Source organism: Chlorocebus sabaeus, chromosome 24, assembly GCF_047675955.1.
Source record: "Chlorocebus sabaeus isolate Y175 chromosome 24, mChlSab1.0.hap1, whole genome shotgun sequence".
NCBI lineage: Eukaryota > Metazoa > Chordata > Mammalia > Primates > Cercopithecidae > Chlorocebus > Chlorocebus sabaeus.
The window spans coordinates 71,354,854-71,483,517 of NC_132927.1; the positions used below are offsets into that span (position 1 = coordinate 71,354,854).

General features: G+C 42.5%; 1 protein-coding gene across 9 annotated transcripts; it reads right to left on the bottom strand.

Annotated features, from left to right (window-relative positions):
* Positions 1-50,393: 50,393 nt before the first annotated feature.
* Positions 50,394-121,418, bottom strand: DICER1 (dicer 1, ribonuclease III). 9 transcript variants are annotated; one of them, XM_037984457.2, is made up of 30 exons: positions 121,105-121,412; positions 105,916-105,981; positions 104,887-104,987; positions 98,502-98,643; positions 97,456-97,644; positions 96,653-96,815; positions 95,656-95,786; positions 94,193-94,327; positions 93,608-93,768; positions 90,689-90,857; positions 88,296-88,768; positions 81,763-81,895; positions 80,615-80,857; positions 79,829-79,983; positions 77,296-77,428; positions 76,391-76,466; positions 75,532-75,671; positions 72,552-72,731; positions 72,109-72,322; positions 71,832-71,985; positions 70,273-70,455; positions 69,894-69,999; positions 69,282-69,457; positions 67,554-68,328; positions 63,961-64,116; positions 60,005-60,893; positions 58,055-58,323; positions 55,385-55,547; positions 55,216-55,291; positions 50,394-54,854 (listed from the first exon to the last, which is right to left on the bottom strand). In XM_037984457.2, the coding sequence occupies exons 5-30, from the start codon at positions 97,597-97,599 to the stop codon at positions 54,689-54,691; spliced, it is 5,763 nt and encodes a 1,920-aa protein (XP_037840385.1). In that variant the 5' UTR covers positions 97,600-97,644; positions 98,502-98,643; positions 104,887-104,987; positions 105,916-105,981; positions 121,105-121,412; the 3' UTR covers positions 50,394-54,688. The 9 variants fall into 9 exon arrangements, with proteins under 9 accessions (XP_037840385.1, XP_037840382.1, XP_007985916.1 ...); XM_037984454.2 differs by lacking the exon at positions 98,502-98,643 and having other exon boundaries at positions 121,266-121,412; XM_007987725.3 differs by lacking the exon at positions 98,502-98,643.
* Positions 121,419-128,664: the final 7,246 nt, after the last annotated feature.

The following is a 128,664-nucleotide window of genomic DNA, read 5'->3' on the forward strand; positions in this document are numbered from 1 at the left end:
CAGATGTTGTCCAAGTTTGTCCAGCTAGGAAATGTATAAGAACCTCAACAAATATTTCCTTACCATCTGCGCTGTGTCTGACACAGGGCGACAGATGTGAATAAGACATAGTCCCTGTCCCCAGGGACATTACACATGCGGGATGTCAACCACAAACCTCTAGTCCTGAGTGACAAATGTCATCTAGAAGCAAGCACAGAAGTTAATGTGGGGGAAAGGGCCTTCTAACCCAGCCCAGAGGACCAGGAAAAGCTTCCTGGAAGAGGTGACATCTGTTTTGGGAGGGTGGGTTTTGCTTTACTTTATTTACATGTAAAGTGATCCTGTCAGTTAGGAAGAAATGAGAACAATCTGTATAAGTAAAATGAAGCTGGCACGACACCAGGCACCACCTGACTTGCCCACGAACCCTGTGGAACTTCCTGCACCCTCCCTGTCCTGAGCCATGGTAAACCTATTAGCCATCGGACCACAGAGAAGCCCAGCCCTCCACACTCCACGCCAGGCCCCTTCCCAATGTGGAGTCTGGCTGCCATACATCTTTTTTTTTTTTTTTTTTTTTTTTTTTTTTTTTTGAGACGGAGTCTCACTCTGTTACCCAGGCTGGAGTGCAGTGGTGCAATCTCGACTCACTGCAAGCTCCACCTCCCAGGTTCATGCCATTCTCCTGCCTCAGCCTCCCGAGTAGCTGGGACTACAGGCACCCACCACCATGCCCAGCTAATTATTTTTGTATTTTTAGTAAAGACAGGGTTTCACTGTGTTATCCAGGATGGTCCCAATCTCCTGACCTCATGATCCACCTGCTTCGGCCTCCCAAAGTGCTGGGATTACAGGCATGAGCCACTACGCCTGGCCCCAGCTGTCATACTTCTAAGCACGGGTTACTCTCAGAGAGACACCTGCATCCTGACAGGCATCATTAAGGGAAGCTGGCACAAGCTCTACCTTGAGTCAGGGAGGGGTGAGGAGGGTTGGGCTCCTAGCCTCACTTGTGGAAAGGGGAGGCCCCTTGGCTCCCTGTACAATGCCTGTACTTCACAGATGGTTGTGAAGAAGGCTCACTCCAGAGCCTGCAGGAAGAAAGAGTGGGGATTTGGAAAGGGGGGCCTTGAGTTCTAATCCTGGCTTCACCATTTCTCTAGTGACTAAACTTTCTTCTCATTAAGCCTGGCCACTCCTGAGCTCCCACTCCATCCCAGATAGCTTCAAGGCCTGGCGCCCCTGCCCCAACTCCCCGTGGTATTCCTCCAGGTGCCTTTAGGTGCAAGGGATAGAGGCTGAATACCAGCTAATTTGGGCAATACGGAGGGTTATTGGTGCCCACAGGGGAGTCCAGGAATGGCCACCCTCTAGGCACAGCTGACTTAGGAGCACCAGTGTCAAAGAAGTGTATCCCACCTCACACAGGGCCCCAACAGCTCTAGACTCACCATCCCCCAGTACAGCCAAGGGAACGGTCTCCTTCTGGAAAGTTCCAGTCATAGGCAAAACAGCATTCCCATTGGCCAAACTGGCTCACATGTCCATCTCCTCACTATGCCTATGGCCAGAGGAATCTGGCCTTTGTTTGGCCCAGTCTGAATCACTTCCCAAGGCCCAGGGTGGGGTCAGCCCTGGATGAACCCTGTGAACTGAGACCAGGGAAAGGGCAGGTCCCCAGAAGAAACTCAGGCTACTGATAGCAGGATGATGACAAGCAAGCACTGGTTAGAAGGAGGAAGCTGCCACTCCACGTGTAAAATGGTGGTGTTTTCAGGGAAGGACGCTGTATTAGTCAGAGTTCCCCAGAGAAACAGAACCAATAGGATATAGATAGATAGACAGATAGGTAAGAGGGCATATGTTATGCAAATTGGCTTATGCAATTATGGAGGCAGAGAAGTCTCACCATCTGTAGTTGGCAAGATGGAGACCCAGGAAAGTGGTGATGTCCATGGAGTCCAAGGCCAAAGGCCTGAGAACTGAGGGTGGGGAGCACGGATGTAAGTCCCGAGGTCCAAAGGCCAAAGAGCCGGGAGTTGTGAGGGCAGAAGAAGTTGGATAGCACAGCTCAAGATGAGAGAGAGAGAGAGAGAAGAACTGACTCTTCCTCCATCATCTCTTTGTTCTATCCGGACCCTCAATGGATCAGGGATGCCCACCACATTGGCGAGGGCAGATCTTCCGTATTCTGTCTAAGGATTCAAATGCTAACCTCTTCCAGAAACACATAGGCTCACCCAAAACAACGTTTCACCAGCCCTCTGGGCACCCCTTATCCCCGTCACAGGCAGTGAACACTCATTGTTGTGTTCCAGTGAATGCTGCACGGCCTAGGTGTTGGCAGAGATCGGCTGGTGGCTGACGAAGTACAACTCCACGCCGAGTTCAACACGAGCGCAGAGCCCAGGAAGGGTCTGCCCAGATTAAATGCCATGGATGCCCATTCTCACTCTTCCCTGCAGAAGAAAAGAATGTGAGAGTGAGTGGAGGGGTGTGTGTGGGGGGAGGGGTCTAAGCGTTTGTGGAAATTCGTATGGGGACTTGATAACATGTGGCGCTGAATGTGAGCTTGTGTGCCTGTGGGTGTGTAGGTGTGTTTGAACGACTGGGTGTGGGGTTAGTGTGGGTGTATAAGTGTCTGGAAAGAAGGGTGCACTTGGAAAGGGAGCCTGGCATGATTGTGGGTGCACACAGAGTGAGTGGAGTCTGGCTAGCCAGGAGGACACACACAAGCCAGGTGCCAGCAAGTGGAGCCACCATGGGGATCGATAAGCTCCACAAAATGCCCCCTTGTTAAATAGGCAAGATCAGCCATGCCACCCAAGGTTACACTAGGGCTGAGGGGCTCAAGGATAGAGCTGTGACCTGATTTAGAAAAGTGCCTGCCTGCCCCTGCCTTGTCCCCTGGGACTGGTCAGTGTCCCAGAATGGGAAATGGGTCCTCACTCATCCCACAGAGGAAGACTGAGGGCAGAGCACCTCTCGGGTTATGGCCCCACAATCCCCTTGTCAATTACCACTACCACTTTCCTAAACCCAAATCCCTCCCTTTTCTACTGGGGGTTTCAGCCTCTGCCCAGAAGACCAGCTCCAGCCTAAATCCCCTAAATCCCACCCCCTAACCCCAGAACTGCAGACTCATCTTTTGCTTCTCTTTAAGCAGCACCTACCATGCTCCTGAGCTCCTCAAGTGTTTACAGGAGGGGAAAAAAATCAAGCAACCATTCTAACAAAGGGGTTTGGCCCACCTGGGGCAGGGGTCTAGACGCCTGTGGCCTCCAGATGATGTAGGAACAAAGAGTACGCAAGGAGTAGGGCCAGGGGGACATTGCCCATGAGAGGTGGGGGTCAGGATATGTGGCAAGGCATCGAGAGGGTAGAGGGATGCTGGTGGTGGGCGGAGGGCGTGTCCAGAGACCACCCCACCCAGCACCCACGTTGAACTGCTTCTCATGGCCCCGGGCCTGCACTCTCCAGGTGGGAGTGACAGAGAGACTGTGCAGACATTGCGCTGTCAGTCAGTCAGAGCATCCTGCCTGGTTCATAAACCAAAAGGACTTGGGGCAGCATGAAAAGACACATAAAATGCAATATGAAAATGACAGGATGAAACCAAGGGAAACAAGGGCAGGAGGAACAAGTTGAAGCATGCCAACAATCATGAGGCAAGGCCCCCAAAACCCTGGCCCTGGGGGATCGGACTTGGAATAGCCAAGCAGCCAACATGTCTCAGAAGTCTCTCCCCCAAGAACCACAGCATGGAAAACAGATGGGAATGGCCTGCTTTGGCCCAGGCTCCCCTCCCCCATGACTGCTTGGCAAGAGTCCCAGTGCTTGGGTGCTCACAGGACACACTGCCAGGCACCAACCAGCGTCCTTATACCATCCCAAGAGCCATGTCCAGGGTCACTTCCCTGTTCTGTGAGGCCCCCAGCACGGGACATCGGGCACATGCTGCCTCCTTTAATTCTCTGCATCTCATGAGATGAGCCCTGTGGTCATTCCCATGTCCCAGAGAAGGACACAAACAGTGACAGCCCAGGAGTCAGACCCACACCTGGCACTGCCATCCTATCATATCATCTCTCACCTCTCTGAAGGGCTGCCCTTGGGCAAAGGGAGGGGCCAGTCCAGTGTGTCCCCAACCCTAGATTGGACACCAGGAGGGCAGCTGTGCCCACACATTGGACCCACCCACAGACGCATGGGTATCCTTGGCAGGTGGTGAGTTGCTTGTCACCCAGGGTGTCCAACACTCCTGACCTGGAGCAACACAGGGAAGGGGAAGCCAGGAGGCCAGGTGGCTCCCACCCACCCTGAAACCCATGCTTTCACAGCCCAGAGAACTCCTCCTCCCGCCTGCCCACTCGTGTGCTCTGCACTAGTGTTGAACTGAGTGTGGAGTCATGTTTTGTCAGCCACCAGCCAATCTCTGACAACACCTAGACCTGGCACCATTAATTAAAACACAGCAATGACTATTCACTACGAGGGGAAAGGGTGGGAGGGAATCGGTTTCCTTTGACTACTTACTTGCCATACAGTGGACATCTTGCTTTTATATCCTTTCCATACTATACGAGTTATTGACTTGAATTCTTTCTCATTTAGTGGTTTGCGTTGTCAGAGGGTAAAATCTGATGTGTAGCAAATGTCTCTGAGTTCACCAGTAATAACCCCCCAAGAGACTATGCTGAGGAAGTTATATGCTACCAAATAATAAAATATCCCCATCTACTTTTAGAAGCTTTGGACAGCAAAGAGAGACCGCCAGGGCTCGGAAAACCTTCAGACAGCATCTGTCTGGCTTGTCCAGCCTTATTCACAGTGACTCCATACATCACGGAAGGGGTTGGCAGGGCAGGGAAGCCAGGCATAGCCAGATTTCCTCAACGTAAAATCCCATCAACTGAAAGATTTAACAACAGCTTTTGGAAGGGGGAAGGGGCGAGCAAAAACTCCACAATGCCAAACATACACGAAGAGGGAAGATGTATCTGGACCAACAAAATGGTCAAAAGTGGAGGGAAGAGAAAGAACATCCATTTGTACGAAGAAAATATGGCAGATTCCTGCCCCTTGAAACCTGCGAAGTCATCATTTCCAGTCCTCTCTCTGGGGGCGTGCTTTTTAAAGCTTCAAAGATCAACATGTAGTATGAATCACATACTCTAAAAAAGAAAGAATACTCCAGCTCCAACAAATCTAAGGGCCCTGGACAGCTAGCTCAGCATGAACCACAGTGCTCCGGGTTAGACGCAATCCAGTCTGTCCTCCGAGGCCCCTGCACCACCACCCACTTCACAGAGCTTCCCCATAGCCATCCAGCACTGTCCACATGTCCCTGGAGGAGAGGGCTCTCAAGGAAAGGGAGGAAATTAACAAGCCTACACGGAGCACAGGCCCCATGTCAGCGCTTTGCCAGATGCTGTCATGACAAGACTGAATGAGACCCAATCCCTATCCTCGGTGAGAGGAGATGAAAAGATAATGATAACTTGCTGAGCATCTCTGCACCAGCCGCTGAGCTGGGTGCCATGTATGTGATGTCCCATTTGATCCTGCCATCAGCTGCACCGGATAATGATTATCCCCATTCTACAGATGGGGAAATAAAGGCTGGGTGAAGCTAAGTCACTGCTCCAAGCACAGGCAGCCAATAAATGGTGAAGCCAGAATACAAACTCTGCCATCTCTCCAGGGCCTGTCCACACTACTTCTGCCACCCCAGGAACCCCTTTCTCCAGAACCCACAACCCAGAGAAACATCAGCAGGCACTGGACAAGTACTCCACTCTCACACACCCCAGCCCTCAGCACCCCCTCCATGTACACACTTCCACCTCCCACACACTTCCACCTCCTGGATGCCAACCCCTCCACCATGTCCAATCTGTCCACTTATCTTAATTTCCACTGATGAGATCTTAGGCCCCCATGGTCATGGTCATAGGAGACCACCATGACCTCCAAATAGCTCTGAGCTTCCGTTCTCACCCACGAAGGTCATGTCTCCGCATAACAGTCAGCTCAGCCTTTGTAAAACCCAAACCTGAAAATGCCCCTCCTCTGTTAAAAATGCTCTAATGGATTCTCCTTGCCCTGGAGATAAAATGTTTCTCCTAGGACCCGAATGATCTGCTCACCTCTCTGGCTATCCTCGCCCTGGACCACTGAATAGCCTCGATATTTCTGCCTTCTGTTCATTCTTTCAATCTGTGTGCCTTTGTCCAGTCTCAGAGCCCTCACACATGCTGTTCCTGGAATGCCATTCCCCTCCAAGAGTCAATGACTCTTCATCTTGTTCCCTTCCTTGGACAAGGCTGCAGCAATCATCTCATCCAAAGTTTCATTCTCTCCCAGAACCCTGCTCTTTTTCCTTAAAGTTATATATTTTTTCCTATTTATTAAATATTTGTCCCCTTCACTAAGAGATAAGCTCAAAGGTATCTAGAATTGGATCTGTTTTGCTCACCATTGTGTTGTTCATGATACAGCATTGATGCCAAATAAATATCTTGATAGGAACAGCATTGCTACTCACCATGGTGTTTCCTCTGCTAACTAGCTAGGAGTCATTCCTTATCCCTGCGTCTCAGGCAGCCACTCCCATATCAATGGAGTTGATAAGTTTGATGTAATTCAGGTCAAATAAACTGTGGTCTATCCATACCATGGACTACTACTCAATAAGAAGGAACAAACTATTGATGCATCCAACAGTTTGGATGAATTTCAAAGGAATTATGCTAAGCGAAAAAAACCAGTCTCAAAAGGTTACATACCACATGATTCTATAGTCAAAATGACCAGATCACAAAGATGGAGAGGAGATAAGTTAGGCCTGTTGGGGCGGGTGTGACTATAAAAGGAACACAGTAGGGAGTGCTCTTCTCATGACAGAATGTTCTGTATCTTGATTGTGATGGTAGTTCCATGACTCTGTAGGTGGGATAAAATGCCATGGAGCCATGCATAAAGACATACAGAAAAATAAAACCACATGAATGTGCATAGTAACTGGTGAAATCCAACTACAGTGTGTAGTCTGGTTAATTACATTGTGAGGAATGATGTCTGGTTTTGATGAAGCAGTAGAGTTATATAAGATGTGTGAAGGGTGCACATGACACTTTGTACTATTTTTGCAATTTTTTGTGACTCTATCATTATTTCAAAAGAAAAGAAAAAGAAAAGATGGAATCCATGTGCCACCCCAGGCTCAGACTCTCCATCCCCACCTGCCCTACTTCCATCCATGAGTTCCCAGGTAATTTCTGCCCCTCCCACTGCAGTGACCCCTCAGCACCTGCCCCAGATGGCTACTTCTCAGTTGGGACACCTACAAGTGGCACAGAGCCGTGGACCAGTCCCACTGCTCCCATGGACAGAAGAGACGGGTACCCACAGCCACACCTCTCTGGTTGGGTAATGCACACGTACAAGTTAGGCACCCATGCCTGGCATCTCATATTGCACCAGATTCGGAGGGAGGGCCCAGTAGGTTTTCATGTATCAGCCTCTAATCAGTTGTTATACCCAGGCTGAGGCCCTCTCACTACATCTTAAAAGAGGCATTGGCAGAGATGGCCGGATGAGAAGCCCACACTGGAAACCTTCTGTACACTCATCCTCATAAACCCAGAGATGAGGAATCTTTAACTGAACCAAAGAGGCCAAACCTTTCATCTATCAACTGTGCCGTTGGCCACAGGCAGAAAAGACACTGGTTTTAGTTAAGGGTAGAAACTGTGCCAACGATCACTGTATTAGACCTAAGATAGATGCACGAGGAAGCCTGCTGGGGTTTGTGGCTTGGGGATGAGATGGCAAGTCTGGTTTGAGCTCAGTCCAGACTCCGGTAGGAAAAAGCAAGAAAAAGAAAACAATTCCCAACTTGCGGCCACACAGCAAGCAGCAACTGCGTTTACTCCAAGACGAGACTGTGCAGGCGCGGTGTTGTCTTAACCCTTGGCTAGACCCTAAGCCTTGACTGTCCGCACAGGCCAAAGGCTGGCAGAGACCAGCGAGCGTCTGAGGTGAACTGGGTAACTGGATTGACCTGGTACAGAGGAATGTGCCCTGGATGAGAGTCCATGGGATACTAGTCTTGGCTCTGCCCCTGATTCACCATGTGTGCTAAGCAAGAATCTTTCCCTCTCTGGGCCTCAGTTTCCCCATCTTCCAAGTACACTGACTTTTGAGGTATTCGTCAGATGTAAATGTTTATCAAACCAGATTCTTCAGCCACAGCACTGTAGGCATTGTGGGCACTTTGCACCAGGCAATGCTCTGATGGGGACTGTCCTGGGCACTGTAAGATACTTAGCAGCATCCCTGACCTCTACCCACTGATGGATGAGCGATGTCTTTCCCCAGCCCACAATGTGATAACCAAAAAATATCTCCAGACACAGCCAAATGTCCCCTGGGGGGTAAAGTTGCCTTGCCCTAGACTCACACACCCTCCAGCCAAGGAGGAGGGAGGAGGCCCTGAGGACTCCTGCCTGCCGGAGGAAGCCGCACACCTTCCCCCGAGACTCTGGCTCCCAGCTCTGCTCTGGCGCCTCCTACGACAGGGGCCTCCTCCAGGACAGTACTCTTTATTCCAAAGCTCTCAAGGTCCCTTTGGATTGAGCTGCAGCGTTCTTCACTGTTTGGAACAATCTAGAACCAGCCTGGGCTCTCCCCTGTGTCCCAGGCCACTGGCTCTCTAAAGACAACCCTTATCTTCTCCACTGCACCCTGGGAGAGGGCAGGTGCATGCCACTGGAAGGAGGGCAGGATCGGGGAAGCAGGACACCCGCAGGCTCTGGGAAAGGGAGGCCTCCCAACAAGCCCCTGCCCTGTGACAGGTTCTGCTGTCTCCTACTGAGTTCATGCCTGCAGGCTCAGCGTCCTCACCTGCCAGGTGCCTTCCCCGCCCTCCACACAGCTGTGAGACCCCAGAAATAAGAAGCCGAAAATACTATATAAACGGTGCAATCCCTTCAGGGCGGTTCTTCTCCCCAGGCTTTGGATTGCACCTAAAATCCCCTGATCTGGAATAAGAAGTAGGCAACCCAGGAAGTCCTTGATCTGCAGGAAGCAACCCATATCAGAGGGGTCCTTCGTGACCCCAAGGCCTGATATTCACTGTCACCCAGCAGGGAGCATCCACTGCTTCCCTTCATCTCGGTGATTCTCCGTCTTCCCCGTCAGGTCAGCGCTGGGCCCATGAGGCAAGCTCCTTGCCTTGTTCACACTGTCTCCCCAGCACCCCGACAACGTGTCCCCCAAGAGACGTGTAGTACCCTTTTGTGACAAGAGTACCTTGTTTGCCTCGTGGCAAACAAGGAATCCTCCTTTCACCATGGGGAGTGGTCCAGGGGAAGCAGCAAAGTTAGAACGAAGGCCCCATGGTGTGCAGCTTGGAGACCCAATTGGGCTGTGTCCCGAGGATCAGGGTAAACCAGAGCAGCCTTTTGGAGTCCTGATGATGCAGGCTCGAGACACGTGAGGGCAGGAGGAGGAGATGGACCAATGCTGATGGCGGCAGTGAACCTGGGGGCCACCCAGCCTCTCTTCCTAAGACGTGCTGATGTATTTATCAACTGCTATGACCATGTAAATTAATGTTAGTCAATACAGAAATACGAATTTGAAAGATATTTAGTTTATTCCAATGTGTGTGGTGTAGAAACCAGGTGATATTGACTGTGGCGGAAATGGCTCAGAAAACCCTTTTGGCAATTACCCAATGGAGGACTGTCTTTAGCAATTGTTGGGTGATCCCTCGACATGGCTGTTACTGATGCCCCTCTCTGAGCCATGATTTGAGGGGAATCCCCAACTCTTCCAGCAGCCTGTCCTGTGAGAGCCACGAGGACCTGGGCCCCACCCCTGTGCTGTGGCCAGCAGTTGGATGGCAGCAGCACTCCTGCCCACCTGGACACATGTGTGAGGCCATCTGACCCCCCGCATACCCCTGACCCCATCCCCACGGCTGCCCTGCACTCCAACCCCAGCCCCCCTGTCTATGCTGCCTGCTAGCTCTTCTTCCTGCCTGGAATACTCTTTCCTCGAGTGTTTACGTGAATGGGGCCCCCAGCTTTTCTGGGTTTTCTGCGCAGGTCTGTTCAACCTTCTCTGGCCACCCTTCCTAAAACCTTAGCACTCCCACTGCAGACACCCCATCCCTCTCCTCGGCCCTGTCTTCTCCTTAGTGCTTATTCCAGCTGCCTCCCACGGACTGTGAATGAGCGAGTGAGGAACGCAGGCTGGGAGACTCCTCTGGGGACCCCAAAGGGACTCCATGGAGCGCCTCCGGCCCTCAGGAGAAGGCTGTTCTCCAAGAACTGTTAGGCCCACCGTAAGGAAAATGTAACAGGATTTAAAAAGGCAAGGGGAAAGACGCAGGAAGGGAGCTTTCTTGAGTGCCGGAACTTTCTAGTATTTCAGCCATTTTTCACAAGAACTTGAGACAGGTATTTTCACTCGCACAACAGAGAGGTGAAAAACCAAGGCCCAGAGAGCTTTAGCTCAAGGTCCCAGGCTTCTTAACGCAGAGCCAGGGCAACCTCAGATGCGCCCGCTCCGAAGTCCTGCCCTCTCTCAGACCCAACCCCCGCATCTAGGAAGCAGCAAAAGTGCAGAACAGAAGCCAAACCATCCCAGGGTGTGAGCCGCGTTCTCATCTGCGTCCCACCCAGTGGTCCCAAAAGTCCAGATCTCAGAGCGCTGGAGAGCAGGACCTGACACTCCCGGGCTGTGGGGCCTGTGGACCCCACCGACAGGAGCCAAAGGCCCGTGCCCCGCCTGGGTCCCACCCCTCAAGCTGTCCGCTCCCATCAGGACGGGGCCTCTGACGTACAAAACCCAGGCCCTGCCTTGGGCTGGTTTCGGGTTTCTACAACACAGTAAATCGGCGTGTTTTTATTTCTCCATCTGTAAACATCTCTCCATCTAATACGGTAACTGCTGTTTATATAGAGCTATAAAAACAGAGGTCAGAGCACAATAAGATTATAGTCTTACTTCAATACATCCAATCCATAATAAAATACAATCTTACAAACGATCCAGAGGACCCGTTTAGGGGTTCCTTAAGAATTAATGTCTGTCATATGTAAGGATTCTATTCTATAATATTTTCCACAGCTGTCAGGACCCATTTAAAAGGCAATATCCTTTTGCTGGCATTTGATTTAGGCTCTGTTTATACCATGTGGAGGATTGTTAATTCTGCGATGTCTGACTCAGGGGTGTTTGATTACACGGAGGCCACCACCAGCAGGGTGACACATGATGTAGTGTGAGACCGGGGAGCGGGGCTGCAGCCAGGCCCCTGTCCTGATGAGGTGCGTCTGCAGGGATGGGACCCAGCGGCGGGGAAATGAGACGCTCTGTTTTCCAGGCAGCGTGGGCTGGTGGCAGGAAGAGCTCTGGCGAGAGAGGAATAGGACTTGGCCCAGCCATGCGCTCGGTGACGGGCGTGAGAGTTCATTTGCTGCTCGAAGACTTAGTTCCCAATTAAAAAGTGGAGAGCCAGCCTGGTGCCTCAGGAGGTGTTCCAGGCTGAACTGTGTTCCTCCCAGCCCCCACCCTCTCCAAAAAGTCTGTTAGCTTCCTAACCTTGGCACCTCTGAATGTGACTGGTTTGGGGATGGAGCCTTCAAAGAGGCAATTAAAGTAAAATGAGCTTATATGGTCGCGTCATAATCCAATCTGACTGGTGTCCTAAGAGGAGATTAAGAAACAGACATGCGCAGATGGAATACCACGTGAAGACAGGGGAAGACGGCCGTCTGCAAGCCAAGGAGAGAGGCCTCAGAGGAAACCAGCCCTGCTGACACCTTGGTCTTATACTTCCAGCTCCTGAATTGTGAGAAAGGACATTTCTGTTGTTTAAGTGCCCTAGTCTAGGATGCTTGGTGCTGACAGCCCTGGCTAACTAACACTAAAGGGTCTTGGGTGGTTCCAGGATCCATAGATGCTGCTCAGTCTTGTTTGACTATTTTTTTGTCACTAGAAGCAGCGCTCTCTGTAGGAAGGTGCCTTTTCTGCCCAGACAACGAAGGAGACTGGAAGTATAAGAGGCTTTCACTACCCTTGAAGGTGAAACCCTTGACCCTGCTGTCTTCCCTGCTTTGATGATCTCGTTCCATCCCACACCCACCGAGGACCCTGAAATGTTTTACCCCAGCCCAGCCCTCTCCCCCCAGCCTCAGAGCAAACATCCCGCTGGTTGTCTCAAATGCCTTCCTGCGTGCCTACAAGTCCCTCCCACCCAGGGTGGCCAAAACCCCATTCTCGAGCACCTTGCAAACCTCCTCCCTTTAGTGGCTGTCACCATCTCAGAAATCGCAGATTTCATTGCTTGGACTGAATACCTGGAAGTTCTCCCACACTCCTCTCTTTCCACCATAACCACTCCCAGTTCATCGGCACGGCCATCCCATCAGCTCCACTTCACCACGTGTCCAGAATACAGCCACTTTCTGCCCCCTCCAAGGCACCATCCTCAAACAGCCATCATCACCTGCCACCTCCTAACCCCTCACTGGACTGTGATACTTTCCTGTTGCTGCTATAACAAGTTAGTACAAACTCGTTGGCTTAGAACAGCACACATGTATTCTCTTACCACTCTGGAGGTCAACAGTCCAGCATGGGTCTCCCAGGTCTGTATGTAGGGTGTCGGTAGGGCTGGTTCCTTCCGGAGTCTCCAGGGGAAATCCATTCCCTTGCTTCCTCCAGTTTCTAGAGGTTGCCCACCTCTGTGGCTCCTGGCCCCTTCTTCCACTGGCAAAGCCTACTGCGTGCACCCTTCTCCTGGGCTGTCACATCCTTTCCACGGACTCTGTTTCCACTCCCACCCCTCTGCAATGTCTTCACCACTCAGCTGCCTGCATGCTCCTTTTAAAATGCAAATCAGGTCTGCTCCCAGTGGAGGTCCTGGTGGCCTAAACACCCCTGGTGCTCTAACCCCTGAGAGCTGTGACCTCTCCTGCCATTCACTCCTCAAAAACCCACCTCTCCTCACACTGGCCTTCTAGTTCTTTCTGGAACATGCCAAACATGCTCCACCCTGAGGGCCTTTTCCTTACTGTCCCTCTACACACTTTCCCCAGAAACTATTTGCCTGCAGGAATCTGCCGAAAAGCCCTTTAGAGAGTTCCTCCCTGACTACACCACCTAAATTACAACCCAGTCCTCCATCTGCAGCTCCCTCCATCTCTCCATCCTCTTCCATGGCTGCATTTTTCTGCATGGGATTTATCATTGTCTGACATATACTTATTTGCCGATATTCTGTCTTCCCCACAAGTATGTAAGCTCTGTGGGAACAAGATGTGGTCCATCTTCTTTCCACTGAGTCCCCAGCTCTGGCTGGCACAGGGGGACATATACACATAGATGTGGTTGAAGAGACAGATGTGCATTTTGAGTGATCAGTGGTTGAGGTTGAGACCTGAAAAAAGTCATTCCTGTGGTTCTTGAACCAGAAAATGTTTGAGTTAGAAGGCACTTCAGGATTGCCTTGTCCCACATAATCCACACAGGAACTCCCTTGGGGTTCTGCCCAGCAGAGGGTCCATCTGCCCTCAGGTTCAAGAGCTGAGCTTCCCCCACTGCTCCAGGATGCCCTAGAAGGCATCTCATCTTTTGAGTTCTAGGATTCCAGTAAACAGCCTGATATAGATTGGGTTGCATAGATGGATGGATAAGGATGTAGAAGGATATATTGGTGAAAGTAAAATAAAATGGATGGATGGATGGATGGATGGATGGAAAAATGGATGAGTATTTACTCATGAATAGATGAAAGAAAAATGAGTGTATAGATGGAAGGATAAATCAAAGGAAGAAAGAAAAGATGATGAATAGATGGATGGGTGGATAGAAAATGAATAGATAGGTGGAAAAATAAAAGGAAGGAAGGAAAAGGGAAGGAAGGAAGAAAAATGGATGGATGGATGGATGGATGGAAGGGTAGATGGAAGGGAGGATGAAATAAAGGAAGGAAGAAAATATGATGGACAGATGGATGGGTGAAAACAGATAAATGCATGGAAAGAAAATGGATGGAAGGAAGAAGGGAGAGAAGGAAGGGAAGGAAGGAAGGAAGGAAGGAAGGAAGGAAGGAAGGAAGGAAGGAAGGAAGGAAGGAAGGAAGGAAGGAGAGAAGGAGGAAGGGCGGAAGGAGGGAGGGAAGGAGAGAGGGAGGGAGGGAAGGAGGGAAGGAAGGAAGAAAGTAAAGGTAGATGGGGCAAATGGACGGATGAAAATCAGTGACATGGAGCTCGTCCCATTCCAAGGCAGCCTGTGGTAACTGGAGAGAACTGGCAGACAAAAAGCCCTTCTTGGAGCTGCACTGGTGTTCATGTCCCTGTATTACAGAATGACTGTTTGCCCAAGAACTTCCTTCTTTTCATTTTCCATAGGTATGCAGGCAGGAGAGAAGAGTGACAGTTTTTCTTCCTCCTCTGTTCTATGCTCCCCACTAATACCTCTGGTAGAGCATTCACCTACTGGGCTGTAGCTTGTTGGGTGCATTTTCTCCCTAATACCACAGGCTCTCAATTTCCAGCACAAAGCTCAGGACACCAGGAAACATCTGGTGAAGGAAGGCTGAGGTTACAAAGGACAGCAATATCCCAGCCCACAGCAGGGTCCCCACACCTGCTCTGGTACACTCACGCAGTAGTGACTCCATTTCAAAAGGGGCCTCTCACGGGGTGGCCATGAGGAGCTGGAGCTTGTGAGCCCCTTAAAATAAAGGCAACGTCATATACTTCACGTCTGCCTATTGCAAGAGCTCATCAAGAAAGACAGCACTGGTGTGTATTAAAAATACCACAATGTATTAAGTACCAGGCTCACATTTTCAACCATTTAACTCCCAGAACAAGCAAACCAGCATCACCACCCCCATTCTGTGGATAGGAAATGGAAGCTGAGTTGAAACTGGTTTGCCCACAACCACATAACTAGTTCATGGTGGAGCAAGACTTGAACCCAGCTCTCCTGCCTGGCTCTGTCTCTGCACCTCCACAGCTGAAGGAATGAGAGGTGAGCCGCCAGCAGTTACGTGCAGAAGGGGCTGGTGGCAGGACAACGTGGGTCATCGCTGGGCTCTCATTTCCCCTTCTTTCCTCTGGAGGTCACTGAATAGCCAAGGCAGGGAGGGCCCCGAAGACTACCTGGCACAGGGAGGGACCTGCCCAGAGGGAAACTAAGGCGCATAACAGAGAAAAGGCTTGGCCATGGTCACAAACAAGAACGTGGCAGAAGTGGCCTGCTTGTAGGTGTCCTGTCCCGTTGACACCGCCCTTCTGCTCCTACCTTCACTGGAGTCCATTTCACCCCTCCCAGCTCCCTCACCGAGCCCCTCCTAGGTTACACTGCATGCCCAGAGGGGTTGATTTGAGTCAGCCTCAAGCTGCACAATCCTGGGTGCTTCCTACTGACATTCACCCCTGAGAAGCCGGATTAGTCAGGGGTCTCCAGAGAGCGGAGAACAGAACCCATAGGAGGGATATATGTGTGTGTGTGTGTGCGCGCGCGCACGCGCGCGTGTGTGTGTGTCTAAAGAGATTTATTCTAAGAAACTGACTCACATGATTATGGAAACTGGCAAATCCAAAATCTGCAGTGTAGACTGGCATCCTGGAGACCCAGGAAGAGCTGGTGTTCAACACCCAGCTGAAGGCCACAGGCTGCAGAACCCCCTCTTGCTCAGAGGTCTGTTTTCTGTCCCATTCGGGCCAGCAACCAACTGGATGAGGCCCACGCATGGGATGGAGTATGGGCCGCTTTATTTAAGGTCCACCCATTTAAATGTCAATGCCATTCAAAAACACTCCCACAGAAACCTTTAGAATAATATTTGACCATATCCCTATCTAGGCACTGCGGCCCATTTAAGCTGACACATGAGATTAACCGTCACAGAAGGTAAAACACCCATCCGACAAGCAGCTCCTGGGATCCTCACAAACACAGGGCTCCACCCCTCGCCAGCCCTAGGGAACCTTGGACAAGTCACCTCGTGTGTCTTCACTGTGTCCTCCACTGACAATGGGACTAAGAGTCCCCCATCTTGAGGCTGGGCCAAGGATCAAATAGGACGGTGCCCTTTATTACTCAGCAGAGTTGCTGGCACATGGGGGAGACCAGCAGACGAGACTCGACAGCATTGTGCCCCTTAGGCTGCCTGCCAACCCCCAGGCCCCGCCTCTCGGCTGCTGGTCCTCTCTGCGTCTGTCACCTGTGGCTGATTCTTGAGCTCCATCCCCCGCCCTCCTCCTCGTCGGAAGCAGGCTGGCTGCAGTCTACCCTCTCTACTCACTCTCCCATACACCCGCCGCGGGCTTCTGATTCAGCCCAGCCCTGGGAAAGTGTTTGTGTTTAAGCTACCCCTTGTGTTTAAGACACCCCTTCCCGGCACCTGCCCACATGGTCCACATGGCCACCAGCACAGCCCCCTGGGGGCTACTTTCCCCTAGCCCTCACCACACAGGCACGCAGGCACACACATGCACACCCACACATACACACAAGCACACAGGCCAGGATCAGCATCTCTCCCGATGTATGAAGAACATGTGGGGTGTGTAAAACCCTTTTTTGTCTCCATGGTGACATAAGGGCTGGACCTCTTGGAGGACCTCCCTCCTGGACCTCCAGTCACACATCACTTAACAATGGGGCTACATCCTGAGAAATTCATTATGAGGCAATTCCATTGTTGTGTGAGCATCATAGAGAGTACTTACACTCTACGTAGCTGACTGTACGCCTAGGCTCTACAGTCTAGCCTATTGCATTCTGCAACATGCTGCCATGCTACATATTGTAGGTGATAGTAATGCAATGGTAAGTATTTATGTCTCTATCTCGAAACATAGAAAAGGTACAGTAAAAATATAGTCTAAAAGATAGAAAATGGCACTTACCAGAAATGGAACTTGCAGGACTGGACGTTGCTCTCGCTGAGTCCACGAGTGAGTGAGTGGCGAGTGAATGGGAAGGCCTAGGACTGACTTACTGCTCACTGCTGTAGGCTTTATCAACACTGGACACTTACATTACACTAAATATATCAAAAATGTTTTCCTTTCTTCAATACTCTATTAATCTTAGTGTACTGTAACATTTTTACTTTATAAACTTCTACTTCTTTAAAACTTCTTTCCTCTTTTGTAACAGTACTTAGCTGAAAACACAAACACATTGTACGACTGTAAAAAATATTTTCTTTCTTTATATCCTTATTCTATAAGCTTTTTTATATTTGTAAAAATTCTAATATATATATTTTTTACTTTTTAAACTTTTTAACACAAAGTTAAAAACTAAGACACAAACACACACATTAGCCTAGGCCTACACAGGGTCAGGACCATCAGCGTCACTGCCTTCCACCTCCACATCTTGTTCCACTGGAAGGTTTTCAGGGACAGTAAGATGCATGGAGCTGTCCTCTCCTCTGATAACAATGCTTTCTTCTGAGTACCTCCTGAAGACCTGCCTGAGGCTGATTTACAGTTAACTTTTTTAATAAGTAGAAGGAGTACACCCTAAGGCCAGGCACGGTGGCTCACGCCTGTAATCCCAGCACTTTGGGAGGCCAAGGTGGGTGGATCACCCAGAGTCAGGAGTTCGAGACATGGTGAAACCCCATCTCTACTAAAAGTACAAAAAATTAGCCAGGTGTGGTGGCTCATGCCTGCAAATCCCAGCTACTCTAGAGGCTGAGGCAGGCGAATCACTTGAACCTGGGAGGCACAGGTTGCAGTGAGCCAAGATCCCACCACTGCACTCCAGCCTGGGTGACAAGAACGAAATTCCATCTCAAAAAAAAAATAAAAAATAAAAAATAATATACTCTAAAATAAGAATAAAAAGTATAGTGTAGTAAACGTATAAACCAGTAACATAGTCGTTGATTATCATTATCGGGTATTATATACAGTCCATAATCACACGTGCTAGACTTTGATACCACTGGTGGCCCAGGAGGTCTGCTAACACCAGCATCACCACAGACTTGTGAGTAACGCTTCGTGTTATAACGTCACTAGGCCATAGGAAGTTTTCAGCTCCATGATAACCTCAGGAGATCACTGTCATATATTCAGTATGTTGTTACCAAAATGTAATTATTGGATGCATGAATGTAGTTCTAAATATTATATAAGTTTGTTCAAAAATTGTTTACAGACACCTCCCCCGAGTCAGGCACTGTGTGCATTCTAGCCATACACAGACAAAAAGAGAAAGATGTGGGGTTTGCTTCTTGGCCTCCTGATGATACTTGCAGACACTGCGCCAGCCGAGCGGCCACATGGATGCCTGACACAGACCCAGGTCATCCCAGGCCAGGGCCTGGACAGGCTGAGCTCGCTTCTTCATTCCTGAGGGCTCATACTGAGTCCCTGAGTGTACAGGGGGCTTGGCAGTCATTGTCCCGGCCATGAGCTGTCCCTTGGGCAGGCCCTAGGACTGTCCTGCCCTGTCCCACCTTTGCTAGAGCCCCAGCTTCAGGTATGGTTGGTCAGTGACCCCAGGAACGCTTCTCCACAGACAGAGGAGTGACTCCCTCACTCTGAAGGCGGCAGGACCCTAACTCCATGTCATCTGTCACAAAGCACATGTCAGGGCTCCTCTGTGCCAGGTCCAGGGACACTAAGAAGTGTCACCAGGGCCCTGCCTTCAGGGAGAATGATGAGAGACAAACCCACTCAGCGGATCTATCCTCCCAGGCTAGAGACCGCGTCAGGTCACTGGATCCAATGTATTCACCCTCCACCTCCGCACCCCATGGGGGTGTCTCCTCCAAGACTGAGGCTCACAGATGCCTCCCAGCAAGCCCAGCTCTTACCTCCCAACCAATCACACTTCTCCACTGGAGCTCCAGGCTGGGGACCAGCTGGCATTTGGAGCTGCCTTTAGCGAAAAGATGTGTATAATCCCAGGAGTCCGTGGGGCTGTCGCTTCAGGAAGTTCCTGAGACCGAGGTCTGTGAGAGGGACAGTGGCCTCTCGGCTGCTGTTTCCCACTCGGCCCTAGGCATCGCCCCTGGTGCCTGCAGAGAGGGAGAGAGGAATCCCCTACAGTATTTAAATTGACTTTTAATCTCATTTTTCGCTGATTGTACATAGCTGAATGTGAGTGTAAAATAATGGCCAGAGAACGCGATGACACTGTAAGTCCCCAAATCCCCGTTCAGAGGGCCGTGTTCTATGATGTGGGCTCCAGTTCTATGTGGGTCTATACGGGTCTGCCATCTATTCTGCGAGGGTTTGTGTATGAATGTGCACGCCAAGGGCTTCAGCCGTGCAACTACGCCGTGGGGGCTGCATTATGCAAAATCTCTAACCTCACAGAGCAAGGTGACAAGGACAGCCATGGAGACTACCCTACTGAATGTGAGGACGGCCATGTCACTAATCTCCTCGGAGTCTGTACAAGAAGCAGGTGATGGGAGGCCACCTCCATGGCCCATCCGAGCGCTATCACTCCTGTATACCTGAAATGACACAGAAAGGCTTCATGGCAGAGCCCCACGGCTGATCCCAGCATTTAGTTAGGGCCTCAGAGATGCACCATGATAGGTACGAGCCCAGGCTCTGACGTCAGACAGACCTGGTTTCTAACCCTGGCTCTGCTCCTTACAGGCTGGTGTACCTTGGAGGAATCACTTAACCTCTCTGGACCTCATTACTTTCATCTGCAAAGCAGAACAGATGACAATCACAGTGACCACACAGGGAGCGGTGAGGGTGAAAACTGATCACACAAGTAAAGAACATACTGGTGACCTGGTGCAGTGGCTCATGCCTGTAATCCCAGCACTTTGGGAGGCCAAGGCAGGCAAATCACATAAGGTCAGGAGTTCGAGACCAGCCTGGCCAACATGGTGAAACCCTGTCTCTACTAAAAATACAAAAATTAGTATGGCATGGTGGCAGGCACCTGTAATCCCAGCTACTCAGGAGGCTGAGGCAGGAGAATTGCTTGAACCCGGGAGGCAGAGGTTACAGTGAGCCAAGATCACGCCATTGCACTCCAGCCTGGACAACAAAGTGAGACTCCATCTCAAAGAAAAGAAAAGGAGAGGAAAGGAAAGAAGAAAGGAAAGGAAAGGAAAGGAAAGGAGAGGAGAGGAGAGGAGAGGAGAGGAGAGGAGAGGAGAGGAGAGGAGAGGAGAGGAGAGGAAAGGAAAGGAAAGGAAAGGAAAGGAAAGGAAAGGAAAGGAAAGGAAAGGAAAGGAACTGGCAACTGCATGGCACAGAGTAAGTGCTTCCTACATTGCTTGTTGTTATTGGTGTTGCTGAAACGTGTTCCCAGGGTGCGTGTGTTCAGCCCCCATCTCTAGCAATCAGTCAGCCACAGGCCTGAGCGGCACACAGCAGCATTTTGCCTGTGAAAACATTTTGGTGCAATTTTCTGACCCGCAAAAATATTTTTACAGTGGAAACGCATGTCTGGCTTGGAACTGCTCAGTCTCACTGGCTTGTTTAGCTTCTCAGGAAAATAAACAAAGGTGAATTTGTGGACACTAGGGGATGGACTCAAATCAAACAAATGTGCCACTCGCCAGTCCCCAGTGTATCCCCCTCCACCCCACCCATCAGGGCAGCAGAACCTCAGACCAGGTCACCTGACCCGGCAGACTAAATAACCTCCTGGCGTCACCTGGGAGGCCACTGAGCGCAGAGCCTGGCAGCCTGGAGAGCCGCCAGCGCCCCAGGGCCCTCATTCACCTTTCATTTCTCAGAGCAGGTGACAAAACCCAGGGTAGAAAGGCGACCGACTCAAATCACACGGCAAGACTTTGTGGGCACATTTGTTAGTTTGTTTAGATGTCTAATATAATTTACTGAGCGCACACTAATTGTCTGAAGAAGCCAGTGCCATCCTTTTTTACCAGAGAAAAATGTGGTTTGGGGAGGTTACCTGGCGTGCCCAGGTCATGGTGCACAGGGGCTGGAGCCTCCAGCTTCCTTCCTTCCCTCTGTGGCTGGGAAGCCTGTGCCCTGTTTTCCAATCAGCTGACTTTGTCCAGAGAGATAGTAGGAAAATTAAAGAACAGGCAGAAGTCTTGACAAAAAGTAGTGTTCCCAGCATCATCATTTAGTAAGCGTGCAGCCATGGACAGGCCATGAAGGGTGTCTGAAATCCACAGTCATCCTCTCTAAGGTGACAGTTCCATGCAATGGAATACTACACAGCAACAAACAGGAACCAACTACGAGTACACACACTCCAGCCTGGCTGACTCTCACACACATCACATGGAGGGAAGGATGCCAGGCAGAGAAGCACTCTCTGGGCACGTCCATTTATGTGAAGTTCAAGAGCAGACAAAACTCCTGGGGTGATGAAGGCCAGAACAGGGATTGCCTCTGGGGTGGGCTAGGGGCTAAAAGGATGCACAAGAAATCTTATGGTGTCGGGGATGGTAATCTGGGGTCTACATAGGCAAAAATTCACCCGGCTGCACCCCCGGAGATCCGTGCTCTTTAGTAATTGCAAACCAGGCCTCCATACAAATAATGACAATAAAATAAACAAGGATGACAGAAGTGTCTGCTTCACAGCGGTGAATTACGCCGTGGTAAGAGGGCATCGCGGCACTTCTTTTGTTGTTGTCTTGATCAGCGTTTTGAGTCACACCTTTTGCCCCTTTACTTCCAGACTGACTGAATGACTAGATAGATTGATTCATAGCTCAGTCATTTATTCATTTGTTGATTCACTCAGCACGCTCGTGGGGCTCCACAGAAGGAACTCGGTGCAGGCACTGACATGTTCTGGTGGGCGTTGTAGCAAAACCTTCCTGACCCCGGTGGGGACGGTGGAGGGAGAGGGAGGGGACAGGAGAGGAGGCCAGTCCAGCCAGGAAGAGATTAGAAGGCAAGGTCTTGGGTCGTCTTCAGCTGGTTCCTGGCAAGTCTCTCCCATTAGGTCATTCACCTCAAGAGTCCTACCAGAAGCTCTCCCGCTCACTGTTTGACCTCCTGAGATGCTCAGCGAGGTCTGCTCACGGCAGAGGCAGCCATGGAAACCACGGCCCTCACTTCTTCCCAGCCACAGGCGCCTCTCATGTGCCTCCAGGTGTGTACATTTGGAGGGACCCAGAAGGTCATCTTGGAGAGAAAACTGGGCCCGGCCCAAGGCCACTCGTGCAACCCACTGGGCTGGATCCATGTGGATAGACCCAGAATTAAAAAACAAATGAACAAGCAAAAAACAGGCAAGAGTTCCCCTTTTGTACAAAACGTCAATCCTGCTACCTTTCTTTCTCATTAACAGACCGATGTAGTGGCAAGTGTGCTAAGCGCTGGGACCTGGTGAGGAAGACATGACTGGCCCCTGCCTTCCTGGCCTGTGATGTTGGGAGGTGGGCAGGGAGTTCCCAACAAGCGCACAGTGCCAAACCCACGGTCACTGCTGTGAGCAGCGCCAAGAGGAAAAATCAGGGGATGCACAGATGTACGTGTCGGGGAGGCCTGGCCTCGTCTGCTGGTGCAGGGAGACCTCCAGGAGGAGCAGGCATTTCAAGGATGAGGCAGCATCAACCAGATGGCAGGAGGGGGGCTGGGGAAAGCGCACAAGCAGAGGAAGCTGCATGTCAAAGATGCTGAGCAGAGGCTGGATGAACAAGAAAAGGCTGCGGTCTGGGGCCCAGGGCTGGTGCAGAGAAACTCGAGATGAGGCTAGACCCACTCAGGCCAGGCCCAGAGGCCTCAGTAAGGATCTGGGTCCTTGTGTGAACGGTGGGGACAGGTGCAGAGGGCTCTGAGGTTTAGGCAGGAGCCCGGTTTGGTGAGAATTAGAGGTCTTACCAACTCATTCTGGCCTCCAGGTAGAGAGTGGCTTAGAGGAAGCAGGCAGGAGAATTCCAGAACCGATAAGAGTCATCCAGGCAAGAGGGAGGAGGGTGTGAGCATGAGCTGGACACAGACTGGGTTTCGGTCATCCTCCTGTTGCAGAGGGCTTAAGACAGTGTCCAGATGCTGGTGAGACACTCCAACCCCAGCTGGTGACCATGTTCTTAACATTGTCAGGAGAAAGAATTCAGGGGTGAATCAGAATGAAGGGACAGGCAAGAAGCTTTTCTTGCAAAGCAGAAGTACACACATAAGAGAGAAGTGCTAACGTACTCATGAGACCTCACCAGGCAGAAAGGAGTTGGGGTTTCTAATTGTACGGGCTCTTCTAATTAGGGAGTAGAATCATCGTGAGGTTTTCTGGGGAAAAAACAGAGGTTTCTTAGAATCGAGGTGCCATCCACTTTTATACTAAACATGGGCTTGCTGGGACCTGTCAGGGTCCTGGGGGAGGCAGGTGGATGGGAATGAGCATTAGGTTTGGGGTGGGGCTCGGTTGAGACTCAGCTGGTCTCACCCAGCTCAGCACACTCCTGTTTGTTGGGGTCTTATCAGCCCCGGTTCCTCCCTGTCCTTGTAGCTAATTTTAACAGCTCCTTTCTTGCTGTTCTGTGAAATTGCTGCCTGATATTTTCGCACTTTTCCTGTGACCTCCCAGTGCTGATTTCTATTTTGTGGTTGATTCTTTGGTTAAAGGCGGATAATGGGCCAGGGGCGGTGACTCATGCCCATAATCCCAGCACTTTGGGAGGTGGATCACCTGAGGTCAGGAGTTCAAGACCAGCCTGGCCAACATGGCGAAACCCTGCTTCCACTAAAAATACAAAAAATAGCCAGTTGTGGTGGTGGGTACCTGTAACCCCAATTATTCGGTAGGCTGAAGCAGGAGAATTGATCGAACCCAGGAGGCAGAGGTAGCAGGGAACCGAGATCGTGCCGTTGCACTCTAGCCTGGGTGACAAGAGTGAAACTCCATCTCAAAAAAAAAAAAAAAAAAGGTGGATAATCATCATTAGATCATCATTTGGTATTCTGGATAAGGAGGGGATTTCAGGGACCCCCACTTCCCAATTACTGCTGCCTTTCTCCCTTATTTGGGTTTACCCGGGAGAGTCACGGATATGTCACTCTTACTGGGATTTGAGCTGTTTTCTCTCCTTTATTTTGGGTTTTCTGATATGCCGTGGTTTCTTTCCCCAGTTATTGTTTTAGCTGTTGTTTGGGTTTTTCCATCCTCCTGTCACCACCCCATGCTGTTCTCTTCTCACTAGCAGGGGCAATCCCCTGGGACTTGGTGCCCAGGCAGGGGTGGAGGGTCCAGAGAGAGATTCAGGATGATGCCCAAACTTCCACATGGAACATCTGAGTGAGGATGTTTGGGGGCCTCTAAAGTCCAAAATGTCCTCTTCTGTTATCAACACAGAACACTAGCATTTGCAGAACCTGCTTGGTGTGGTCACCCTAGCCCCTGTTGAAATCTGGGCTAAGCCCAGGAGTGTTGGAGAAGGGAGTCCAGATCCCTTGCTCCCCTCCCCCTCCCAGCCAGCTCTTCTCCAATGGAATGTGAATGCAAGTCACCTGGGCATCTTGGTAAAGTGTACGCTCTCATTATGTAGGTCTGGGGTGGGCCCTAAAAGCTGCAGTCTAACAGCTGATGCTGTTAATCCTTGCACACTTTGAGTAGCAAGGGGTTATGCAAATACTTCCGCTGTACCAAGTCGGAGACCATGGCAAGTTTCTAACCCATGGTAGAACTAGGAGTATAGTCAGTACCGCCAAGCAGCTTTCCCCCAGCCCATCCAACCCTCAAAGGCAGGAGCTCTGCTTCTCTCTCTCAATCCTGTCCTCAGCTGTCTCCAGGAGTCCTGTGAGGCTGTCATTGGCCTGCTTTTGACCATGTCTCCTGCCCACCTGCTCCAGGGCCCCAGGGTTTGTAGACATTAAGACTCCCGAGGCCTTCAAGGCCACCCTAAAGCAGTTCCTGGGCCCTGCTACAGTGAAGCTCAGCTGGAGGACTCTGACGGGCATCCAGGCAGACAGACCCAAGTGGCACGATGCACATGAGGGTCTGGAACAGGAGAGCCCTGGGTGGGAGGCGCTCCAAGAACAGATCCTAGCAGAGGCCCTGGAGATGGAGGACATTCATTCCCCAGAGCTGCTATGTAAACAAACAAACAACCAAAACACAAAATGAGCAGCTTAAAACAATAGAAATTTACTCTCTCACAATTCCAGAGGCTAGAAGTCCAGAATCATGCTGCCTCTGGAGGCTGGAGAAAGACTCTTTCCTTGCTTCTTCCAGCTCCTGGCAATCCATGGCAATTATTGGCCAATGGCAGCCTCGCTCCAGTCTCTGTTTCCATCTCCCCGTGGCCTCTCCTCTCTGTGTGCCTCTGTGTCTTCATACGGCCTCTCATGGCAACACCAGACACTGGGTTTAGGGCCCACCTTAACCCACCATGACCTCATCTTAGCTTGACTACATCTGCAATGGCCCTATTTCCAAATGTGGCCATGCTCACAGGTACCTGGGGCCAGGACTTCATCATATCTTTCGGGGGGACACCACCAACCCACAACAATGGAGGAACCCAAAGCAAGGAGGGGCCAGGAGCCTCCCACACTGCTCAGCCAGGCGGCGCACTCACAAGCACGTTGCCCGCCGGCCCTTGACATCTGCAGATCAGCTAGAGGACTGCCCTCTGCTCCACCTCTCAGGGCCATCCAGTAGTGAACCCCTTGCCTGTAAACTCTGGCCCATTGGCTATAAACTGTTTGTAAGATTTTAAATAAACACTTACAGCCCTTCTGAAGTCTGGTGACTCACCACTCACTCGAGGCTTTGGCAATTGTCAGCAAACTCCACAGCCTCAGACCCTGAAAACAAACTAAAGGGCAGAGCCACCCACAGAGGCCCACGAGGAGGGTTCCCATGGCAACAGCCCAAACCAGGATCCCTCCCAGCACCTCGCCAGGGCCAAACCAGCCTTGGGGATGTGGGGATGCATCTGAGGAAGGCTGGGAGGGGCATGTTCCTCTTCTGGCTGAGATGCTGCCTGGAGGGTGAGAACTCAGCATCCTTCCCTTGCCAGCCTCAGTTTCCCATGTTGTACAAAGATGTCCAGTTCAGGCCTGTAATGGGATGGTTCAGTGAGAAGATTTTCATCCCCTAAGGTGGCCTGGGCCTGGAAACGAGCCCTTCTGTTTGCCATAATGGAAATCAAGGGACCTCAGTTTCCCTATCAAAAAGACAGATGGCTAATTTATCCTGTGTCACATCTGGCCGATGTCCCTTTACAGCCCAGGTCATAAGATGGCCACCTGTGCGAAAAATTCAGACCCCAGATGGGGTTAGTTGGGCTACCAAAGGGTAGGTTTTAAATGCTTTAAAAACAGTAGTCAGTATTTTAAAATGGGGAAATTCCATATGAAAAATCTGGATTTCAAGCTTTCCAGTAAAAATCGCATCTGGCAGCATGGGGCCGACATAGCCTTCTGGGCTGGGTTTGGCACCTGCTTCTTGGTGGGCATGTGCCAGGCCCCCTTCCTTGGCACTGAAAACCAGCTTGGGCCTGAAAACCAGCTCTGCTCAACTTTGCCCCTCTGCTGCTGTTTCCTTATCACCGGGCACTGACGTGGATCTTTATCAAGTGGCAAAGCAAGAGCTCAGTTTTAAAAGCAGAGTTTCTTTTCTTTTCTTTTCTTTTGTTTTTGTTTTTGTTTTTGTTTTTGTTTTTGTTTTTGTTTTTTTGAGATGGAGTTTCGCTCTCGTTGCCCAGGCTGCAGTGCAATGGCGCGATCTCAGCTCACTGCAACTTCCGCCTCCTGGGTTCAGGTGATTATCCTGCCTCAGCCTCCTGAGTAGCTGGGATTACAGGCACCCGCCACCACGCCCGGCTAATTTTTTGTATTTTCATTAGAGACGGGGTTTTGCCGTGTTGGCCAAGATGGTCTCAAACTCCTGATCTCAAGTGATCCACCCTCCTCAGCCTCCCAAAATGCTGGAATTACAGGTGTGAGCCACCACACCCTGTCAAAAAGCAGAGTTTCTAAAAGAGTGGTGAGATGAGAGGAATGGCTTAGATATTTTCTGGACACATAAGACTTCTCATCAGCCACCTGGTCATCCCAGCATCAGCATGGAGACCTCCTAGGTTACAGTCCACCCACTGCTTTCCCCAGCATCATGCTTCTGGAAGGTTCCACCAAAGTGCACTGATCAAAGTGGCCATTTGCTAGAGGTTCAAGCACGGGTTCCAGGCTCCTCTAGGAGCAGGAACCCCAGACTACACTCTCTCACTGTGAGGCCTCAGGAAAGTTGCTTAACCTTCCTAACCCTCAGCTTCCTCATCTATAAACAGCACCTGTGCATAGGAGAATGAGAGAGTGAAGTGAAGACAATGCATGAAAAACGATTCCCGTGCCGATCGGCAGCTATTTGTGTTGTTACGGTTGTTTTCCTATTGCTGCTGTTGCTAGATGGCTTATGTCTCAGTGGTGTTCTCCCAAATGCAGACTCTTAGACCAGAATGCAGTGCAGATATTTTATGTGTGGAGGAGGCAGGATTCCAGGAAATACCAGTAGAGGAGTGGAAAAGTGAGACAAAGAAGGCAAAGCAGCCAGGAAGTCACAGCCACTATGCTGTCATTACCTCTATGGACAAGTGACATCCAATTGTGCAGGGGAGCTCCAGTCAATGAAACACTCACAAGTCAGAGTTCTCCATGCACCCCAGCCTATGAGCAAGGGAGCTGAGGTATTGATACACCCAACTCCCAACACTCAGTGGGTGAAGGCTGCTGCCAGAGGTTGTTCATCTCCCAGCCTCCCTGGCCAGCTTGGAGGTGAGCAGAGTGGGCTTCTGCAGCAAAGAAAGCCCTCAAACACAGAAAGGATGCTGCCAAGTTTGGAAGCTGGGTGGTGAGCCCCGAAGTGTTCAGGGTGAGGAGATCTGGACAGGGTACCAAGAACGTCTGCTAGACTCATGCTTGTCTTTTACATGGATGCAAAATTTGCATTTGATTCCATCACATTCCCATGCTGGGTGTAATATAAAAATATATTGGTCTCCCACTCCCCACCAAGAAAGGAGGAAAGCTGATATCATAGAAAGTGGCTATGCTTGCCCTGCATCTCCTGTCCTCCCTGGCATGCTTCCTGGACACAAACACACCTGAGAAAGCCATGACCCAGTGTGGAAAAACTGGATGTACCTTATCTCATTTGAACCCCCAGTCCATCTTGTGCACTAGGCATGCATTATTCCCATTTCACAGGTAAGAAAACTGAGGCCTAGAGTGTTCAGTAATTTGCTCACACTGGTAAGGAGGTGAAACTCCCAGACAATGGCCCTGTAGCAGCAAAGATTCCATGGAACCCAGGCTGTTGAGTGGCTCCCCTAGAATCCTGTTCAGGGAAATAGCCCCGTGAGATCAGAGGTCTCTTGGGAGGGAGGAGTAGTGAAAGCTGACTTAGGTCTTAGAAAGACCCCTCTGGGGTCCTCCCTTCACAGGCAAGGGATCCGAACAGACTGAGCAGGCACAGGAGAGCGGCAGGACTCAGCTTCATAATCTAGGGAGAGAGGCAGCTCTCTGGGAGTGAGTTCTGGCTGGGCTGAGGAAGACGAGGGCCAGACCAAGGCCTGTGATGGAGGAGGAATTGGCCAGGCCTGGGGATCCTTGGGTAGGGAGTAAGGAAATGATGAGTAAGGTGACAGGTATGACTCCCAGTATCCAGCTTGGGCAACTGGGAAGATGGTGGGGCCCTTTACTCCAGGAAGCAGGAGGAGGAGGCATGGCTCTGGAGGGGCTGCAAGGCGATCAGTTCTCAATGAATTGATGTTGGAGGACTCCATGGGGAGATGTCCAGGACAGACATAGGGGTCTAGAAATGAGAAAAATTTCTCTGTCTTAGAAGCTTATATCTGAGGATCCACTGGAGTAATTAAGGCCATAGGAGTAGAAGATGTCACCCAGAGAGAAGAAGGGGAGGAGAGGGGAGGAGAGGAATGCCCAGGACAGAGCCTGGGGAGCCTCCTCATCCAGGGCCAGGCAGAGGATATCTCTGTGTGTGAGCCTATGCTGGGGTCCAGAGGCCCAGGGAGAACCCAAAGGAAGGAGGATGTGGCCACCAAGAGCAGAGCGTTAGGCTCCTGGAGCCTCCCTGGGGCCAGCACACAGTGTTTGCTCTAAAAAGACTTATTTGGCCAGGTGCAGTGGCTCACACCTGTAATCCCACCACTTTGGGAGGCTGAGGTACGTGGATTGTTTGAGCTCTAGAAGTTCAAGACCAGCCTGGGCAACAAGATGAAACCTCACCTCTACCAAAAATACAAAAACAAAACAAAACAAAACAAACAAACAAAAAACTTAGCCAGTCATGTTGGCATGCATCTCTGGCCTCAGCTACTTGGGAGGCTGAGGTGGGAGGATCGCTTGATCCCAGGGGGGACAGGTTGTGGTGAGCTGTGATCACAGCACTGCACTTCAGCTTGGGCAACAGAGCCAGACCTTGTCTCAAAATAAAATAAAATAAAAATAATTTTAAAAAACTTTCTTGGTTGAAGAAATACATGGATGAATTGCATTTTCTCAGTGCTTTGCTGCTTCCAAGTTCTACCATAAGCAGAGGCCCGTTTGATGGTTATAAGAGGCAAGCAACAGTGATTCCATGCTACGAACTGAAAACCCAAGTCAGCATCAACTGCAGTGGCTGGGTGGAGAGCTGAACTTGTAGGTGCTTCACTAAGTCATTTATCTGGACTTAATCCTGCATAACTGTTGGGCCCTTCCTGGGCTCCCTGCATCTCTGTCTGGCCCTGGGAGACAAATAGGGCAACTAATTGGTGCTCTGGGGTTAAGCACTTTCCCAGAGCCCAGCTCTGCATCCCCTCCCACCACCTCTCACACTCCTAAACACCAGGTTAGTTGCATGGACCAAGTGGGATATTTGCGTGTGAGAGCTGATTGGTTTTTGACAAATCCAGCTTGGCCTCTTTTTAGCACCTACTCATCCCCCAGGGGCTGGAAACCTGATATTTTAATGATTTGCTCCAGACCCTTTAGGAGGTGGGGAGGTGATTTTGTGGAGCTGAATTCCCAATGGAGGTAGGCCTGGTAGATGTAATTAGCAGGTGAGGATTCCATGGGCTGGGAAATCAGGTGCTGTCAGCACAGGCATGGCCCTTGCCGTTAACCCACTTCAAACGCCTCTTCCTCTCATTTCCCAGCAATGTAGGGGTAGGCTTCCTAGCCCAGGGATACGAGAGAGGCTTTAGAGGAGGGCTCTTTTGTCTTGGGACTGGACAGACTTTTCCCCTCTGCTCCTGTTTGATCCCAACTTGCCTGTTTTCCCTCAATCCTTTTTCTTTCTTTTCTAAAAGATTTTTTCTACATCCTTTTGATCCTTTCTTAGAATCACAGAATCTCAGAAGGAGAAGGAGGCTAAAGTTCCACCTCTTCGTCTTATAAATGCAGAAACCAAGGTCCATGAAGATAAAGAACTTATCCAATGTTACAGTGAATATGATCATTATCATCACCACCATCATCATTATCACCACCATTATTGTTATCATCATTGTATCATCATTACTATCACCACCATCATATTCATTTTCACCATCATCACCACCACCACCACCCTATCATCACCATCACCACCATCGCCATCATTACCATCACAATCACCATTACTATTACCACCACCACCATCAGCGTTACCATCACCATCACCACCAGCATAATCACCATCACAATGGCCATTATCACTATCACTCACATCATCACCACCACCCTGTCATCACCATCACCATCACTACTACCATCACCATCACCACCATTATCACCATCATCATCACAATCACCATCATCACAATCAACCATTATGATCACCATTATCACCATCACCATCACCACTATCATCAACACCATTATCACCATCACCATTATCATCATCACCATCATCGCCATCACCACTATCATCAACACCATTATCACCATCACCATCATCATCATCACCATCATTATCACCATCACCATCCCATCATCATTTCATTATGACCATCATTATTATCATCATTTATTTATTTATATCCAACATTATTCTCCCCAGATTTAAAGTGTCTCAGCCACCACAAGATCTTGGATCTCCAGACTCCTTCCTTAGGCTCCTCCTCACCATCTCAGCTCCTGCAACCATTGCAGGTCCCCACCCTCACACCACCTCTTCTTCCTTCTCCCCTCTCCACACAGGAGATGGCTCTACCATCTAAGGTCTTCCCTGCAATTCTCCCGCCCACTTCCCATTTAGTTCGCTTGTGTACACACTGCTTTTGAAAATCCCCTCTGTCCTTACTTCTTCCTTTTGCTTAGGGTGCAACTGAAACAGAAGGATTCCAGAGGAGAAAAATGTAAAGCACAGAAGATGAGGGAAAACAGCAGACAGGACGACAGAGATGTGTGGAATGAAGTACAAGACTCCCAGCAAGCTGCTCCTTTGTCTCCACCGTCAGGCAGGCGGGGCTCAGGAGCTGAGCCACTTGCCCTCTCTGCTCACTTCCCTCAGTCTCCTCATTTAGAGAATGGTCTGGAGAAGGGCGGGAAGGTTGGTGCTGGAGGATCTGAAAGCCCTGTATAGCTCTGACATTCCACAATTCCAGCAGCATGAGGGGGAGGGTGGAGGCCCCAAGTCAGGCATCCCCTAAGGAGGGCAGAAGGAACACTCATCACAGTCCCCAGGCCCCAAAACGTGTTCAGCCTGGGGCTGAGCTGCATCTCCACACCCTCTGAGAGATTGCGGCTTCAGCTGCCAGCTCTCCTGCCAGGTCATTTCTTTTCTTGGGCACCTCTCACTGGAGCCTTGTTGGGTGGGGCCAGCCTGGCTCATGCATGGGACGCACCTGTGCCTGACATCAGTAGGGACAGACATACTGACAGTGCCACCCTCCAGGCACATACCCTCCTGGGTGAGCTTCTGCCCCACTAAATCCCCAGCCTCTCTTCCTCCCACCCAATTTCCCCACCACATCCTCTTCCTACTCTCCATCCTTCCAGCCTGACTCTTTGCAGCCTGACACTTGGAAATGCAGGATCAACTTCTGCTGCATTTGGCCAGAAAATGTCCATCTATCACAGCTGTGTCTTTGAAAGGAGCTTGAAGTTCAAAAGCCCTCCTCCATGAGCTTCCGAGCAGCAAGGAAGGCTGGCTTCTCTCCCCTGCCCTTCTCTCCCATTCCCTCCCCAGGATGATGAGCAAAGGGACACAGATGACTTCAAGATGCCCAAGGGCCCCTCTGAGTCTAGGGCGGTGACTCAGCCGAGGCCTGAGTTATGCCCGGCAGAGCAAATCTGACAACCTGGCCAGACCGCCTTCCCCTAATGAAGCCCTTCCTGAGAACAGGCCAAAGCCAGGATGACATCCAGAGGCCTGCTCAGTCATGGAATAACTGACCTGGCTGTGCCTCGGCCAAGCAATCATCTCCCAGTCTGGCCTGGCAGTTCTGGGCAGCTCTGGTTGGTGTTCATGGCTCCCGAGGGCTAAGACATTTGGGAAAAATGAATGCAAGGAAACCCTAAAATAAATGAGGGCATAGCCAAGAGCAGCACTCCTTTCCCTCACTTGGGGATTGGGGGACAGCTGGCAGGAGGGTAGATAATCACCTGTGAGATGCAGAATTTGAGAGCATGACAGATTTGTCTATTTCACCTGTCCTGCGCGCACTGCTGAGAGCTCAGGCCAGTGCTGCTGTGGCTGTGGCCACCTTGGAGGTGAGAAGTGGGACAGTGGGGACTCCAGTCAGCCCTGCTCGACTACAGAGCTCTGCGTGTCTCCGTTATGCAGAGCTCGGACCATTCACTCCAACCAGCCCACTCATCATAGCCACACAGGAACTGAGAGTCCCTGTGTAAGTAGCTCGCCCATGTCCTGCAGTAAATGGAGGTGCCCAGTGCTGTGCGGTCCACGTGGAGTGTGGGTAGAGTCTGGGGAAGAGACGGCTGAAGGAGAAAGGATGGAGCAGGGTGACAGCTGTGGGGACTAGCTGAGGAACTGGGCAAAGAGGCAGGGAGAGGGGCGGGGGGCACAGAGGAAGGGGAGGTGCCATCAAACGACGGGGGATTTGGCATAATCTGAGCCATGTTTTTTGTGCAAAACTTCTGGCAGCTGCATGAGACAGGGTTGGGAGGAGAGGAGAGCTGAGGATGGGGTGACCTCTTGGGAGCTGAAACAGAGGTCCAGGTTGTCAGAGGCAGGGCAGAACCCAGGCTGTGGCGGTGGAGGGACATGGGGAGAGCCATCGCTAAGGCAGACAGGGAAGGTGGCCTGAGGTTTCTAGAGATGGAGAAAAACAGGACCGCCAGTCGAACGGGAAAAGTGGTAGAAACAATGGGAGCCCCTTGCAGGCACTGGGCTCAGGGAAGAGCTGGATAGGCCTTGGGAAGACCAGGCTTAAAGGCCAGCCTGGAGATGTGGCTTCAGAATCCACACGACAGGTTCCACACTCATTCGTTTATTCATTCCATAAATCACGTGTAGAAAATCTCCTGTTTCAGGCTCTGGACTAGATGCTGAGGGAGATGGTGTCTTGAGAATGGTCCTTGCACAGCAGGAGTTCAGATTGTCCCAGCCCCCTGGGGGACAGAACAGAGTCCTCACATTTTCCTTCCTCTCAGAAGTGACCCAGGAGCCCTGTCTCCATCCAGCCCACTCTCCCATCCCCAACCGTTCCCTTCAGATTTGGGGGCTACTCTGGCTTCTCTGATATGAGCCCCACATCTCTTTTGCTTTGTCAAACCCTTCGGAAAGCCCTTGCCTCTGCCCTGGGTGCGGGTTTCTCCCATTGTATCACTCTCTGTGTGCCTGGGTACACCACGTCCTTGGCTGAACTGGGTCCTCCCTGCGGCAGGAACCACCAACCCCCACACAGGGCCCAGTGCACCGAAGGTGCCCCAAAGTCAAAGACCATCTTCCCTAGCATGGCCAGACACCTTATACAAGATCCCGACAGACAGTCACAAAATGGCTCCAACTTTTAAGTTTTTACTGACATATAATAGTTGTATATATTTTGAGGGTACCTGTGATATTTTGATACCTGGATACAATGCCAAGTTGTAATTTTTTAAAAAACAAATCAAAGCAATCCGGCTTCCCAAAGTTGAAGACGAAGAGAATTCTTTGGAACCAGCACCTCCATTTTGCTTTCTTACTAATTTTGCAGCAGACTGTGGCCATCCTGGGCAATAGAGAACCCACAGACACAGAATCTGCCCCCAAGTGGCTTATCATGGGGCACCAGGGATATAAAGAGTAAGGCTGATAACATGTGACAGGTGCACTGAGGAATGACCAGGTCGACCAACGTAAGGAATCCAGGAAGGCTTCCCAGAGAAGGCACTGTCTTGTGAGCTGGACAGGGTTAGCCAGGTGGAGGAGAAGGCATTTCTGCAGACCAGGGGCAGAGAGGTTGAAGCTATAACAATATATGGACTCGCTCATTTTGGGACATCTGCCAACCTGTTCATAACATATAGACTAAGCTAGGCTATTGAGTTGATCAGACCCCGGGTTTCCCAATTGCATCATTAGTTCAAATCAGCAGTCCTTCTGGGCAACATTCCCAGCCTTAAACCATCTGGCACTGGCACCCAGTCGATTCCTGAGTCCAAACTCTGCCTGGAGCACCCCCTGCCCCCACCAAGGCCCCAAAGTCCTGCCCAGCCTGAGGGACCATCTGCCTTCCAAGGTGCCCTCCTGATTCTACCCCACCACCTCCTCCAGAAACCATCACTCCCTCCTCTCAAACTTTGGGACACCTTTAGTACATTCCATGGGGTGCAAACTGTGTTCTGGTTGTCATTCTGGATATTCAAGTGCTTCCTCACCCATTTGAGGCAGGCAGTACAGTTCGGTGGATGAGAGTGTGGGCTGTGTTCATAATGTCCGGGGAATGGGAGGGAAAAACTGGAAAGCTTCCTGGAGGAGGTGACCAAACTGTGTCTTGAGGGGCGAATAGGAGTCTTCAAGACAAAGGAGGGAGCGAGAAGGAAAATTCAGGCAGAGAAAGTAGCATGAGCAAAGATTGCAGGCATGAAAATACTTGGCATATTTGGGTAATGGTAAGAAGCTGGGTGAGGTAAAAGTGTGGGGTTGAGGTTAAAAAGGACATAGAGTCCCAGACCTTAGATCAAGGTGGACTGCCCATATATAGTGCCAAGGAGGTGGATCCAGTCCTGCGCGGCCCTAGATACACTTTGGCTGCCCAGCCTTCTGGACGGCACACACCTCAGCTGGCTCAGCCACCCCCGCAAACGACAACGGGGCCTCTCTGCAGAGCTTTCTAACCTCCCCTCACGGGGGGGCTTTCTGCTGGACCCAGCTCAGTCCTCCTTCATCTGGGGACTCCAAGTCTGTGATTCCATCAGCCTTCTTTTTTTTTTTCCTTTCATTCACTCACTGATCATTATCCTCCAACCCTTCCGACGCTTCAGACAGGCTGTCCGTTTAATTTTGTAAAACTAAACAGCACGCTTGGTTTTTTCAGGATGCACTCTGAGCGTGATATGTTCTGCGGAATGTTTTTCAGAGCAGTGAAAAATTTAATTTCTTCCCCCAGCATCAAGATGTGTCAAACATAATTTATGCCTGGACATAATTCATCCCTAAAGATAAATATTGAAACCCAAGAGAGGAGAGACGGCTGCAGAATTTCCAGGGGTAGGGGAGTTGGAGAGGGGGTCTCCCTCTTGATGCCACCACTGAAGGGGTAAAAAATATATATATATTGTAAACTAAACGAAAGTAAAGTAGCTCGCTCCAGGTCTGCTCCCAGCAGTGCCGCGGAATTTTTTTTTTAACAGGCCTCTTTTGTGTCTGTTGAACTGTTGCTCTGTCTTGCATAAAATCTCTAGCAATAGAAGTCCTCAATTAAAGTCACCTGCTGGTCTTTGTCAGCAGAGCTTGACGCTGTCAAATAATGCGGAGCCCCTTAAGCCAATACAAGTCATTAAGGAGGAGGTGAATTAGAGATCCGACATGGGGGACAGGAGCCATCCATAATCAATTGATATCTTCCTCTGCTGGAGGCGGGGCCCCGGGGAGCCCCGCTCCCCATCCTCATCCGCAGGGGCCTCCACCCCTGGATCCAATTAGACCGCGGCTCAGCGGGTCTGAGGTTGCGCTGAAAAGCCATCAGTAGGCGAACCCATTAATAACTCGCCAGTGCCCTGCGTATTGTAATTGTCAGGCTGCAATTTACAGTAATCCTCCAATGCAAAAGCCTAAATCGCTGCAGCTGATTGGAAATTCATACACCCATTTGAAAGAGAAAAACACAAGATGCATGGGTTAAAAGGCCAGAGCATGCAAGTGTGTGTGCTGAGTGACAGACATTTTAGTACTAGCCTGGGACCATATTTTAAAAGGTCACTGAAAACTCTTGGCTTGGGCCCTCTGACAAACAATGAACGTTCCATATATTTATTTGCCATCTCTTTGTTTTTACAGCAAGCAGAATAAATGAGTTAAATGACGTTGTGCGGGCCTGCATATTGTCAGCACAGGTTATAAGTCATTATTAAACTCCATCAAATCAAACCAAACCCGGTCAAGGCAATGAGACTAAAAGTTATTTGCATTCCTTCTGTCATAAAAAATCATATCCCCTTACTCAAGACTTTCGTTTCTTTATTAAATGCAGCCACAAGAGTATTTCAGGTCTGGCTATATAAGCTCAGGAAAACTTTCCCGGTATAACTCAGTGTAACAGCTTAGACCCGATTCCACTAAAAAGTCCCAGTTGAACGTATCTGGGCACTCAATCAAGACATACATATTACTTTTAAATAAGATTAGCCTTTATATTTTGCTGCTTAAGTTAAAACTTTTCATGTCATTCTCTACTTTTATGTAAACTCCAATATAATTCTGTTTTAGCAAACTACTTCAAACAAATTAAAAACCTCAAGTCGAACGTGTCCTTAACAAAAACTTTCTTAATGGCATCTCAACGTGTTTGCTGACACTAAAACACTTTTAAATAAGATGGATTTTCCCTCCATTTCCCTGCATTTGTAATTATGGCTGTGCTGCGTGCACCTTGGGTTACAATGGCAAAAGCAGTTATCTGTCCTCCAAATATTATTTGACCAATAACTTCCCAGCGACCCACAGCATCTGTTTAAAAAATTGTCTTTCCCTACCTGTCTCCAATTGGGTTCTACATTAATTGCGAAATGGAAAGTGATCCGTGGGGAATATTTGGGGGAGGCAGGTACAGGGAAGCACAGGGTAGGCAGGAAGCAGGGGAAAACATGGTTCCACTGGAGGGCATTTGCATGGTCAGGCATGGGATTGTTGACCCCGTATGTGAGCTCCTTTCTGATATTTACAGTCTACGCATCCAATATAAGCTCTCTTAAAATTTCCTTCTATCCTACTAGTTTCTTATCCCAAAATATATTCTCATATATACAAAAATCTACTTCTTGATTTGGCCATGACTCTGAGTATTATCAAAGTATTATCCTCTTTCTGATCTTGAGAAATATTTGGGAATGAAACTAAGGCATCAATGATGGAGCAATGCTTCCATTTCTAATCCAAAAAAGACGTCTGTGCCATTGTTGAGAATACGGGAATCTGGAAAGGCAACTGTCATGAAGAGTGAACTAGAAGCAGGTTCAGTGCCTACTCACTCTACTCTTTGATCAAAGGAAAGAAAATTGAATATTTGTCCGTGGTACCTTCCTTGTTATATCCACCCAGTGTATGCAGTGGTATCTTTGGGCTGAAGCAGAAATGTAGTCTTAGCAACAATCCAACATCTTACTCTTTTATCCAGGTACTTCCTGCCTGCACCAGGGGCTTCTCAGCTTACTCCCAGATTTCTAATATGTCATCTCATTGCAGCTGATGACATCCCTCCAAGACAGGTAAGAACTACCATGCCCATTGGACAGCCATCAAAAATAAAGCTCAAAGAGTTTGAGGTCACGTTTGTAGCATGGCAGGCAGAATCTAAACTGGCCCGAGATTCCTGCTCCCTGATAGGCATGCATTGCATGTCCACCCTTTGAGTGCAGGCGGGTCTTGGGAATATGATGAGATGTCCCTGCTGTTGTAAGGTTACCTTATAAGGCAAAGGTGGTAGAATTTTGCAGATGTAATTAAGGTCCCTAATCAGTTGAGTCTGAGTTAATAAAAATGGAGATTTGCCTAAGTAGGCCTGACCTAATAGGTGAGTCTTTTAAAAGAGAATCCAGGCCGGGTGTGGTGGCTCACGCCGGTAATCCCAGCACTTTGGAAGGCCGAGACGGGCAGATCACGAGGTCAGGAGATCGAGACCATCCTGGCTAACACAGTGAAACCCCGTCTCTACTAAAAAATACAAAAAACTAGCCGGGCATGGTGGCGGGCGCCTGTAATCCCAGCTACTCTGAAGGCTGAGGCAGGAGAATGGTGGGAACCCAGGAGGCAGAGCTTGCAGTGAGCTGAGATCGCGCCAGTGCACTCCAGCCTGGGTGACATAGCAAGACTCCATCTCAAAAAAAAAAAAAAAAAAAAAAAAAGACAGAGAATCCAGGCCTTCCCTGAAAAGGGAAATTTAAAGTGAGAGAACAGCTCTCCTGCTGGTCTTGAAGAAGCAAGATTCCAGGAGTTCTGCGTTTACAAGGAAATGGTTTCTACCAAGAACAACCTGAGCTTGGAAGGATCTCGAGCCCAGAGGAGACCTCAGCCCCAGCAATACCTTGATTGCAACCTTGTGAGATCCCAAGCGGAAGACTCCAGCTCAGCTGTGTCCAGACTCATGACCCACAGAGAATGTGACATAATGAATGTGTTTTGAGCCTTTAAATTTGTGGCAATTTGTTACACAGCAAGAGAAAGCAAATATACATGTGACCACCAATCAAGTACACTTGCCTTAACATCCACACGGTGGCCATTCCAACCCCCTTTGTGAACTCCTTTCTGATATTTACAGTCTACACATGCAATAAAGCTCACTTTAAATTTGCTTCTATCCTACTATTTTCTTATCCTAAAATATATTCTCATATATACAAAAATCTACTTCTTGATTTGGCCATGAATCTCAGTGTTATCAAAGAGCTTTCTTATAACACACACAAAAAGAAGCTACGATAGTTTTTCTTTTCCAAGGGCCTTGAACAGCAGCATATCTGACACCAGTATGAAACTTTCTTGTTAAGCCCATAAACGTTAGTACCTTATGAAAAGCCGTACCTTTAGAAACACCTGACTAAATATTTCATAAATGCAATGCACAGCAAATTCCTGCAGTAGATTCACTGGATTTACAACCATCAAACTGTATTAAACTTACAATATCAAGATTTATCACCTATAAAATGGAGTCTCGTTTTAGTAATATCTCACATTCGATCCCAAAGGATCTCAAATACCTTCGACCCTTCACCAGGGCACTTCACCGTAATTCATAACGAGGTAATCAAATACTTCACTGTAAGGCAGCCACCGCCACATTAGAGGATTAACTCACCTATCAAGGAAGGGTAGGCAGGGCTGAGACAGAAGGCAGCCGCTGCTTTACCGAGTGCAGAAATGGTACCAAGATCTAGATCACAGGGAGCAATACAAGTTTAAAACTACAACCCAGAAACATAGAGCCTGAAATGCCGAGCCAGTCCTCAGAATGTTTGCAGGATGTCATTATGCATGTTGAGATTGTAACTTTGGGTTGAAATGTGTGAGTAAATTTTGAAGATTTATAGTGATCACATATCTTAAATAATTCCTCAAAAGTATTCAGGTCTTTATGATATAGGCAAATTACGTGATCAACATCTTAGGAGCATCTCTGGACCCATCATTTAAAGTATAATTTGGTCTATTGAAGAGACCACCAATTTCCATGGCACCATGAACCAACAACTACTATGGTGAGACACCATAAGGAGAACTCCTACCCATCCCTCAAAACCCAGCTCAAGCATCACCCCCAGCTGTGAATGTTCCCTTCACCTTCCGACCTTCTTCTGTGTACCCTGGTCAGTCCTTATTAGAAGGGACATTGGATTAAAATTATATGGTTATACACAATGTTCCCCATCATAATTTGAGTCCTGAATATAATGAGGTTCATGATTCATTTTCAGGGATATGTTTAACATCCTTGCATGTCTTTACTCATCTGAAGAATGGGAATAACAGTAGTACCTACTCTTATACAAAACAGAGAAAAGTATTTAGAACACTGAGCACTTAATCATTGTTATTTATCATTATTATTTACACTGGCTGTGCCTGTCACTCAGTTATATCATCCTATCTTATTGTCTTTAAGGCAAATATTCTCCAAAACTAGCAGGTTTCCTTAAGATCTGTCTTCCCACTCCACTCCCCCTGATCCCCAGGATGTAAGCTTTCATGCATGTGACAGACATGTCCATTGCACTAAATCCCATTGACTCTGCAGTGCCTGATCATCAAGGATGCTGAGTTGCTATTTGTGAATGAATGAATGAAGAAATATGTTCAGCAAAACAGCAAGATCATAACCCCAGCTTATAGGAACATAGTCTTAACCAGACATGATTCAAATCTCCCTTACTTTTTTTATTTTTTCTTGAGTCTGGCTCTGTCCCCCAGGCTGGAGTGCAGTGGGGCGATCTTGACTCACAGCAACCTCTGCCTCCTGGGCTCAAGCAATCCTCCCACCTCGGCTTCCTGAATAGCTGGGACTACAGGCACTCACCATCACAGTCAGCTAATTTTTGTAGAGACAGCATTTCACCATGTTGACCAGGTTGGTCTCAAACTCCTGAACTCAAGCGATCCTCCCACCTCGGCCTCCCAAAGTGCTGGGATGACAGGTGTGAGCCACCATGTCTGGCCCAAATCTCCCATACTTCTGCACTCACAAATTGAATTTTTGTGGCTTTGAGTATTATACTCTGTTAGTGGATCTTAGGGGCCAACTCCATTTCATAGATGAGGAAGGAGATGGAGGCTACAAGAGGCGAATGACTTGGCTGGGGAGTGAGTTCCAGGGCTACCTCAGGTGCAGGGTCCCAGGCACCAGCTGATGTTCCTTTCAGTGTCTTTGGTACAGGAGGGTTAAGTCAGAGTGTCCTGGGATGCAGGAGTTCCAGATGCCTAGAAATGCTCAGACCATGAGTTGCCAGTGCCTCCCCTTCGTCAATGAAATTGGCTTTAGTGAGCTTCAGTTCTGGAAAACCTAGATTTTCTATTTATAAACATAACCTCAAGTTGGAATTCTGGCTTTTTGGGAGGACTGATTCAGCCCTTTATTCCAAAAAGGTAAATAGAAGTTTTTTTTTTTTAAAAAAACAACCACCAAACAAAACCCAAAGTGGGCCTTAAGGCTCTTAAGAAAACTTAAAGCTCAAACACTTTCCCATAAAAGCCACTTACGTCTCACTGTCTGCCCACACTTGAGCCTGTGCTCTCAATGGGAGAAATCTAAGAGCACAATGCCCCCTGTAGCATGAGAGCTGGTGGGCTGTCATTTTGCTTCTCTTCACAGAACAGTGTGTGAACTGGGGCTGTTCCCCTCTAACAGGTCGGCCCACTGGGATCTGGCAGCACAGGGAGCTGCAGAGTTCAAAGCTGTGATCATAGAGTGCTTTCTGCCTCCTTACGAACCACCTGGCTCCCCTAGGTCCACTTCATGCCCAATACTTAGTCACTGCCTCATAAACTGAACCAATGAATATCAGTGTGTTTGGTCATAGCACACCTCATTCCCAAGAGGAATGGGACGGCAACAACACAACCACCATAACAGCACAGATGCCGTAACAGGAGAGCATGGACAGTTAGGGGAATGGGGCAAGGGGAAAATGAGAGAGTACTACTACTAAAAACACTGGATTTTATTCCCATAGGATAACTGTATTAGTCTGTTTTCACACTGCTATAAAGAAATACCCAAGACTGCATATAAAAGAAAGACATTTAATTGACTCACAGTTCCACATGGCTGGGGAGGCCTCAGGAAACTTACAATCATGGCAGAAGTCAAAGGGGAAGCAAGGACCTTCTTCACATGATGGCGGGAGAGAGGAGTGTGAGCAAGAGCAGGGAAAACTGCCTATTTTTATAAAATAATCAGATCTCGTGAGAACTCACTCACCATCACGAGAACAGCATGGGGGAAAACACTCCCACGATCCAATCACCTCCTACCTGGTCCCTCCCTCGACATGTGGGCATTATGGGGATTACAATTCCAGATGAGATTTGGGTGGGGACACAAAGCCAAACGATATTGATAATTATAGGTGGACTTGTGGCCTATCTTCCCCAGTAGGACGTAAATGTCTGTAACGAAGCCAGGAACGCCACGTTACTCATTGTTCCAGAAGAATGTGAACAGGTGAACTGAGTTACCTAGTAGTCAAAGCACAAAGAGAAAAGGTCAGCTACGGGATTCGTAGTGTCCGTTCAAACCAAATCTTTAGGAAAAGCACGGGCTTTTCTGGACCTTTCTCCACCAAGCCCTCTTGATATTACATGTCCCAGTTTACTGTGTCAGACTAACCAGAAGATGCGCCCGCCCCCTGCCACACTGCCCTGCACGAGGGACCGCCACACACCAACATTCAGAAGGGCCCCAGGTCCCACGCCCCTTGCTGCAAACATTATTAAAAGAAACTAAAAAACAGAAAATGTCCCCATCCTCTCTACTCCCCTGGTTGCCCCCTGCCCTCCAACATGTCAGCGCATGATAACGCACAAGCCAGCGCTCTGAGATTCACACTAACTGAGGTTCTTCTGCAGTGGAGCAGCATTTGGGTGCAGTGGTGACTGGCACGACCCTGGTATTTCAGTGGCTCCCAGACATGTGAAGAGATGGTGTCAATAGGGCAAGATGTGTTGTGAGAAGGGCCAGGGACTGTAGCAGGGACCAGAGGACAGGCTCAGGCTGAGGGTGAGGCAAGGTGTGGGAGGATGGGCAGGACTGGATGAGGAAAGGCGGCGGGAGGGGAAGGGAAGGGAGTGTCTCAGGCGGAGTCCACAGCACATAGAGAGGTGCAGATGTGGAGTCATTAGGAAGACAATGCCCATTACCCTGAGAGGGTGGGGTGCAACTCCTCTGGGGAGGAGAACTTCGTGAATTACATTCTCTGCAACTGTCAGGGGTCGACACCTGCACACACAAAACTAGTAAAGAACACACACTTTGGACTTGAAGCCTCAGCATCACTCACTCACTGAGTGGAAGAGACCACTAGCTTCCTCAAGTCACTTTGTCTCCTGACGGCACGACTGGATAAACCTCCCCTTTTTCCATCCTGCTACCGTGATGCTCTACGGCATAACGGGAGTGGTTTTACTGAGGTAAAGGAGCGCTTCTTTTCTTCAAAAAAAGGGACTGCAAAAACAGGACGGAAAAAAGCAAAGAGGTTAAAGCCAACACTTGCTTTGGCAAGTGGGGTTTGGCAGAGCATTATTTAAAGTGACGTGCCCATGGCTTATCTTACCAGGACTGGTGCACACAGCCTTGAAATGACCATTGGGTGAGTCACTAACAGTTCAGGCTAAGGGGACATAGGGAACAGAGTAAGCGTAGGTTCCACCTTCAGTTCTCCTCCAGTGAGGAAGAGTGTGACGAATCTTTTCCTCCTTTGAAAAACAGAAATGATACTAGGGTCACATACAAAACAAAGAAGGCCTGCAACTGGTGCCTATGTTGGCTAGAGGAGTCACCATCTGGTTTTCTTCTTAACATGAAAGATCTACGTGCAGGCATATTTTAATTCCACCACCTTTCTTTCAAAAGACCCACATAAACCGGGAAATTCTTGGATGATGGTTCAAATGCTTCTGTTTTGGGTGGACATGGGTTCAAGGCACAGCCCTCTTACTGGGATCTCAGGCAAACTACTTCACTTTTCCATACCTCATTTTGCCATCTCTAAAGCGAGGACTGTAGTGACCACTAGCCCTTGTCATGGACAACTGTCAGGACACAGAGCCCAGTGTTTTACGTGAACTCTTACTTAATCCAAATGACTCTTGGCTCCTCATAGTAAAGACAAGGTTATGAGACTAAAGTAGGTTAAGTAACTTGCCCAAATCCCACAGTGCTGGAAACCAGGTGACCTGACTCTAGTACTCAATCAGAATCTCTACGAGCCACATTCCTCCAAAAACAACCATTTTCATAATTGCTTTGAGGAGTAAATGGCATAAAACTGATAAAACATTGAGCACAGACATGGCACTTATTATGTGTTTGACAGATCTTAGGTGGGCTGCAAGTCCCTATATGAAATCCTTGCCTTGAGACCAATGTGTTTGGCAATTCAGAATTTTCTGAGTTTTAGAAAAGTAATTCAGTGTGTAAGCTCTCTATTCTGTGACAGCCCCAGCAGCGTCTGCAGCAGGACCAGTAATGAGACGTGCTAATATTGCTGTTGCCAAACCTACGATTAGCCACGCTAAATGGGATAGAGACTATATATAGGCTCAACTCAGTATAGGTCAGGTGTCGCTGCCAAGTAAGTTCTGGAAACTTGATTCTCAGTGTGTTTTGGACTTCAGGATTATGAACCTGAATTAGTGCCCAAGATACATGGTGTTCCTCCATATGCACAAGGAAGTATGTGTGAGGGTACTAGCTACACCTTTGCTCCTAACAAATTACTGTGAGAACATTACAAATATCTAGCAGAGAATAAGCTAAACCAATGAGGGAACCTCCATACAACGAAATAGTATGTGAATGTTACAAAGAAACAGTTGGCTTTACAAGTGTGTGTCCACAGACACATATACACATGTAAAAAGTCATTGAGCTACATGTATTAAGATTACTGTACTTTATGCATATTACTATATGTTTTAACCTCAATTATAAAGAAAAAAATCCTAGACATTTGATATGGAATATTCTCAAATATGTTGGCTAAAAAAGCAATAGATAGAAGCGTACTGAGTGCGCTACCATGTAAATGCAGTAGGGACATAGCCAGTCACTTATCTGTGTAAAACGTCTGAAAAAAATACTCAAAGAAACTAAGTAATGTTGGTTGCCTTTGGGGAAAAGCACTACATAAAGAGAAGTACTTTTCATGGTAGAGCTTTTTGTACATTTTTAGGTGTTTTTATTTTTACCCTGTGGTTGTAGTTCCTGTAGGGAAAATATTCTTTTAAAAAAAGCTTAGTCCTGTAATCCCAGCACTTTGGGAGGCCAAGGTGGGCAGATGGCTTGACTCCAGGAGTTCGAGACCAGCCTGGACGACATAGTAAAACCCTGTCTCTACAAATACTACAAAAATTAGCTGTGTGTCGTGGTGCACACCTGTAGTCCCAGCTACTCGGAGGGCTGAGGTAGTTCACTTGAGGCAGGACGTTCAGGTTGCAGTGAGCTGTGTTCACGCCACTGCACTCCAGTCTGGGTGATAAAGTGAGACCCTGCCTCAAAAAAAATTAAATTAAAAAAAAAATTAAAAGCTTACTACCTATACTATTGAGATTGAACTATAAAGTTCTCCAGACCCTCTCTCCCTGATCCAGGGAAGGACGAGGTGACTGACTACAGTGGCACTAGGTTGTGATCAATTTCCAAAGTTGGGGAGAACGTGCAGATAAACTGGAGCTTTGAGAGCTCAGGCCCAAAGGTCGGGATGAGTAAGTGTGAACGCCCAATCTAAACTGTGGGGGCCTACAAGCAAGGTCAGGGAGGCATGAATCAGGCAGGGGCACAGAGCTCAGCATAGGTTTTGAGTAAATGTGTAAAGGGATAACGACCACACACGTGTCTATGTTGCTCCTGGCTCCTCTTCACCCAGCACCCTGAAGGTGACTGCAGACCTCCAAAGCTAACTTCTGAAAATGGTTGACTTTAGGGTGAGAGACGCAAAATAAAAAATCATTTTTGGTCCTGTGGTGATGCGATGTTCTTTAAGTTTGGTTCAGCCACGAGTTAGGTAAATGACCATATATTCATTGTGTCAAATTTGGGCTGTGTGCTCAGTACTACCTATAACAGGAAGCAGGACGAGGTCCTACCCTCATGGAGCATCCCTTCTAGTATCGTGTGGGGGATAGTTAGAGACAAGGTGATAGAGTGCAATGTTAAATCCATGATAGTTATGGGGGCCTACCTTATGTTAATAAGGGCTGTCCTCTGAGCCGTAGTTGAATGGGACCCTGAATGATAGGAGCCAACCATGCTAACACATTTGAATTAAAGATGCGTGTTGGCCGGGCGCGGTGGCTCAAGCCTGTAATCCCAGCACTTTGGGAGGCCGAGACGGGCGGATCACGAGGTCAGGAGATCAAGACCATCCTGGCTAACACAGTGAAACCCCGTCTCTACTAAAAAAAAAAAATACAAAAAAACTAGCCAGGCGAGGTGGCGGGTGCCTGTAGTCCCAGCTACTCGGGAGGCTGAGGCAGGAGAATGGCGTAAACCCGGGAGGCGGAGCTTGCAGTGAGCCGAGATCCAGCCACTGCACTCCAGCCTGGGTGACAGAGCGAGACTCCGCCTCAAAAAAAAAAAAAAAAAAAAAAAAAAAAAGATGCGTGTTTTCTGGATGCCAGGTCTGCACCAAACACCTTCCCTCTATCCTTTCACTTAATCTTCATGACCACCCTCTGGGTTCCAGTTATTACTATCACCACTATTGTAGAGGAGTGCACAGAGACAAAGCATTTTGTCCAAGGTCACACAGTCAAGTGACAGAGAAGGCTTCACACACAGGAAGTCTGACCCCAGAGCCTCCCATGAACTCTGTACTAGGGTGGGCTTAGTGCTCAGTGAAACCAGCAAGACCCTCATGACTAAAGCACACTGAGAGGACTCAGTCATGGAGGGGCCAGATCACATAGGCTTTGTAGGCCATGGGAGGAGTTTAGATCTATTTTGATTTCTATTTTAACTAGATTATTCTGGCTACAATGTGGAAAATAGATCAGAGGGGAAAAGCGTGGAAGCAGGAAAACCCGTTAGGAGGCTGTGACATAGTCCAGGTGAAAGCAATGGTTGTTCGATCAGGGTGCTGGCAGTGGAAAGGGGGTTATGCTTTATCTAGGAGGCCAAATCAGCAGAATTTGCTGACAGACGACTGATAGGATGCAAGACACGAGGGAAGGACAGGAACCAAGGATGACCCTTGGTAAGCTTTTCATTTGGGCAGCTGAGATGGGTGGAGGGACTGTTTGCAGAGCACCATTTCAATAGGAGAGCACTAGAGAAGTGTGAGGGTTCAACAAATGGTGCTGGAGAAACTGGATATTCACATGCAAAAGAATGAGGCTGGACCATTACCTTATACCACAGAGAGTGAGTCCCCGATGCACGATGGTTCAGCTTAATGACTTGACTTTCTAACGGCGCGGAAGTGATATGCATTCAGTAGAAACCACACTTTGAGGACCTGGCCGGTCCCCCCACCACCACCCGCGGTGGCTCACACCTGTAATCCCAACACTTTGGGAGGCTGAGGCAGGCAGATCTTGAGGTCAAGAGATCAAGGCCCATCCTGGCCAACATAGTAAACCCCGTCTCTACCAATAATACAAAAAATAGCTGGGCGTGGTGGCAGGCGCCTGTAGTCCCAGCTACTCGGGAGGCTGAGGCAGGAGTATCACTTGAACCCAGGAGGTGGAGGTTGCAGTGAGCCAAGATCGCACCACTGCACTCCAGCCTGATGACAGAGCAAGACTCCATCTCAAAAAAATAAAAAACAGGCTTTGTGTTTGCCCAAGTGTAGGCTAATGTGTGTTCTGAGCATATTTACATAGGCTAGGCAAAACTATGATGTTCAGTAGGTCGGGTGGATTGAATAACTTTGTGTGTGTGTGTGTGTGTGTGTGTGTGTGTTTTAATACTTTAAGTTCTAGGCTACATGTGCACAACGTGCAGGTTTGTTACAACTTTTTTTGAAACAGGGTCTCACTCTGTTGCCCAGGTTAGAGTACAGTGGCATGATCATGGCTCACCCCAGCCTTGACCTCCCCAGGCTCAGGTGATCTCCCACCTCAGCCTCCGGAGAAGCTGGGACTAAAGGCGTGTGCCACCACACCCAGTTAATTGTATTTTTAGTAGAGATGAGCTTTTGCCATGCTGCCCAGGTTGGTCCAAACTCCTGAGCTCAAGCAATCCACCCACCTTGGCCTCCAAAGTGCTGAGATTATAGGTGTGAGCCACTGCGCCTGGCCAAATCCATTTTTCACTTAAGATATTTTCAATTTACGATAGGTTTACTGGGACATAACTCCATCATGAATAGAGAAGCATCTGTACGAAAAGCTAACTCAAAATGGATCAAAGACCCAATGTAAGAGCTACAACTATAAAACTCTTATCCAGAATATATACAGAACTTCTAAAACTCAACAACAAAAAAACCCAATTCAAGAATGGGTAAAAAGGACTTGAATAGGTAATTTTCCAAAGAGACAAATGGCCAATAAGCCATTAAAAGATGCTCAACATCCCTAATCATTAGGGAAATGTAAATCAAAACCACAATAAGATACCACTTTACATCCATTAGGATGGCTCTTATCAAAAACACATAAAACAAGTATTGGTGAGGATGTGAAGAAACTGGAACTTGGTGCACTACTGGTGGGGAAGTAAAATAGTGCAATCACTATAGAAAATAATACGGTGACTCCTCAAAAAATTAAGCAGAATTACCATACGATCCAGCAATTCTACTTCTGGGGTATATACTCTAAAGAACTGAAAGCAGTGACCCAAACAGCTATGTCTACACTAATGTTTACAGCAGCACCGTTCACAACAGCCGAAAGGTAGAAGCACCCCAAATGTCCACTGGCAGACGAATCAACAAAATGTGGTCTATGCAAATAATGGGATATTATTCACCTTAAAAAGCAAATTCTGACATGTGCCATGCTGAACCATGAAGACCTTATGCTAAGTGAAGTCAGACACAAAAGGGCAAACATTGTCAGATTCCACTTACATGAGCTACTTAGAAAAATTAAATTCAGAGAGAGTAGAATGAGGTTGCCAGGGATTTGGAGGGAAAGGGGTATTAGTGTTTAATGGGTAGAGTTTTAATTTGGGATAAAGAAAATGTTCTGGAGATGGGCCAGGTGTGGTGGCTCACACCTATAATCCCAGCACTTTGGGAGGCTGAGGCAGGCAGATCACAAGGTCAGGAGATCAAGACTATGCTGGCTAACATGGTGAAACCCCTTCTCTACTAAAAATACAAAAAAATGAGCCGGGCGTGGTGGTGGGCGCCTGTAGTCCCAGCTACTCGGGAGGCTGAGGCAGGTGAATCCCTTGAACCCGGGAGGCGGAGCTTGCAGTGAGCTGAGATTGTGCCACTGCACTCCAGCCTGGGTGACAGAGCGAGACTCCGTCTCAAAAAAAAAAAAAAAAAGAAAAAGTTCTGGAGATGAAGGGTGGTGAGGACTGCAAAACACTGTGAATGTACTTTATGCCATTAAACTGTACACTTAAAAATGGTTAAGATGGTAAACTTTATGTGTATTTTACCACATACACACCAAAAAACCCTCTAAGGGTTGTTCATAAACTGCCTTGCAGACCGGTTAGAAAGCACTCTCTCCCGACCTGCACATCTCTCTGCTCCTTGCATCTTTGCAAGGGGCACAGACCTGAGCTGGCTGGGACCCAGCATTTACCATTCCATCTAAAACATACATGTGCTCACGGATCTGCACACACACACAAATTCAATCCCATCTGGATTCTTTTCACCCACATCGCAATCTGCAAAATGATACCTTCAGCCTGGCTGTGTTCTTTCTTGCTAGCCATGACAGCTGCAGACATGAGCAGTTGCTTGTCTTGGAGGGTAGGGTCAATGGTGGCAGGAAGGACCTGTGGCCCTGAGGCTTGGCCTGAACTCTCTAGAGAATTCAGGGCAGTAACACCAACACACACAAGCATGTAGCACTTACCCAAATTCCTCAGGATTAAAATACAGATACTTTTTCCTCCTCTAGTTTAGGCCAGTCAGAGAGACAGGAAAGGAAGGGACTAATTCAAACTTACAAAGGTTTTCTCATTCTAAAAAACTTCTTACCATCTTGTTCCTACAACCACATGATTAGTACTAGTGCTTGGTTTACTGAGTTACAAAAAAAATTGGGTCAAAAGGCTAAAATTATTTCTTAATCAACAATATTGGAAATGTGTCCTAAAAATCTGGAAGCTGAACATTCTGTCCACCTGATTTTAGAAAAGCCAAGTTCACCTAAAGAATGTGTCAAACATATCATCTAAATAATCCAAGACCTAGAATGCATCAATCAATGTGACAAAATTTCCAAAAAGCAGATTGGAATTAAGTCTTCAAAAAAGACAGTTGTTACTATATAATTCTATTACTATACAATTCTGCAGGTGGACACGCAGCAGAACTTGGTAAACAAAATTTTATATTAAACATGCATTTTCATATGATTCACCATGGAATGAAAACATTATAAAGATCGTTTCGGCTCCCACTATTTAAATGTCATTACCCATTGGAATTGAAAAAAGATGCAACGACACAAAGTGAACAGACGATAACTTTATTGGAGATTTACTCGGCTACAATTATTACAAAAAAAACAACTAAAGGTAATTGTGATCCATAAGGTGCAGATTGCAAATTTCTGCAGCATGATTACTGTATGAATGAATGACATCATGTTCCTTAAAAAACAGCTGCAGCATGTGATGGTAAATATTTTATTGTCAATCAAATTATATGCATTAGTTTTACTTGAATTTAGTAATTTTCCTTCACTATTTACAGCAGAAAAGCCAGAAATTTACTTCCTGTTCACCTTTGCATTTTTGCTATGTAACCTGCCGCTGCAGTGAATTCTTAGTGCATCTATAAAATTTAAATTGCCTGTGGTTGATGTCCAAATAAAAATGGACTAGAAAAAAAAAAACAAGTAATGATTAAAATATATTTACAAGTTAGTTGTGAAAATCATTTTCACTGCTAGTGGAAAATACAATGGTCTCAATGCAAATTTCTTAGATATTGCTATTGGCGTCTCCAACAACTTTAAAAATCATTTTAATAGTCTTGGTCTTAAACATATCTTTAAAACTTTCCATGTACAATATAAAATAAAGAAATTCATCTGGAAATAATTAAATTCCTGAAAAGTAATCAGTGGTTGGAAAAATATAATTATTCAAATGTAATTAAAACAACCATATAGGTAATAATTACACATGACAGGAGTTTCTCTTCTGCAGATAATGCAAATAGGTTAAGGACTCTTAACATAATTTCAGATGCAGTTAAAAAACGGTATCAAGGTCTCAGTTTGGTGGCTTAAATCTTGTGTAAAGGGATTAGACACCCTAACAGAGCAAGATCCAATACTTTAAATCAACAGGGCCTTGTGCATCAACTGCGCTCAGTCTGGATTCCAGTGATCCTCTGCAGTTCCCACCTGCCTCCAGGGAGCGACTGAAGGAACTGACTGCCAGGGGAACACCTGGATTCATGAACCAAAGCAGCCTCAAGTTTCGTGTTGTCAGGGCAGGGTATTAGAATCTTTCTGAGGGCAAAGTATTATTAACAAATAAAAATATCAGTATTTTAAAAGACAATTACAGGAGTGTTAGAGGTCATTCTAAATTTCATCACTTCACGTAATAGAAAAGAAAAAAGAAAACAAATATAACAAACATTTTAAAAACATAAGAGTTCAGTTAACAAATCTTTTTCATACTTTCACAAACAGTAAAAATGCCACAGACAAAAATGACCTATTTAAGTTGTGCGAGTATATGACACATTGCAGGCATTATAATTAACTTTTTCAAATTCCATAAATCAAAACAGCAGCAAGGCCAAACCACATTTTTTTCCTCTCTGTTAAGCATATTTTCTTGAAATGAGGTAAAGCATGGTACCAAGTGCAATGCTTATCTGTGCTACATGAACAGAACAGAAGGGAAAAAGCTATTATAAAACGCAGCATAGTTAGGACTGCGGAAAGTATATTATAAAAGAAATTTTAAAAAATTTACAAATGAAGGTTCATGTCAACTAACTTGCACACAATCATCATATGGAATTTCTGCAGTTGCTTTTTCAAGATACGCCTCCCCAGTCCTTTACACATGTGCTCAGAGCACAACCACACCCCACTGTTAGGTTTTCCATATTACATTCGGTCTCACATTGCAATCACAGGAACAGAAGGGTGGCACATAGGGTGCTAAAGTGGGGCAACATAGAGTGATTTTTTTTTTCTTAATTGACAGATGCAAAACATTTCAACAAGCTAAACAGAGGAAAACTTTACAGCATTAAAAATCAGCAGCACAAAAGCGTTCATAACCATTTCATATGTCTAACTCGTACTTTTTTATTTTTTAACTTAGTAACCAGGGGATCATAGAATGCTTCAAACTGTGAGTCAAATTAAAATCCACTATTTTTCTCCAACAAAAAGTGAAATAGCTGAAGTTTTCTGTTGATAAAACATTTTGAATGGTAGAAGGAAATTTGAACCCCTGAGAATGTGAGACCTAATCATGTCTAAGTCTGAACATCTTAGTATTAACAAAAAAATACTCTTCTTAAGGTTACAAATATATTGAGGCATTTTTCTCCCACTGGGAATCGTAACTGTGAAAACAATCTGATTTTGGTGCCAGGAATCAAGAGAATCCCGTAACATTGGAATCAATGTATTAGACACAATGCAAAGCCCTAAGCTCCTGGCATCAGGTAGTTTATAAATATTAAGAGATTTGTGATTAAACTTGATCACAAATCACCCTCACAATAAAATTCACATCCAGCCTTACTTGTTAACTGCACTTTTACAGTTATATAATTCAAGAATTGCTTTGTTTTAACTGGCCATATCTTACATTAAGGTTTTTTTAAAAATCAAATAGACATCTTAAGGTTCCAAATCAGAATGAAATAGTTTTAAAACAAGTCACCTAAACTAATTTGCTCAAAAACTCATTTAATAATTTAGATCTCAATTTAAGTTTAAGATTGGAGATAACAAAAAACACCGGAGAAGCTTAATATCCCCCTCACTCAGGGTTCCTTAGAAAGCAGAGCTGACAGTTTTCTGTGGGTGCACTCGCACAGAGGCATTTCTCTGTGGGTGGATGATGCAGATAAAGCAGGAAGGACAGTATTCAAATGTCACTTACACATAAATGCAGCATTCCATGAAGCATCAACTTCAGAATCATGTGCTGGGAAATACGAGACACCTCTGCTCAGCTTTCTTAAACTTCAAGCATAATTAACAGGGCAAATTGCAGCAAACCTCTACTGGTATGTTGATGGGAGTGCAAGACTGACCCACAGCTTTTAAAAAGGTAAATTAAGAGGTATTATAGTTACAGTGCAAAAAAAAAAAAAATTAAAATTTCAAGCATAATACATAAACATAGCACCAAACAGGGGAAAAATGCATGCAAAAGAAAAGAAGAACTGAGGTATTTAAGTGAAGAGTGCCTACAAGTCTAATTAAAGAAACTTAGGCAAATGCCTAAAAGTTTTTTTTTCGTTTTCCAAAGATGGAAATAATGAGCTAGTTTATCTAAATTAATGACCTAAATCACAGATGTATCAAAATTACGGCAGTTTATCGCAAACGTTAAACTTTCATGGCATTAACAGCACAGCTTTGGTAGGTGAAATATGCATGCAACATTATGAAAAGTACAGTAAGAAATTTATGTGAGGAGACTAAGGGTAAAGGTGCTCTGTGTTTTGCTTCTTTAAATAAGTAACCAATCAATTATAAAATCTGCAGCATATTTTAGGTGTGATATGTCTAAGGTTTATTTTGTTAGAGCAATAGCCTAGAAGGCAAAATTATTTGCCATAAACATTTCCATCAGTGGAACTACCTAGCAGGAGGTCTTTAGTAAAATGGGGTGTTTAGCCAAAGATCATTTTTATGATAAAAAATATCCGTAGACTACATATTCTGGTTTTTAAAATGTCTTCAGTATACATATGACAGAAATTTTAGGATGATCCTGTAATAAGTGACAACTATACTAGTGAGTTGTAAGTATCACACTGTCTCAACGTCTAATGCACAATAAAATGAAGGGAATGTAAAACAGTTTGTTCCAAAAAGATCAGAGATTAAAGAATATCCATGAAGGTTTTACTTTTAAGGCAAGAACCTTTTTTATCCAAGACTATGTGGCATTGGAAAACTAAAATGTGATTCACCAACATGCCAGCCAATGTTCATTAAAAATCTGTCCCTTACTATCAGGTGCAATGACCAGGAACAGGCAGCGACCAGGAACATCACCTTATACAGTATAACGTGGAAAGAAAAGACAACACTGGCGCACTTCTCCTCTCGAAAACCTTATCATTCTATTCAGCTTATCAACTACTGCAGGACTGGTACTACTGCACACACGGAGAGATGGAGAAGAATCTACATCACCCTAGGACTGCTGGAGTTAAGTTGAAGCTCCATGGCCTTCTAACACTAAGCAAAGCTGACATAAATAAAACTCAAAAAAAAAAAAAAAAAAAAAAACCTGTCAATTATTTTGAACACTTGCTAAAAGTCATCATTAAAGCACTCTTGTGATTTAAACAAAGCAGAAGTGAGGAACGAAGACAAGATTGTGTTTGCGCAAAAAACTAAAACTACAATTAGTTCCAAAATTTTATACATATGTTAAATGTTTTATTCTGTTATCTTGTTACCAAACAAACTTTAAATTCTGCCTTCAATTCATTCCACTCAGTATCAACTTTAAGTCATCCTTTCCGATTTAAATAATTTTCCCCTTAATTTTTTTGTTTTTTGTTTTGAATTTTAAAAAGGGGTTTCAGCTATTGGGAACCTGAGGTTGATTAGCTTTGAGGCTTCGGAGGGCTCTTCTTGCTGCTGCAGATTTGGCAATCCTGTAACTTCGACCAACACCTTTAAATTTCCCCTTTCCTACTACTTCCACTGTGACTCTGACCTTCCCGTCATAAGTTCTCTCAGCCGGGCTGTAAAAAATCCAAACAGCTTGAATTAGAAGTCAGAGTATTTATTATCACTGTCAATCAGCATTTAGTGTGCACTCTCAGGCCAGGAGTCCCATGTAGAAGCTGACACCACACAAAGGAAACACGCGTTACGACTTACTGCAATTGCATACCCCCGACAGACAGGGCTGCCATCTAGTCTTTATCACAGCATTATTTCAGAAAAACAGAGAGAAAAAAGAGAAGTCAATCAGATTACAAATAGAAATCTGACAACAGCATGCCGCAGTGTAAATATTTTTCAGAATCATTAGTTTACAGTATCTTTGTGACCTTTTCCCCTTGATGTTTTAATTTTTTTCCATGTACATTTTTTGCTTACCTAAATTTGGCAGTTTCTGGTTCCATTTCAAGCAATTCTCGCACAGGGGAACGGGGTACATTTGCAGAAAACTTTTCTGCAATCAAAATGAAAGAATAATATGAATAATATCTTTGAAGTTGTTTTTAATGTTGTGGGTTTTTTTCTTTCTAAAGGGAGCCAACAATACCTATGAGTGGCCGCATCATGGGGTAGTACACCTGCCAGACCGTCTCCAGCGACATCCCACTATCCATGTAAATGGCACCAGCAAGCGACTCAAAAATATCCCCCATGGCCTTTGGAACTTCAATATCCTCTTCTTTCTCTTCATCCTCCTCGGATCTCCTAAGCTATTACAGAGAGAAAAGTGACTTATAAGCAAAAAGGCCATTTTACAGGCAGTCCACAGATGTAGTTTCTTTTCTTGGATATATGACTTTTGTGACTTCTTTAATAAGGGGGGAAATACCACTTATGGTATGCCTACTATATTGTAATAGTAAAACAAATGTTATCTTTAAAAAAAATTTTTCAAACTTCTCAAGAAAAAAAGAAAAAAATCCCCAACCCATTTATTATATACCCAGCAAAGAAAAAAGATTACTTCTAAATTTGAACAACTTTAACAGAGAATTAGAAATAGCCAATAAAAGTACGAAAAAAATTCAAATTCACTCATAATCAAAGAACTGTACTTTAAAACAGTTCTACCCCCTAGCTGCTTGGCAAGCATTCAGTAGTACTAATTGGTCTGGTGCTGGCACGGGTGTATGCTGCTTTGGGGAGCAAAAATCGCTATTGTAGGGAAACAGGGAAATTCTACTTGAAAGATTTTTTTCCTCCAAGTTCCTCTTCATTAAGCTACTAGATGTGTTCACTATAACGGAGTATCTGACATAGCAGGTATGCAAATTAATAAAATAAAATCATACATCTATATCAAAAGCCTTTGAAAAGTTCACAATTCTTTGATGCAGCAATTGTATCTCTAAGAACTTATTTTAAGGAGGTAACTAAGTACATAAGCGCACTTATCACATCCACGGTTATTAAACATCCTAACCAAAAACTACTTAACTACTCAGCCATAAAGAACCATTTAAATAAATCAGCCACGTGTTGACTAGCATGTGGCTCCTGAGCATCACGATACCAATCAATACAGGGAAAGTCAGCCACAACATATTATACGTGAAAAGAACAGGTTACAGTATCCTATATATAACAGAATTCCATTTTCCATTTTAGATATGTTTTTATCTATATACATCTACAATTCATCCCAAAATGTTAATATTGGTTATTTCTGAGGTAGCATAATCAGGCAAATTTAACTAATTTTCTTTTTATTTACTTGTACTAACTTTTCTAAAATCAACACAAATCATTTGTGAAAGAAACAAAGAGAAAGTGGGAAAATACTAATTTCTAATAGGTTGTTGAGCCATACAAAGTTCTATATAATACATTTATACTGCTGATTACTTAAAAAGCAGACTTATTGTTCACATATTATGGTTTTGATAGAAAGGAATTTTAAAACTTACCAAGTTTAATTCTCTCTTTTTACAGCTGAGGAAACGGAGGCCCAGAGAGGTAAAGAGACTTTCTTAAGATCAAATAGTAAGTTAGAAATGCCAGACTGTGACATTTCCAATCAGTTCATGTAACTTCTATACATATGTTTATATAAACAAAGGGAAGGAAAAGAATGAACAAAAACTAACAAAACCAATATGCCCCACTGGCATCCAAAGAGAGCTTACATCTAATTTTAGCTAATTCCTCAAATTTCAAGCTTAGCTATTTCTAAAGAATGAGACTAGATAACACTTAGAAGTCTACGAGCTGGTCCCACCTTCTCGCCTCACGGCCTGCCGTGCTCCAGCTCAGACCATTCATCTTGGACAAGAGCACAGAGGCGCGGTGAAGTAAGAGCAGGGCCTTCTGACTCCTCTGGTGCACATCTGGGCAGCTGGCAGGACATGAACTTGGCTCTGTGGCTAGACTTCAAACCTACTCTTAATTTTTCTCATAGAAAGAGAAATTCACTACTCCCCAACAAAGGTTTGGTGCAATTAAAAAGGGGAAGGTACAAATTAAAGCAAGGACAACTAAAACAGCTACTAGTGTTAAGGCTGTATTTCTTGACTCCTTATAGGAAAATCTACAAAAATAAGAAAATCAAAGGAAATGAAATTGGAAGAAGAGGAAATGAGAGTCTCTCTGGGGGATACAGGTATGCAGATGAATGTAAGAGACTGGAAAGATCTAAGCAATATCCTTTCCTACAAAAATTCAAAATAGCTCACAAACACATTAGAATTAGCTCCGTCACCAGAGAGCCTTTGGCTGAACTTACAACAGAAGCCTCCCAAATTCCAATGGTCAAAAATTTAGAAGTTTGTTTTTTAAATCAGATTTTCCCACTTCAAGTAGAAGCAGAATGTATATTTACGATGCTTCCCTGAGATATTAGCAAATATTTCTGATCCATTTTAAAAAGGAAGAATAAACTACACTGGGCTTTTACTAAAGCTAAACCTGCCCTGGGGTCCGGCAGTTGTGGCCACTTCTTTGTCATGCCTCAATGCTGGAAGCCCTCATGAAGGTGTGGGAAGGGCACATAACTGAAAGGTCACATGAATGACCACACAGTCCACAGTGAGGGCAGACAAGTTTAAGAGGCCTACCTGCAAACTGCAGTTCACTCAGTGCTCCCAGAGAACACAGTACACTGGATCCCACACCCCTGACCTCTCGCTGTCCCTTTCGACTATTATGCAGTCAGAACTCTGAAATCACTGAGACCGCTGGTCAGATCGCTTTTTTCAACATCGTTTTGAACAGCACTAACCTCAGAATCCATTCCTTGCATTTCATTCTTCTCAAGCTGAAACTGCACAAAGTCATCGATGACGTGGAAGAGCTCAGGAGAGACAGCTTTGAAGTATTTGTGGTAGTCGTACTTTACAGCCAGCGATGCAAAGATGGTGTTGTTGACCAGGGCAGACCGCAGGTCCGTCAGGACCCCCGGGGAGTGCTGCCGCGGGTCTTCATAAAGGTGCTTGGTTATGAGGTAGTCCAAAATCGCATCTCCTAGGAATTCTAAGCGCTGGTAACAATCTGAGGGGATCCAAAGTGGAACCGTAAGCTTGTGCAGAAGCATTTACACTCTCCCCACATAGGCAACTGATCCCCAAATCCCAAGAAGATTTGTATTTAAATCATTTTCACACATATATTCTTCAATAAGGAAATTTGGCATATCATACTAAAAGGCCTCCGGAAACTAAATTTTAATGGCAAATTAAGTACATTTCTTATATAAATTGGGGTCATAAAATCTTCAAGTGGTCAAAAGACTAAATGCTTGTTAAGAAGGAAAAACCAAAACCTCACAGGCGCTATCCTGATCACTGAATGCTTTTCTCTGGCACTGTGCTGTCTGGGCAGGTAGGTGCTGGGGCCTTCCTCTTGAGTCTCCCTCACACATCGTCACTTAAGTGAAACCAGGGCCGCACACAGCTCTCCATGTGGCTACACTGCACTGCCATCGCTAAAGTCTCATTCACACTCTGGAATGTGTGCATAAGTGATACCATTCCTCGCTATTCCTGCGTTATTTTTGTTACACAGGATGACAGGAAAAGAAGACCCTCTTCTTAACTTGAGCTATTATAGAAATGAATTTACCACAAACCAAGAGATTGAGAAAGAAGAGCTGTGAAAGGAAGCAAAGGCAGGTAAACTGGTTGTCATTTTGTGAAATTGATCCATGTTAAATCAACATCTCTATTTTCTCACAGTGATTAAAATAATACATCCACCTGAGGAAACTGAGGCAGGGACCGATGGTGACTTGTCCCAGAATAAGCAAGAAGTTAAGAAGCAGGGACTGCGCTAGGAGAGAACCCAGGTCTCGGAACTTCCAACAGAATGTAGTTGAAAGCCATGTATCATTTTTCCTCCATAATGAAAATTAGGCTTTAGTTTCATCAGTCTTTCTAGTCCAGAGTCAGATAGTTTTTCACTTTTTGGTTTTTACATTTTGCTGATCACCATAACCTACACTGTTTTTATTATACAAACAACAAATTTTATATTTTGCTTTGGTATTCTGAATTCAGGCACTTACACCTCCAATACGGAAATCGCAATGTAAACTTCAGCTGTGTTTCACAACCAGAAGCTGATTTGGGTGTGAGGGGCTTGTTCTCCCTTCTAATCTAATGGGTTGACAGCCTATTAAAGGGGGGGAAAATACAGAGCACAGTGAGAAGTAGAAGATGACAGCAGAGTCACAGCAAGGGCCACGCAACCTTCTTGTGAAATCATTGCTGTTAATCTTTTATTCTATCCATCTTTAAAAAGACCCTAAAGGAGGAGTCTTTTTGTCCAGGAAGAACAATAAAAGGCTATGGAAATACATCCAGAATATACAACTACATCAAAAACCAAAAGCAGCACTGAATGGGCAAGAGAAAGATACCTGGGGAGGATAAAATGGGGAAACCACATCAAAATACTAAGGTTCAAATTTCTCTAATTAGGCAGCATATAAAATGACACTGATGAGGGTATAATATGATAGCCATACTCCCAACAACCAAAGTTACAAAGCAATACGTGCTCCCCAAATAATAAAGAAAAGAACTCTTTCTTTTCCTTTTGTTCCCCGCCCCATCCCTTGAATATTAAGCACAAACACTGTACATGCATAGATCACCTTTTACAAGGCCAACACAATGTGATAAACACAAAGTCTCATTTTCCCAGAAATGCAGTTTGGTTGTGGGCTCCTTACCAGTGATAGTATTGTAGTGGTAGGAGGCATGTGTAAAAGCCTGGAGAAGGTAAGCCTTATTCTTGAATCTGTAGTTGATTTTCTTTTCAAAATTTTCAAACCCCGATATAAGGTGATTCAGTGTTTTATCTGCATCTGGATGATCAAACATACATCTTGGTGGAATCTTCAAACAACCATATTCCAAGTCTTTCAATACAGAAGAGCGTGAACTGGCCACAGAAGCAGCAGCACAGCTCACTGAAAGGTTCTTTTGTTGGCTGTTGAAATTCTCCCGAGTAGGGCACAGGGCCTTTTCCCGATCAGTCCTTTTAATTACCGGGAGCACCTTCAGCCCCAATGAACAGAGGAAAAGCTGAGCAGCCCTCTCCCCACAGCTGGTTAAATAGCAGCCCAGCAGGGCTTCCACACAGTCCGCTATGCTTTTGTCAGCAATACACTGCTCAGTGTGCAAGTCGTAAGAAATGGACTGCTTTCCCGTGTCAACACCACAGTTTTCTTCTGATGGATTCCAGAACCCCACCACAAAGTCGTCTTCTTCAACAGCTTTGCTAGGATCCAGATAACACATTGCATCCCAAGAGCTGTAGTCAAAATCCTCAAAATCTGATGAAAATGGCATACTACCTAAGGAGGATTTTTTGGGCATTTTCCATTCATATGCAGAATCAGTGGTTGAAAAAGGAGAAAGAGAGATTTTCTTTACAAAAGCTCCTGACCCCATTAACATATTATCTATAAATCTGATATGTTCCTGATCATACTCCAGGAAATCATCTTCATAGTCAGCCTCTTCCTTCGGAGCCCTCCACATCAGGCTCTCTTCCTCCTCATCCTCCTCCTCGTAGTCCTCATCCAGTTTACCATTCGCCAGCATGCAGTCTTTTGTCTGAAACGAGGGGGAATGGGGAAGGAGGGGAGACATAGCTGCTGTTTTTAAAAGGGTTTGAAACTCAATAAAAGCAAGGGTTATGGATAATTTCAAATGACAACCACAAATACTAAAAGGCAACTTTAAAATCATGGCCATTTGTTTTCAATTAACATAAAATAAGTTATTTAATCATATAAACAAAGTAAAACATGTTCTTTGAATGTTCGTTTTCTAAGTTATAAAATGACCTTTATCCAGTATGAAGCTTTAAGTTAAGGATTTTGAACATGGATATCAAGTTAAAATTAATGTCCACAATGCAAAACTTCAACTAAGAAGTCTAACTCCGGTAGGACACACAATGAAAGCACTCATATGCTGATCACACAGATCTTCAACTTTGCTGACAAAATTTGAAAATGTGGTAATTTGATTTTCAAATTAATAAAATGAAATTCCAGATGTAGAAAAGCATTACCTTTGCAATTAAGCATATAAAAACAGATAAAATCAATTTTTAAAATGTACAATAGGATTTTATAATAAAGTTTTTGTCCCTATTTCCACTTCAAAGTATACTTGCCACAAAAAACTACACTGTTTTGCTTAAAAAATAAAAGTGATCACTGCACTAAGCTATGAATTTGAGAAATTATGCTTTTCCCCTCCACTCTGAGCTACAGTAATCAGGGGAACAGATTATAGCATAACTGACAAAAATGGAAGAAAATTTAGACTAACATGAAACACAACAATCCAATTTCTGTCAAAAGATCTTTGCTACTTCCAATTTCTTTGGCAAAAGCTTATTTGTGAGTGACAACCTTAATAATGGGCTAGATTTCAGTAATGATGTAACTTTTTTGCAATCCTAGAAAGATGCCAAATTTCTGTTATGCAAGTTTTTAAAGAACCAAAAAACTTTACTTGTGAGGGGGGAAGGCGAAGGGTGTGCATCAGTGTTGACTGTAACAACTTTCCAGAGTGTTCTGACAAAAAAATGTTGCAACTTTCAGGCATTTTTTTAAATACTACAAATATTTCATCTTAAACTAGACTCAAGATATAAACACTGTATTTGTCTGAAAATAAATAGCAGTAAGCTAAGCTATATCTATAACTATCTTTTCACTGTTTTAATTAAGAAAAAAACATCTTTTCAAGAATAAGGAAGAACACCAAAAGCAACCATGTGGCAGACCTCAAGGAACATTTCCTGCTAAACACCTTATACTTTCCAAGGCATCATGAAGATGTTTTAGATTACTGTTTGGTCCTTAAGAAAAAAAGGGCCAAACTGCAATTTTTAAAAAATCATACATTTTTTTTTAATTGAAAAAAACTTTCTGTATCTTTAGAAAGGTGCTACCATAAGCCAAAAGTGGCAGAGCACAAAAATCACAAAGGGCTGACTTTTATCACAAACTGTGTGATCCTGGGCAAAGCCTTTTAGTGCCTCTGGGTTTCAGATTCTTCATCTACAAAGAGTGGGGTTCTACCTCATAAAATGTTTTTCAAGAGCACTTCAAGCCTTTTAAGAAAAAACAGCCACATGAAATCCTTTCCTGTATCATTCAAGTCAACTTTGATACTTTCTTCTATCAAGAGGCGTTTTAGCATGCAAAGGTTTTCACTTAAGCCCATTTGCTGAAGGGCCAGAGCAAGGTAGGGAGAACGGCAATGCAACCAGCCAAAACCACAGAGTATCTTTTCAACATAATGCAAGGGCCTATATTTCAATAAAAATGTTACTAAATAAAAATCTGAACAGTATTTCTAATGAATTCCAATAACCAAAGTGTCATCAAAAACATTAATAAAAATAAATTGAACTTTGTGTTGTATCTTAAAAAAAAAAATCAGTATGACAGGGCAATGTCACCTTTATGCTACAAGTTTTTAAAAAGAGCCAAATACATTATGAAACGGTATTAATAAAAGAAGATGACTGTTATTGGAATGTTATTCGTAGAAATACAATGCCATTTCTAAAGTTCAAAATCTATGTATTTTCCTCTAAGGTTCTACATATTTCTAAATTAGTAACAAATAATTGTTTGGACCTAACTTGCATTAAAATATTCCCTTAACGCTTTCCAAATAAGTTCTAATTCTGTAATAAGACAAATACTATATGAGTTAAAAACATCCTCAATAAATAGATAAAAATCTGAATAGTGTCACAGAACATGCTACCTGGAAATACTTAAAGGCAGATATATAAGATACACATATCAGAAAGAAGACATGAAGAAAATGTATATTTAAAAATATAACCTGTGAAAGAAAAAAATGGCATTATCATTGTAGGCCTGAAGTAAAAATGAAGTAACAATGAGCCAATTTATCTTTAATGCAAAATAAATCTCCAGGAAATGAAACTGTCTGAAGCATTGCCTTTCACTTTGGAAGAGGCACTAGAACTCCCCCAGTCAACCACCACCGCACTGATTCCTGCAGCTTGGAGGCCCTCCCAAGTGCCCTCTGGTGGCCTTCAAGACAAGACAAAATGAAGCAGCTGTTGCTGGTATGTGGCGTCTTCTTAAGTCACTGGCAAGATTTAAATTATTTCCAGAAAATAACAATCTTTATGGATGATATATATTTTTTTTAAGTTCACAGGAGTCCTGACTGAGAAAACCCTGAGCTACAAAAGCAAGATTTTATTGATATTAATTATTTCACAGACAGACTGGAGATCACAGGTCACTGAAAAGTCATTTCACTGAACAGAGCTAAGGATCTAGGATAAATTGTAATAACAGCAAAGTGAAATTTTTTTTTTAAAGAGCAAAATTCAAAGTCAAAACATCACATACTCTATGCCTTTGGAAAAGAAGTAATAAAAATAGAAATTTGCCTCCATCAAAATTATAACACTATTGCTGAATTCAGTGAAAAGACAGTGTATTTAAAGGAATTAATTAAATATATCAAACATCTACTCTATTATAAACACGCCAAGAAAATGAAACAAAAAATTAATAAAACAAAATTCTTTGGCTCACCAAAAAGTAAATCCCTCCAGTTACACATACACACACACACACACACACACACACACACACACACACAAACTTACCATTTCATCTTTTTCCCATTTATCTGTGTTGCTTTTGTCTTGATTTACTACATAACCAGGAGGAAGCCAGTTTACAGGGGGATCAAATATTGACACCACCATGCGGCTGGGCAGTCCCTTCTTTTTTCCAAGGCGATACAGATTACAGTTGCTGACCTTTAGCAGAAAATATTAGGATACTTATCCATAAATGACCACTGCTGGAATTCATTCAAGGCATATTAACATATCCTCAGTTAAATGTTCCTCAAATTAATCAATTAATTATATGGTCATCAATTAAGTATAAGGGCTCTACAGTTTTTCTACCCATTCATGTTATAAAAAGAATATTAAATTCCCACATATTCTATACTTTTTTGGTGCAAATATTTCTGAATATAAGATGCAGAGCAGAAAAAATAATGTATACAGCTATGCAAATTCTTTATGAATGACTGAGAAGAAACAATTCAGACAATATCAAAGCCTTGAAAATACAACCTGATGATATAAAATGCAAACTGCTAATTGGAATTACCAAAGTAGAAAAGAACCCATATAAAAAGTCAAGATGTCACAATATTTTCAATGAAATGGGGGGAGGATGCCATCAGCTCTAGTTGCAAAGTGAAAACTGGCACCAAACAAAACTGAAACTATGTTATATTCCTAGAATGGAAGCCACAAATGGGATTTCAACTGTAATGCTCTCTCAAATATTATTCCTTTGTTTTACAGGCATTTCAAGACACTTGTATTCAACTTTTAAAAAAATGAACCAAAAGGTTTCTGTTTATTTATATTAAGGGAACAGCTTTACTGTCTATCCTCTACTCTGGTCTGTTTTTCCTAATGCCTCTATCTCCTTCCTAATTTGCTCACATCATTGCATTTCTGTCAAGTTATTACTTGGAAACTAGGGTCTAGAATTGTCAATCCCATTTTCATTTTCATAAAGCTGGGTTCATTAAGTACTTCATTAGCCCTCTTCCCATGTAACTCAACTATTGTTTAATAGACACCCCCCAAGTGAGAGGCACTCGACTGGGCAACCCTGAGGGAATCACGGCAGCAGGACAGAGGGGCAGTCCTCGTGACACACAGGCTGGCAGGGAAAAGGAGTGCACGTGTGACCACTATGGCCAAAAGTACTCTCCCTCTCTGCCTGAAACGTAGCAGGCTGAAGTAACTGCCAGCTTCCCTTTCCAAGCTAAGAGAACAAAGCATCACAAGTGCCAAGAAGAGGATAAAGTGCAACGTGGACCCACAGGAGGGAAATCACATTCCAAGTTGACAGAAACGGTGGGCGGGATGAAGAAGAAAGAGTTACGTAAGGTCTCAGATATGGGGCAAAATTCTGGACACATAGAGACGGGGGCGAGCACTCTGCAGAAGGAAGGACAGAGCAAGGGCCCCAAGGCTGGGGGTCTGAGCATGGAGTCTGTCCAATGAGCTGCAAGGGGCTTCCACCTGCTTAGGATCTGCAAGGGGCTTCCACCTGCTTAGGATCCAAAACGCATCAGGGCTGAAAGGGCCTGAACAGCAGGCTGAGGGAGTGATCATTCTTTCTGCAGAAATAAGGAGTTGAAGGTTTCTGAGCAGACAAATGGACAAGTTTTGTAATAGAAAGCCACCTCTGTCTTATCTTACCTAACAGAGTATCCTATCCTACTGCCCATGCCACACCTGTCGAAGCCTCTGATACTTTCTTCCTGCAACCACCTCTTGGAAATCTCATCCGTTCTCAGAGCCTCCATATGGCGACTACTCTATAAAACCATATCTGAATCGTACAGCCTCAATTATCTGAACATTTCCACTTCATATTCCATGAGGTCTAAAACCTCAACTCTAACCTTGACTTCCCACATTTCTCCCTACCTCCCTGCTACCGCCACTGCCCCTGCCCCCAAGTTGCCAGTTTACATGGTTGTTACGACTGTGCCTCCAGTCTACCTCAAGATCATCCTGGGAGACCTCGGACACACTCCCGACTCTCCAGGATGAACAGTTAGGTGACCTGACAGGAGCCCATTCGACTAAGTGTGAGTCCCTCATCTGCAAAACAGGGATGTGTCGGCTCCTGCCCAGAGGCTTAGAGAAGAGTAAACGAGTGAACACCGGGGAAATTCTTGGTGTGCTGCCTGTTGTGATATTCTATCCCAAGCGGCTAGTGTGATGGGGAAGAGCAAGGTCTCCAAAGCCAGGCTGTCTGGATTCAACCCAAGCTCTGCCACTTGCTTGCCAAGTGACCTTGGGCAAGCTAACTTCTCTAACCTATCTTCACCTACAAAATGGGGAAAATTAGTTTCCACCTCTCAGAATTGTAAAAATTAAATTAGGTTTATATATATGTATATATGTGTCTGTACATGTGTGTGTACGTGTGTATGTGTATACGATTACCTTTTAGAGTAGTGCAGAGTAAGCACTTTTAAATTGTTAGCTAAAATTACTTCTTCTCACTCACCTCAGCCCCTTCCTCTCTACCAGAACTCTAGTTCTATAACATTTTCTGCTTCTGCTGTTGGTTTGGATTTGCTTTTCAACTCACACTACATTCTGCTACCAGATTAATCATTTTAAACTACCACTTTATTAATAGTTCCTTGCTCCAAATTCCTTCAACAGTGCCTACAACACTCAAAACACGTGCAAACTCCTCAGCCCAGCATTCAAGGCCTTCCACGACACAGCTTCACCATACCTGCCTTTTCAAGCCTTTTCTCAGGTATTTCCACACTTCCGACTGCTGCCACAGCTGCTTCCCTGACACTGACATGCTCTGCCATCTGTTCACTTTGCTTATGCACTGTCAACTTGCCTCCTCCATTGATGCCATCCTTGATTCAACAGTGATGCTCCTTCCTTCCTTCTAAGTGCTGCAAGTGATCGGCATCTCTCTAAGGTATTTGTCCAGGAGGCTCATGTTGCCTGGTGACACTTCTTTTTCCATTTTTTCCCACCATAACTTGAATATCTTACCTTCATTCCTTTTCTTAAGTCTTAGTCCATGCTGAGTTTAAGAGCCTGCCCTTCCTCGGAGCTATGGAGCGTTTATTACTCACAACTCCGGTGTCACCCTCTTCACACGGGAGAGCAGTCAAGCTCTGTGAAGCCTGTTGCTATTCTCTCCCCTCCACTCTCCAAAACTTCAGAGATGAGCCCCTCCACAAGACTTGCGTCTTACTCCTGTCCATATGCCTTGTAAGCCAAGATGTACCCTCTCAAACAAACGTTTAATTCAACAAAGCAGAAGCTCCTTGACTGACTACAATGCACATTTCTTCAAATCCCCTCAGGATCAAGAGGTGTACATTCCTGCATAGTTTCCTTTGACCTGAATTTCAATCAAAAAGTAAGACACATGGAGATCAGCCAAGCCCCAAAACTTGAGTGTGGGGTCGATGTAAAGCAATAGTCATCTATTGCCAGGTGGTTCTGCCACAGGCTTTCGCTGGCCCTGCTAGAACAAGGGAGCAGCTGTGCTCAGCCGGTGCAGCAATTCCTGAGCATGATACGTTCTCATCCTCTGAGATTATCCAACACTGCAAACCACTTTCAGGCACGCTGAATAATTAACTGCTCAAAATAAAAAAATCATCTCTTACCTTTTTGCTTCTCATATATGAAAGGCGGCCCTCATGAGCATCAGGGTAAGTGCAAAACAGATACGTGGTGATGGCATGCTTTAAAAAGGAGTCGCCAAGCATTTCAAGCCGCTCCAGGTTAAATCCATCACTAGCGTTTGACAGAGTCAAAGCCTGAAGAATAAGTCCAGGATTGGGGCCAAGAGTCCTTGAGGAGTACCCAACAGAAGGGCTCTGCTCAGAATCCATCCTGCCCTTGAGCACTTGAATAGCGTCTGTCGTACCAGGCATTACGGCCATCGTGGGACTTCCATCTGAGGTAGATTTGTTAGCATTTCCATCAAGGTATTTATTACTCAGGAGAGTACATTCATCGCTGGGCTGGTTCTCATAATTGTATAAATTCTGAATGGAATATGAGGTAGTTGGTTGCACGGGTATTTCCTGCGTGTAGTAATTCAGCTGATTTCCTTGGCAAAAGTCTCTGTTAGCTAAGTCATAACTGCCATTGGCGAGATTTTGATTGTAAGAAAGACCATTAATTGCTGTAAGATCTGCTGAAACTTCAACATGGAGCTTACCAGGGGACTCGCTGAGCAACGTTCTGCAGTTCACAGACATTTGGTCATGATTTTCTAGAGAGGAGGTTCTATTAGCACCTTGATGTGCAGCATTTTCAGGGACAATTGTGCTGTGCTTACAGTAATTATCATTTTCCGCTGAAGAGGAGTTAGAAATTGAGATGAAAGATTTGCTGTCGATAGATTTTTTCCACCCGAAGTCTAAGTTAGGGTATCTGCAAAGACATTTTTATAACTTTATATCAGATTCTTCGAGACAGCTAGGCTGAGAGCAACAGCAATTTGAATTTAAAAACAAACACAAAGATCCCAAAAATGTACTCCTAAACTTTAGAAAAGAAGTAAGTTTCCAAGCCAGAATTTAACATTATTTGGAATTCTGCACAATGTAAATTATAAAGTGGGACATGGTTTTCTCTACTGCTTTAATCCCCAGCCCTAGACTCTGGGTGTGGTAGTTAAGAATGTCATGAAGCTTGCAGGCATCCTGCAGGACCTGGGGCCTAGCTTCATGAGCTGGAATACCAGGCACTCTGGTTAACCCACTGAGTAACTTTGGGCAACTTCCATAAACTCTCTGTGCCTCAGCTTCTGCACCTGAGAAAAGGGCTAACAATTCCTACCTCACAGCACCGTCTTAATGATTAAATGAGCTAATTGACACAGGGTACAGCATTTAAGCTAGTGTTTGGCACTGTAGTAACTACTCAATAAATACTGTGGTTATTCCTATTATATTTTAAAATTCCTTCAGTCCCTAGAACAGTCGTGATATTGCCAATTGGATAACCAAAATTAATGTGAGTGCTTAAGCCAACAGTTTTTTTAGAATGCAGAGATTTTACTAATGGGAAGAAAATAAGACAAAGAACATTCTAAGGCTATTGTTTTTAACATATGTTTGGATTTTTAAAACAAAAAACAGATTGAAAATGCTGATGCAGTAACAAAAAACAATTTCATTCTCACTCCAACCGTTACGGCTTAAGTAGTAATGGTTATTTCTGACCTCAGATTCTCATCTCCCTCTGAGACTTGACAAGAACAAACGATATCTATATTTTCTTTCTACGAAGAATTATGTTATATACAATTTTAACTGAATTCTGTTCTTCTGCAACCAGGATCTCCTGATCTGTGTTCTTTCTGGCCGACTGCACAGGCATACCTAAAATCTGCAGGAAGTGATCTGACGCCCACGCCAGCATCGCTGGCAGTCTGGGCTCTCAGCTCCTCTGCAGTCAAAAGGCAGTGAAGGCGATAAAGGATGCTGGGGAGACAAACTGCTTTTCTCCACAGTGATGCTGGAATCGGATGTATAGCACAGAGTTCTGGAACAAGTATCTTCAAGTAAGGGGAAAAACGGACAGATAAATACAAAGCGCACACACAAAAGAATTAAAAAAAAAAAAAAAAGACCAATTTCACTAATGGATAAAGAAAATCATAAATGCTAGTAAAACTTAATTTTAAAAAATATTTGTAAAAATAATCCCTAAGCCCAAATGGGATTTATCACAGGATTTATGAGAATGATTTTGTGATATATTAATGGGCTAAGTATAAAAACAAAACTTTCAATACTTACCAAAAAGAACATTCAAATAACATTCAACAATAATACTGACTAAAACAAAACAAAATCTGAGGATTAGCTAACTTCTAAAAAAATCAACGAATTATGCATTAAACTTGATAAGATAAAATTCAAACTTATCTTTAATAATCTTTAATACCCAAACAAATACTAAGTTATGCTAGTACAATGAACTGTCATTACCTGTTTATTCTGCAGACTTTCCCACTTGGCTTTCCTCTTCTCAGCACTGCTTAAAGGAAGAGCTTTCCCCTTCTGATTCAAATGTCGAGGTGTCAAAAGATTAAGTCTGTAAGAATTCCAAAACAATTTTATCAAACACACAAAAATGCATACATATTCATAGTGGTTCTCCAACTTCACTGTGCCCGAAAATCATCTGAAGAGCTCATTTAAATTGCAGCCTCCTGGGCTACCCCTTGGGCAAGTTTGTGTGCAAAGCATCTCCTGATTTCAGAGAGTCCACGAGTGGGCAGGCAGACAGTGAACCTCTGCGTGTCTAGTGATGTCTGGTAAGAATGCCTCAAGTACAATTCCAAGTGTCATCTCTGAAGCTTCTTACCTTGAAGATGTATGGTCCACATCCAGCAGTGGCTGGTTGAGATTGGTTAGGTCAAGGTTATACTTTGTTTTATAATATTCTGCAAAAGTTTCATACTCAGGGGAAGGAAATTTACTGAGTGGGGTAAGATCAGTGTACACATCAGCTACATAAAATCGATGAGGCTGATCAAAATTGCGATATCTAAAAAAGAAAAACAAAAAACAATCAGTTGCTTTTTGGTTTAAATCAACTGTTCTCAAAACACAACTGTTTTTGTATGGAAATTATGATTAAGAATTCAAAAGATTAAAAATAAGTAACAAAAATTTTTATTCAAAATATATTTCAAGTATATAACAACTGTATTTTTATTAAGTAAAAACAGACACATTAATAATAAAGTGGGACAATAGTCCCACTTTATTATTCTTATTCTAAATATCTACATTTTGATAACACATGAAGCTAAATGGCACCTTTACATATCTATTTTATCAATATAAAGTGTAAAAAACGTACACTATGCAAATACTTTGCATATTACTAATGCTAAACATTAAAGACACTTGTCATATAAAACGTATTACTGCATCATCTATGACTATGATAGTCCTGATAACTAAAATATGGTTTTGAGGTGCAAAAAGGAAAAAAAAATCAAAGATGAATTATAACTAGTACTATAATTATTTGAAAACTGTCTGTATTTTATTGCCCCAAAACTCCATTCCCTAAATTTTTATAAAAAAGAAAATCATTCTGGATTTACTATTTTCATAGAGCTTAATATTCCTTATAAAAATTTTAAGAAATGAAATCATTATAATCAAATTCTATAAGACTTTAGAGACTAAAAGGATGGAGAGTTTAAGAAGAAAGCCTACCAACATTAAATTATCTGACCCTTTACAAAGGAAAATTCCTTATCTATGTTTTAGGTTTTATTTTGTAAGCAAGTAAACTGGAGAGAACAGGTCAACCTTAAGAAATTACCTATATTTTATTTTCTTTCTTTTTCTTCCCCCGATCTGTTGACCAGGCTGGAGTACAGCGGTGTGATCTCAGCTTACTGCACAGCCTACAAATCCTGGACTGAAGCAATCCTCCCACCTCAGCCCCGAGTAGCTGTGATTACAGCATGTATCACCATGCCTGACGAACTAATATATTTCCTATTAGTAATTACAATGCTAAAGTCACAGCCCACTTCTATTCCCACGTGAATAAGTGTTTTTTTTTTTTTTGAGAGAGAGTCTTGCTGTGTCTTGGAGTGCAGTGGCACGATCTCCCCTTGCTGCAATCTCTACCTCCCAGCTTGAAGTGATTGCCCTGCCTCAAGCCTCCCAAGTAACTGGGACTACAGGCGTGCACCGCCACGTCTGGCTAATTTTTTGTATTTTTAGTTGAGACGAGGCTTCACCATGCTGGCCAGGATGGTCTCGATCTCCTGACCTCATGATTCACCCGCCCTGGCCTCCCAAAGTGCTGTGATTGCAGGCATGAGCCACTGAGCCCGACCTAGTGCATCTTTTAAAATAAAGTATCACCACCAATTTTCTTTCCATTTAAATACCTACCTTGGAATGATAACTGCATCTTGGTAATCTTCTAATTTAAAAACAAAGGGTGTTTCTTTTGTATATTTTGTACTGGGAATGCCTATGCGAGCTTCAGACTTCTCAATATCTTCCATGAATTTAAAGTCAATATCCAAAGTGCTGGAGTCATTAACTTAGAAGAGAAAAACGATTCTTTAGCTTGTTAAAACAAGATACAGATAAGTTTCATACCTAAGCTGTATATCTGTATATGTATCTAATTTAGAGTCATCAAAGTAAGAGATTTTTTTCTTACCAACATTAAGAGGTAGAACACAGTATGCTGAATCAGCGTCTGTAGGTTTAAATTCTAGTGCAGGTTTTTCAAGCCGAAGAATATGTGAGAATATATACTGGTGAAGTCTTGTAATCAACTCAAGCATTTGTAGAGACAACATGAAACCAGACTTCTTCAACTCAATGGATATGGTAACCTCTCCAGAGCGTGTGTACACAGGAAAGTGTGGAATCTTAGCAAAAGGAAACATAAAGCACCCCTCAAAATTAACAGGTATTTTATTCCATTACAGTTAACTTCAGAAGAGAAATGACGCTTTCCAGTGCAAAAATAGAAGAGGCACCTTCATCTTTAAATATTAAACATACTGAGGTAACAAAAGGTACTTTCTACTAGTTTTTTCTTTTTTCTTTTCCTAAGCAAGATGTTTTTGACATAAGTAGTCATTATGAAATATCTACCTGAGGTATGGGTTTGGCTGTCAGTATTCCAAAGCATCTTGTGGTATCTTCAGGAGGGTAGAGCTTCCGCCTTCTAAAGTTGAGTTCATCAGGTAAAGGTGTAGTTAAAACCATTCCTATCACATACAGGTAACAGGGCTGATCAGGTTTGGGATAACTATCCCTCAAACACTCTGGAATCTAGAGGTGGAAAGGAAAATTAAGTGTTATGCTCAAGTATATTAGACTCTTTTCCAGATGTCAGCAAGAAAACTAATTTTGGCTTTACTAAAAGCTGGTGAGAAAAAGCTAAGAAAATACCCAAGGCATGACACCTCTTAATTACTTAACCCTGCGGGGTAAGTCAGTGGATCTCAGGCCAGGGCTGCTGATAGTGGCCCAAGTTCACATACACTATAATGCACTGTTGACTATATACCTAATACCAAAATTATATATAAAACAATTCAACACTGCAGGGCCTTTTTAAAAATACTATTCATTTGATCTATTTCTTTTGACAAGAAAACTCATCTCTTCCTTGGGCTTTTTAAGTACTAACTGTAGAGCATCAGAAAATAAAGTTAGGCAAATTTTTAAAAAATTACATAAAATCCTATCACTCAAAGACAGCCTTTATTAACATTTTGATATACTGTATAATTTCCTAGACTCTTTTTAATGTGTAAATGTAAAGAAACATATATACATTTATATTTTTCAATACAAATAAAATCACACAACACTAGCATATATTAGGGCATGTGTGTGTCTGTGAGATAGCCTGATTTTTATCCCATTACTATAAAGAGAATATCTGTCAGAGTCAATATGAACCAATATCATCATTTGCAATGGCTACCTCATTATGTGAGTGAACCATAATTAAATGGAGATTGCTGCTAGGCTTTCAATATTAACACAATCCTTCAGATTATGGTCTTGCAGTTCCTGAGGTTCAATGAAAAAGAACTGCATCTGTAGTTAAAAGGTACAAAAATGCTGGTAAAAGAGACCGTTATATTTAACAGAGAATCAGAAAATAAAGAATGTATCTATTAATTAAACAGGATGCCAAGCAGTGCTAGGCTTTTCTTTTTTTGTAGAGACAAGGTCTCACCATGTTGACCAGGCTGGTCTCGGATTCCTGACCTCAAGTGATCCACCTGCCTCAGACTCCCAAAATGCTGGGATCACAAGTGTGAGCCACCACACCCAGCCAATACTATGCTTTCCGAAACACTTACTATTAACGACTTTATCACATGAAACTAGTCTCATGTGAAAATTTGGTATGAGGGAAACATGCATTTTGGGAAGATGGGTAATCATGATTTTTAAAAAACTAACATGATTCTGAACCTTGAAAATGCTAAGCTGGATGCAAAATTGTATAAAGTAAAAACTCGGTAAAACTGCATAAGTAAAACCAAAGAACCACATATTTAAGCTGAGATACAAGCACAGCAGTCCCTGCTTATCTGCAGCCCCCATGGCTTCAGTACCTGAGGTCAGTCACGGTCCAGTAATAGGTGTGTACAGTACAGTATTTTGAGAGAGACCACATTCACGTAACTTTTATTATAGTATATGGTTACAACTGTTCTATTTTGTTATTACTGTGCCTAATGCATATCTTAAACTATCATAAATATGTATAAACCTATTTTTAAAAGCATAATATATGCTATAAGTCCTCGCTTAATGTCTGTGGCAGGTTCTTAGAAACTGGCTAAGGGAAACAACCAATTGGTAGAAAGAAACCAATTTTCCCACAGGCTAACTGACATAAACCAGTTAAATTCCTCCAGCATATTTCTGATCACAAAAACATCACCAAATTTCTAAATAAAAAAAACACTTTTAATGTTAAGCATTAAAAGAAATGTGAGCTATAGATACAATTAAGAAAGATGAATAAAAACAAGGAAGATGATTATTCACCCACTTATTCCAGTTCAGGGCCAAGGGTTCCAGAGTCTATCCTGGCAGCTCAGGGCCCCGTGCGGGAACCCATCCCGGAGAAGACACCGCTCTGTGGCAGGGCGCATGCACACGCGTCCCCATGCTCACTCACAGTGGGGCGGCGCAGACATGTCAGTTCACCTGATGTGCACAGCTTTGGGATGGAGCAGGAAACCGGAGTAAGCAGACACGAGGAGAACGTGCCAACTCCACACAGTGACAGTGGCCCTGGCTGGGAATGAATTTTTTTTCCTCGTCGACGTTCTAATGAAACAACGTTGAGTTGTTGGAGGATCGGTACTATCTGCAGTCTCCACTGCATTTAGTAGTGCGGGTCTTGGAACATACCCTCCAAGGGTAAGCGGGACTACTACACATAGCAAAATTCTGCTTTTGCTTGGGGTTCTTATGAGGTAAAAATATTAACAAATATTTTTAAAATAAATACTTCAGCCAAGTATGTCTATTACTAGAAGTCAGATTTAGAGATGCTTTCATGGGTGAGCTCTGCTAGGATGCCCACAGACTGAGCTGGAAACAGTCCATGGAAATAACTTATTTTGATTCCCAATGGCCCACATCCTAACTCTTGACAGATATTTGTGCTTCTACCTTCCAGTGTACCTGTCATCTTGAGAGGGCATCTTTTCACTTGCTTATTTTATCATACAAATCCTCTTCTGTCTTAGCCTCAAATCCTAAGTAAAACAAGAATCACACCACTAAAATGAATGAAACAAAGAATGTCTATTTAAATTAAATAACCTCATTCTGGATAGAATATGAGAGATGGGTCCAAGAATCCTTTTGAGAAGAAAAACAAAAGGAACCTCTGAAGTGGAAGAGCACACAGTCTACATAAGGAGGAAAGACGCTGATCTGAGAGAAGCTGTGAATTAAAGAAAGGAGCTGAGATCCAGAGTGGGCCAAACTGCAAGGGTGTGGGAAGTCAGCCAAGCAGAGGAGCTGAGATGTGATGTAGCAGAAAACGAAGTCAGAAATGCTAGATTTTTACTCTGTTCTAACCAATACTAACTGCTTTTGGGTAGCACTGCCTTCGTTTTGTGGAACCTGGCCTTCCTGGAACACTGGTCTCTTCTTCATCATGCAAATCAAGCTCTTCTTCATATTTAACAGTCTCTTTCCCAACTGGCATCAAATGGTCATCCAGTTCCCCTAAGAAATTTAAAGAGAGAATTAACACAATCCAGATTTTAACTATTTAATCAGTAAAGAATCTAGAATAGAACTATGTTAGAAGGACCTGGAAAAGTAATGGAAACTAAAGCACCTTTGCCTTTCACAATGTAAATGTAATCAGATTCACACTTTAGGCAAAGTCTATTTTGGCATCCATATATACCAATATGAGCAGGACTGCAAATTCTGTTCTAAGGCTCAGAAACAAAAACATCTAAACATGACATCAGCACATATCAATGCTAAATAAAATGGCCATGGAAAATGAGTCCACTTACACAGAAGGAGCAGGATTGAGGGAAAAAAAAAAGAAACTGAGTCTATTTTTAAAAAAGGATTGATTTCTGTACTAGTATAGACTAACTTGAGAGACTCATATATTAAAACACAAGTGTTCATGGTGCATGATTCAACAATTACAAAAATACCTTTATGTATTTAAAAGGAGTCATTAAAGAGAGCAAATAAATGACAGTTGTTTACAGTTAAGCTATGGAAAATAAAGAGCTCCCACAACACTGTAGGATCTTCAAGTTACTAACACTTATATTTATATTCACCAAAGCACACTAAGAGCAGCAAGTGAATAGCTCTACAAAATCCTTAGAGATCTATAAAGTCCTCTATATGCTTTTTTTTTTTTTACAATGGTTGCAATTTATTTTTATTTGTATATGCTTTTCAAACATCCTTACCAATTTTGTGCAGTTTCTCACAGCAAATGAGAGCTACAACTCTTTCAGCCAATCGTACACAGTTCATTGGTGGACCCTGAAAATAACAAAAACCTTTCCATTGTGTATGCACATTGCTATATTACCTCTAGCACATGAAACACCTATGAAACCACTGCCCCAACATCTTTAAAGTTCAATTTGCCAAAACAAAATTCTTTATTTTTAAAAATTCCAGCAAGTTTTTAAAAATTCTAATCTCCATATTTGAAATGTTCATCTTTAGAAGTCCTGCCCAGTAAAAACTAAGTCATAATTAAGATTTTACAATTTTGATGAATTTAAATTTCAGTAAGATTTTTAAGTATCTTATTTTTACTAATCAATAAATATGTAACAAAAAGATTTATCAAAACACAGCTGTAACATTAATAGTACTGAGCAGCTTTTTATGTGCAATAGAAATTAGTCATCTTGGAATATTTGGAAATCAGTACTGGGACCAAGAACAGTATTACAAAAAGCAGATTTTTGAGTCACCAACAAAATAACTAGGACGACGCATAATACATTTTATATCACTCTAAGTGTCTAAGCCACAGTTGAATGACTGTCAAAAATGTGCATGTTAGTAACACCTTAGAAGAAACTTCAGAGATCACCTAGTCCGGTTCTAAGTATCTGTAAATTAGACAGTCTATTACAAATATAAACATGTAGATGACTACAAAAGTGATCTATAAATCTACTTTTGAAGTAAATTTGTTTTTATTTTTATTTTTGGTCTGTCAATACAAGGCTCCTGCTCATGAAAGCAGATTTTAAAATCAAATTTCCCTATAAATTGCAAGTCTTAGAAAAGCTGAAAAAAAATCCACTAATGATATATTTTAAAATATAACAATCATTTCTTTTTCTAAACTTACAACAATGGAGGCTCGAAGAGGTGAGTTAATTGGCAGGTAAAGAGTTGAATAAAATGTACCATCAGGCAACTCTCGGGTTCTGCATTTAGGAGCTAGATGAGTAAACGGATCACTTGGTAATCTAGCACAGTATCTGTGAAGAAAAAGAAAGTCTGAGGCTGAATCTACAACTGAGAAAATATTGATATTTACAACCTCAAGTCTGATTTGTCATGTGCCTCTTCCACTCTACTGATTTTGTATTTATATGTGGCATTTAAACTTTACTGCTTCAAACTTTGAACAAGACAGAACAGTGTTGTCTAACAGAACTCTGCAAAGATGTTCCATATCTTCGATGCCCAGCAGGGCAGTGGCTGGTGAGCACTTGAAATGTGACAAGTACAACTACGAAACTCCATTTTTTATTTTATTTTAAATTGAATTTTCATAGCCACATGTGTTGAGTGTTACCATAAAGGAGCACAAAGTATTGTTCAGAATCCAGTAAGAAAACACACTGCCAACGTTTTCTCCTTAATCATCTTATATCTGCCACCAACTACCAGCACACATGCAAGGAAGGCATCAGAAGAGGGCGGGACAGCCCAGTGCTGACACAAAAAGGACAGCAGAACTAGCAGCTCACTGAGCAAGAGCACTAGGGAAGGTTGGAGCAGGGCAGAAAACTAGCCCAGAAAGGGATGCTGGGACAGGACTCACATCAGGAGGGTGCTGGAATGGGCAGCAGCCCTGTGAGGTTGTGACCTGTGCAGCAAGGGCACCTGACCACAGTGGCAGTCCTACAGAGCAGGAAGACTAGCTACATACAGGAAGACTGAACACTAATTATTTTGAGGACAATGGGAGCCAAACTTCTGACTATTAGAGAAAGGAGGTACAAAGACAGAAAAGAGGAAATCTAGAATGAAACCTCTAGCGTCACACTGAAAATGGAGGTATCAACAGATAGACACTGAAACAAATACAGATGTAAACATCAACAAACAAACATTCTAGCTCTGTCCACTCAAAAGCCTGGCAGCAGCAACACCCCGGTAGCAATGAATAAATCTAGTATCCAGTTCTTGGTTTCTAACCACAACTCATTCTCCACTAAATTTGAGGAAATTGCCAACATCAAGGCTGGGGCAGTCTAGAATGTCTTATGCCATAAAACAAGGAAGTGTTCAACGAATAATAGTGAGATGTTAAAAAGACACAGAAACTAGCTTTAAGGGGTTCCCACTGGCCAAATATGGAACAATTTTAACATCAAAACAAACAGTAAATGATAATGATAGATTATAACCCATTAAATAAAACAGGAGTCCATAAGTTCACGTTGACATTAAAAAATGATAATATAAGAATGAATAAATGGAGAGAAGAAATGGATGGTAGAATATCAACTAATAAATACAGAAATAATGGAGTTAGTAGCCATCATCGTAATAATCAATTTGGGCCAGAAATATCAAAGAATGCTTACACTAATGAATCAAACTTGGAAGAGGAATACATTTTTATACAACGTATCTCCCCATGAAATATTTACTAATAATAAAAGGGGTGAAAGGGAACTTTACAGTAGAGAAAACTGGCAGACGTCACTCAAGTGATCTAAGTTACCACCGGAAAGGACACAAATCAACATGGTGTGCAACTTGGTAAGCTGGGATGAGGAGAAGACACCACCATCATTTCAGTGACGTGCTGCCCAAGAACGTGTAACCTGGGTCTCATCATGAGAAAATATCAGACAAACCCAGACTGAGAGTCAGACTACAAAATGACGGACTATCATCTTCCAAAGTTTCAAGGTCATTAAAGTCAAGGAGAAACTAAAGAACGGTTCCAGATTGAAGGAGACTTAGGAAGATGTGACAACAGGGCATGAGGACAACTCCCGACACTAAGGTGGATTCTTTGGCTACAAAGAACATTCTCATGAAACTGAATGAGTCTCTCTTGGTGTCTAGGTGAAGGGCATACGCGAATTCTAGTATTCTTGCAACACTTTAAAGTTTGAAATTGTTTCAAAATAAAAGGTTACAAAGAAAATCTTATACTTGCTCTTTTATTTCGTCTCTGAATAGAAATTATCCTGATATATAATCCAGCAAAGAATCTGCTCTTCTTGGTTCCTAGAAATTTTATCAGCTCTGGACAAAGTAAATTACAATGTACCCAAAAATATAATGTTACTTTATTGCTAGGGGAAAATTCAACATTACCCAATGGTTATGGCACAAAACAAAAAATTTCAGAATTTAGAAAAAAATTAGTGAGAATTATAAAACTAAATTAAACCTAATTTAAAATGCCTTCATCATGTTAGCCTTGCCAAGGAATACTGAACTTTTATTGCTGCACAATACTGTTTTTGCCTTTTGATTAAAAAAATGAAAAAAGTAACTTTTCTTTATCAAAAATATGGCCCATCTAAGAGAAGACTGGTAACTGCAAAATGTAAACAATACAAAAGGTACAGGTTTAGACTTAAACTATGCAACATTCCCAGGTTTTTCACACAAATGATATGATGCCATACCTATTGATGTGTCCAATGGCCGTGTTGATTGTGACTCGTGGACCACCATCATCAGGCCTCAACACATATGGTGGGAAAACGTCATCATCATCCACGACAGGATCAATGTCAGTCTCACCAGTATCAACCGACTTGGAACACTTGTTTCTCAAGATCTGAACATTTAAAAAACAGAACTTATGATGAAAACACATCTTCTTTGCCGCATGCTGTCTGCCTCTGTACCTACAGAAAAAACTCTCTTGAAAATGTCTCTCTCTCCTAAACATACTTGAATACTCCAAAGTCACCTGCTGCAGACACCTTCTTCCAATAAATCCCTCCCAGTTCCAATAATATGGAGACCCTCCCCATATGGTACAAAGTCTATACTGTACCATGCCTACACACACACACACACACACACACACACACACGTACACATGACTGTCAGTCTTTCTGAATGTAACTACCATGTCATCATTTTCCAATCACTCAATAACGTAAGCAGTCAACAGTTACTGTCCATATTTACAATGCAATTTCCCAGACATTCATCCCCAATAACGTATGTGATGACCATTTTCACTGTTATCTTATTGTGCCCTTTCAAACACTTTGTATAACACTGCTGGGTCTTTGTAATCATTCTCAACTTCCTTACAATGTACACAGGATACATCTCTTTTGAGATTATTGCCTGTAGATAAAACTCATTATCTGTTTCTATGGATACAAAGAATAACAAATAAACCATATTAATTTTTATTCCCAATCTGCCAGCATATATTAATCTGTTGATCTTACCTTTTCAATAGCTTTGTAGGTTTTAAGGTCTTCTTCAAAACTTTTCATTTTGTCTGTATCTGCTAACATTATATAATTAGAGATGGGTGCCCTTGCTCTTCCTTTAGATTGAACATAGGATCGATATTCTGTGGGCAAATCAAAACGAACCACCAAGTTGCATTTTGGTATATCAACACCCTCTTCTACAATACTTGTTGCAATAAGCAGGTTGGTCTCATGTGCTCGAAATTTCCTAAGTACCTGAAAAAAAAAATCCACCAAGAAAAGCACTTCTAAGAAAATTTCCAAAACAAAAAACAAACATACTAAAAGTAAATGACAACTGTTATTTCTGACACACATGCTCTTGGGCATTGTAAATCCTCAAGGCCAGGCTAAAGAAGATGACAGTATCACTGAAAACTCAGGATGCATGGAAACATGGACAAAGAAGCTGATTTAACGAATTCAGGATAAATTAAATGGTAATATAAGCTAGTTTTCAGACAGTTAGATCTAATAGACTGGCTCCTGGACTCTCCAAACTTGGAGATTATCAAACAGCTACAATGTAGAAAAGGCCTTCAACAGGAATTATTCTGCTAATTTTAAGTTAAATAATAAACTTTAAATAGGTTTTTGTGTACAAGCCAGAACATGGTATTAGGTTTTAGCATCTTTACAATGCTGTTTCCTGTATTAAGACCTTAAAAAGCACAACATTTAAGCTAAAATCTACAAAATATAGTGCTGTTTTTTTTAAGAATTCAAACAAAATAGGCCTTTAAATGAAAAAAAGAAAACACTTTCTAGGAAAAGATTTCAGTTTGTTAATTCCTAGTCATATGGAATGTACAAGAGTTAAGGTCATACATGCTTTGTCTTTCCATGAAATGCAGTTGTGTGACATCAATCCAATCACAGAAAATAAGTTGGTTGATGGCAATTAAGACACAAATTTGGTTTGCCAGATAGCTATTCTAATTCTGAGCACATAAATCACTATACAGCTACCTCATGGGGACAGCTGCTCTAATATATGAAGAAGTATTTCATAATACAAAAAATAATAATAATTCTGGGGAACTCTGAAAAAAGGGAGACCCTATGGGCACCGTGTCTGTATACGTCCTGAAAACTGTTATTGTACACTTATTTTAAGTTACCTCTTCCTGTTTTCTGAATTCTGCTTCCATCTGCTTGTTGCGAGGCTGATTCTTCCCAATGCCATGTCCAGTTATAAAATTGCTACTGATATAAGCCAGCTCAGGATCTTGTTTGCCAGCTTCCTTTATCAATCTAAAAAAAGTACACACATTTGGAAGTTAAACGTTGCTGAGAGAAAATAAACTTTTGTTTTTAAAGTCTCCTTTAAAATGGAAGTACACGTATTTTTTGCCAACATACCTAACAAAACGGTCTTGGTCCTTTTTTCCCAACTTGCTTAAACAGAAATCACTGTCACTCTTCACCACATAGATCTGTTGACCAAGTACTTATAATGCCAAATACAAGATTGGTTTGTACTGACAAATGAAATGGTCACATTACCTCCAACAGCTGATTTGGCAATGGTGACTTAATAGAAATGTGGCCCAGGATGAGACTGAGCTAGTCAGAGAGAAACATGGATCCTCATAGATCTTGGCCTCGGAACAGGACGTCCAACAAAAAAAGCTCAACTCATCCCTCTACCAGTTCCACTCGCTCCTCTCCCAACTCAACACCCTTCTCTAGACCATGCACAGCTTCAGCAACAGGCCCTGCCGTGCTTATACAGAAAGGACCAGTGAGCCCAACACCAAAGGAAACCTTCACCCCCCACAAATGTAACAAAAGAGTTCCAGCTGCAATTTCTTTTCCTCTTATCCTAGCACCTGATATCATCAGAAGAAGAGCCCATGGGAAAGAAATGTTGTATCCTCTCAATTCCTGATGCTTTGTGGTCCCCAGGCCACTGAGCAAAATTCTGCACAGCATAGGATGGGGCACAGAAATGGCAAGGCGTCCCCCACCCTTCCCTGTCATGAAGGAGGAGATTCCTGAGCTCTCTCTTCCTGCCTGCTCCTCTGTATTAACCCAGAGTGCCTGTGACTGAAAGCTGGCCTTCTAGCTAAGAAATGGCAAAGAGCTACAGGACGGGATCACATTACACGGGTGCAGAAGGTTAACAGTTAGTGCTGCCATTACAGCTATTTTGGAAATATCCACATTCAAAAACTCAGCACACGGGATAAATGGTTCCACACCTGATATAAGCGATTCCACATGGTTTCTCTGAAGTCATACTACATAGTATAAATTCCAAATAGAAAATTGCATTTTTAAGTTGAATCATTCTTTAAAAAAAATACATGAAACAGACTAATATTAAAGAGCTGGAAGTGGCCATCCAGAATCTCTCTTGATCCCAATCAGCACAACACTTGCGTGTCTAGGTTAGTTTGGGAGTCTACAAACTACAGCTTGTAGTTCAAGTTCTACAGTTCAAGTACTTAAATATTCAGAATCAGAGGCTTCCTTATTATGTTCCAAGGTGTGTTCAATTATTTTAATAAACTTAAGATGTAACAGAAAGCAGTGTTACATGCAAACAAATAGCATGCCCAAAAGTCTACAATACAAAATAAATCACCTTAGAAATAATACATACTTTCAAGTTTTATATAAACAAGCATCAATTTGAATATAATGGAGATTTAGAATGTATTTTAACTTACTATTAGGCAAAGAATGTATTTTACTTTGAAAAAATTATAAATTATCCATTTGGCAGACTTCAATTAGCTAAGAAATAGAGGCAACAACAGTCAATTCATTTTTCCTTAATGAAACCCACATCAAAACCACAGAGAACAGAAGAGACAACAAGCACAGTAAATAAAATCTCTTGTAAGCAATAATTACATGGGATATACCTATGCTAATAATGCTTAGAGAGAAAAATATATTTCTCTACTTGGTGAATCTCGGCCATGCGTAACCAGTACCCATGACAAAGTTACAGGCTTCAGGGAAAACAAAGCCAGGCAGTCACATGTGAACTCCCAGAGGACAGTGGACAGTGCAAACTGCTTAAAGAGCTCGCAACACCACAGGAAAAATAAGACAAAGTATTATTTGTTTCTTTTGGTTTTTACACTGAGTTTACACAAGCTGTTCACCAGCAAGCTGTTTGATCAAGTATATTCTTCCCTAATGCACAGTGTTTCTGAAACGATCTGCAGCAAAGAACCAGGTTTTCTTTTTAAATTTCCAATCCATCAAACAGTTTTGTAGAATTTCATAAAAGTGAACGACTAAGAAAATGAAACTTAAAAAGCATTAAAATTCAAGCATCAATTTTATTGTATTCAGCAGGTATAAAATTACTGTCAAACTGCTCTAAGAGTTTATAAATGCTTCTTCTCAATCTGTACTTAACTCATGACAGAGGTAAAGTCTGGCACCAGTCCACAGCCTACACTTTGTGTGTATATGTACATTGCCTCCCCAATTAGACTGAAAATAACATAACCAAAAATAGGAAATATGTATGGTAGGTTCAGAAAACTAGCAGATGTATTACAGAAAATTGTGATCTGAATAAACATGCTAACTAATGCTGACAACCATAGGAGGAAAAGAAATTCAAAGATATAAACCCATCATTTGAAATTTCTGCCAGATTCTTGAAATACATTATCAACAATTCCTTTAACAGTGTCCCTTATACCTTATACTTTCTTGTCAATGTGAGAAAACCAAATATAATAATTCCTCTATGATCTCACTAAAAAAAGATCGCTGACAGTTACATAATAGCATACTGATACTGCACCCCCTGTATGCATGCATAAGCAGCTGAAGAATTAGCACCTACTGTGTGCCAGGTGATAAAACTGCCATTTTTAATACAAAGTCTCTTACAAACAAGCCAGTAAGAGAAGGAGGTATTATTTCCATTTTACGAATGAACATACTGAGACTTAAAAGTTAAATAACTTTCACAAAATATACATCCAAAAAGTGGGTAGAAAAGAAACCGAGTCTCCTTGGCAAAATGGTTGATTCTAGGGCCAGGCAGGGAGAAATACATGAGCCCAGAGCACGCTGTGGTATCACAAAGAAAGTGCTCAAAAACAAAAGGATGAAGGTATGCCAAAGGAACATGGGAGCTATCCTCAAAGAGCTCCCAGTGGCCACCGCTGGAACAATTTGAGTAACAAATAAATAACATAGTATTGGATTATGGCCCAAATTATAAAATAAACATGAAACCACCAATTGAAATATATGATTCAATTAATAAATATAAGTAGACAGTTACATAAATAGGATAAACTAGACAAGTTTTCCTTACAGAAGAATTCCATTAAATACATATAGATACACCCCTCTCCAGCAAGTGGAGATTAATCCCTCCATACCAGGATGGGCTAGACTTGGAGACTTCCTTCCAAATAGAGTAAGAAAAGGGAAAAAGTGTAGCTTTACAGTAGAGAAAGCAGACAAACACTGTCACAATCCATTGATGAGTGATGTTTCGTGGTTGATACCATGACAGCCCCTGATATAAAGTGACTAGAAGGGCAGGTCACCTCCATGGTATTCTTCCATATCCGATCACCCCAGTCCAACTTCGAGAACATAAGAAAAACCCAAATGGAGGGGCATTCACCGAATACCTGACCAGTACTCCTGAAGACTGTCGAGGTCATCAAAAACAAGACAGAAACTGTGAAAACTGTGACAGACCAGAGGAAACTGGGCAGATGCTGACAACTAAATATGACGGGACACCTTGGATTAAAGAAGACATTGTTCCATACTGTCTAGTGGTTAGAAAAAAATAAAAATAATTTTTTTAAAAAAGAGGACATTAGTAGAAAAACTGTCAAAATCCAAATAAAGTCTGGAGTTAATAGTAATGGGTCAATGTTAAGTTTTCTTAGTTGTGACAGTGACAGGAGATAACATCAATGGGGGAAACTAAGTGAGGGGCATATGAGAACTCTCTGTACCATTTCCCCAACTTTTCTGTAAATCTAAAATTCTTCCAAAATAAAAGGTTATTAGGAAAAAAGGGGGGGTAGAGACAGGATGTGAACCCATGTTTGTCCAATGCCAATATCACACAATACTAGTATATTCCACGGTGAAAAGAATACTAGACTTGAGACTGGAAGCCATTTTCTGCCACTTGATATGTGTGTAATTTGCGGAAGGTCACACACTGATGCTTGTTTTCTTCATCTGTAATATGGAAAGAACATCTACTTTCCTCCCCCATGGAGTGTTGTGAATACGTCTTAAATATATATAAAAGTAACTTACAAACCCCTATGTAAATATAAGGTACAAAGAAACCCATAAACATAAGACTGTGCACATACCTACGCTACACATAGAAGTGGCTGTGATTTATTTTTTTAATTAGGAGAGCAGAAAACTGCATGTACATTATAATAGCTTATATGCCCATGAAACTATTCACTAAAGAAGGGTTTTTCCTCCCATTAAACTGATGGAAGGAAAGAATCTGGATTTCAGGAAGTTTTTCTAAGCTTATTAAAAAGCTTACTGGAACAAGACGTCTATTGTATATTTAATTAGCTGCTCATAAAGTCAACCCTCAGACCACTCTTGATTCATCATACAGCACGAAATTCCAGTCACATTTTATGAAAGTTGATCACAATTAATCTGATCCTTAAAGTCAATAGGAAGTAACTTGACTGATTCTGGATAAACCTTTTCAGGCTAATATTCCTGCAATAAAAACTGGCACATCTTTACATAAAAATACATGTAGAAAACAGGAGGAAGGTGGAAAATACACCCCCATTTCTTCTCTCCAAGCCCCAGAAAATTTATTTAATCCTTACACAATCCTAAATGGAGACGGGGAGTATGTCCATAACTAGGCTTAGACCTGCGCCAGCATTAAACTTTTTGGACTCCCAAAATGCTTTACCCTGCTCTAAGAAATAATCCCTCCTTAGTCATGCTCTCCCAGGTCCGTCTCCTGGCAATCTTCCTGTTGTAAAGCACTTGTTTCTAGTGTTCTGTGACGCCCAGGGGAATTACTATGATAGAAAGAACTGGAAACTAGGAGTCAGGATATTAGGATTCTAGAATTGTCTCTGCCATTGACTAGCAATTTAACTTATAGCAAATCTCTCTCTCTCTCCTGAGGCTCTTTCTCATTTTTACAAAAATAAGTGGGTTGGATTATATAGTCAGTGAGGTCCCTTTCCAACTACAACTTCTGATTTAAATGTAATTTGGTCCCTAAAGTTATTTTCCTTTGTATTCATCAGAAGGATCAGGCTCAATGACTATGAAAATTACCAGACTAAAAACTGCCAGATGACTACCCTCGAGTCCAATTTCTCGTTATTCAAAAAAGTTTTTAAAACCCCTAAACATTCAGAAACAGTTAAGCGCAAGCGCGTGCGCGCGCGCGCACACACACACACACGCAAAGAAAAAGAAAAAAAATCCCAAATTACTTTAGGAAACAAAGCTTAGTTTTTCCTACGAGATCACTACTTGCAGAAAAGTTAGGGATCAACTGTGGCTAATTAATGGACCTCATAGAAAAGTAAATTGATTTAAGTACAAAATAAGGACATTTTTTGGCAGAAAAAAAAAAAAAGAGTATCCACAAACCAAAAGAACCATACATTAAGTGACCATCTGACAGAAATCTGAAGTACAGCTCCCTGGCTGGTTCCAAATTAGAAAAAAATCTTTCATTGAAGAAGGGAGAAAGAGCAGGAATCCACAGCCTAAAATTTGGATTCATTATCACCTTTGCTAATAATCTTAGAACTTTCCCTAACATTCTTATTCTCTTTTGATTCACAAAATTTTAATATGCAGTCTATGAACCAACCCAAAATAAACTCAAGTGTTCTAAACTTTCTTCACTGTGGCCTTGAAAACTTTATTTTTTGAGACAAGGTCTGGCTCTGTTGCCCAGGCTGGAGTGCTGTGGTGCCATCTCAGCTCACTGCAACCTCTGCCTCCCAGACTCAACCCATCCTCCCACCACAGCCTCCCGAGTAGCTGGAACTACAGGCATATACCACCACCGGCTAATTTTTGTATTTTTTCTAGAGACAGGGTTTCGCCGTGTTGCCCCTTATGAACTCAAACAATCTACCTGCCTCAGGCTCCCAAAGTGCTGGAATTATAGGCACAACCCATCACGCCCAACCTGGGCTTGAAAAGTTGAATCAATATTTTTAAGAGAAAAAAAATCAACATTAAAAAATTAGTCACAATACCCAGATAAAATTTATCCTAAGACTACCTGAGGGGAACACTTGGTGTGAAATGCTTAACACAATGTCTAACACACAGTTAAGGATTAATAAATACCTAAATTGAATCTAAAACTGAATATAAAACAATGCTTTACTTAAATGCATACTGATTTTTTTAAAGACCATAATTGTCCTCTATTTTAGGTAGATTAGAATGGATTAGCATCCTTTAAGAAAAAAAAATATCAGCCATGTGAAAAGCAGCCTTCTGGGAAAACATCCTCTCTGTCAATCCCAGGACAGCATGACATATCAGCAATGATGGCGCCAAGTCAAGGACACTTACATAACCCTCATGCTAGCTCTCACAGCTGCTGCAGCGCATCACATCACAACACAGGACGCCTCCCTGTTCTCATGTGAAAGGAGTCAACTTAGAGATTTACCTGTTTAAGACAACTGCTGTGTATCTTCTTTCCACAAAAATAATTCCACATAAAATGTTGGTAAAAGGAGAAGGAAAATTTGTCTCTGGCTTCTCTTTTTCTTCAATTTCTTCATCCTCATCATCATCCTCAGAATCACTCCATGACACATAATTATCCTGATTCCTATTATTATACCACTCAACACTTTCAAACTGCTGTCGCTCATATGGTTTATATTTGCGTAAGATTTCGAGCAGTTTGATTACTTTAGGAGTTACAAATTTCAGGTCAAGTGAGGCAGGTGAGAAGTGCTCTTCACATAGTGCATGTATTTTCCTTAGGAAAGTGTCTGTAAACAATAAAAATTTCCTGTGCAGCTCCTCTTGCTCATGTTTGATGTATTTCTGTAGTTCTCTTACCATCATTCCAGCCACTTTATCTGCACACCAGGGTCCCAGAACTACCAATACGGCACGACAGTCTGATAGTATCTACAAAAAAAAAGAAAAGAAAAAACCTAATGCCAAATAATAATAATGTAGCATTTTCATATGGGGTTTAACTGGGATTTCAGTTGTTCTCAAATGACTCCTTAAATGTAACCCAGCCTTAGGTTAAGTCCCTGAAGGTGGGGGGAGAGGCCAATAGTCTTTTCGAGCTCATTTCATATGTATATGCCTAGAACCATCTCCTTTTTTCAATAAAATAACCAAACAGAAATTAAAAGATGCAATTGTATGAGGTTAATGAAGCCTGTTTTTAGATCTGTAATTAGTTAGAACTATACCTGAGTCATTTACTTCCTGCCAAATTGCATATATGTAGCACAGTAATTTAACTTTAGGCATCAAGGAAGAGCAATCCAGTTTTCCTTGAACTTTATCTATGTACAATATCCCCCAGTATTATATGTTTTCCACTATACTGACTAGAAACTGTGGATGCATTTTGGTCGACCTACAGTTGGCACCTCTGGATGCCACGGTGAAATTGTAAAAACACTGCACAGCTGTCTCTATTAAAATTTCCTTCTTTCGCTCTCTCTCTCTCCTTCTTTCTTAACAGTAGTAAAGGCCTTTATTAGTTGGAAGTGGAAGAGGAGATAGGACAGCTGCACTAGGGCAGCCTCTACACACTCTGTCACAGTTCTCCAAAAGCCCCTGCTATCTGATTTCAATGAAAATACCATCACAAGGTCAGGGCTCCTCAACGTTAACATCTCAGCTAAATTCAGACTCTGATCCTGGACCCTCCCAGAGTGCTGTATATTACAACTCTAACTGAGAGCTGAAAGTTAATCCACGGCCAGGGTGTAACTGAGGAATCGAGGGAGAGGGAGAGGGAGAGGGAGAGAGAGAGAGGGAGAGAGGGAGAGGGACAGCAGGGAGGGAGAGGTAGAAGGGGGGAGGAGGAGGGGAGAGGAAGAGAGGGGGGAGGAGGAGGAGGAGGAGGAGGGAGAAGGGGGAGGGGGAGGGAGAAGGGCGAGGGAGAGTAGGGGGATGGAGAGTAGGGGGAGGGAGAGTACGGGGAGTGGGGGGCACAGGGAGGGGAGGGGGAGACAGGGAGGGGAGGACGGGGAGGAGGGGAAGGAGTAGGGGAGGAGGGGGAGGGATGAGAGGTACAGAAAGAAGAGAGGAGAGGAGAGGAAGAAAGCGAGAGGAAAAAAAGACAGGAAAGGAAGAAAGAAAAGAAAAGAGGAAAGAAAAGGGAAGGGAAAAGGAAAGGAAGAAAGAATTCAAAGGTTGAGAAAAATGTGGGCACTGCTGCTCCAGAAAAAAAAATCATTAGGAGAGAAACTAAGACCCATATTTAATACAGTGTTAACATTCACAAATGGTTGCAAAGTTCTAGGGCAGTGGTTCTCAAGCTTTAATGAATCAGATTACTGCAGGGCTTGTCGAAATTCCAAACTGAAGACTCTGCAAACCGTAAAATTCAGTCCTGAGGACCCCACCCAGATGCTGCTGATGAGGATGTGGGGCCCACAATGGAAGGATCACTGTCCTAAGGGATCTCTTTTCAAAGCATTACCACTCAGGGACAATAGGCTCATATCCAGTTACACACACTAGGAAACTGTGGAAGAATTTGTTTAGTTCAAGGGTTTGAGCAGGAACTAACTCATCTGACCAAAAAGAAACAAAAATTGGACTCACTCCTTATACTTAAATAACCATGACATGAATCCTAGTTCAGATAGGGGAAGTCTACACTTAATACAAATGTGCATCGGGTAACAATGAACTCAACCTAATATGGGATGTTCAATGAAAAATGTCTAAGGAGATAAAAAGATTAAGACCTTAAACTAAAATGTAAAAAAAGAGCCTCATTAGAAGCATATTTCCATTTCAATATTAAAAATAAAGCTTTAAAAATACAATCACTATACCTACTTAGTATATGCTTACCTGTTTTGAAATTAAAGTAGAATCTCTTTCTTTTGAATGTACAGATATATTACAATCATTGATAAAATTAAGTGCTTCTTCTAATTCCATCAGCAGTCTTTCATAAAGCCCACTTCTGTCAGTAAATGGTCCACAATCCACCACAATCTCACATGGCTGAGAAGTATACCTTTAACGTAAGAAACAAAAGGTATCAATACTGCAGTAGTGAGAATGCAACTTAAATAAGTTTTTCAAAAAGCAAAGAAAAGGGGAATAGATACGAAAAAAAAAAAAAAAAAAAAGCCAGAATGTTGGCACTGGGGTGAGATTTTAGGTGTGTTTAATTATTATTTTTCTATATTACTGTATTTCTCAACAGTAAATAATATATTTTATAAACCAGTCAAGTATAAAAGATGTTTTCAAAAGGCAAGGGGAGAAGAGGGTAAAGAAAAGAATACAAATGAGCATCCACTGCATTCCAAAGCATTATGCTGGGAATTTACATACCTTCTGACTTAATCCACACACACTGAGGATGATGAAGGAAATGAAGGTTCAAAGACATTACATGATTCTGTCTAAACAAAACTCAGGACTGCCTTCCTCTGAGGGCTCTTTCAGCCAAACCCTACTGCCTCCCTGAACACCTTTTGTTTCATTTCTAAAAAAATTCACTACAGCATTATGCTCCATTTATATGCCTAACTCCAAAAAGAAGCTTCCTAGTTTCAGTTTGTATATCTAATCAATATAAAAGGCAGGCTCACAACATGCCTTCCTAAAGTGGTACTCACGTTTATCTGCACAGGTTGAGTGCCCTTATCTAAAAGGCTTGGGACCTGAACTGTTTTGGATTTCCAATATTTTTCAGATTTTAGAATATCTGCATATAAATAATGAAGTATCTTGAGGATGGGACCCAAGTCTAAACACGAAATTCATTTATGTTTCATATACACCTTATAGCTTGAAGGTAATTTTATACATTATTTTAAAATAATATTGTGAATGAAACAGGTTTTGGCCGCATTTTGGCTTCAATTCATCACAAGGTCAGATATGAAATGTTCCACTTATGGCATCACGCCAGCACTCAAAAAGTTTCCGATTTTGGAGCATTCCGAATTTCACGTTTTCAGATTAAGGATGCTCAATCTGTACTATGTTTGCCTGTTAGGTCTCAAGGAATGACTACATGGGGCTGATATTCAAATAAATTTGCCAACAGATTTCATTATTCTTATAGTTTGCTTTCTTTTGTTTTTTAGGTTTAAACTTCCATCTTTTGCCCCCTTAGGCATCTGTCAGAATGAGGAACACAGGTGTTCAAAATACTCATGAAGCTCAATCACTTCTCAGAGGCGGAAAGAAGAATGACAAGACAGATCACAGGGAGTTTTATCATTCAATTTATCCATTTCCATATCTGTGTGAAATTTTTAGTATTTGCAAATATCGCTTTTATTTTTAACGTATTTTTAAATTCTCATAAGGAAAACTCCCCCAACTTTCATTCATTTCTAATATCATTCCTTGGGTCTTTCATAAAAAATGACAACCAGAATGGCACATAATGCCCTAAAAGCACGTATGATAACTGTAATAAGAAAAATAAATCTAGCACAGACATGTATACTATAGTTCTTATTTACCCAAAACAGAATTTATACTCAACCAAAGAGTCATTATTTGGAGAATTAGGTAATGCTTATCAATAGACTGCTTATCAGTTTTACTTAAATGCTCTACTACTTCTACTTCTCAGAAAACCTTTAGGCAATACAAGTGAAGCACTCTAACTCAGGCAGACAAAAGCACAAGCACAGCCTTCTACTTCTCCATCAGTGTTGGCTCAAGGAAGTCAGCCACAGCCCGTTCTAGAGGTCACAAGATTTGCATTTCATATGGCATTTGGATACCTAAGTTTGATGGGATTCCAAATGTTACTTTTCCTTCTCACTCTCCAAAGAAAACTTTCCTGAAATACTTACTAAATGCCAGGCACACTGCAAGATTTTTCTATGTGTTAATGGAATCAATCATCAAAGAATCCCATGAAACCACTGTCAATGCCATTTTACACGTTCAAGGAAATAAGTGACTCACTCAAGGTCACACAGCTTACAATTAGCGGAGCTAGTATTCAAACCCACGTCTGACTCAACTCCACAACTTGAGAAATCAGTCTTCTCTATTTATTGTAACTGTCCTGAGAACTACCACTAGGTAATCTTTAGCCTTATTTAAGACTACATCTAGTAAGAATGGAAGGCCATTTTGACATAAATCGAATTCGTTACATTTGAAAAGCCATTTTCCTAATTTGTAAAGGCTCCGTTCCACCAACTTCAGTTATGAAGGTTGTGTGTGTGTGTGTGTGTGTGTGTGTGTGTGTGTGTGAGAGAGTGCGCGCGCGCGCTTTTCAATGAAACTCAAAATAGTAAAACACCCTCAAAAAGAGTTAAACCTAGAAAAACAAACAGCAACTTTCTCTGTGATCCACAACCCATTTTGAAAACAATGGGGTATTTCCAAATGTTTTAAAGTATACTGCTGAATTATCTAAATAAATTAACGTTCTTTGAAAGCATCATGTAAGACATTTAGGACAGAACAACAAAGCACATGTATTGACAGAAAAAAATATAAATTTACTGTCAAAGTTCCCAGTCCTTGGCAACATTAGCAAATAGGAAGAGCTGACGCATAATCTCTTAAGGCAGAAATGCCTGTCTGCTACTCTCTGTGGAAACAAGGTTAGATTCTTGAACTCACAGGTAACAATACTTAGAGAATTCTTACTCTTGCCCATTCCTTTTTACTGCCATTTGTTCACTTAAATAGGTACTATCTGCAAGGTACTACAAAAAACACCAAAGACTTCATATTTTTTCAACTAATCTCATTAAAGCCACGTCAACTGGAAGTGCATACCTGTCTAAGACCACCAGGTCCGTTGCAGTTTCAGCATTACTCTTAAGAATTTTCTCTAGTTTCTGAATCTTTTCTTCTAATTCCTCTGGATCACATTTCCCATTTAAAATGGAAGCAGTTAGTCCCAAAATGCGAGGACATGCTGGACAATTTTCACAGAGCTAATGTAATGAAAGATACTGACAGTAAAGACTTCATTTTGCAAGGCCACAACAAGAGAGACATCACCATGTTAAAACATATCAAAATCACTCACAAATACTAAAAAAGAATTTGTTTGGTGGAAATGCCACTATACCAAGAACAACATAAAATTACTCATAGGATTACTGTAGTTTGTTTAAAAGATCTGTTTTTCAAAAAGGCTCAATTATATACACTATGAAAATCATATAGGATTTACTATTATGATGTTAAAGTTTATTTTAGATTTAAATGAACATTAATTTAATATTCATTCATTCATACACTGGAGCCAAACTCCCAATATTGATAATATTATTGCTTTTGAAATCTAAAAAAAAAAAAATCTGCCTATACTAAATAGTTTACCAAGAATTACTAAGACTTAGGTCTAAAACTTACCTTCATAATTTCTCGATAGGGGTGGTCTAGGATTGCAAGATGACACTCATCAAACACCAAAAGGTTAATGTCTGACAGTGATAAGTAACCATTTTTCAAAACATTCAAGGCGACATAGCAAGTCATAATAAGAACCTAAAATAAAATCAACATCAATAAACAAACATGGCATTCACTGCCGGGATATACTTACATAAAATCAGATCATAGAGCCATTGTATCATAGGTGAGAATTAAGGAATTCATTAGTCAAAATTAAAACTAATATACTAAATATATATAATTGTTTATATCAGTACTAAGAAGGAAATCAGGAAAACATGGGAAAAGACTAGAGAAAAAATATCTTGATAATGGAAAGTATGTCTTGATGACAAATCCAAATTTACTTCAGGTTCTTAGATCCCCACAGCCATATTATGACTGATGAGATATGTCAATTGAGGCAAATCACAAAACAATTCACACTTTTTATTTTTTTTCTGTTGAACTGACATGGTTTTCTGGAAGAAAACCCAGACTAAATGTTATTTTTGTAGCCTATCATTATGTGGATATTTAAGTGCTTTATTAACGAGGACTTATCCCAATATGTGAAGCACACTAGTAGGCTGGGCTGTTTCAGTTCAGCGAGGAAGTGCCTCTTAACCACTGTGTATCCCCCAATGACTAATACACCAAAAGCCCCAGTACATGCTGGCTACATGGAAACATGTAAGTTAGAGGAGCCTCCAGCACACGCTGGCTACACGCAAACATTCAGTTAGAGGAAGTTTCTGTCAAAGACCTAAACACCACAAGCAACAAACTTCTCCAGTTTCAAGACATTTAACTCAAGAGTAAATTTTTTGAAAGCGCATTATCAGCAAGTTGGAAATAGGTCATAGGAATTTGTGTTTTTCAAGCAAGCAGATCATACTGAAAGCTATTTCTTTTCTACAAAGTTAAGAGCAATAAAAATTAGTAATTTATTAGTTTTTTTGGTTTGTTTGTTTGTTTTGAGACAGAGTCTCGCTGTCACCTGGGCTGGAGTGCATGGCGTGATCTCAGCTCACTGCAAACTCCACCTTCCAAGTTCAAGCAATTCTCATGTCTCAGCCTCCTGAGTAGCTGGGACTACAGGTGCACACCACCACGCCCAGCTAATTTTTGTATTTTTAGTAGAGACGGGGTTTCACTATATTGCTTAGGCTCGTCTTGAACTCCTCATCTCTGGTGATCTGCCCACCTCAGCCTCCCAAAGTACTGGGATTACAGGTGGCAGCCACCGTGCCCAGCCTTTATTCGGTTTTAAGGTAAGACTTAAAGTAAGATAGAGTACATCAGGACTAGTTTCTAGGTTGATTAAGTACAGGAAATTAGTTTTCAAATCTAAATTAGACAACCAAGGCTACAGATAATCTTACAAACCAAGTCAAGAACTTGTAGGGATTTATAAAGTGAAATTTCTCTACAAGTCTTACCTGGTGCTTAGTAAACTCTTGGTTCCATCTCTCTTTTGTCCAAGATGCATTTACTTCTAGGTTTGAGTATTCCCCAACCTTGAGATCTGAATGAGTTCTGACAGCTGACACTTGTTGAGCAACCTGGTTTGCTAATTACAAATATAACACTCCATGTAAATACAAGAAATCTTGCCTACTTGGCTCTCTGGACTACTAATGATTAACAGTCTACAGAAATCCTTATTATTGTATTAGACCTAACCAACAATGTTTTTGATAGCCTCTTTAAAACCACAGTTCCAAGGTTATCCTCCAAAAAAATGGCATCTACTAGACTTGCCACCTCACTTTTTGTCACTTGCTTCAGAGAACCCTATACCACCTTTCTTCTTCACAGTTGATTTCCTCTCAGCCACCCTCCTGTTTTCTTCAATAAAACCAGATGGAAACAAGACAGTCTAACATGTATTTAAAGCACATCATTATACTGAGACAATCTAAAAAAAAGAGCAGTGACATGAATATATTAGGAGCCTACCAGCTTAGGTTCACATTTTATATTTTTTATTTTTATATATAATCCAAGCATATAAAAATTAATATTTTAAACTCTTAACTGAATATCTAATTTCTAAGCAGCATGTAACTTTCTATTAATACAACTGACATAGCAAAATCATAAGTACAAAAGTTAACTATACATAATTAAGCACCTTTTGACATACTTGGTGAAGCTAAAACATCAAGAGCAAAAATAAATGTAACAACTTAGATTATGTTCCAATGTTTATGTTCCAAAAGCAATCCATTCAAACGAAATACAGAACCAGAACATTTAAGAGAAACACCAAAAAGACATAGGACAAAACAATTTCTGCCAGAAGAGATTAAATGAGTACATTATCTGTCAAACTTTCTTCAATAATTTAACTTAAGAAACACAAAGAAAATCTGTTTAAACATAAAATCCCATCCAATTTCCCCTGCACAACTTGATGAAATAATTTTTTATTACCAGAGTTGACCAAGAACACCGTCCTTTTTCCATTTCTGTTGAAGTCTCCCCTGATCTGATAGGACAGCTCTTTAGTGAGTAGTACTGCAATAAATGTCTTCCCTGAGCCAGTGTTTAAACAGACGATGGTATTATGATCCAGAGCTGCTTCGAGCAGTTCAACCTAGAAACATGGTGAAAAAAAAGTTATGCACTTCTTACCTAAGTACAAAATTTATAAAATTGGATTTTATTTTAAATCAGGAAATTTCACTATTCTCTAAAATCTTCCTCCAATAAATTTACGGAAAAAACCCCACAGTCTACGTCTTTATACAAGAATAACTCAAGAGGAATAAAATGCCTGCTGCTATATATGCTGTATTGTGTAAATACATGTTGAAATGGCATTTACCCTTTCTTTAAGCATTATTTTTGTATATACAGAATAATTCTCTAGAATAACGTGAATAACTAAACTTAGAGTAATCATGGTTCTGCCAGGTCATGGCTGGACATTTGCAAACTAATCTAGGTTTTTACCCAGCTCACTAGAACAGACACATCCAAGTGAATATTAAAGAACAGTGAGGTTTTCAGAGGGGGAAAAAAGAAACTTCACAAAGACAACTATCAAATCCAATTACCCAGCAGATGTTAGAAAAGAAAAGGACTATTAAGAATAAAAGTATTTTGAATGAGAAAATTAATCAGAAGTGGGAGGCTTGAAAGGGTAAATGAGTTTTATATAAGTTGTGTCAACTATATGCTAATTTATTCCATTTTAGTGAAGAATGCTCCAGTATTAGTGTTCACATTAGTACCTGATATTTTCTTGGCGTATAAATGTTATCATGAATTGCTTCTTGTTGCCATGGCAGTCCAAAGAAAGGACCCATTGGTGAGGAAGCAGGGGTCATGAGCTGCAGGCCTGCCATGCTGAGGGGTTGCAAAGCAGGGCTTTTCATTCATCCAGTGTTTCTTTCATTGCATTTTTGTTCTAGCACAGCTTACTACAAAAGGGAAAAAGAATACCATTACACAACCATGCAGGGTTAAAAACAAAAGAAAGCACAGAAACAAGAGAAACATCAGAATATCATTCCTACGAGTCATTCAAATTCTTCCTATAATTGTTTTAACTTTTTCTTGATCTAAGAGGATCATTTTAGGAGTCAAGCATTCTGTACCTTACCCAGTGATTCTACATCTAGAAACTTGTCTTAAAGAATGAATCAGGCAACTGCACAAAGAGATGTACATGAATATTTGTTGTTGCATTATTACTTAAAAATAAGAAATAACTTTAAAATCTACTAGTAAAAAAATAAGCTACATAAATTATGGTATGACTCTATAATTGAATACTTTGAATCCATTAAAATTATAACACATATCTATATTTCCTGACATAGAACAATGTCCATTATAAACCTTTAAAATATGTAAAGTATGATGCCTTGTTAAATATATGTACATATATAATATGCAAATATATAAATATATTTTGAACATTTTTGTATATTCTATGACGTTATTGATAAAATGATAATGTATGGAAGGCACTTAGCACGTGCCTGCACGAGGAAAGATTTAGACACCTGCTAAATTGTCACTTGATCAATAGCTCATGAACACAGAAGGCCTTTTTCTCAATTGACAACCTATTATAAATGAACAACTGACCAACTATTTAAATATGTATCTTTAAAATTATACATATCCTAGATAAATTAAAACAAATGACACCACTCTGTGAAATAAAAATTTTTTCATGGTATCTAAGCATTTTCTATATTTCATATAGTTTTTCCCACAGATAAATTTGATTATGTAAAATGATAAAAACTGAATCTTTAAAATTCCTAACCTTCAAACAGAGGGTCAGGGATTCAAATATCTGTGTGAAAGCCTACCACTGGCTTTACTGTCAGCAGGACTTCCTCGCCCCACAGAAGGAAATTTCCTCTCTTGCACTGCTTTGGAGTGTTCATTGCTATTACTCTATGAAACTGGAAGAGAGAATTCAGTTCTTTGTTACTTAACAACCAAAACTTTTGAATCTCCGGACGTGTTAAGTAGAACACACAACTTAAGTTGTTGCAACTATTTCAACAAGAAGTCTCAAGTGTGGGGTCTCTTATACAGAAGCACAATACTGAATTCTAATTTGAGAAATTAGTTCTGTTGACAAGAATTCAACATTCAGCGACCATAAAGTATTATCTCAAGTAAGCAGTGAAGGGGCACCCCACTGCAGGAGCTGAGAGCCCAGTAAGACAGCACATCTGTGGGCCTAACAGCACAATCATGCTCATCATCTTTCCAGAAGGGAACAAGCAAAGCACCACAGAGTACTTTATGAGATAATATTAACCCATAATTTCCCTGGATCAAAGAGAACTATGTTCTTCATGAAAAATAATCTGCTAATTCTCTGCTGAATCAAAGCCCCAAGAGCCATTTCTTTCACCCTAGTACCCAAGCCTAGTACCCACTTTCCCAAATTCAGCAAGAACTCAGGACTTGTAGGCTCATCAGTTAAACTTTTTTCTTAATACAACTGCCAAGAACCCTATATGGAAGTCTATTTTACAAAAATGTCTGAAATCAAGAGGCCACTCTGAAGGCCCAAGACTAAGACCTGCGGGTCCCATCACTGACCTTCCCACCTGGAATCCACTCTCGTGATACCTCTACAATTCTTCATGACTACAGACTGCATCCTGTCTAGGACTCTAAACCTGACCCTTCACTTTCACCCAACCCAAATGCTAATCCTAGACTTATTAAAGACACAGTAAAAGGTACCAAGAAACAAGCCTAAGTCCTGATGGTGGATGAAAATATAAACCAAAGGAGAAAAGAGGGCCGTGATGTAAATACCCAACACATCTTCTCCTACTTCCAGAAACCAAGTATGTCCAGGAACCGGCAGCACTCCCTCCTCCCTACAACTGTCACCATTTCTTCTCATATAGATAACATTAGTAATAACAATAAATAACTGTAGAAAAATAGTCTAAAAATAAATTAGGAATGTTTTATGTTTTAAAGCTGGGGAAGGTATTCTTCAAAAACATCAATGCCATAAAATACAAAGAAAAACTACGAAAATGTTCCAGATTAACAAGACTATATGGATACACATGGACATAAAGATGGAAATAACAGACAGTGGGAACTCCAAAGGGAGGAAGGTGATAAAGGGGCACACGGTTGAAAAACTATCCATTGGGTACAATGTTCACTACTTGGGTAACGTGTACACTAGAAGTCCAATTCCCACCAGTATGCAATATACCCGTGTAATAAAAAAACACACACGTACCCTCTGAATCTAAAAGACAAAGAGACTATAAAGAAACATGACAACTACATGTAATACCTGAACTTAGACTGGATCCTATCTGAAGGAGAAAAATGCCAGAAATGGAAAATGGACAATATTGGAGGTATACCGTTGTGATGTTTTGACACACATATATGCAGTAAACTATAGTCAAGCTAACTAACATATCCATCTCTTCACATAGCTACAATTTTTTGGTGTAGTGAGAATTATTCAGATCTATTCTCTCAGCAAATTCAAGTATTCCATACGCTGTTATCCACTATGGATCCCGTGCTGTATGCTGGATCTCTAGAACTTACTCATTCCATGTAACTGAAACTCTGTACCCTTTCACCAACATCTACCCATTTTCCCCATATTCTACCCTTTCTCTTTTACTCTGCTTGTAAGAATTCTACTTTTGTCAATTCCCATGTGACATCATGCAGTATCTGGTTTTCTGTGCCTGGCTTATTATCCTTAGTATTATGTCCTCCAGGTTCATCTGCATTATTGCAGATGGCAGGATTTCCTTCTTTTTAGCGCTGAATAATATTCCTCCATGTGTGTTTGTATATTCCAATTTCTTTACCCATTCATCTGTGGATGGACACTTATATTGTTTCAATATTTTGGCTATTATGAATAATGTTGCAAAGAACATAAATAGTGATCTCATTCATAAAGGACATTATTGAATCCATTTTTAAAATGAGGTAACAGCAATGTTAAAATTCCCTGAAGTTGATATAACTCACTGTGGCTATGTAAGACAACACCCTTATTGTTAGGAAACATACACTGAAGTATTTAGGGGTAAAGACCTATGATACATGTAACTTATTCTCAAATGGTACAGAAAAAGAATCTACATGTAGATACACACACGTGCACACACACACACAGCTGATAAAGCAAGGGGGATAAAATGGGTACAGTACATATTTTGGTCCTATTCTTCCAATATAAATCTTTTTCATTTTCTGCTCAAATATAAATAAATACTTCATTCCTTTATGTATTCAAAAGCACAAGGACAGGTGATTCTGGCTAGTTCCCAAATACTCCATTTCCTCTACAGGTAATAGCCATGCTCAACTCTGCTTGGTCTCAATCAAACAGTGGCTCACTGAAGTCCTCAAGGATCCAGTTTCTTTTTTTTTTCACCAAGACTGAGACTCACTCATCACTCAGGCTGAGTACAGTGGTGCAACAATGGTTCACTGCAGCTTCAACTTCACAAGTAGCTGGGACCACAGGTGTGCATCATCACAACTGGCTAATTTTTTAATTTTTTGTAGAGACAGGGTCTCGCTATGCTGCCTAGTCTCTAGTTTCTTATTTTCTGCCATCTGCCAGTCACCCAAACCTAAGCTGATGGGCACACAACTTACCCTTGGCCAGAGGAATTGGTTCATGCTCATCCAACAGCAAAAAATTTAGAACTTTCATTTGATAGTTGAATAGAAGCAGTTGTCTTTCTTTCCCTCTAAAGATGACTCATGAAATTATTAGCCCCATTTGCTGCTGCAATTACACTACGCAGACCCGTGAAAACACCCAGCCTTAGGATGAAACCAGTACTGCAGACGGCAAAAATAAAGAACCTGGGTCACTGATGACATCAATAAACTGCTGGATCAACCAACCTCAAAGCCCAGCCTAACAAGGGACTTTCCAATTAACTGAGCCAACAAATTCCTTAACTGTCCAAGCTAGCTTGAGTTGAATATTCTGGGATAAAAGCAAACCAAATGACACTCTCTAAATCACTATTATCACTTCCTATAAAAGGTATAGGTAGAAAAGAGAAGAGGAAAGCAAAGAACAGATATGAACAGAAAGGAAAGAAGGGAAAGAAGAAGGAAGGAAGGAAAAAGGGAAAGGAAGGGAAAGGAGAAAAGGAAAGAAAAGGGAAAGAGGAAGGGGAAGGGGAAAGGAAAGTGGAAGAAGGTGAAGGGAAAGGGGAAAGAAAAAGGAAAATGGGAAGGGGAAGGGAAAGGGAAAAGAAAAAGAAAAAGGGGAAGGAAATGGGGAAGGGGAAGGAAAAAGGGGAAGCGGAAAGGTAAAGAAAAAGGGGAAGAGAATGGGGATGGGGAAGGAAAAGGGGAAGGAAAGGGGAAAGGGAAAGAAAAAGGGGAAGGGAATGGAGAAGGGGAAGGAAAAGGGGAACGGAAAGGAAAGGAAAAGGGAAAGGGAAAAAGTCAGGGACCAAAGCAGAAAGCCATCAGGCCACAAATATTGAGATAATGAACAAGTACTGCAGCCAGATCCCAAGCAAGGTCAAAAGCTTTGTTTGTAAGGTAGAAGTCAAGGGTCTTTAGACACCAAGAAACCAGGGATGAGCTCTACCAAGAGCTTCTAAGACTTTGAAAATTTTCACCTTACTTGTCCTTAGGAGTATTTTTTTCACTTTCTGCTATCAGGAAATTATTTTTGAAACTGCAAAGCTGCTTGTTTCAGAAACAAATTGAGGAAAAATCTGAACAGTTCTCCCTCTGCACAAGAGAGGGAGGGAGATAGAGAGTGCTTCCCTGGCCTGCCTGTTTCCTCCTTCGCTTTCATAAAATCACAAAGGAGAAAACAGGCAGGGCAGGGAAGCTGGCCCAAGATCAACAAAGACTCAATTCTATCTGGAAAATAAGCCCTGGACCTCCAAGGTTCCTCATGCCTGGTTTCACCTCAAGACACCAACTTCACTCAAGTATGTCAATCCTATTTCTACAAACCAGCAGGTAAAGAGCTTGGCAAAGGAGAAGTTGCAAATTCACTCAGTGTCCAGGTTCTGTTCCTGGCATTTCAAAAGACAGAGATTTTTTTTTTTTCTTAGTAAACACAACATTTCTCATAAATGCCCTACCCCACCCTACAACTTTCACAAGGTTTAGAAAAAATGACAGGTAGCTGGTTTCGAAGAATCAATCTGAGAATAAAAGTGAAAAAAAATCAGAGAAATGAAAGGTATACATTTATCAATATTTAGACTCTAAGAGAAAATAGATACATTACATGGTAAAAATAAATATCAAACAATAAAGAAATACAGAAATAACATCTGTAACCAAAAATATCTGAAAAGAGTAAGGTTTCTATCAGTTTTCACAAAAAACCATGTGTAAGAAAATAATACAAACTATTGGAAGGGAATTCATTAAAAAGTTGATATTTAAAAAGGAAATTAAGCAAAGCACTACTCTCTGTGATATCTAGTCCCAAATGTACTCTGAAAAGTGCCGTCCCCTACTCATGACTGCCTGACCTCTGCCACCTGTAACCTTACGTTCAGATTGTTGACCGGGCTTAGAATGCTATCACCACCATTCACCAGCAATTTCCACAACGGAAGAGTAATCGCCGTTGGCTGAAAGCCTACAGCATATTATGCATCCTCCCTGACTGACCAACTATAAGTGTTTAATCCTGTATTTCAATCCTATGTGCTCAATCCAAGTGAACCTAGCAGTTATACTACAGAGGCTTGGGGTATCGTCTTAATCCATAAAATGTACTTCTGTAATTTTATATGAATTCTTATTTAGATAATTTCTCTTAACTCTTTTCTCACTAAAATATGACCAATTAGACTAGAATTTCCTTGGATACAGGAGTTGCATATCTTACCCTTACCTGTATTACCCACTGTACAGAACCACATCCAGGACATGGTAAACAAAACTGCAGGTTGTTAGAATGAAAACAATGTACACCTGAGTGACACTAAAACCTCAAACAGCTTCTATTTGCCTTTCATAATTTCTATCACAGATTTTTACATCTATTCACAGACACACATACACAACATACACATTATTCTTTTACTGGAGCACAGCTCCATAAGAACAAGACGTGAGTCTTATTCTTTGCACCTCTTAAATTTCCTGCTACAATATTCTGTATATACATTTAAGTAAATATTTGACAAACTGAATTAGAGACTCATGAATGTTGACACAACAATATACAGAACAGAATCAAGATATATTTCTATTCGGTTTGGAAACACACATCTATCCCACTCCGACCAGCCCTGAGAGATGAGTGCAGGAGAGAGGATGTACAAGGACATAAAGAACAACAATTTAACCTTTCCAATTATATTTTCCATAAGGTTACAATGTTTAAATTAATTTTCATTCATTTAATGGACAACAACTGGCCCCAGTAATGCCCTTTCTATTTAGGGAATACAAATCCAAGACTAAAAAATCCAATAGGTAATCTGTAATATAAAAACAGGAAAACCTATCATGTTGCCAATTTTTACTTTCTTGGCATGTTTAAACAGATTTTTTAAACTTGGCCTTAATGAAAAGATCTGAATCCCTGCTGGCAGGTAAAGGTTCTAGTTTCACAGATAAACTGGCTACCATTAACTGCTTTCGCAGAGCCAAAATAACCCCACATGACTGTTTTTCAATTACACATCTTAAATTTCTGGTCAAATAACTTACCCCCATGAAACTAATGAGGTTGTTTCACAGTTTCCACATATTATGCACTTAGAAATACAGTCATGCATCCAATAACAATGTTTTAGAGACTGACCCCATATAAGACTGTGGTCCCACAAGATTATGATACTGTATTTTTACTGTACCTTTTCTATGCTTAGGTATGTTTAGATATACAAATACCACTGTGTTACAATTGCCTACAGTACTCAATATAGTAACACGCTGTATAGGTTAGTAGCCTAGGAAAAACACGTCATACCATATAGCCTAGGTGTATAATGGCTATACTGTAGGTTTATGTTAATTAAGTACACTCTATCATGTTCACACAAAGACAAAATCACCTAACAATGCATTTCTCAGAAGATATCCAGTCATTAAGCAATACATGACTGTAATTTAGCAAAAGACAAGAAAGACAAAAATAAACTCTCTCCCTCTTTCCACATGATGAATCACAGATTTACCGTTTTAATGTTTGAGATCTCTGTGTTGCTGTTGTCTGAACTGCATTTTGACATTGTGATAGCAGTTTATTGGAAAATCACAGCATGCCCAAGCTTCTGCTCTAAAAATAAATGCAAAAATAGCCAAGTTTAAGATTTCTGTAAACTGAACAGAAACACATCTACAAGACAGCCCTATTGATATGAAGAGCTGAATAAAAGGCCATTATTTTGAATTAAATTTTAAACAAAAGGCATTTAGATTATTTTAGGATACCAAGGCTTACCCTAAAACAAAGAACAAGAGAATAAGCTACAATAGCATGCCTAATTCCCAGAGATCTGGGAGAAATAAAAAGCTAGAGCAAAGTTCAAAAAAAGATTTCAAAACTAATATAAGGAAATCAAAGTAAATAAAGTCTAAAGATAGTACTTTATAGAAAAATGAAAACAATTAGCTGCTATTTCCTAAATTCACATATACAAAAGAAATAAAGAAGGTCACCAGAAGAGGTACTTGGCTGAGAAATCCAAATAACCCAGTAGTAACTCTTTAACACAGGTATGAAATTCATCAGCAATTCCAATTTCCCAAAACGAGATTAAAAATATAAACTCGAAGAGCAGTTACATCTACACTATACATTTTTATAGAATTCATTTATGAATAAAAGAATTCAAGAACATTGTTAAGAATGTTAATGTTGGGCAGAAATTTAAATTTGGGGTGGCTCTCTAAAAGACATAAATCGAAAACTAGAAGGCATAAAATGTAGATATAAAAAGTTTAATTTGATCAACAAATACTGATTTTGTTAGATTTGACACCAGACTCGGTTTGTTCTCAGGTCTGAGCCTTCTGCAATGCCTCCACTACCATAAGCTCAGGAAAAACAAATCGGCAGCGGCCTCTTTTTACTACTTCCAGTCCTCTGAAAGACATTCTCATGGAGGTTAAATTTCTCATTTCATACACAAATTTGTTTTGCTAAGAAGTCAACAAAGCCCACTGGGGCAACCTTATCACTACTTTAGCATATACATATTTACCTCAAAATGCTGATTCTAAGTTCTTTCAGAGTTTCCAAGTCTGTATTAATTCATACCCTAGGTAACCTAAAAACAATCAGAGAGAAATTTTAGAAGAGACAACTCATTTTTTAGAACCAACTTTAAGAAATGTTCTACTTTTTAAGATCTCTCATAAAATTCTTTATCTATTGGGCAACAAGACAATGCATGTCTAAAAGAACTGCCCTTTAAAATTGGGATATTATGTTTTAATACAGCCAGGAAAAAAAACTTGTTAGTACAATTCAATTAGATAGAAGAGAGAACTCTTGGCATTAAATTACCTTTTCCCTCAGTAATACTTGGCTTTAAAAATACTTAAACACTATGATAAATCAGTATCATGCTGTACATGAGTTTATCTTCCTACCTCCCAATATGTCAGTGCTTGTGTTTTCATTTTTCTTCTTCTATTTTGTAGAGCTAGGTACCCCATGTTTCCGAGGTTGGTCTCAAACTCCTGGGCTCAAGTGATCCTCCCACCTCGGCCTCCCAAAGTGCTGTAGTACCATAAGATTACCCAAATACCACTGTGTTACAACTGCCTACAGTACTCAATACAGTAACATGCTGTACTGAACACTGCAGATTACAGGTGTGAGCCACTGCAACCAGCCAAGGTTCTGTTTTCTAAGGCTACCTCAGACTTCATTTAATTTTTAATTTCATTCTATACCGCCACCTAGCAGGATGCAAACACCATGCACACCAACATGTCCTCCTGTGTCACCCTCTAGAGATGATTTCCAATTCAGACTCACCTCATTCCTAGAAATGCCATAATCAAATTACTAAGTTGATAATCCTTTAAAATTCAATGTAACTCAACTATTACAAAATTATTGCTAAGTTATTCAAGTTATTTCCATTGACAATTCCATACATACATCAGAAAGGTAGAATGTCAAGTACAATAACAACTTATTTTATACTGGTAATTCAAAGGAAAGGGAGGAGGTCCCTTTCCCCTTTTCTTTTCCAGAATTTATTTCTCCCTCCCTTTCAATGTATATACATTTAAGTCTCCAGTCTTTTAACTTGGCTGCTTCCTAAGGACCTGAAAGCCATCTCTGAAATGTAATCACCAAGGGAAATAACACTCAATCTCCTGGTTTCCTAGGAGGAGATGGGCCTAATTTGTCACCTGACTCCAAAGTGTAAAACCTACCTCTAGTCATAAAAATGTGAAAAAAATTAGCAATTTTATCTTGAAAATATGGATGTAATGGATTGTAACCATTTAGTTATATAAAACAGCAAGATTTCTTTCTGTCTTTGCCATCCCTTTAGTGACTGCCTGTGATGTGCACAGCAGTCTGATTTAATGTTCATTCGATAATAACATTATTTTCTTTCTTTTCTACCTTTGTGGAGCAATATTCTGGGTTGGGAGATTTTGGTTTTAATTGTATTTCCCTAACATTAGCATTTTAATTTTTTTATTTTTTATTTTATTTTTATTTATTTATTTATTCATTTTTTTTGAGACAGAGTCTCACTTTGTCAACCAGGCTGGAGTGCAGTGGTGCAATCTCTGCTCACTGCAAGCTCCACCTCCTGGGTTCACACCATTCTCCTGCCTCAGCCTCGCAAGTAGCTGGGACTTAGAGGCGCCCGCCACCATGCCCACCTAATTTTTTGTATTTTTAGTAGAGACGGGGTTTCACCATGTTAGCTAGAATGGTCTCGATCTCCTGACCTCGTGATCTGCATGCCTCGGCCTCACAAAGTGCTGGGATTGTGAGTCACCATGCCTGGCCAGCTTTTTTATTTTTTAAATATAGCCTAGTTCTCAAATAGTATTCATACCAAATAATACAATTCCATTTCTTAGAACTTAAATACTGGAGAAGCCCTAAAATATGTTGCCCAACTACCTGGAGGAATTTTTAAAAATGAAAATGAAAGTGGGCGAACAGCCACACTGAAAATGAATCCACACATAGAATCCAAGTTGTCTGAAAACAACTCCTACCTACTTCCCTTTTCTAAGTTGCAGAAGAGAAAAAGTCTCAGATGTTTTTAGCTAACTTAATGAGCAAACTGATGCTCTTGCCTCTTAATACTAATATTCACATTTATATTATATTTGTATATATACTTACATATACATATAAACGTGTATTCAATATACATATTTGCCGCAAAACACTGATTCTGAGTTTTCAGTGACATCTGTACACTATCACTCCGTTCTCATGCATACCCACCTATGCAGGAGGCACTGAGTAAGGCAACTGGGGATACAGGAAGCAGCCTCTTTTTTTTTTCCTTTGTACATATCTTTCTTTTAAGAATTATCTTAATGCCAGCAAGCAGTTCAGTGTCAGAATACCAAGGTTTAAATCCAGACTCCACTACCTCACTAACATTGTTTCCTTGCCTGTAAAACAGAAACACCTGACCATTACGAGGATTACACAATATCTTAAACTTGGCAGAGAGAAAATAAAATGCTTGGAACATACAAAATCCAAGTACCTCTACCTAGAATCCATTTTTTAAAGCATAATTATTAAACTCTCAAAATTTTATGAAACTCTTAAGGAAAACCTAAAGTGTTTCATTAACCCTAAGATTTGGCATAGAAAATGCATTCTCATATAATGCACAGAAGATTTTATACAGAATTTATAGCCAGATTAACCTGAAAAACCACAAACTCCTGAATAGGGGGGATCAGGAGATGCCCCAACTCTGCCACTTTGGTATACTGATTATTTTGAGCTGAAGGCAATTAAGAACCAACAGATTCAGGAAAAGTTCTACACCTTCCCTCTTTCTACTTAAAAGTAAGGCATAAACTCCCCCTTCTTCTACACCAGGAAGAAAACAAGAACAATCCTCACCACAGCACAGAGAGATGGCACCAAGATGAATCTGCATAAACAAACCTTAATAAATAACCCTTTTCGACCACTGGTTTCCTCCGTACACCGTCTAATCACCTTCCCACAGTTTACCAACCCTAGAAATCCAAACTTCCCCTCCTTTGTCCTTTCACCATTTATCACTCTTTGTTAAGACGGTACATGAGCCTCTAAATCTAAGTGTTTCTTTGGGATTTTACTTCTTTTCTTTGAGCCCCTGTGCACACAAAAATCTTAACATCAATACAAGCTATAGACCTCTTCTCCTGTTAATGTCTTTTGTTAGTTTAATTCACAGATCCCAGCAATAGAGCCTAAGTGGGTGGAGGAAAAGTTTTCCTCCCCTACATTCCAAACAAGCTAGCCATTATGAATTTATATTAAGATGAAAATCAACACAATTAAATCACAAAATATGGTATATAAAGTAAAGTAAATTTAAACATTTTGTATTCACTAGTTCTCTTGAAAAACAAAAAAAATACCGTGTGCTATTTACTGGCCGGACAGACATCACCGAAAACATCATTTCACTGAATTGTTTCTCAGGCAATAAAATGTCCCACAGAGAAACAAGAAATAGTAACAATCGTGGATGTTTTGAAAATATAAAAAAGAAATCAAAAGAAAATATCCAACATATCCGCAGTATATAAAACAAGTATTTCAAGGATTTATCAACTACTATTTAGTGAATATAGACTATGAAAAGATTAAGGTCAAACCAAGGACTAAGAGAATAAAGAGAAAAAAATGAATAATAATTTCAAGAATTTAAACACTGGTATCTTTATATATTTAAATACAAAACACAGAGAATTATTTATATTTTTACTTTTAATTGTCATTTGTCTTTTTAAAAAGTAATTTTTTTGTTTACCCTAACACTATGAGTATGAACTTTACATTTCTGTCATTCTTAAAATTCGCTGCCCATTAACCTAGTCATTACCACATAAAAAAAAAAACTTCATATAGAAATGCTCCCTTCATCATTACCATTTGTAAGAGCTAAGAAACACTCCCCACCACCAATCTATGTGTCTAACAAGAATGAGGGAATGGTTTGGTAAACCCTGGTTCATCTTACATGGTGAAATTCAATTCAGCCATTTAAAATGGTACGTTTATAATGAACAAAAATGCTTACAGTGAGAGCAGCAGCAGGCAGACAAATGCCTAGGCAGACAGCGGTGAGTCCCCGGTGAACTCTCACCTTCAAATAAAAGACAGTTTAAAGCCTGAAGGTCAAGACACACAATATTTTTTGTTTGTTTTTCAAGAGAACTACAAGTCTCAGATAAATCCAGAGACCAGATTGAGAACCTGTCTTCCCATTTGGCACACTTTCCTCTGACTGATCCTTCACCCTTCACCTATCTTACATACACCTACATATCCCTAATTGGTTTTTTTACACTGTCATGCCCACCTTCAAGTGGTGCATTTAACTTTTTTTGCATACTCACAAACCAATCAGCACGCACTCCCCTATTCTGAGACTGTAAAAGCCCAGGACCCAGCCACACTGGGGGAGAAACTACACAACTTCGGGTGGAGAACCACCCCCACGTCCCCTTTCTGCTGAGAACTGTTTCATTGCTCAATAAAATTTATGTCTGCCTTCTTCACCCTTCAGTTGTCAGCATATCCTCATTCTTCCTGGATGCAGGACAAGAACTCAGGAACCACCGAACGTGGGTATGAGCTGTAACACAGGTAGGCTGGGGCATGACTGGCCCAGCCACTAGCTGAGCCAGGGCGCAAGCCAGGTGTGGCCCAGGCAGGCCAAGTGGGAGGGTAGCGTGGCCAAGCAAGGCCTGGACGGGGGTGTCACCGGCCAAAGGTCTCTGGCTGGTAAAGTGACTGAGAAAAATCCTGTGTCAATGGCTTTAAATGAAAAAGCAGAACATTTTTACTTACAGTAAGACTATGATTATGTCTTAGTTAAAAACTAAAGGAAAGGAAAAAGGGAGGGAGTGAGGGAGGATAAGAAAGAAAAGGAAGACAGGAAGGAGAGGCGAGAGAAAGTTAGTTTACCCAAAAATTAATGATGAATTACTTGGATGAGTAATTTATTTTTTCCTTTAAACTTTTCAGCATTTTAAATTTCCTACAATTTGAACATGCAGAATTGGGAACTGGAAAACACACTTTCAAACTGTGGATGATTTGTGTGATGATAAGCTAGAGATACACAATTCTGTTTTAGGTAATGAAAACATCCTCCCAGCCGTGTGCAGTGGTTCACACCCATAAACCCAGTACTTTGGGAGGCCAAAGTGGGCAAATAACTGGAGCCCAGGAATTCTGAGACTAGCCTGGGAAACATAGCAAAACCCCATCTCTACTAAAAATATAAAAATTAGCCAGGTGTGGTGGTGTCTGCCTGTAGTCTCAACTACTCAGGAGGCTGAGGTGGGGGAATCGCCTGAGCCGGGGAGGCTGCAGTGAGCCATGATCACACCACTGCACTCCAGAGTAAGACCCTGTCTCAAGAATGAATGAATGAATGAATGAATGAAGTAAAAATCTCCCCCATTAAGGCACAAAATGTGGTAACATTTACCTGAGTATCTGAGTGGGAAAAAACACACACCAACTATTTTTCCTCTGTTCTCACACAACACATAAAATTTCTGCGACCATATGTGTGGGGTTTCTCCCCAACAACAAGCAAGCAATCAATTCTGCAGCAGACACCAGCTGGGTGTCTTCTACTAATAACTGAATTCCAACATTATCTACCTGGAGACAGCATCAGATCCCACAGGTTGAGGGCTCCAGTCCTCAAGACTTCCCCCACCCTTCCATGTCAATTGCAAATCTCAGATCATTTTTTGCCAGTGCTCCCGACCAATCAATTAACTGGGGTTCCCACAATGCCCTCCTAGGATTTAACTTGCTAGACCAGCTCACAGTCCTAGGGGAAAAACTTACTTATGTTTACCAGTTTATTATAAAGGATATTACAGGCTGGGTGCAGCGGCACACGCTTGTAATCCCAGCACTTTGGAAGCCTAAGATGGGAGAATCGCTTGAGGCCAGGAGTTCGAGACCAGCCTGGTCAACACAGCGAGACTCCATCTCAATAAAAATAAATTATTAATTAGGTAAAGGATATTACAAAGATCCAGATGAAGACACGCACAGGGTGAGGTATGATGAAGGGGTATAGAGCTTCCAAGCCCTCCCAGAGCAAACTGCCCTCCAGGAACCTCCATGTGTTCAACTCTCCAGAAGCTCTCCAAACTCTGTCCTTTAGGGTTTTTATGGAGACTCATTACCTGAGCATGATTAACCTTCAACCCCTCTTCTCCACCAGAAGTTGGAGGGTGGGTCTGAGTCCAAACCTCTAATCATGCCTTAGTCTTTCCAGTAACCAGCCCCTGAGATTTTGAAGCTACCAGGAGCTACCAGCCACAGGTCAAACATTAGCATACAAAAAGACATCACTTTGGAGATTCTGAAGATTTCAGGCCTTGTATGCCTAAGAACAGGGTAGAGGACAGACGAAATATATATCTTACAGTATCGTAGTATCTATAACTTAAACCACAAATTCATTAGCTTTCTTTTCATGCATTACTCTATCTGAACCAAATAAACTTCTGGGTTTCTCTAAATCTGTAACATAAATATATTATGTTTAAATTTCAACATAATCATGCCTAAAATTAGATTTGTCCAAAAATGAAGCTGAACACAGGTCAAATACCATCTTAACAAATTCCACCCATCAAAGAACTCCATATAAGAAGCGTCTCTAGGCTGTAAACCAAAGGTCGGCTTGCTGCTTGGAGTACTTCTCAGAAAGATGACATTTCAACACATCAAAACAGCAGATACACACTCCTCCCCTCCAGTTACCTATAATGACATTTGCCCTACAGTTTTGTTTCAAGAGACATAAATACTTAACACATCACTAGTTTTCAAGGTGAGTTTTAAGATTGATACTTGATTCCAAGTTTCTGTACTTTACTTTTTTTTTTTTTTTAGAGACAGGGTCTCACTCTGTTGCCCAGGCTGGAGAGCCGTGGCTGTTCACAGGCACCATCATAGAACATTACAGCCTCGAACTCCTGGGCTCAAGTGATCCTGCCATCTCAGCTTCCTGAGTAGCTGGGACTACGGGCACATACTTTACTCTTAAAGCTGTGCAACGAGTGCTAGAATTTTATTCAATTCATGACTATCCTCTGCCTTTACACCAAGAAAGAGCATCCATTGGGAAAAAGGAGCCACAATTTTCTCTATGTCAAGCTGTTTTAAGATACGTAACGTGAATACTTAAATACTAAAGGGAGGTCAATCCAGAGACAAAATGAACATAAGAGTTAAGATGGATGTTTATTGAGACAGAAAAGCAAACATATTAAAAGATCCAGGCAAGAGTGTGACACAGTACATCATCATAGCTTCTGTGCAACATTTCATGTTATCTGCCTTTCCTGTAACACCAAAACAAATGTGTACCAACAGAGTTCGCCACCTCTCACGAACCCCATCCCTCAACTTTCCCTAAAAACCTCTATCACTTCAGTTTCCTCCCCTCTCATTTAGCACATGTGGGCTATCTATACCACCCAAATCATCATGGGCTTAATTATATTACTGCCCCATGTATCAGCTGTTATTGCCATTTCTCTCAAGAGTATTAAGATCTTTGAAAGATAATCTCATACTATACTTACATTCCTATTACATAGTTTATGATTTGTTTGATTTTCATCTTATTATAAATTTGTAATGACTAGATAGTTTGGAATGTAGGAAAGTATCCATGAATAATTTTTCATTAATTCAAAGTTGAGAATAAGCTTTATTGATCTAACCTTAACAACTATTGAATTAAAGCAGCTTTTTATAAGTCAAATATAACACTCAAATTAGATACTTTCTATAGTTAAAAGACTTTAAACAACCCAAATTATTTTAACAAGCTTAATATCCTCGACCTTGGCACCCAAGCCCAAAAGAGTAATTCAAGGCTAACTAGAAACTATCAAATCTAGAGAGGTACCAGTTAGTACAATGATAATTTTGATTTTATCTGACTATACCCATCCTAGTTTTCTTAGGTCACTTCCAACCACTATAAAATTCTCTTCCATATTAACGCACACTAATCTGACTCTAACCTTAAAGATGTTTCAGAAATAATTTTAAAGTTTTTAAAGTTACAGGTGTTAACTGGGAAAACCCAAAAACTCAAGATATTATTTCTCAACTTTAGTTTCTCATTTTAGAAACTGTATTTTGTAGGCTGGGCACAGTGGCTCATGCCTGTAATCCTGGCACTTTGGGAGGCCGAGACAGCTGAATCACTTGAGGTCAGGAGTTCGAGATCAGCCTAGCCAACATGATGAAATCCCGTCTCTACTAAAAAATATATAAAAATTAGCCGGTGTAGTGGCTTGCACCTGTAGTCCCAGCTACTCAGGAGGCTGATGCAGGAGAATCGCTCGAACCCAGGAGCCAGAGGTTGCAGTAAGGTGCAATCACGCCACTGCACTCCAGCCTGAGAGACAGAGCAAGACTCAGCCTCAACAACAACAAAAAAAGAAATTGTATTTTGTTAGGTTTAAAATTCCGGTGAAACTCTATTGAATGTCAACTAATAAATGTAGAAGGAAAGACAGAAAAGTCACCATTTTTAACCATCGCATTAGTAATTGAAGCAATAATCATTAATGGATGCTAAAACCATTAGGTGAAAGTTGCTAAAGAATATTTACATAGTCTGAAAGCTTTTCTGCAGATTACCTACTAATTACAAATGAAAATTGGTATTTTTATCAGTGGAAAAACCTGATAGATACCCCTTTAATCCAAGTGACAAAGCTAAGATCACCAATATTGGGACAAACTGACAAGACCTACCTCATGTAGTTTTCCTACTAAAAGTACAAAACTTGAATCTATTTTTGCTGAGGGAAAGAGGGGAACAGAGTCTCGCTCTGTTGCCCAGACTCTCGCTCTGTTGCCCAGACTGGAGTGCAGTGGCACAATCATAGCTCACTGCTACCTCAAACTCCTAGGTTCTAGAGATCCTCCTGCCTTGGCCTCCCAAAGTGCTGAGATTACAGGAGTGAGTCACTGTGCCCAGTGCCAAAACCTGAATCTAATCATAAGGAAACATAAAATCTAACCTGAGGTTTCTTTTACAAAACACTTGGCTTTATACGCTGAATTGAAGTATGGTTTCAAAGATGATGTGTTAATTCATGCATAGCAGATGAAGAATGTATTATTTATGGAAAGTTAGAGACATTTAAGGCACTATTACATTTGGTATCACTACTACAGAGACCAACTAAGATAGCTCAACCAGTATAGACAATCCTCCTCGAAAACTTGTCTGTAAAATATTGTTCTCAAGCCCTCTTTTCCTTCATCCTCCATTGTATTACTAGACCACACATTTCAATATTAATAATTTGGGGGCTCACAATATAATCTAATCACATTAAGACTACTGCATGTTAAAATTTTCTCTAATACACACACTTAAAAGAAAAATATCACCTAAATTTTATCAAATGCTAGTTGTGTATCATGAGAGTTTAACAAACTCCTTTTTTTTCCTCAAAACCTCAAGAGGCAAACACTACTATGACAGTTTATAGACAAGGAAGCTGAGACTCAGAGATGTGCCATATGCCCAGTGCTCTTTGGTTATAAAGTTGAAGAATCAGGATTTGAACCCTCGTCCCTCTGACACCAAACACTTGCTCTTAAGTATCCCTACAAAGTTATGATAAAACACTAATATTAAACTTTGCAAAGTGGAAAGAGCTTAAAATACCATGAATCAGAGCAACTGACAGCGATGGCTGGGCAGCAGGATGCATAAAAGGAGGACAGGCTGTGTGTTCATCATGTTAATCTCACCTCCCAGGATGTTACCAAAAGAGGAAAGACAGAAATCCTGCAATCTCGAAATATCTCAGAGGACTAAATATGACTACTACCTCTCTTTTTCCCTTCAAACGGGGTCATTTATCTAACTTCTTAATCAAAGGACCTTCCTACATCATGTCAAAGATCAGTTTTTAAACTATTAGTCTTCTCTCATTATTCAAGTTATCTAAGTACGGTTTGTTTTTTTTTAAATTCTGAACTGGTTAACTGACCTCATTTTCTAATCCTCAAGAATTGTTCAAATGTGTTGTTAAAATCCCTGCTTTATTGCATACATTGAGCTGTCAAAGAAAGAACAAGCACAACAGAGGTAGTCTGCGCCAACAAGGAGAAAGTCTGCAATACAGTAAAACTCCCAATTTTGACAGCTATTTTCTCCTATGATTCTTAACACTTCCCTCAGTCTGCAACGTTTCTGTGCACACAATCATACGTACCTCACAAAGCAAAAAGGACCAAGCAGCATGATTTGTCCAAAAACGTAACAGTAATAATCTTTTTAAAAGCCTTAATATGCAAGCAATATTCTCCACAAAACTGTGTTAGCTTCTAAATATTTCAAAAAGTATTATAAATTAACTTATTCACTTAACAAATCCAAGTGTCTCCTATATGCCAAGCTCCATGTCTGGTAATGAATATGCATGAAGAATCTAATCCTTACTATTCTATAAACCTTAACACAGTCAAGAACATGTAATGCTATTATAAGCCTCAAAAAAAAAAAAAAAAAAACTCTAAGGCCAAACTTAAGCCTGTCACGTCTTACTTCTAGTAACAGTCTTGCTGACATCCTCAGACAATGTTTTGTGGCATCTTCTCAGTCACTTATTTAAAGTGTATATTGCGGTCACTGCGTGTTAAAGGAGTACCAACAATTCACTGACAATTTTAGATGAGAAAGCCATTTTGTACTCAGAATTATTTTAACAAAGGCTTTATTATGTAACTGAAAATGTCAATTTCACCAGCTACATCTCAAAAATAATGTTTTTCTTTCTGTATGAATTCATCAAGTATACACCACAATACAAGCAGTCTTACTTTTTAGATCAACACATGTTCCTAAAAACTGGGTGAAAGGGCCAGGTGCGGTGGCTCACGCCTGTAATCCCAGCACTTTTGGGCACCAAGACCGGCAGATCACGAGGTCAGGAGATCAAGACCACCCTGGCTAAACACGGTGAAACCCCATCTCTACCAAAAACACAAAAAATTAGCCAGGAATGGTGGCGGGCACCTGTAGTCCCAGCTACTCCGGAGGCTGAGGCAGGAGAATGGCATGAACCCAGAAGGCGGAGCTTGCAGTGAGCTGAGATCACGCCACTGCACTCCAGCCTAGGCAATGCAGCGAGACCCCGTCTCAAAAAAAAAAAAAAAAAAAAAAAGACTGGGTGAGAATTCCTACTTGGAAAACCCTCACTGCCCATGTTGTCCAGAGAGCTTATTCCTGAATGGATTGTTATTCAGCATCTGTCAACAGCCTGAATGAGACAACTGATATTCGAGGGATACCACCTGAAAGAAATTAATGAATCAAACCACTGGAACAGTGGACACCTATATCATTAAAGCTTTTCTATTATGCCTGAGGCTTTTATCCAGTTTCTCTAAAATGGCATGTGAAAAAATGTTTCTCTATCATTTGTAAAATGTAAAACATTTTCTCCATATATTGCTAATGCTATTTAATGTAATAATTCAAAAGACTGATTACTCTTCATACAAGAGAAAAATCTGCTTCTCCTAATTGGTATGCTTCCTTTCATTAATCAACGTGAGTTACATGCAGGCACTCACCTTTCCTTGCCCCAATCATTCATCTGATTGTCTGCTCTACATACTATACTACTAACCTTTACCATTTTCATAGTACTCTAATACTTTCCTATTATAAGACCATTTCAAATCCTTTCTCAAAATAGACATCATAAACTATTAAATAAATGTACTAATACTAGAGTCTTAGCAGAAATTTGGAAGAACTGAAAACTAGCCATCAAAAAATCAAAAGGCCCAATCCCCACAGGCTAAGGAGGTGGAGCACTAAGAAAATAATGCTGCCCCAGAAGACTACAGTCGTTTGGCAAGCGGTAAACTGCAAAGAAACCTGGGAATAAGAGCTAGTATAATACATACATTGGGCTTTTGGGATGAACTAAGCTCTTGAATGTCCAAAAAGCACAGCAAACGGTAAACAAAACAAGTCACTTGGCTCCAACTTTCTCTTTATACAAATTAAAGATCTCACCAATATCTTCCTCTGGCATTCAATACAGCACATCATTCCACGTTTGATCAGTTTTTTGAATAGCTACTTGCCAGACACTATGATAGAAACTAAGATCATAAAAAGGAGTAAATCCTGGGCTTCAGAGAGATTACAGATTTTACTGACAGAGAGACGTTGTTTGTAGGAAATTATCAGTTTGGAGGAACCCTGAGAAAACTAATACTGCAATAAATTCTGAGTCTAGTCTAGTGTTTTGATGATCAAGAAACAATGTGACCACTTTGAGGTTATGTCTAAAAGAAGGGAAAGCATGAACTCCAATGAATTATTTGTATACCTATGTTCACAGCACCATTACTCACAGTAGCCAAAAGATGGAAGCCACCCAGGTGGCCATGGACAGATGACTGGATAAACAAGATGCAGTATATTCATAAAATGAAATACCATTCAGCTTTTCCAAGGAAGGGAATTCTGACATCTAAATCATCACAGATGAGCCGTGGAGACACTATGCTGGGTGAAAAAAGCCACACACAAAAGAACAAATACTGTATGATTCCACTTATTTGAGGTTTCTCGAGTAGTCAGAGACAGGACATAGAATGGTAGTTCCCTGGCATTGAAGGTAGGATGGAAAGAGGAGTTAGTGTTAATGAGCACAATTTGAGTTGGGAAAGATGAGAAAGTATGGAGATGGATGCTGGTAATGACTAAAAACAATGTGAATGTACTGTATGCCAGCTAGCTGTACACTTAAAATGGTTCAACGCTATGTTACGTATATTTTACCATGCCAAATAAAAAAAAGAACAACTATCTGAAATATTCAAATAACCATTCATTCACCTGAACATTTAAGGCTAGACACAGCTTCATTCATTCCGCAAGTCTTAACTGAGGAGTCACTACACGCGACGCAGCCCTGAAATCCACTCGGAACAGTAATGCAATACAAAGAGCATGCCTGCAAAGATTCTGAAACCAAACCAGGATTCGAGCTCGGCTCTGCCACTTCGAAATTCCTAACTTGGAGTAATAATCAGGGACTCTTAGTTTCCTTGCCTGTAAAACAAGGGCAATATTGAGTTGATCGCAGGGTCACAGTAAGGATTAGAAGAGAACGTATGGAGAACCTGAAACATCTTGGCACATAACAAGGAAGCACTCAATAACATGTTTCCCTTATCTCCTTTGCCATGAGCAAGTGGAAATGTGACCACGACAAGGTAGGGTCGCAAGTGAGAGAATGTCTACGAAATACCTACCTTCTCAAATGAAACAAGCTCCTCACATGTCAGATAGTGGTAGAGAATAAAACATGGCAACGCCACAAGTCACCCTCTACAGAAAGTAGCACTACAAGTACTGTACGACCCACTATGTGACACCACAAAATCACTGTCAAATAAGAATCATGAGCCACATCAAAAGAAAATGGCTTCTAAAACCAAGACAAGAAAGCTCAATAATAGCAAAACAACCCTGTTACCCAACTTACACACTGAGCCACCCGCAAAACACAGCAGTCAGGGCTCACCCTTCAAACATGAGATGGAAGCACAAAAAGTAAAGCAGGCCCTCACTAAAAAGGATTGTAGGAAAATGTCTTTTCTCCCCACATAAAAATGGACTAACTGTTCTTTTCTTAAAACAGCATTTTGGTGCCATGAGTAAATCTATAAACATATGTTACCATGATCAATGTTTACAGTGACCATGTTAAAAGTAATCTTTAGTTTTTTGTTTTTTTAATCTATTGAGTTTTATGGAATATGCCCTAAAATGAAGTTTTGAATGTATATAGCACATATTACATATAATACACACGGGCCACAGGTAGCTTTAAAGTAGACTTTGCAAAATAAACTGGCTATTCCAGAACTTAATTCCCAAAGATATCAATAATATCGAAAATTACTATTCTTTAGGACCTGGCTTATCCCGAACCCATCTTTTAGTAAACTGAGTTTTTTGGTGAGGATGTATATTTTTATTTAGAAAACTTAACGCTTACACCAATACATTTTCAATATAGCTAACCTGTTTTAAAAGCGCATTTTTAACAATATTTTCCGAGTTACTTAACTCCTAACCTGAGTCCTTTTCCACTGACTCAAAACAAGCACCACGAAGACACCTGACAATCAGGATTGTAAAGATTCAGAATATTTGAAGACAGAAGCATAGACGTCCAAGTGATCCTCGTTCATCAGATGAATGTTTTTAAAATCTGAAAGTCCTAAGAACACTTACTTATCGTGTAGACCAGTAACGTGTCCCTTTAACCACAACTGTCTCCACAAAAGCACTGAGTGAACACTACACACCAAGGACCCTCCACTCATCTCCACGTTTCCGCAGATCTTCAGGATTCTAAGGACACACTCAGTGGTTTGCTAGCTCTGACCTCCAGGCAGAGCCATCAGGGCGACTCAGCTTTTCTGGACAATCTACATAAATCTGATGTGCTAACTTAAAACATACTCTGATTTCCCCAAAATCAAAAACCCTGAAGAAAGGCTCCTCCGCAGGGTCTGGGCATTTTGGCACAAAAACATCTGAGGGGAGAGGAAAAAGAATGGCCTCGGCCCCGCCCGCCCCCCGGGGCCCCGATCTGGTCCCCTGACAGTAATCACACAGGACCCTCCCGGCAGGGACCTAGAGCCCGACTTCGTCCCCTCCGAGCGCGGAGCAGCGGCCTCATCACAGGAGGACCCCGGGGTGCTCCGGCTGGCAGAGCGCGCGTCTCCACCTCCGCTGTTCCTGCGCCACTTTCGCGCGCGTGACGGGACCTGTCAAGAACCCCCTGGCCTCGCCAGGCCGGGAAGTGGGCAGGCGCCGGCGTCCCCCACCACGCCACGGAGGTCGGGAGAGTCTCCCAGGGCTGCCTTGCAGTGAGGCGCCGGGGTCCGGGCCCAGGAGCGGAGCCGAGGCGGGCAGACGCCGGGTCCACAGGCCGCGCTGCGCGGGACGACGAGGCAAGCGAGGCCGCGCCCTCCACCAGCACCCGCCAGGCCCGGACGCGCGGTCCGGGCCCATGGCCGGCATGCGGGCCTCGGCGCGGAGGCGGGAGCGCGGCTGGGCTAGCCGCTCCCGGCCCCGGACACAAAGCTGCTCCGCGGGAGCCCGCCTCACCTGCAGCACGGGGCGCCGCGGGCCTTCGAGAACCATCGGACCCCGCTCCGGCGCGCGCGTCACAGCCCAGGCCTCCCGGAGCCGCCCGGCGCCGCCGCCCCCGCCGCCATTTCCTCGCGCTCGCCGTCGCCTCGTCCCCGCTGTCAGGTTACTCCATTCACCTGGGCCTGCAGCAGCCTGCGCCGCGCCTCCGCCTCGACCCCTCCCGCCGGCCCCTGCGGAGACTGCGCAGCGCCCGGCTGGCCCGCAGCCTGCGCACGGCCCGCGGCAACGGCGCACAGCCGCTTGGAGAATCCCACTGGCGCCCGCGCCGCCTCTCCGCGCCCCCACGCTCCGCTCGCCCTGTGGCGGCATGAGAGCGAGCCTGTGATTGGACAGGGCCCGGCGGTGAAAGGTTAATCCCGGCCCCCCAGCCACTCAGGAGCAGGGAGACAGCGGGTGCGCGCGCCGAGGCCGAGGCGGCGTTTGCGGCCCAGTGCCGAGACTGGACCCTAGTGGCCGGCAGTCTTTGGGGCCCTCGGGAACTCGCGCGCCGAGGCCGGCTAAGTTTGGCTGACTGTCTGAGCTCTCGGAATTCGACTGCCTCCATTGTTGCCCCTTCTGGCACCCACAGACAGTAACGTGGCCGTAATTGTTCCCCAGAGAGCCTAGCTTCTCTCTGAGCACCTCCCTCCCCTTTTTAAAGTACCTTCCCACTCGCCTGCGTTTCCCCGCGTTAGTGGTGCAGGGGCCTTCGCATTTGGGGAAATAACAAACACCCACTTCCGCCCCCCACCCCAACTGGGATCCCCAGATAATGAGAAATAGACGGTGGCCCTCTGTATGTACACTGATCATTTGCATAGGTCGGAACCACCCACCACATCTCGTAGCTAGGAGTTAAAATATCGGTGGGAGTTACATAAGTGACTGGCTTAAAGAACATTGTCTTAATTTATCCCCAAATGTAGACATCTGTTCAGTGGACTCCCTGATAGGCCAGTTTGCTCCAGGTGAGGTGTGCTTACAGCAACTGCAACCGTGTTTCTTTCAGCCCATGGGCGTGAGCGGAACCTACTCTGCGCCGTTGCTGCCTGGGCTGTACTGTTCAGTTTGGGGCCACCAGCCCCGCATGGCTCCTGAGCGCTTAAAGTATGGCTAGTCCGAATCGAGGTGTATGCGTTCTTTACCAAATAATGTTCAAAAAATTGTTACATGTTGAAGTGATAAACGTTTTTTGATATATTGAGATCAATATATCAAAATATATAAAAATATCAGTTTTATTTATTTATTTTTTAGTGTGGGTCCTACAGAATTTTAAATGTCATCTGTGGCCTGCATTATATTGCCATTGGGCAGGCTGATCTAGGGCTTGCATGCCTGTGATTCTTACGTGCACCCTGTAAGGTAGGTGCTTTAACTGTGTGCACATTGTGAGATAGGTGCTGAAACTGCTTCCTTTTTTTTTTTTTTCTCTCTTTTGAGACGGAGTCTCGCTCTGTCGCCAGGCTGGAGTGCAGTGGCAGGACCTAGGCTCACTGCAATGGGCTCACTGCAATCTCCGCCTCCCAGGTTCAAGTGATTCTCCTGCGTAAGGCTCCTGAGTAGCTAGTATTACAGGGGCCTGTCACCACACCCAGCTAATTTTTGTTATTTTTAGTAGAGACGGGGTTTCACCATGTTGGCCAGGATGGTCTGGATCTCTTGACCTCGTGATCGGTCTGCCTTGGCCTCCCGAAGTACTTGGGATTAGGGGCGTGAGCCACCGTACCCGGCCTGCTTCCTATTTTAACAGATGAAGAAGTGGAATGACTTCCAGCAAGTAAGTAGCCAGTAAGTGAACAACTGAGATTTGAACCCAGGTAGTCTGGCTTTGAGGCTGGTGTGCTCAATCACTACTGTGCTAAAATTTTGATAATATATTTACTATGAATTGGCTTAAAGTTTCACTTGAAGATAGCATATTCATGGGCAAAATTAGGAAGTAGGATGCTCCTGGCAGACCTATGTATTAAAAAAATAGTTTCTTAAATGTCAAGCACTGTGAGCATGTCATACCTTTAAGTCTCCAGTCATACATATAAGGCTTTCTGGAGATAATTCTTTATGAGAAGGACAGCATCTCAGTGTGGGGGTAGGCACTGGCCTCTACTGGCAGTGGAAATTTGTGGGCTGGTACAACTTCAGCCCCTCTGGTTGTCCTCTCGCAATCTGTCAAGACTAGCCAGGCTGCTTGCTCCATCAGCAGGTTTACCTAACTTTTGACTTTTTATTTTTATTTTTTATTTTTTTTTGAGGCAGAGTTTCGCTCTTGTCGCCCAGGCTGGAGGGCAGTGGCGCAATCTCGGCTCACTGCCACCTCTGTCTCCCGGTTTTAAGCGATTCTTCTGCCTCAGCCTCCCGAGTAGCTGGGTTACAGGCGTGCGCCCCCACACCTGAATAATTTTTGTATTTTCAGTAGAGATGGGGTTTCACCATGTTGGCTAGGCTGGTCTCAAACTCCTGACCTGCCTCGGCCTCCTAGAGTGCTGAGATTACAGGCATGAGCCACCGTGCCCGGCCGGTTTATCTGATTTTTATCAATTTCAGTTTTTATTTTTAAAATAAGTAGTACATCCATATTGTTCATTTATCAGAAAGCCTCTAAAAGATACACAGTGGAAAAAGGCCTCCCTCACACCTGTCCTAGTGTCACAAATAGGTGACTACTGTTTCCTGCCCATTCTTCAAAATGTTTATGTGTATACAAGCCAAGACATACTCTTTGTGTTCCTTGTTGAGAAAATGCCAGCATGCCGTACATATTTACTCCACCTTGTGTTTTTCACTTAATGTATCCAGAGGACATGTTTATAGTAATACATACAGAGCTCCTTGCTGTTTTTTTCAACCCCCTTAATATATTATTGCAGGTATATCCATACCATAATTTACTAATTCTCTATTGATGGACATTTAGACTCTAAGTCTTTTGGAATTAAATGTTGATCCATTTGGAATTGATTTAATATATAGGGTGAGGTATGGATCCAAATTAATTTTTTTGTCCAGGTGGGCTACACAGTCATTTATTGAGCAGTTCACTTCTGGACTCTGCATCCGTTCTAATGGTCTATTCATGCTTCACTTGCTGGTTTGTTTTAAGTCCAGAGACATAAAATCTTGTAAGGGATATTGTTTCACACTTTATTTGGATCACTAGAAATCTTAGAGCCAATATTTCAGCCCATGTTAAGCAACAGTATAGTACCATGTGGTATGCATTTTCTATGGGCTAATTTTTATTTTCCCTTAGCCCTGATTATTTCCACAATTTGGTTTATTTTTTGTAGAACAAGCCAGGATTTAAATATACCTTTAAGACTCTCTGTTTGCAAGTAACAGAAACCAACCTGAACTAGTGCAACCAAAAAGGGAGAATTTATCATAATGATGTAGATGCTTCCCACAAAAGCCAAGAATAGGAATACAGCCACATCTTAGCAAAAACTAGAACCAGTCATTGGAAAGCTTCCAGGAACCCAAAAGATACTCTCTGTGCCCCTCCTCTGTGATTGTTTTCTGTGTATCTCTACTAACTTGTTCTATCTGCTTTTCCATCTACATGGGAGAAAATAGCCACTCCCATATTGGACTGGGCTGTCAGCTCAGTGGGGAGTCCAAGCCCAAACAAGGAAGGTGGGGCAGCAGCCCTGCAAGGCCAGACAGCTGATTACACACAGGAGAACTATACAAAGAAAAACTATATTGAGGGTAATGGGAGCCAGATTTCTCCCTGTTGGAGAAGGGAGTTACAAGTACAGAGATAAGAAAAGCAAGAAGTTTGTGTGATTGGATTGGAATTGGAGATATTCATGTAAAATCATGGTTCTTAATACATGTAGATATAAAAATAAATATAAATGTAAAAGTGTGTATGTATATATTTTGTGTGTGTGAGATTTTGAAATATATATTTGGTCTTTGACCTCATTTTCTGGTGTGCAACTCCTAAATTCCTTACAAACACCAAAGTGATGTCTTTTGTATGCTGGTGAGTTGGCTGGTGGCTGGGAGCCCCTAGGTAGTTTTAGGATGGGGTTGGTCATCAGAAAGACCAAGGCAGGCTTAGAGGGTTGGACCTTCAGCCTATCTCCAACTTGGAGAGGAGAAGGGTTGAAGGTCAAGTTATCACCAGTGGCCAACAGTTTAATCAGTCATGCCTTATCTAATGAAGCCTGTATAAAAACCCATAAGGACAGGGTTGGAGAGCTTCTAAATAGCTGAACACCAGGAGGTTCCTGGGAGGGTGGTGCACCCAGGGAAGGCATGAAAGGTTTGAGCCCCTTCTCCCATACCTCATCCTATTTATCTTTTCTTCTATATTGTTTGTAATATCCTTTGTAAACATAAGTGTCTTGCTGAGTTCAGTGAGCTGCTCTAGCAAATTAATCTAACCTAAGAGGGGGTCATGGGAACAACAACTTGAAGCCTGTCAGAAGTTCTGGAGGCCCAGACTTGGGACTGGTCAGTGGCCAGAGACAGAGTGGGGCAGTTGTTGGGGGTGTCTTGGGGAGTGAGCCACAACCTGTAGGATCTGATGCTATCTCCAGGTTAGAAGGGAATTGGAGGACACCCAGTTGGTGTCTGCTACAGAATCGATTGCTTGCTTGGTGTGTGGGGAAACACCCCCCGACATTTGGTCACTGAAGTCTTCTTTGTTAATTGTTGAGGGTGAGGGAATAGGGTGTGTAATTTTTCCACAGTCAGATATATACACACACACAACATACACACACACACGTCTATCAATGTATGTACATACATTTCCTAGGCCTAACCAGTGGGAAGGCCTTGGTGCAGCAACACCACATTAGCCAAAAGAACACCTAACACCTAGCTCTAAACACCATTCTCCATGAAAAGGAAACAGGGCTCTTTAGAGAAATGACTGATTTTAGGATTGGGCCAGACAAAGTACAGTATGAGACTGGAATATCTTGTGCTAGAAAGTGTGGAAATGCTCAAGAAATGGTGGAGACAGTTCAAAAGGACAAAGCAATCAGCTTGAAGAGCTCCTGTTGGCCAAATCTGGGACAATTTGAACATCAAAATCATAATAGCAGATTATATCCCATGGGTTCAAATGGAATCCATGAGTCCACACTTCTTTAAAAAATAAATGGCAATAAAGAGCTCCTCTTTAGAATATAATTCAATAATACATTTTGAAAAAAGAATGGAATTGTAACCCAGTCAGGTTCAGTAGCCCACTGCTTGCAGAGCACCATTAACAAGAGTGAGGTCTGCTATAAAGAAAGTGACTTTTTATTCCAAAGCTTAACATAGGGGGAAACATGCAGGTTCCTGCCTTGAGGGTACTGATTTGCTTTTGGGGCAGAAAGCAGGGGCTTTGAAGATGGGACTTGGCATGAATGGCATGCAGGGGAGGGGGCAAGCAGGTGAGGGTCTATATGACTCTCCTTGGAGCTTTATCTACTGGGTGTTTGAGCTGGCACCATTGTAGGCAGAACTAGACTGTAAAGTGGCCATTGTCTGAGATGCTCTCCAAGTGGGACAGAGTTTCCTAGCAGGCATATTTTAGGTTGTAAATTGACTGTTGTCTCTCTAGGCAGTGTCCTGGTAGGAGAGATTTCTGGCTCAGAAGCTTCTAAGTAAGCACATGGTTAGATAAGCTTGCCCTGTAGGGAGTGTCTGGTGAAGGGAAGGTAAAGATTATAATTGCATTTCTAAGGAACTAAGTAGAAAGTGGGGAAAAGGGGAAAAGGAGACAAGAGAAAAAAAATTTTTTTTAACACAATTATCTTTCTCTTAGAAAAATGGGGGTACTCAGTTACAGAATTGGAAAATCACCATTTGGCAATCATCAGACAAGAAATATCAATGTTTGCTAAATCTAGTGGGGAATAATTGAATGAGGAATAAGATACTTACATAGGTTCAAAGCATCTCCCCATGAAATTCTTATTTAAAAAACAAGAACTTTACAAAAAAGGAATCTAGTAGATATCATCTTATTCATATGACCAAAAAAAAAAAAAATTAGCATTAATCAGGCTGCCCTTTGACCCATTTATCAGTTGCTGAAAGCCACACAGCACTCTAGTTACTGACCAGTTGCCTCCCCAGTTGTTCCTACCGATAGGATTTTAAACTTTAGGATCATGACTATTTAACAGTTGATTTTCATCCCCATTGTTCCTATAGACAGAATCTGTGACATTAAAATCATAAGGTGTTTGTTTAAGGATCAGTTAAGATGTTTTTCAGACCCTGAATTCCACAAGCAGTTTGAAGTGCAGGATCAGCATGAGAAGACAGCTTCCTCATCTCCTGCCCTGTGACTTCAACCTGTACTGTTCAACCAGTGAACGATCTCTGCCCTGCGGCCCACTCCAAAACCCTAAAAAACCCTACCCCAAACTCCTTAGGGAGATGGATTTGAGGTTCCCTCCTGTCTCCTTGTTCTGTGACCCACTGATTAAACCTCTCTGCTGCAGCCTGGTGTCTCCACATGTTGACTTGCCGAATGCATTGGGCACTGGACCAATTATGGTTACAACCTTATCAAGTGCTGACAAGGGTATAGTATAGCTGGAACTCACATATGTTGCTGATGGGAATGCAGATGCTATAACCACTGTGGAAAACAGTTTGGCGGTTTCTTATCAAGTTAAGATATACTTTCCATATATTGTCTCTCTGGAGAACCCCGATACTCATATATATACACATATATGTAGATCTACATCTGTGTATATACATAGATGTATATACATGCATGTAGATGTAGATCTACATGTATACACGTATACGTAGATGTAGAGCTACATGTATATACATATATGTAGATATACATGTATATATGTAGATATACATATATACATGTGTGTGTGGATGTACACAGACACTTGTGTGATATACACATACATGTGTATGTGTGGATATACACATGAACATGTGTGGATATACATATATACATGTCTACATAGATATACAATATTTGTGTATATACATATACATATGTGTATATAGATATATGAGTGTGTTTGTATGTATATGAAAGTGAATTTATTAGGGAGAATTGGTTCCATGTTCACAAAGATGAAGTCCCACAGGCAAGCTGGAAAATGAGAGAAGCCCTCAATAGTGTAACTCAGTCCAAGTGTGAAAGCCTCAGAACCAGGGAAGCCAACACTTACAGCCCCCATTCTGAGGCTGAAGGTCTGAGAGTCCCTGGGAGGCTGCTAGTGTAAGTCCCAGAGCCCAAAGGTGGAAGAACCTGGAGTCTGATGTCCAAGGACGAGAAGAAGAAAGGTCTTCTTGCTCCAGAAGCGTGAGAGAGCACAAAAGGAAAGCCAAGCAAGCTGAATGTCCCTTTTCTCCTACCTGCTTTATTCTAGGCACATCCTAATGTGATTGGATGGTGCCCACCCACATTGAGGGCTGGTCTTTCTCTTTCAGTCCACTGACTGACATGCCAGTCTCCTCTGGAAACAACTCATGGACACACCATGAGTTGTGGACACACCCAGAAACAGTGTGTCACCAGTCACCTAGGCATTCCCAATCCAGTCA

What these genes read in the sequence shown, in the direction of transcription:
- DICER1 (XM_007987728.3), bottom strand. Translation starts at nt 97,599, where the DNA reads ATGAAAAGCCCTGCTTTGCAACCCCTCAGCATGGCAGGCCTGCAGCTC. An exon ending in AATTCAGAAAACAGGAAGAG is followed by an intron (nt 80,858 to 81,762) that starts GTAACTTAAAAT and finishes TTTTTTTTTCAG; the next exon opens with GTACTTAGGAAATTTCGAGC. An exon ending in CCTACAAAGCTATTGAAAAG is followed by an intron (nt 79,984 to 80,614) that starts GTAAGATCAACA and finishes TTAAATGTTCAG; the next exon opens with ATCTTGAGAAACAAGTGTTC.